At 44.7% G+C, this 139,904-nt stretch overlaps 13 protein-coding genes, 1 long non-coding RNA gene and 5 other non-coding genes across 22 annotated transcripts in view; 8 read left to right on the top strand and 11 right to left on the bottom strand.

Moving 5' to 3' along the window:
* Nucleotides 1–10,320: 10,320 nt before the first annotated feature.
* Nucleotides 10,321–11,674, bottom strand: LOC119896085. The gene is made up of 2 exons (XR_005443169.1): nucleotides 11,235–11,674; nucleotides 10,321–10,444 (listed from the first exon to the last, which is right to left on the bottom strand). It is a non-coding gene; the product is annotated as an uncharacterized LOC119896085 (long non-coding RNA).
* Nucleotides 11,675–25,479: 13,805 nt separating this feature from the next.
* trnav-cac lies at nucleotides 25,480–25,552 on the top strand. Its single transcript has one exon. It is a non-coding gene; the product is annotated as a tRNA-Val (tRNA).
* A 1,496-nt stretch (nucleotides 25,553–27,048) lies between these two features.
* On the bottom strand, nucleotides 27,049–27,886 carry LOC119895772 (histone H2B 1/2-like). Its single transcript, XM_038709075.1, has one exon. It carries the CDS (start codon nucleotides 27,852–27,854, stop codon nucleotides 27,483–27,485), a length of 372 nt encoding a protein of 123 aa, XP_038565003.1. The 5' UTR covers nucleotides 27,855–27,886; the 3' UTR covers nucleotides 27,049–27,482.
* A 692-nt stretch (nucleotides 27,887–28,578) lies between these two features.
* On the bottom strand, nucleotides 28,579–29,136 carry LOC119895771 (histone H4). The gene has a single exon (XM_038709074.1). The coding sequence runs from the start codon at nucleotides 29,105–29,107 to the stop codon at nucleotides 28,796–28,798; it is 312 nt and encodes a 103-aa protein (XP_038565002.1). The 5' UTR covers nucleotides 29,108–29,136; the 3' UTR covers nucleotides 28,579–28,795.
* Nucleotides 29,137–33,586: 4,450 nt separating this feature from the next.
* Nucleotides 33,587–34,411, bottom strand: LOC119895770 (histone H2A-like). Its single transcript, XM_038709073.1, has one exon. The coding sequence runs from the start codon at nucleotides 34,374–34,376 to the stop codon at nucleotides 33,993–33,995; it is 384 nt and encodes a 127-aa protein (XP_038565001.1). The 5' UTR covers nucleotides 34,377–34,411; the 3' UTR covers nucleotides 33,587–33,992.
* Nucleotides 34,412–34,695: 284 nt separating this feature from the next.
* On the top strand, nucleotides 34,696–35,478 carry LOC119895769 (histone H3). Its single transcript, XM_038709072.1, has one exon. It carries the CDS (start codon nucleotides 34,719–34,721, stop codon nucleotides 35,127–35,129), a length of 411 nt encoding a protein of 136 aa, XP_038565000.1. The 5' UTR covers nucleotides 34,696–34,718; the 3' UTR covers nucleotides 35,130–35,478.
* Nucleotides 35,479–38,981: 3,503 nt separating this feature from the next.
* trnav-cac lies at nucleotides 38,982–39,054 on the top strand. Its single transcript has one exon. It is a non-coding gene; the product is annotated as a tRNA-Val (tRNA).
* A 1,191-nt stretch (nucleotides 39,055–40,245) lies between these two features.
* LOC119894757 (histone H2B 1/2-like) lies at nucleotides 40,246–40,810 on the bottom strand. The gene has a single exon (XM_038707423.1). The coding sequence runs from the start codon at nucleotides 40,776–40,778 to the stop codon at nucleotides 40,404–40,406; it is 375 nt and encodes a 124-aa protein (XP_038563351.1). The 5' UTR covers nucleotides 40,779–40,810; the 3' UTR covers nucleotides 40,246–40,403.
* Nucleotides 40,811–47,204: 6,394 nt separating this feature from the next.
* Nucleotides 47,205–47,277, bottom strand: trnav-cac. Its single transcript has one exon. It is a non-coding gene; the product is annotated as a tRNA-Val (tRNA).
* A 269-nt stretch (nucleotides 47,278–47,546) lies between these two features.
* trnav-aac lies at nucleotides 47,547–47,619 on the top strand. Its single transcript has one exon. It is a non-coding gene; the product is annotated as a tRNA-Val (tRNA).
* Nucleotides 47,620–50,657: 3,038 nt separating this feature from the next.
* Nucleotides 50,658–53,569, bottom strand: LOC119895561 (early growth response protein 1-like). Its single transcript, XM_038708741.1, has 2 exons — nucleotides 52,780–53,569; nucleotides 50,658–52,402 (listed from the first exon to the last, which is right to left on the bottom strand). The coding sequence occupies exons 1-2, from the start codon at nucleotides 52,991–52,993 to the stop codon at nucleotides 51,165–51,167; spliced, it is 1,452 nt and encodes a 483-aa protein (XP_038564669.1). The 5' UTR covers nucleotides 52,994–53,569; the 3' UTR covers nucleotides 50,658–51,164.
* Nucleotides 53,570–55,146: 1,577 nt separating this feature from the next.
* Nucleotides 55,147–55,219, bottom strand: trnaa-agc. The gene has a single exon. It is a non-coding gene; the product is annotated as a tRNA-Ala (tRNA).
* A 2,398-nt stretch (nucleotides 55,220–57,617) lies between these two features.
* LOC119895560 (heat shock protein beta-11-like) lies at nucleotides 57,618–58,696 on the top strand. The gene has a single exon (XM_038708740.1). It carries the CDS (start codon nucleotides 57,676–57,678, stop codon nucleotides 58,321–58,323), a length of 648 nt encoding a protein of 215 aa, XP_038564668.1. The 5' UTR covers nucleotides 57,618–57,675; the 3' UTR covers nucleotides 58,324–58,696.
* Nucleotides 58,697–64,532: 5,836 nt separating this feature from the next.
* fam53c (family with sequence similarity 53 member C) lies at nucleotides 64,533–78,734 on the bottom strand. Of its 2 annotated transcripts, none has more exons than XM_038709261.1 (5): nucleotides 78,345–78,734; nucleotides 73,443–73,793; nucleotides 71,867–71,924; nucleotides 69,471–70,471; nucleotides 64,533–67,903 (listed from the first exon to the last, which is right to left on the bottom strand). In XM_038709261.1, exons 3-5 carry the CDS (start codon nucleotides 71,871–71,873, stop codon nucleotides 67,610–67,612), a joined length of 1,302 nt encoding a protein of 433 aa, XP_038565189.1. In that variant the 5' UTR covers nucleotides 71,874–71,924; nucleotides 73,443–73,793; nucleotides 78,345–78,734; the 3' UTR covers nucleotides 64,533–67,609. The 2 variants fall into 2 exon arrangements, with proteins under 2 accessions (XP_038565189.1, XP_038565190.1); XM_038709262.1 differs by lacking the exon at nucleotides 78,345–78,734 and adding an exon at nucleotides 77,294–78,307.
* Nucleotides 78,735–79,756: 1,022 nt separating this feature from the next.
* slbp2 (stem-loop binding protein 2) lies at nucleotides 79,757–90,372 on the bottom strand. Of its 3 annotated transcripts, none has more exons than XM_038708136.1 (9): nucleotides 90,231–90,371; nucleotides 87,800–87,961; nucleotides 85,556–85,636; nucleotides 84,890–84,970; nucleotides 84,108–84,251; nucleotides 83,542–83,712; nucleotides 82,603–82,765; nucleotides 82,397–82,526; nucleotides 79,757–80,595 (listed from the first exon to the last, which is right to left on the bottom strand). In XM_038708136.1, the coding sequence occupies exons 1-9, from the start codon at nucleotides 90,281–90,283 to the stop codon at nucleotides 80,531–80,533; spliced, it is 1,050 nt and encodes a 349-aa protein (XP_038564064.1). In that variant the 5' UTR covers nucleotides 90,284–90,371; the 3' UTR covers nucleotides 79,757–80,530. The 3 variants fall into 3 exon arrangements, with proteins under 3 accessions (XP_038564064.1, XP_038564065.1, XP_038564066.1); XM_038708137.1 differs by having other exon boundaries at nucleotides 82,397–82,523; XM_038708138.1 differs by lacking the exon at nucleotides 85,556–85,636 and having other exon boundaries at nucleotides 90,231–90,372.
* Nucleotides 90,373–91,887: 1,515 nt separating this feature from the next.
* On the top strand, nucleotides 91,888–96,030 carry zmat2 (zinc finger, matrin-type 2). The gene is made up of 6 exons (XM_038708139.1): nucleotides 91,888–92,020; nucleotides 92,921–93,020; nucleotides 93,166–93,289; nucleotides 93,478–93,551; nucleotides 93,628–93,773; nucleotides 95,154–96,030. The coding sequence occupies exons 1-6, from the start codon at nucleotides 92,003–92,005 to the stop codon at nucleotides 95,295–95,297; spliced, it is 606 nt and encodes a 201-aa protein (XP_038564067.1). The 5' UTR covers nucleotides 91,888–92,002; the 3' UTR covers nucleotides 95,298–96,030.
* A 3,847-nt stretch (nucleotides 96,031–99,877) lies between these two features.
* lcp2a (lymphocyte cytosolic protein 2a) lies at nucleotides 99,878–122,578 on the top strand. Its single transcript, XM_038708135.1, has 21 exons — nucleotides 99,878–100,448; nucleotides 104,164–104,226; nucleotides 104,362–104,408; nucleotides 104,786–104,851; nucleotides 109,290–109,315; nucleotides 109,434–109,474; nucleotides 109,747–109,933; nucleotides 110,233–110,318; nucleotides 110,412–110,472; nucleotides 112,500–112,577; nucleotides 112,998–113,023; nucleotides 113,501–113,520; nucleotides 114,295–114,396; nucleotides 115,225–115,243; nucleotides 115,332–115,344; nucleotides 115,448–115,535; nucleotides 117,409–117,461; nucleotides 118,334–118,416; nucleotides 119,269–119,343; nucleotides 119,664–119,813; nucleotides 122,023–122,578. The coding sequence occupies exons 1-21, from the start codon at nucleotides 100,374–100,376 to the stop codon at nucleotides 122,170–122,172; spliced, it is 1,509 nt and encodes a 502-aa protein (XP_038564063.1). The 5' UTR covers nucleotides 99,878–100,373; the 3' UTR covers nucleotides 122,173–122,578.
* A 5,509-nt stretch (nucleotides 122,579–128,087) lies between these two features.
* On the top strand, nucleotides 128,088–130,156 carry foxi3a (forkhead box I3a). The gene is made up of 2 exons (XM_038707633.1): nucleotides 128,088–128,693; nucleotides 129,284–130,156. The coding sequence occupies exons 1-2, from the start codon at nucleotides 128,150–128,152 to the stop codon at nucleotides 129,946–129,948; spliced, it is 1,209 nt and encodes a 402-aa protein (XP_038563561.1). The 5' UTR covers nucleotides 128,088–128,149; the 3' UTR covers nucleotides 129,949–130,156.
* An 8,824-nt stretch (nucleotides 130,157–138,980) lies between these two features.
* nhp2 (NHP2 ribonucleoprotein homolog (yeast)) overlaps nucleotides 138,981–139,904 on the bottom strand; it is a 5,693-nt gene continuing 4,769 nt past the window's right edge. The window contains exon 4 of the mRNA XM_038708250.1: nucleotides 138,981–139,825. Within this exon, the coding sequence (XP_038564178.1) occupies nucleotides 139,700–139,825 (126 nt within the window). The 3' untranslated portion in view covers nucleotides 138,981–139,699. The remainder of the gene's footprint in view (nucleotides 139,826–139,904) is intronic.

Here is a 139,904-nt window from a genome sequence, read left to right as displayed (position 1 = left end):
TGTAGGTGTGTGTCCTCACTCAGACCTTTGTCCTTCTGGGTCCATTTAGCCTCCAACAACAGTCCTATCTTAACACTGATAGAGACTATCAGCAGTGTGTGTGTGTGTGTGTGTGTGTGTGTGTGTTGTTCAGGCAGCCATCTTGAATTTGAGGCCTTAGGCGCCGTTTTAAACTTGTAACACAGCTTTAGCCTACAAAACCTCCATTAAAAAAACAAAATAAAGTCCATTTCAGTGGGTTTACTTGGGTTCTGATAGTTGAGTTTAAGATTTTGCATAATTTTTCCTAATGGAAACATAAACTGTAAATTTTAAATAAAAAGAGGCCCAAAGATTGAACCTTGGGGAACTCCTTTGGATGCATCAATAAACCCTGCAACAGTAAAACCCCTCATTTTTATAGTCATAGCTTCATTTTCTCTCTATAAAACTCTCTGAACATCGTCAGCTTAATCCAACGCAGAGGGCTCCGGCAAGAAAGTTTAACCAGGTTCAAACTTGTCTGCAACACAACGCGACGGTCCCGCCTCGGCCAATCGAATGCATGCAAGTGCACATTCCTGGTAGATGACTTTATTACGTGAACGCTCTATTTCTACTCTTAACAGTGCTATTGTTGTGACGAATGATAAAATAGGTGCAGCTGTGACAACTTCCAACAGTGAGTTGTATAATTCTGTCTGCCCTGTGTGGCGTTTTAGCATCTGATGAGCCTTTAAAGACGTTCATCTGTTACTCAAACTGGACTTCAGGGATTGTATTTAGTTAAACAACACCCCACCACCAACGCAGCCCCCTGCAATGTTCGAACGCAGGTATGAATCTATAAAGCCATTTCAAACAACAAGATTTGCTCTGTGCTCGCCTCCGGGTTCAGTGCACTCTGTGCCTGAAGTTCAAGAGGGTGAGCAGCGCGTTGTGTGGCGCTTTGCTCTACGACAATCAACACAAGCAACTGGAAATAATGGGTTACGGAGTGCAGTGGTGCCGTCGTGTTGTGTCTGAAAGGACATTTAAGGACAATTTATATATTTACGCCGTAGCCAACGGTCAAACCGCTGGTTGGCGGTGGGGTTTCTATGTTCCAGTGTTGAGTTTCTCCTTCTTCATTGGTGTAGGCTGCTACAAACACTGGCAGCTGAAAGTGAGCGGATCATGTTGGAGTTGGAGCTGATTAATTTTAGTGAATTTACTGAAACGATGAAAAACGAGAGAAGGTCTTGGAGGAGATGGTATGGACAACTCTTGAACCGGTTGAGGTAGAAGAAGAAGGACAAGTCAGAAACGCAACGCTACGCAGCCGACCAATCATAGTTCCTGCGGTCTGTGTCACCATGATGTGCAGTTACATCTTTGGAGAGATGCGTGTCAGGCTACTGCCTTAGCTATGTGGCTACGCGTACAGTGGAACAACCTTATCACTCACTAGCGTTTTGGTGGTGTAACTGCAAAGCGACACAGATACCAACACACAAGTATAAATATAATAGCCTACAGCATTGGCTCCATGTGCAGATTCGACACAGAAGTATAAACTGGTGTAACGAGCAGCAGTGGGAGGTGCAGCAAGTTCTGATGGACTTGGGTTTTTCCCTTTCAAGCTACAGAAAGTTTGTCATATTTACTTGCAGGAGCTTGTTGAGGCTGAATGCAACCTTGGAAGAGACAAATCAGGGCTGAAAAAGGATGATTTTGGGTAAAGAAAATGTATTTTTATTAGCAGTTAATTTATCAACTGAAAAGATGCTAGAAGCGAGACAGGTAAAGTTCAGTTTGTGGTAAAGGCTCAAAACATTATATATCAGTTTGTTTCTGAAGACATTGTGCAAAGCAGACAAATATAAACGGCTTTCTTGTTTGATTTATTTATTTTTTTGTTCTTATCTGGACCCAGCGATCTGACTAAATTCTGAGAGCAGCCATGGCAGGAGTTCAGCTGAGGTACATTTCCAAGGATAAAGTTTACAAGAGGATAAGTCGCAGCTTTGAATATTGTTCAGTAGAGATAGTAGACACTCCCAACTCCTCTTGATTCAGTCTTGATAAGATGCAATAGCTTAGATAAATATGAATGACGGCAGTGAGCCCAAGATCATAAAACGACCTCAGAGGTGCATCAGAAGTTCATTAAGACTGTTCAAGTCAATTTTCTTTATACAGCCCGACGTCACTGATCACTTAGCGTAAATTTTGCTAAGAAATCATTAAATGTGTAACATTTACTTACTGTATTTTCTATGAACAAAAAGCAACTTACAGTGCGAATCCCTTTCACACTTTTGAGGGCAAACATAACATTGTTGCGCAAAACTGTGAAAGTTGTAGAGCTATAACAAGCTAGCTTATTGGCAGTTAGCGGGTTTGCTTGTTAAGAGAGCTTTGTCCAGCTCTTCGGTAAACTCTTTCTTAAATGAAATGATGAGAACTAAATGTCAGAGGGGAGTAAATGCCCCAGTTGAGGGAAAATAGAAAGTAACTCAGTGAGTGAGTGAAGGCAAATTTTTACTTCTGAATCGAGTCTACACCGCACCCTGATGTCACCTCCCCAAAAATTTACCTACACGTCGTGGCCAGGCAGACTGCAAGAACTGTGATTGGTCGGCTTGGTAGTTTCGCATTTCCTCCAGTCACCATTTTTCCCATAGACCACCAACATTGTGAAAGAAGCAACTTTAAAACGGTGGATCAATTGTTTTGAGCGTCACAACCCGGTGAAAAAAACTTTGAGAATTTGACCCATTTGGTTCGAAAACATTTGGAAAGTGTAGAATAACCGCACTGTAATCATCAGTCAGTAACCATTCAAGTTAGCTCGCTCACCAGCAGAAGTCAACACAGTGGAACAGTTAAACCCCACCACCAACTCGCGCAGACACCAACAAGTATAAATCACTATGTGCATCACATAACACAAGTTGGCCTTGACAGTGATAATTTTCTTTGCTTGCTAGCACGTTAGCCATTAGCTCAGTAGATGAAGTAGTTTGCCAACTGTTAGTGGTTACTATGTCGCCAAGTCATGCGGATGAATTTCGTTGTTATTTCTTTCTGGATTGACTGAGTCATGTGCGTTAAGACAGCTGGAACACAAATTTTTTACACTGTAAATGTTTCACTGAAATTTAAACATTTTCAACCAGATTGACTGCATTTCAATCAATAATATTTTACCACGTAGAATCTGTTTCCGCATCAATTTTGTGTGCATTCAAATATAATATTTAAATATTCTGCAAAATGGATCATGTTCAGTACGGTAAAGCTGCAAAGCAATCAGTGTGTTAAGGTCCTTGTAGCTGCACGTGTTTGGCAATGGAAGGTAAACATCTCCACTAGCCTAAATTATTCGGTATATTCCAAGCATAAAGTTGTAATGACTAACTCTCACAAACCTCCAGATCTCTAAAGATTACAAAAGATTAGAAAAGGAAAAACGTAAAAAAAATATAGATTTACAAATCACTATATGTGAACAACACAAGGAAAAAGGCAGTGGATCCACGTTGTGAGTAGCAACGGCTGTGCTTGTGTCTCATTTTTGTGTAAACAGAGCATAATGAGAGCAGAGCTGCCCGGCCTCTACCTCTTCACCACCATAAAGTTTATTGGGGGGGGGGGGCAGTAAAAATGGTTTCACCACAGAGACGCAGATATGTTTGTTGAGGAGGCGTGATGAGCTCTGATAGTCGAGACGGACGACAGCCAGAGGATTCACTGCTGGAGTTTGGACATGTGGAGATACAGACATTAGGCTGTTGTACCAAAGGGATGTTTGATAAGTTGATAATAAAATTTTTGTAAGACTTTCAACACAACTAAAGTCTGAACGTGTCAGATTAATATAAAGCAGCATTTAGTGCAACATGCAACATACATGTACAGTTGCAGATAAAAGTATGTGAATCCTTTGGAATTACTTGGATTTCTGCATAAACTGGTGATAAAATCTGATCATCATCGAAGTCACAACAAAAGACAAACACAGGCTGCTTAAACTAATATCACGCAAACACTGTATGTTTTTATTGAACACACAATGTAAACATAACAGTGCAGAGTGGAAAAAGTATGTGAACTTCTGGATTTAATAACTGGTTGACCCTCCTTGGCAGCAATTATTTCAACCAAATGTTTCCTGTAGTTGCAGATCAGACCTGAACAACGGTCAGGAGGAAGTTTGGACCATTCCTGTTAACAAATCTGTTTCAGTTTAGCAATAATCTTGAGATGTCTGGTGTGAATCGCTTTCTTGAAGTCATGCCACAGCATTTCGATCAGTTTGAGTCCAGAAGGTGTATATTCTTCTGTTGATGCCATTCTGTTGTGGATTGACTTCTGTGCTTTGGGTCGTTGTCCTGTTGAATAACCCATCTTCTGTTGAGCTTCAACTGGTGGACAGACGGCCTTACATTCTCCTGTAAAATGTCAGCAATGCAGCCCCAAACCATGATGCCCCCTCCACCATACTTCACAGTTGGGATGAGGTTTTGATGTTGGTGTGCTGTGCCTTTTTTCCTCCACACATAGGGTTGTGTGTTCCTTCCAAACAACTCAACTTTGGGTTCATCTGTCCACTTACACTGTCCCCAAGGGTTCTCCTTGTTATTCCACTTTGCAGTGTGAATTTTTTCACATTTTACGCAGAAACCCCCAAAGGGTAAATATGTATTATCTAAATTAGGATGCACAGAAGGAAAAAGAGTTTCAGAGCAACTGACAGTTTATGTTTTTAAACTGCACCAATCACAAAAGTAGGAAAATGTTAATTATCTCAAGGACATGTCCCGGTAGAGTGGGTTTTGCACTAAAGCTGCAGGAAGAAACCCTCGCTTTCAGGTCAGACAGCTGAGTGTCAGACATTATTATGCTTCCTATTTTTCAGAGAGGTGAATCAGTCTCTCTTCATGATCCCGCTTTGCTAACTCATTAAGACTTGTACTGACAAAGTAAAGTATGAGTGAACATTTACCTGCTGTCACTGCTGTCATCTTATATGACTGTAAATGCAGTGTACTGTATGTTCACTGCCAGGTCAAACAATAGGAATCTTATGCTAACATTGCTCTGTTTTATGCTAACGTTAATACTTTATAATGCCAATGATATTCTTTTTAATGCAAACATTTTTCTTTTTATGCTAGTGTTACTCTTTTGTGTGCTATGCTGTGGCAACCAGTGGCACATGTAGAAGCAGCAGCCAGTAGATGCTTCAAACTTTACTACACTTTTGTTTTTCATGTTTTTTTCCAGCATAGTTTTCAGACACGTTACATGCGGTGACCTGGAAGGCAAAACAACAGACCAACACCCCCCAGTAGAGACGCCACAAAAGCAGTTACATTTTATTTGGATCACCTTTCGACTTCAGAAAAAGAAAGATATGAACACAAACTGCAAGTGTTGGGCATATCCGATCCATATAACGTTGAATCATCCGCTGCCGCATTTCTACCGTTAAAAACCGCCAGGTCCCTGCCGCCGCTCGATTGCGGTATGTTTACATTTACCTTGTGGGGAATCCCTCACCTAACATAGCCCAGGCTTGTCTCCTCCTCAGTTAGTATATCCGAAAGCACAACAACCATCCAGCATTTCCTTGTATCACTTGCTTCCTGGTTGGCAGGCAGCGGAAAATAACGTATTTTTTACCCTCCAAGGGAGAGTTTTCCTTGGAATGTGACGACACGTGAAACCTATGAATTTCTGAAACACGTTTTGTTTTTTATCCCTGTACCATGAATGTTGCCTACATTTTAATGCTGAAAATACTCTTTTACAGAGAAACTACACGGTCATAAATGTATTGACAAATAACTATCTAATATGCACCTTTTTGTTGCAAACAAATAAAGCTGATCCGGACGAGGTGGTTTAAGAAGACCACCTGAACTACAGTTTCACTTTCACGGATCTCTGCTGTTACGCTTCATTTCCATAAGATATAATTTCATTAAAGCAAAGCTCAAGCATGATATTTTAATAATATTAAAATATATATAGAGGGTTCTGAGTCGATCCACGGTGACAAAAAGTTGTCACAATGAATGTGAAACTGCTTACTGGGAAACATGAAGATAAAGAGTGTTTTCATGGCTGAGGCCTGGTGGATCATAAACGAGGAACAACTTCCTCAGCTGTTATCACCGAGGTCAAATGTTCAGCTGGCAGCCAGTCAGAGGCCAGTAGAGTGAGAAGTCAGGGACATCGCTGCAAACCTGGAAAAAGGTTCAACTCATTACCACTGAACTTATGTAACCTATGAAGTAAGACTTAGTGTCTCATAAAAAATTTGTAATATTATGAGTAAGCTTTTAATGTCATTACTATGAGATGATCACTGTGGAATAAATATTGTGAGCCAGGTTCATTTGATCAATTAAAACACCTAAGAATATTCACTTAACGCTTGATTGGAATATTTCAGTCCTTATCAGTATGAACAGTATCAATATCAGTCCTTCCTGGAAACGACACACACACAGTCAGCCAAACAGTAAGTGAGTGTGTGCGAAGTCCTCCAAACACTAACGACAGCGTGGCGATCTAACAGGCGTGGCGGCCATTTCAGGGCACATTTCATCTCTCCAAAACAAAATGGTTGACACACCACAGTCGCAGAGAGATCAGGTCAGGAGGCCTCAGACTGGACGCAGCGCGACACGAGTCAAAATATTCATATTGATCTGCAGGCTGAACATTAAAAAAGGCTGGTTACTAAACGTTTCGCCTCGGTGGCATTAAAATGTGTTTGTAGCCAATCAAAAGATGTTTACTACATCGTCTTCGTCAACAGAGCCAATAATTAGAGCAAATATAAGGTAAAACACATCAAAGTGAGCAAATAACTCTCGCCTCTCGCCGGCATCCATAAACACTCGAGGAATCATCTCTCGCTGCAGCTCGTCCAGACTTATACAGCCACATGTTTATGGGCCATTTTACCATAAACTTTCATTTACAATATACTTACTGCCCCTAATACGCCCCTGTATTGGCCACATTGATTGTGGATAAACAGTGGAGTTGTAAAGGAGCAGTGCTGGAACGGTAGTGCGCTGTAAAGGGCAGATAATACCTTAGACTTGACAGGGACTACTGGTATTCCTCCCCGAAACAGCTCCGTAAAACGTAGCAGATTCTTAATGAGGTTTGGTCTGTGATGCTGAGCGTGTGTTACGCAGTCTGAGGCGCTGAATGTATACACAAAAACACACGGTGAGGATTGGGGGAAAAATACAATTATAAAATCAATTCTAAATATTTGATTTAAACAAAATAAAAGACAATTACTTGCAATTTTAAAGAGAAAGAAAATCATGAAAAGCAGCAGATTCATAAGGAGGTTTGGTCCGCATAAAAAAAGGACAAATATGTGCTAAATGTAAAGGCATTGTTACAAATATGACCAATATAAAATATAATATAAATACAAATATAAAAGCCCTCTCCACTCGTATCTTAATTTGTTAAGGCACATGTATTAGTATATTATTATTTTCTATACAAAACTCAGTTTGCAGATTTTGCCTGATGCACCAAAAACAAAATATTACGCTTTAAATACAAAACAAAGACACAAAAAGATCTAATTAAATTTCAAAATCAAAATGCATTATTTAAAGGAATTTAAAAAGATTTAGATTTGTATATATTAGACTTCCTGCTGTGTGTGTCTGTGTAAAATAAAAGAGTTTTTTTACAGCGGTGGCGTATTCAGGTGAAACGAGGACTTTTATGAACAGAGTGATTACAGTCTATCAGTCAGACAGATTATTGTCTCCAGTTACAACTCATCGTACAGTAAACTGCTGCAGCCCCATTAACCTACATCTAACCCTTATCAGCATAACAATTTCAATTAAGTGTAGTTTAGATTATTGTGGTGACTACATGATTAGCTGTTAATATTTTTATACTGCCTTTAATAATGAGTGTACCTCTTCTTTGTTAAAACACACACATCTGAATGTTTACAGTGTCGCGTTCCTGAAGTCTTACAACATATATAGAAGAAGGAAAATAAATAAAATAATACAACACAGGTTTTATATTAAATCTGGTGTTTTGATTTCCATGCATGGTTTCTACTTTAAAGGTTCCCTTCAAGGAATATTCCTTAGTTCTGATTTATGTTGGTGGAATTTCCCTAAAAGATTATAATCTAATGAATTAATCATAAATACATGTACAGAAATTATCCCTGCAGCGCTGCTGACAGCACTTCCTCATAAAAACACGGTCATATGTAAACAAACAGCTTTTAACTGTTCACAACACATTTAGACATTTTAATGGTTTTAAATTATAACATTCCTGGGAAGTTATTTTCCTTCAAAAGATGCAGCTTCATTCGGATCGCCCCAAAGATGTACTGTAACTCCACGTTACGGCAACGCAGACCACAAGAACTGTGATTGGTCGGCATGGTTTTTCCTCCTACGCATTCCCGGCTCGTCTTTCTTCTTCTGCCTCAACCGGTTCAAGAGTCGTACAGACCGTCTCCTCTGACGCCTTCTCTGGGTTCAGTAATTTCATTAAAAGTAACTGCTGTTCAACATTGATCAGCTCCAACAAGATCCGCTCAGTTTCAGCCGCCCTCCACCAACGAAGAAGAAGACACTCAACACAGTGGAACCTAGAAACGGCACCAACGCAGACACCAACGCTCAAGTATAAATGCTGACGACGGCGAGGCTACAGTAAGTGCGTAGATAAAACATAGAAGTATAAATTGGCCTTTGCTGCTACCTGTGAACCAAGCGGGAACCTCCGGTCTCAAAATTGAAGCGCCTCAATCCTGCGTCCTCTCCAGCAGCCAGCAGGGGGCGACTTAAACCTGCGTCCTCTCCAGCAGCCAGCAGGGGGCGACTTAAACCTGCGTCCTCTCTAGCGGCCAGCAGGGGGCGACTTAAACCTGCGTCCTCTCTAGCGGCCAGCAGGGGGCGCCTTAAACCTGCGTCCTCTCTAGCAGCCAGCAGGGGGCGACTTAAACCTGCGTCCTCTCTAGCGGCCAGCAGGGGGCGCCTTAAACCTGCGTCCTCTCTAGCAGCCAGCAGGGGGCGACTTAAACCTGCGTCCTCTCTAGCGGCCAGCAGGGGGCGCCTTAAACCTGCGTCCTCTCTAGCAGCCAGCAGGGGGCGACTTAAACCTGCGTCCTCTCTAGCGGCCAGCAGGGGGCGACTTAAACCTGCGTCCTCTCTAGCAGCCAGCAGGGGGCGACTTAAACCTGCGTCCTCTCTAGCGGCCAGCAGGGGGCGCCTTAAACCTGCGTCCTCTCTAGCAGCCAGCAGGGGGCGACTTAAACCTGCGTCCTCTCTAGCGGCCAGCAGGGGGCGCCTTAAACCTGCGTCCTCTCTAGCAGCCAGCAGGGGGCGACTTAAACCTGCGTCCTCTCTAGCAGCCAGCAGGGGGCGACTTAAACCTGCGTCGACCGGCTCGGCAACATGGACTGGAGCGAGAGTTTCAGAGCGGTGAGTTATTAATCTGTATCCATAAAGTTTTAACTGAGCTCTGTCTCTACATCACAGGAACAACTTTATGTCCACTGACTGCCTGGAGGGTAGCTAGTGTTTGGAAGGGAGAGGAGAGCTGTGTGCTGCAGCTCGCTGTTTCTGAGGGTGTGTCGGAGTAGCCGCTCGGCGAGCGTTATATGAGGCGCGTTTCAGGGAAGCATCTGGACTACAAACGAGCTGTTTTCAGTTCAGAGCAGAGCTTTCTGTGGGAGATGGGAACTCCCTTTGGGCTTTTTCACTTTGCAAACCTGTTACATGCACAAAAAAGGTTTATAACTCAATAAAAGGAGAGGGGAAAAGCCAAAAAGCAGAATACCACCTCTTTAACTGGGGGGGGCCTTCCCGTCACTGTTACAGCTAATGTTCTACATACTACCGCCCGCTTTACAGGAGGGGAACCTAGCAACAGTTCAAATACGCCCAGTGTTTTTAATATTTTTTTTTAGAAAATATTTAACCGGGATGGAAAGGTAAAATACGGGAGACTCCCGGGGGAAATGGGTGGGTTGACGGCCATGGTCGGAAGTCGTTCACAGTGGTTTATGGGACGTGTTCACGCTATGTTAAGTCTTCATCAGTCTTGGAAACTTCTTCACAACCGAACCAGCAGTTCCTTTGTTTCTTTTTTTTTGGTTCCAAATCAAATGTTACATATTATAATATTGATCATAGACACGGACGCCACTCGTCTTGCTTTATCTGACACAAAGAAATGAATTACAACAATATGGTTCAGAAAGTGCTTTTGAACCCAAATTTTACTATTTCAAATTTTTAAAATGATGTCAGGACCAGTGTAACGCTCACATATGTTTCATTTACGGTTTTTATTATTTAATATAGTTTCTGAACACTGTGAGCCTCAGCTGTCGTTGCCACAGAGACACAGTGAGATGTCAGTCAAAGGCGCGGTGAATTCAGAATCGTTGAATCTGTAAATAGAACATGGGGTCATGGTTACTGAATAAATCCAGAATTAAAGCAAAATCTGAATGTGAGTTCATTTAAAACGGCAGACTTTATTAACTTCCTGCCGAGATGCACCTTGGAACTCGTAGTTAACAGAAAAACTGTAAAAAAAAAAAAACAAAAAAAAACTGAAAAAGTTTTTGTAAAAAGAAAGTATCGGGTATTTTCTAGTCAGTCATATAACCTGAAGTAACTCCTGCTTCTTCACAACTCTATGAAAAGTGCTGTAGAGAAATTAACCAATCAAAAGCCTTAATTTAGATTTAAAAGCACCTAAATTTGAGGCGCATTTAAAGGGCAACTTCCGTATTTTTCCACCTGGAAACAGTCACCTCATCGCTCTCGTCACAGCCACCAACCTCCATTGATGAAAACAGTCATTTTATCTTGCTGGTCTACCGCCGCCTTGGGCAGTTACTTTGTTTGTGTTATTTCTAAAGGGTTAAAAACACCAAAGTCACAGGAAAACAAACTAACCTCGGTAGACCAGAGAGGTAAAATGACTGTTTGTTGCTTTCCATAATGTTGTCAGACACTTTTAAATTACCCTTTAAGATAAACAGGAAGTGGTCACAGTGATTACGTGTAAAATCCCACATAGACAGAATACTACTTCCACTACTACTAACATATGAAACTGGGTTATTACATATAATATTTGAAGTCAGTCACTCTGAAAAGTTTCTGACCTGCTTTTACCTGCAGTAAAGAAAAGCTGGTTTAACTCTAGGTGTGTGCGTTCTGCCGCCTTACCTTTCCCCCTCATTAACCTTCGTCCTGGTGATAGTGTCGGGCCTTTCGACACGAAATTGCAGAACCCTGATTCCTCTCCAAGTTCATGTTTGGCAAGAGCAGAAAAAAACCCCTCAGATATGCTGCTGCTTCTTCTTCTGCTGCCGCCTGACACGTGAGAGCGGCGCAGTCATTTACCTTCCAAGGTGCTCTTTAAGTCTTCGTCATTTAGATATGTACAAAATACACATGACTTTTTCCTCTGACAGTCACGATGAAGGTTCACTGTGTTTGTACGTGCGTCCTCTCCTTCTGTTATCATGACGCTTTGCTTGTGTCCTGTTGTGCTTAATGGTGAAACAGGCTGTTATTTATTGATTATCATGCTTTTGTAAATAATTTTAATTCTAGCGTTTGACCTTTGACCCTGAAAAGTCAGGAAGATTAGCGACATGTTTGATCTGCGTATTACTGTGTGTATATCTGTACTTTGTTTCACACTCTTATTTATATTTAAATTTACCTGCACGGGCACCTTTTTCCAGAAAAACGCCTGAAATAACAAACCCAAAATGAATCAGGAACAACTCCTCAACCATCAGGCCTGGATGCATAATTCTCCTGTGAAAGGTCCGAAGCTGAGGAATATAAATCCATTGTATATAAATATATTTATTTTACCATTACAGAAAAAATCTGTTACTTTCATCTTCGCCTGGTAAAAAAATCTATATTTTAATGCAATAAAGCATCAAAACCATCATAATATAGATTATAATGCACCTAGAATGCAACTGTAACTGTAAATTTGATGAAAATAAACTAAAATACAGGAGTTATCATACAATATTTTCAGTATATACCAGGAGAATGTCCATATTTTGGCAATATTTACTGTTTACATGTTGACTTTTATTGGTAGAGATCTTTAAAACACTATTTCTGTCCATACAACCACAATCCAAATAACAAAACATTGAAATATTGATAAAAACAGTGAATATTCATCAACATTCCTGTCACGAAAAGCACTCCCACGCTTTACGGGCCTGTAGATTGAGACCCGAACATCCAACAGTGACGGGTCGGCCACAGAATGGTGAAAAACACTCGCAGGTATTGCACAATAATCAAGATGGCGCCCGCTGAGACTCGGAGCAACAAAATAGGCGGATTTTGGAGTTAAAACGTTGACAATAAAAACATTCAGTCAGCGATTTCGCTCACAGCCCGGCTGCCCCGGTACCGGGGGCGTCTGTTTTAAACAGGTTGAATGTCTTTATATTCTACTTACCATCTTTTTAGCATTATTTCTATTCCTTTATGCCTTGATGTGCAAAGTGAGCAACTGTGCCCGAAGAATTTCCCCTCAGGGATCAATAAAGTTGACCAGACGCTGACGGACAATAGTGGACATATTTAATTGTTTTGACTAGTGATGGACAGTAACTAAGAACATTTACTAAAGTATTGTAATTAAGTACAAATTAGAGGTATTCGTACTTTACTCGAGTGTTTTATTTTCCTGGCACGTTCTGTTGTACTTTTTACTTCTGTACATTTATCTGACAGCTTCAGTTACTTTACAAATTAAGATTTGTACACACAAAACACATGAAGAGTTTATAAAATATCATGTTCTGTTATCATCGATTAAACTAACAGCTGGTACATTCGTTGACTGACTCTTTCAAGTCATTTTCATGTAAAAACATTTCATGTGAAGATTTGCTGTTTAATTATTTGAAGTACTCGTACGCTGTGAAGTACTCTTTGGGTAAGTTTGGGTAACCGTGACAACATTTCTCACTATTTTCAGACTTTTTACTATTGATCAATGGAGAAAATAATCAGCAGCTGCAGTCTGAAACTAAATAGTTCAACCTCAACAGCTACAGCAGGAAAATCCTGTTTTGACACGTTTGACACTTTTCTTTCTGCTTTGAGCAATTTTAATACGTAGTTATTATTAATTCTAATAGTAAGTACATTTTCCTGATTATACTTACATACTTTTACTGGTAACAGAGTTTTTACAGTGAGGTATCAGCACGTTTAGGATTTTAATAATTTGTCGACCGCAGGTTTGGATCTAAATTATTGCTAAGGACAATTCAGAAGTCGCTGGATATTGTTAGGAAGTGTCTCTGCTGCTTCTACATCCATAAATAATGTGCCCACATGTGTCGGTCCACGTTTAACTTCTAACCCTGACTGAATTCCACATCATGTAGAGGATGAGCTTATCTATGATATATGATAAAATAATCTGGTATTCAAATTACTTCCTCACCTTCCATTAAATAAAATGTTTTAAAACTTTATTTTTAGTTACAGATAATATTCTCCTAGAAGGATAAATCAAAGATAAGGCTCTTTGCAGTAAAGATGCAACCATATCTTTCATATATTATCTCTATAAATGAAACTAAATATGATTATATATATATATATATATATTATATATAGTGCATTAAAACACAGCAGAGGTTTACATTTTCCACGGTGTTATTGCACCAACTAAAGATTCAACATGTTAAGTTACATAAATCTCAGATTTTTCTCCTGAAAACTTACAGAGGAAGAGGAAGTGGACTGAGTTTGTAAGTACATAAATGATGTTTTGTTTGACTTTATTCTCCTGTGTGCTGCAGCTCTGTGTGTGTTCCTCTCCGACCTGCAGGCTGTTAAACGCAGTCAATAGTTAACCAATGAAGAAGTAAAAGGAAGTCACAGAGCGCCATCGTCTCTGTCATAGTTTTATGTGATGCTCGTGTCCTCATCGTGACCCCAGTGAAGTTACAGATTTATATCTGGGAGCTGCAAACACAGAAAACCTGTTTGAAAAGCAGAAATAAAGAGGTTTTGTTGTCGTTCCCTCTGAATCGTTTGTGTTTGTGGTCATGATTTCCAGATTCACAGTAAAGTTTGATTTATATTCAGTGTGCAGCATCTGTGGCTCCATACTGTATTACACTTCCAGAAAAAAGTACGAGTACGATGAAGAAAGTGTTGAAGCAGTTAAATGTTGTTCTATTACCTCTCCTCAGATTCTCCTTCCTCCTCATTAACAGAAAGCAGCTCATTCTGAACTGTTGAGTTTCAGCTGATGATTCTTTTCATTCTGGTTCAATCTGCTCATTATTTCCTCCATCGACCCGCTGACTGTTTGGGCTCTGGGGACCTGTGACGGCAGAATCTTTACAAACTAAAGTGACACCTTCACCGTGTTTGTGGACAGGGTGCGATCTACATCGCAGGCCCCGTCCACACTTTTTGACCTTTTTCTACGTTTGCTCCTCCCGTCCAAACTAAAACGGCAAAAACGAAGACCTAAAACAGAGACGTTTGGAAACGCTGCCGACCCCGTTTTTTGTTTCAAAACTCCGGGTAGCGTCTTAGTGAAGACGGGCACTAGATGTGTGTTTTCAGTCATTTTAATACGGAGATCAACTCTGATACGCAGCTAAAACGCTGCTGTGGACGGAGATCGGATTTGTTTTAAAACTCTGCTGCAATAACTTGAAGTTGTTCACTCATTATTGATCCCTGGACATTGTATAAATCTCTAAATTTACATTATTTCTCAGTTTCGCTGATTTAAACTTTGTCTTTACCTTCTTTTGTTATACTGCTGCACTGGAAGGCAATACATTTCTACAGGAAACACCTTGGAACAGCCAGTAAATGCACCTCAGAAACTTTATTTGGACTATATTATATATAATGACTTTCTTTTTTACCATTTAAGGTTTTTCACCGGATTAAACAGAAGAACTACAAACATGGGGGTGAGTGTTTCACATTGTGGCTCCTTTGACAAAATACATGTGATAAATTTATATTAACTGATAAAAATAGATTTTTTTAGTTGATTAATCGACATAAAATCAATGTAAAGCTATTTTAATAGTCAAAATAGCCAATAATTTGAGGGTTTTCTTTGTCGTACGTCACAGAAAAACTAAATCTTTTTGAGTTTTGGATCAGACAAAACAAGACATCTAAAGACAGACAAAGAAATTATAAATGTCCATACAGTAATTTTACTATTTTAGTCCCTCCTCTGTTGCTCTTCCTGAATATTTGTTCCATGCTATCTGGATCGAGGGTGTCGTACGCTGTACAGATATATATATATAAACAACTGTGATCTATGACCTGTGAACATGTAATAGAGATGTAGGGAGTGAAGTTCAAGCACACACACAAGCTCCATTAAAGCAGCCCATCCTTGTGTGCGATGTCGCAAATTAGTTGATTTATGTGTGTTTTCTATATATGATTAGCTCACACGCTCATTCACTTCAAAGCTGCCGCTGCCTGCTGGGTTTCAGTCAGCGAGGCTCCAGAGGTTTGTGACTCTGTTTGACCAGAAACAGGCCGCCTGCTGTAATCTGTGTTTGCCTTGTAACAATCTAATAATTCCACCTTTCACACATAATGCTCGTGACATTTTAACAACCCTATTAACCTGTGTCTTACTTCACTCCTGTGTTCACCCGGGGTCAAAGGTCACGACCCAGAGACGACTGAGGAAGACACGCACCTCTGAGCCGCCGCATGCTAAAAATGCTAATCCTCCTAAAGCATGCTAACGACTGGGGGGGGGGGGCGGCTCTTCCTGGCTCCTGCTTCCCGCTATTGTTTACCCACACTGCACCTGTGAATTTTGACACCAGAGCGGTTTGAAGGAAAGAATCGGAGACAGAGGAAGAAGATAAACAAACAGACGCTTCACTTTGTCCTCCCTCGCTGGGTGGACAAAATATTAGGAACACTAGTTTTGTAACTGTAAATTGATTCCCTCGCTTAGCTATAACAAATGACTCATTTTTAAGAACAGGCAGGGATCTCTGGGTCGAGCAGTCGATGTTTTCTGAAGATACGAGACAAACGGAGCTAAAAGGAGGGGCAGTAAAGGTTAATCATTTTAAACACACACACACGTAGCGGCGTACAGTTGGCGAGGTGTTGTGGTTCTCATGGCTTTATGGCGTGGATGTGTGTGAAAGCGTCCATAAAAGCTGCAGGTAAACACGGGGACGCCGACGGAGAGTTTTGGAGAAGAGCTCAGCGGTGGGAAAAACAACACACCGTCTCCGTAACCCGCAGTTTAACTTCAAAGCTGCAGACACGGATAAACGATGAGCTGAAAGTCAGTGCGAAGCTCTGGTTGCTTTAATGCACATTTTCAATTTGTGCATTAAAACAACCTGAGAGGAAACCTCAGCTGTGTGCGGAGCGATGAGGAGGATGTAACTTCCTCACGGTAACACGTGATGTTCTCCACGTGGTTTTCCATCGTTTGCGCCTTTACCGCAGCTCTTCGAATGAGGTCGTCTCGCTGCGTCTTCTTCTGCGATGGTTTAAAGCCAGCGACTGGAGAGACACTGCTCCGCTTTAGTTTAAAAATAAAACGAATCCGATCTCCGTCCACAGCAGATGCGTATCAGAGTTGATCTCCGTCTGTATTAAAACGACTGAAACGCACAGCTGGTGGCCGTTCACGTACGCTGGGCGTGAGCGTGTAAACATGAAGCAGACGGTCCGTTCTGTAGTTACAGAAGATTTGGTGAAAGAATAAAGTACTATAGACGAAGAACCGCACCGGATTTTATTTTGCATGGACCAATAACGAGCTGGGACTGTTACTGAACGGAACACGGGAGTTAAAAGTGGCTGTGGCGGCGGGAAACAAAGTAAATACGACGACATGCACAGTGCACGTGTAGGCTGTAAGACCCAATCAGAGAGCCAAATGTGAGCGTCTGCATCATCGTTTGTAAAGTCCCCTGTTTTTGCCCGTCATCACTAAAACGGTCTCTGGAGTTTTAAAACGACGGCAGCGTTTCCAAATTTCTCCTTTATTTTCTCTGTTTTAGTCTGGACGGGAGGTGCAAACGCAGTAAAAGGTCGTTGTTCTGACCAGAGAGGCCGACTCGTCCCCGTCCCGGATGAGGCTGTCAGCAAACTTCGGGAAACACTCAAACACTCACAGCAAACACTCTCTTGTTTTGGTGAAACTGGATCGTATTTTATACAGTTTTAGCGTTAGCAACAAGTAAAACTATCTAGTCCATCACAGCGTTGAGGCAGAGCAACCAGAGCTTACTAGGAGTAGGCTGGTCATTTTTACGAATAAGCCTGTTTGTTGCTAGTCAAAATTAGCATCACAGCTAATATCACAGTTCACATGAAGTACGGATGCACCAGGCTAACCAAGCTAGCTAGCTCCACTTTCTCGTCCAAATATGGTCACGTGTGGTGCCAAAAAATCCATTACTGCCACTGTCCATTACTGCCACTGTCCATTACTACACTCCCCGGAGAAATATTGTCAAATATGTTGGAAAAAGCGATCTCAGAAAGAAGCAGACAGTTTTTCAGTTGCATTATAGATTTAAAGGTTGTGTTCAGGCTCTCAAACAGACTGAAACAGACTCGGGACAGAGTCAAACTGACTCAAACAGACTCAGACTGACTCAGACAGACTCAGACTGACTCAGACTGACTCAGACAGACTCAGACAGACTCAAACAGACTCAAACAGACTCAGACTGACTCAAACAGACTCAAACAGACTCAAACAGACTCAGACTGACTCAAACAGACTCAGACTGACTCAAACAGACTCAGACTGACTCAAACAGACTCAAACAGACTCAGACTGACTCAAACAGACTCAGACTAACTCAAACAGACTCAGACAGACTCAAACAGACTCAGACAGACTCAAACAGACTCAAACAGACTCAGACTGACTCAGACAGACTCAAACAGACTCAGACTGACTCAGACAGACTCAGACTGACTCAAACTGACTCAAACTGACTCAGACTGACTCAAACAGACTCAGACTAACTCAAACAGACTCAGACAGACTCAGACTGACTCAAACTGACTCAGACAGACTCAGACTGACTCAGACTGACTCAGACTGACTCAGACAGACTCAGACAGACTCAAACAGACTCAGACAGACTCAGACAGACTCTCCGACGGACTCAGATGGACTCAGGTGAAAAAGATAATGATAGATGCTAAAGCCTACCAATCACACAGTACAAGTGAACCACCGTATCACCCGACGATTGAGACAAAAGACAACGATATTAAGGATCAGCAGTGTTCCTGTGCAGCTGGTCGGCCTCTGTTCATTATTACAGTCAGATTATTACAGTATCAAAGCAGAACAGCAGGACTTTATTACGTTACACTCAGTGGGAAGTTAGCCAGCGTTAGCTAACTAACATTAGGAACAATCCACAGCCGACATGTTTCTGGATTATTTCAGGTTTTGGAAAGAGAATAAATCGTACTTCTCCTTTCAGCCTCTCTGGTAGCTGCTGTAACTATTACAAGATGCTCCAGGAACAGCGTTTGACCAGATCTGAGAAAGATCCAGCCAGAAAAAGCTAGAAAATGACTCTTTCTACATTAGAGTCACTGGAGCTCAGCTATGAAAGTGTCGGACCGCAGTTAGAGCGAGTCCTATACTGCGCTGTGATTGGCCAGCTGTGTATTCGGGGCGTGGCTAAGCGAAGGGTCAATTGTAGTCCGCAAACCAACAGGTGGCGTCACGGCGGCTACGTCCACTTCTTTTATATACTCTGTGTTTTGCACACACATTAATAGAAAGACACGAGGAAGGTTTTTTCTCATAGTTTGGTAGTTTTTAGACACATCGGGACACATTTAGGGTGAAAAAACATGTAAAAGTGGATTTTGTATAACATTTATTTGAATCCATTATTAAAGGACAGCCTTGAGATGCATCATCTCATTTTCAAGAGGGTCCTATACGGGACCTTTAAGGTCCGGTACGCCTGCCGCTGGACTGATCAACGCTTGTACATAATATCTACATATATGCATAAATGTCACTGTACTTTCAAAGACTATGTATGTTATTTTGGGAAACAGTAGTATATGTGGTTTAGATATGAGGATGTGTTGCTCCACCAGCTGTTTATCTCCAGCTTGTTCACTCAGTGGATAGAAAAAAACAGCTTTTTTTGGGATGGTTTTAAAATGTGCGTTACGTTATAATAGAAACTACAACGGACTGTTTTTATAAAATGCTGCAGCCGCTTAAAGGGCAGCTCTGCAGTGAAGGTACTCGGTGATACTCCAGCGGTGGTCAAACGTTAGATATAGTTTCAGATAAAATGCTGGCTTTTTAAAACAAACACTATTATCCACTGTTTTATTAACGTCCTCCGTGTGCGTCACTAACGTGTTTGGACGCTCGCCTTGCTCGTGGGCGACGGTGCTGCAGGGATTAAAACCAGCAAACCCTCCTGCCCCGTCCTCTGGTCCCCCCTCTGCTGCCCTCCTGAAGAGGAATTATCTGCGTCTTTATGGATTTATGGGAGATTTATTGTTTTACACTGATGAGTATTTAGTTTAGTCTGCTGCAGTAAAATCACATAAAAGCCACAATAATTCTCATTACACACACGCGAGTATTTGTGTTTTCAAGTGTTTGATAGATGTTATATTGATGTTGCATAATGTGAGCGGCTCCTGGTCCAGCTTCTGTTTTTAATCAGCAGTGACAAACTGAAATTAACATTTTCATTCATATTTCCATGGTGAACTTAAAATAAAGGGTAACAAACATGTTTCCCTTTAAATGAATGTTTCAGCTGTTGTCTTTATTCTTTACAAAGATGATTGCAGCTTCTATAAAAAAAAAAAGGGAGCTATAAATTAAATTCAAACCCATTTTTTTTCTCAAAAACAATTTAAAAAAAATAAAACTATAATTTTCTTTGTCGGCCTGACATACTTGAATGAATCCAGGAGGAAATAATTAAAAATGACATTAATTTAACTTGTTAATTAAATATCACAGAACACATTTGAACAGCTGTGTAATTTTACACAATAAAAGTGTATTAAGATTTAATACTTCAGCATTTTTTCTGTACTAGTACAAAGAAATAATCACAAAGATCAATATATGAATTAGAGGAAGAGATCCAATGACTCTGACCTTCTTGTGGCTGAGACGAATAGATTAAATTAAAAAAAGAAATATAAATAAAAAAATCCTTAATTGACTTTAACTTAAAGTCTGAATAATGAAGAAAACAGAAATGTCATGTTGATTAAAATTTACTGTAAAGTGACACTAGGATATTTTATACTTTAATTTAATATCTACCCACATAGCATATATAAAAGAGTAATTAATTATCCATCAAGGTGGAGCTTTGGCACATCTTATAGTTCGTTAAATGTAATAATTGCATTTACACCTGAAACCGCTGGCTGGTGACCACATCCTGTGTATATTTTACTTTAAGCAATAAAACAACATCAGGTCAGACGCTGGTTAATGATCGCTCACCGAAACAGCAGATCCAGATAATCAGGTCATCTCTCTTTCTTTCCTTTATTTAAACCAGACGCCTTAAAATCTATTTTTCAACGGGGACCTGGCAAGAAAGCAGCATAAAACAGTGTCAAATATAAATAGCATAACACACACGTTCCTACAGAACATAATATCCATAATATCAACATAAAGTAATTGGAGATAAAAGGAAGATTTTTTTATATTTCAATATATAAATATCTCCATTTGAATCAGCTCACATGCATTTTACAACCAAGCTAAATTAATATGATTAAAATAAGTCACATCTGGTCATATCGGGCGTCTACCAGAAATCAGGTTAAAAAAAAGAGGCTAAAAGAAAAGCGATAACGAAGAAGGACAGAGCAAAGAGGAGGAGGACGAGAAAGAATATTTCCAAAGAAGAGATAAGGAGGATTGTGTGTGTGAACTGGGCGTCCATCTTGTTTCTGTTTCCCCCCTGTCACCTGTCCACAGGTGAACCATTAACCGGCTAACGGCCATAAAACTCCACTTTATGGAAAGTTTGATGATGGCGGCGGGTCGTAAACGCTGAGGACTTTTATGGCGTCGCTGGCTGTTGCTGCTCAGCTCGACACAGTCTGCATGCAAGAAGTAACGCTTTCTCAAGAGGGTTTTATTTTAAAACTAAAAGTTTAAAATGTACAAGAACGTGTTGGGATGTGACGTTAGCTGTTGATAGCTGGTAATATTTTCTGTTTTCTTATTTTCAATTAAATTTAAAATGGATTTGTTATGTGTATTGAAAGGTATAAACATACAGTCGCTGCTGACGAGGAAAATGGAGTTTATTATCAATTAATCTGTCAGTCATTTCAATGACTAATCAATTAATTATGTGGTCCAGAAAATAGTAAAATAAAATGTCCATCAGTGTTTTTCAAAACCAAAGATGACGTCCTCAAACGTCTTGTTTTGTCCAAAACCAAAAAAGAAATTCAGTTTACTGTCACAGAGGAGCAAAGACAGCAGAACATATTCAGCTTTGAGAAGCTGGAATCAGATAATTCTGATGTTTTCTTCTTAAAAAATGACTAAAACCAAATAATTGATCATCAAAATAGTTGCATATTAATTTAACAGTTGACAACTCGACTGTCGCAGCTCTACAATGACTCATTAGTCTCCTCTGAACGGCGGCCTGTCTTTCAGGAATTTAAATATATCCACTGATGGTGGTTTCCAAAGGAACAAACAGCAGAAAGCACATTAACGCATCAAGAAACAACATTAAGGGAGGACAAATACACAATAAAAAAATGGAACAGCACTCACGTTTCCTAAAGCACAGGCTCTGATGTGTTCAATTTTGTTACTGATAATAATAATCTAGATGTACTGAAACCATTTCACTACATTGACTCATTTGGCAGATGCTTTTTTCCAAAGCGACTTACATCTGAGGAACAACATACAGGCATCAGTAAGAGATCGTTTGGCATCAACGGGGTAAATACAAGTAAGAAGAGAACTGTGAGACAGAAGAAAAAGACATGTTAGAGGTGGAGGTGCCCTCAGAGGAAGTGTTCTCTGCAGACTTTTCAGGAGCTTCTTGAAGACGCCCCTGCTCTGACGGCTTGTATGTGGAGTTTAGCTGGATGGTGCAGACTAGACTTGCTCTGATTGGCGATCGGTTCGCTCGTCGACGACTGAAAGGATGATCGGCGGTTGGTTTTTCACGCGCCGATATTAAGGCGAAACTCACTATCAGAACTACGATGACATAAAAACAGTCTCTGCAATCTGCACCACACTGCAGAGTTTCCCATTCACTGAGTTATCTGTGGCGACAGGCCACAATATCAACGCTGACCGCCACATACTGTTACATAGGAGTAAAACCATAATTCAGAAGTGAAGGCTGTTAGCGTCTCCCCTTCACAAGGGCCTCTCTGGCCCCCACACCAGACTCTGGACTTTTGGGGACAGAGCCTTCAGCGTCACAGCCCCCACCCTCTAAATCTCATCCCCACAGAGATCTGAAACGCTCCCTGTCTGGACACTTTCAAAGATCTACCAACAACCCAGCTCTTTACCCAGGCATTCAGTCCTGAGTGACTTTTTGTTGTTCTGTCACTGTAACTATCTGTAACGCGTCCTTGGGTCCCGTGAAAGGCGCTAAAAATATTTATTTATTTATGTAACGTTAGCTAAATTTGTAACGAAGTAATTAATTATCAGCTGTGTGTCATTATTAACCAACCTACTAGTCAAAGGCTCAGAACATCAGGCACAAGCTGAGTCTAAACTGGTGCACAGCTCCTTCCTGTGCACATAGCTGATTATTATTTTTCAGTTTCCAGAGTCTGAGGGACCAATGAGGGACCATGGAGCTGAGAGGTTAATGAAGCTGATAATGAAATTAGTGATGCAAACTAGTCCTTTTAAGATAATCAGGAAATGTTTCTTTTGGATTTTAATGTGCAAATTAAATGCTTAGTAATTATCCTGTATCAAGATGCATCGATCGAATCGCAGCCCTCTGAATGGAAATGGAATCGCGAGGTGCCCAGACACACATAGACAAACAACCAGTCACACCTAAGGACAATTCAGGGTCACCAATCAACCAATCAGCCTGGTCTTTGGACGGTGGGAGGACGCCGGAGCACCCGGAGAGAAGCCACGCTGACACGGGGAGAACATGCAAACTCCATCCACTCGGCTCTCATCACAGAGTCCAAGTGACGTCTCTTCTGCTCCTTTTGTCCAACCAGTTTAAAACCCAAAGAAGAAAAGCAGCAAATGTTCACCTGTTCAAGATGAAAGCAGCTAGTTTGCTCTGAAAAAAGACTGAAATGATTAATCAATTATCAAAATGGCTGACGATTATTTTTCTTTCTTACTATCATCTGTAATGTTATTTAAATGAACCGTGATTTAAAACTACAGTATCATAAATATTAATTATCATGAATTAAAGTATGAGTCACCATTATTACTTCTTCTGCTACTACTAATAAAGTTAATCATCGGTTATTATGTAGTATTACTGGGATTTTATTGTGTTATAAAATTATAAAACCACATCGGCGCCTCAGAATGATGGAAACATACAATTTACAATTGTTAGAGGGCAGGTTGGGGGAAAAGCAAGTATTTAAATAAATAAATTTGGTTTATATACATTTTTGTGTGCCTTCTGAAAATACATAACAAACTCTGATGAAAGTTATGTTTGTCACATTTTTACTGTTTAAGATATTATACAAATCGAGAGCTTTAGACAAAGACTCCGTTTTCCTGATGTTGCTGATGAGGCTCTTTTCAGCGTGATGTTATCTTCTGCTGCCACCTTGTGCTCCACAAAGTAACAGCAGCTACAACAACACTGATGGACTTCATGACTGTGGTTCTGTGGGAAACTCTGCACATCATCATCACACAAAACAGCAACAGTACCACAAACAGGGTCAGGTATCCACACCGGGCTTCCTACTGGAAACAGCTGAGTTTTACTAATAAAATATGACCTTTTACTATATTTTACTGTATCCCAGTTTACTGTGTGACACCAGATGGACTGATATTCTAGTTCATAGTATATTTACAGCATGCTACACATGGAAATTGGCATATTAAGCATGTTGTGTGTAAAGATGTGATGCTAAAATACATTTTTTATAAGAGCTTATAAAGTTTTGAGTGTTTGCTTTTGCAAAGGACATTTTTTTGTTTGCGTGTAAAGTTTAAATTAAAAGGGCCCTAGTTTCTGAAATTATGTTTAAACTAACAACTGTATTTTATACTGTACACTGATACATAACTATGAAACTGAATGTATTCCTTTGTTTGTTTAAAGTAAGAACAACAATGTGTAAAACACAGTACAAATTCAACAACGAGCGAGCCTGGAGCCTGGAGCCTGGAGCCTGGAGCCAGGAGCCAGGAGCCAGGAGCCAGGAGCCAGGAGCCAGGAGCCTGGAGCCTGGAGCCTGGAGCCTGGAGCCTGGAGCCTGGAGCCTGGAGCCTGGAGCCTGGAGCCAGGAGCCTGGAGCCTGGAGCCTGGAGCCTGGAGCCTGGAGCCTGGAGCCAGGCTCCTGGCTCAGAGTCTGTTAAGCCTGCTTTCTGAAACAGGGCCCTGTTGTTTTGAAACAAGATATTTTCAGTTATTATAAACAGTCACTAAGCGTCCGGCCTGGTTACTCTGGAAACTGCAAACTCTGATTCTTCCGTTAAGAGACTGTCCCCGGGACACGGGGACGTCTGGTCACCCTCAGTTAATATAGAGAAATAATCTGCAGCGATGTTCAGAAAAGGAGCTAAAACATTTTGATTCCAGCTTTCTAAATGTGAATATTTGCCGGTTTCTTGTTGATGTTTTGGTTCCTGCTTGTTGCTCGGACAGAAGCAGCCGTTTGAAACTCACCCCGGGCGTCGTGTTGTCCTTTGACACCGAAGAAGAGAAGAAGAAGAAGAAGCTGAGAGGAAAGTCTCTCTTCAGAGGGGCTAGCTGAAGGTTAGCATCCGCGCTGCTAAGTGCTAGCTTAGCTTAGCCGTTAGCTTCGCGTTAGCCACGTCGGGATTACTCCTGAAAGGCACACTGACAGAATAAAGTCAGTATTCACCTTAAAACCGAGAAAAAGCCGCGATGATGGACACCTGATTTGCGTCGAGTCCCGCCCCCTACTCTGTCTATGATTGGCTAACCCCAACTCTAGCCCCGCCCAAAACTTAATCTTAATCAATCATAACCAGATCCGTTTAGGAGCCAACGAGTAATAACCAATCAGAGGCAGAGTTGTCAAAACTGACAGGAACGAAAAATAACGCCTCGCACGCACACTTGTTGTTGTTGTTGTTGAACCATATGACACCCGCAGTGACGAGAGCTGCCGTAGAGAATCATGGGAAGGAGGTGCTTATAGGAGGACAGCAGTTTCCGTAGTGTAGTGGTTATCACGTTCGCCTCACACGCGAAAGGTCCCCGGTTCGAAACCGGGCGGAAACATGTTTTAGCCAAACCATATATGGAAGTTCAGCTTCCGTCACGTTTGTCTGCAGGTTTTGTAAAACATGATAATTAGTCACCTGACTGTCAGATCCCGTTTGCACATGCGCAACAGGGGTTTGGCTATTCAAAACGAAGAACTTTGTAGATTAGAAAGACAAACAAAATGTTTTTACTACTACTATAAGATATCACGTGTCCAGGCTCCTTGTTGCTGCACCTTCCTCGTTAGTATAGTGGACAGTATCTCCGCCTGTCACGCGGAAGACCGGGGTTCGATTCCCCGACGGGGAGAAACTTTTCTTAGACGAAGTTCAGATTCTGCCACCGTCACATTTAAAGATTACCGATCCAGAGGAGAGCAGCAAGTTAGAGGACTAGAAGCTCCTGAGTTTACTGAACTCAAGACACTTTTCTGTCCTGATTAAAATGATCAGGATGATGTTTCATAATGTTTATTGTTTGTTATTCATGAAACCTGCAGCTACAGCTTACGCCTTGCTTGATTAAGCTCTAAATCAAAAGGGCGTTGACTACATCCAACTGCTTCATCTGTAGAGTTCAATAAATAAATAAATGTATTATTTATCTGTCTGTTAGTCTGTTCTCGGGACTTGAAGTTTAGATGAACTTCTTGTAGTGAAGTGAACTGATTAAAGTTCACTTCACTGGTGATTAAAACCAGAGTATTTATATTATAAAATTCATCTGTATATCATCATCATCAGTATGATGTTTCATAGTTTTTGCTGTTGATGGAACAATCACAAAAAAGTGACAGAACCTGCAGCTGTGGAACTTTTTCTGTCATGCAACAGATCCTGTGCACATGAAGAACCACTGGTCTAAACCCAAGCGCTGCACAGACAAACCAAATATCTGGAAGGGAAATAATGAATAACAGAGACATCAGCTGTAACTCACTCATATTTATCAAATACTAATTAAGAGTTCACCTAAAACTTTCAATAAACAGTCATCTAGAAGCAGGTTTACTGCACTTTATATTTTATTATTCTGCTGCCGTCTGATTAAACAGGAGGATTGTGTCTGTAAATCAAACTACATTTAACTGATTCTTACAAATCTGAGTTTATTATATGTATATATGTATTGGTTCACTGCTTGACATTAATGAAACGAGAGAGTTCAGTTGACGCTTGGAGAACGAGTGTAATATTTTTCCTCTCGGTCTGCAGGTTCTGGTTTAGTTTTGTTCCTGGTTCAGAGAAAACTCATGGTGAGTAATGATCTGATCCAGAATCCAGTTCATCATATGAGTTTGCAAATAAAGGCGGTTTGAGTTGATTTTATGAATTATTTCTGGTAAACATGTGACTCAGAAAAGATATTTTTCACCAAATTCTGTAAATTAAAAACAGAAATAGGGCAACAAGGGGAAACAAGGGGTAAGACCCCCCCACAGTAATTCCAACAACACAAAATCTCTCCCTGAACTAAAAATATCCTGTTTCACCAAAATATTTTATAATTTGTTTTTTTTTTTTTTTCTTGTGTTCAATTTATATATATTTACAGTCAGGGGAGCCTGAAAACAAGTTTGCTTTTTTATATTTAGATTTTTAGTTTCTAAGTAGTAAAATGTTGGGTTAGTATATTTGGGATAAAATGATAAACAACATCAGGCAGGTTTATTTTTATAACAGGTCTATAATCAGCTAGCTAGTTTATTTTATCGGTTATTTACACAAAGTGAATTCTTAAAAAAGCCAATAAACTAATGTTCTGTGTCAGAAAACAGCTAATGAGCTGAGGGGGGGGGTCTGACCTCACTTCTGTGTTGCATAGAGAGAAACATGGAGGTTTAGTGAGAGACATCAGCTGTAGTTAATAAGTGAGGAAGGCAGCTCTGAGTTGAAGCAGTGGGGGCCCTGAAAAGGGCCTTTGTGTTGCTGGTGTAACAGCGGGTTTACTTGGAGCTGGTGTACTTGGTCACGGCCTTGGTGCCTTCAGACACGGCGTGCTTGGCCAGCTCACCGGGCAGCAGCAGGCGGACGGCGGTCTGGATCTCCCTGGAGGTGATGGTGGAGCGCTTGTTGTAGTGAGCCAGACGGGAGGACTCGCCGGCGATGCGCTCAAAGATGTCGCTCACGAACGAGTTCATGATCAGCATGGCCTTGGACGAGATGCCGGTGTCGGGGTGGACCTGCTTCAGGACCTTGTACACGTAGATGGCGTAGCTCTCCTTCCTGGTCTTCCTCTTCTTCTTGCCGGTCTTGGAGACGCTCTTAGAGACGGCTTTCTTTGAGCCCTTCTTCGGAGCCTTAACCGGATCAGGCATCTTCAACTTCTGGAGGAAAAGTCGACGAGTGACCAGCGGAGCGCAGGCTCAACGCTTAAATGAGCTGTATGCAAATGAGACTGCGCTGTCCCTCGTGCAGGATTGGCTGAGATTTAAACGAGACTGAGCATGCGCCACAAACTCATTTTGAAATATTCCGTATCGGCTGCAAACAGCAATTATTTTTATTAATCTGGTTGTTTGGTTTGTAAAAATTCTGAAAATAGTAAGAAATGCCACAAAGCTTCATGTCCAAACCTCAAAAATAACTAAAATAAAGAAAAAGGCAGCAAATTCTCACATGTGAGAAGTTTAAGATGAAAAGTTTAAATATATATAAAATAAATATAGTCAAACAGCCAAACATTTCAGCTCTACTTGTAAAAACTGTTGGGAGGTTTAAATTATAACAAAACTATTAATACCTGAGTAACTATTAATAAAGATCTCAAATAAATGTAGTTTTAACCTCTGATATGAAGTGAGCAGAAGAAAAAGGTGCTCAAGTTACACAATGTGTCCCTGACAGAGTTTGCTGGGCTGTAATTCTAATATTGATCATATCCACACTGTAATTCAGTACTGATACGTTCATACAAGGAGCAAGATGTGAAGTTAGGATATAAGTGGGTTACAATAAAGATATTCCGTAGGTATTTCTAAATAATAGGTACTATTCTGTAGAAACCTACTGAGTCCAACATAATGACCTTTTAGCCAACTCAAAAAATAAACATTTTAATTTACCATTGAATGTTTTGTGAGTAGATGCGTGTGATTAACAGTAAAAGTGGAACATCCCGAGAAGCCAGATTTAACCTGCAGTAAGTGACAGTTTAGTTCAGCAGTTGATAAGATCAGGATTAACTCTTTAAATGAGGTGTGCGGCCCTTAAAAGGGCCTTTGTGTTTCAGCGGGTCTGGACCGGGTCTGGACCGGGTCTAGCCTCCGAAGCCGTACAGGGTGCGGCCCTGCCTCTTCAGAGCGTACACCACGTCCATGGCGGTGACGGTCTTCCTCTTGGCGTGCTCGGTGTAGGTGACGGCGTCGCGGATGACGTTCTCCAGGAAGACCTTGAGCACCCCGCGGGTCTCCTCGTAGATCAGACCGGAGATCCGCTTCACTCCGCCGCGGCGAGCCAGACGGCGGATGGCGGGTTTGGTGATTCCCTGGATGTTATCACGGAGCACTTTCCGGTGACGCTTAGCGCCTCCTTTACCGAGTCCCTTTCCTCCTTTGCCTCTTCCGCTCATCTTTCAGCTTTACTCGTTCAACAAACTGATTAACTTAAAAGGCGACACGCGCTTTTTACATCTTATCTGCGGACGTAGAAGAGGACAGAAGGCGCGAGTTCCGCTGGGCGGTGCCAAACTCAGCTGTCCTGAAGCCCCTCCCTCTCTGGAGAGTCACCCGTTTGGCCCCGCCCACACTGAGCAGCTAGTTTTTGTTGTTTTTATCAGAATCAGCGGCGGCTTGTTTTTTATTTTTCATTTCTGCATCAGCACCTTTTTATAGTCTACTCACAGAAATATTAACCCTTTCGTCATTAAATGGACCAAGTAAACATAATTTAAAGAAATTTCAAAATAAATGTACTTTGTGGTCCGTTGCCTTAAAGCAACACTGTACCAAGATGGAAAAGAGAGTTATTGTTTAAAGTTTGAATAAAAAGTATTAAAATACTCACCAGTTTAAACTTTACATAGGTTTGTTTGTTTGAACGTAACGTTACTGTTACTAAATTTACATTAAAAATCTTTATTTCCAAACTTCAAAAACATGCTGAAAATCAAGACGGAGCTGCCTTCCGTCTTTTTATCCTTTGTGTTTTTGCTGTTTCAGCCACTTCAACAGAAAAGGTCGCCACTCGGTTGTGCTTCAAGCTGTTGTTGACCGCCAGCATAGACGCATCGGACGCGTTGCCAAGGTGATGCGGCCTGAAGTCCACATCATCAGCGCTGACCGCCACAGATTGATTTTTCTGTTTTTTTTCCTATTTAAGATGGGAAAACTTGTATTTGATTGCAGAGCAGAGAAAAACATTCTTGTCCCAAATTTTACTTCAACGGGTCTGCTAGTGTGACCTTATCACATTTCAGTTTGGCCCAGTAACGTTTCTTTTCTTCGACTGGCAGCTAAGGTTATTTACTTGTTCTGGATCGGAAGTTAAGTTTGGGCCAGAGTGACGCACACGCGCAGCACCGTTTGTTTATGTTGTTACCGCTGAAAGCGTCTATATGAATGTGTCTCTAAAGTTCATATAGGCGTAACACAGCTTTTTATAACCTAGCCAAACCGCTAGCCAAGACTCCTGCTGCATAGATAATGAAGGGGAAGGGAAGAGGCGTAACCTCCGGTCAAAGCAGATAGAAGGGGAGAATAAGAGATGTATTCAGTGCTGCCCAAATTAAAAGCCGGTGTTAAATGGCACCAGCGTGGTGCTGAAAGGACTTTGACTCCAGATTTTTCCTTAATTCTCTGAACATTGGCTCTGAAAACATTTCTTTCCACATTGTTTGACTAATATATATAATCTGTATTGTGTAGTCTGTGTCATAGGCTACTTCCTTGTTCATCATGTTTAGCCTACATCACGCTATGTCAAAAAGACATTACATCAAAGAGAACACATTCAGGTGAGATAGGAGTCATTAAAGCTCTGCTGGTTTGAAATAAACAGCATGTGTGTATGTGGCAGGTTTATCAACGCGCGTGTCGGCAGGCCAGGAAGCGTACGTGACGACGAGAAATTCCACACTTTACGATCTGGCTGAGAACAACGAACTGGTGAATATAGACCACAGCGATTCACTGCTTTTCATATTGTTAAAGCTGCACGCAAACCCAGAATATGTATGCGTGTATCTATCGATCACATCCATGATCATAGTCCTGTCTAAAGAAAGGCGTATGTGAGATAGATGTGTTACATTTCTAGGACATTCGTGGCACATCAGTCCCTGTCATGCTTCTAGGAGATGCAGCATATACGCCCTTCTGAGCTGGCTCATGAAGCCTTATCCTGACAACGGCCACCTAACTAACGATCAGGAACACTTCCGCCGCAGCCGAGCTCGCGTGGCTGTGGCGTGCGCTTTTGGTCGACTCAAAGGACGACGGAGATGTCTTCTGAAAAGAATGGATGTTCAACTCTTGCGAGTTCCACATGTTGTAACAGCGTGCTGCATGTTGCACAATCTTTTCAGTGAAATTCATGCAGTGTTTTGATGAAACGTGGATGGATTCAGCCTCCCAGTGACCCCCCAACCCAGAGAGGCTGCTGGACTGACCAGGCTGTTTTCTCAGCAGAGAGGACATCAGTGACTGTCCACATCAGAAGAAGCCGTAAGTTTCCTTTCTGTCGTCAGATCGAAGTAGAGAAGAAGAGTTTGCTTTGGCGGGGGCGGTCTTTATCGGCCTCTGCTGGCGACCCGTACGAGCTACACAGACATGCAGGATATCAACCGACGAGGAAGAGCCACTCGCAGCCCTGTTCTCAAGCTGTGGCCTGTAAAGCAGGGGGGTGCTTTTGATCATATGTACTGACTGTTTTTAAATCAATATTTCAATGTTTTGGAAGTTTTGTGTTATTTGGAACGTGGCTGTGTGGAGAGAAATAATGTTTTGAAGAAAACTCCCAATAAAAGTGAACATAGAAACAGTAAATATGGCCAAAACATTCGCCTGCTATATTTTTGAAAGATTGTGTAATAACTGTTGTATATAAGTTTCTTTTCAGCAGATTTACAGTTACAGCTGTTTTCCAGGTGCATTAGAATCTACCTCATGATAGTTTATTGCATTAAAATAGAGCTTTTTTTACCAGGCGAGGAGGAAAATATCAGATTTTTTCTGTATTGCATCTCCATGTAGTCAGTAATGGTGAAATGAACATGTTAATGTACAGTGGATTTATATTCCTCAGCTTCTGACCTTTCAAAGGAGACCAGGATTATGCATCCAGGCCTGATGGTTGATGTTACTGATTTAGGTTTGTTATTTTAGGCGTTTTCCTGGAAATAGGTGGCAGAGACCGTGTTTTGTTCAGTCCATTTTCACTTGCAAACTGAACAAAGTTACATTGTTAAACGGATTATGTGTGCAAATTAATAGCAGTACAATTAAACTACTGGCTAACTTACTTACACTGAATAGATAAATGCTGGATAGCAAACCTTTATTTTAAAACCATCTATTCTCTGAATGCTGAATTCTCATCTAAAGTTCAAAACAGCTGCAAATGTGCCATTAAATATAAAATATTTCAAATATTAAAGAACAGCAACTATTAAAACTGCAAGTCAGAAAATATACAACATTTAAATCAACCTCGTCCTGAGATACGTTTGACTATAAATGCAGACATTCTCTTCCTCCTGAGGCTTTGGGTCGCGTTGAGAAGGTGGAGGGTTATGTACTGACACTGGGCTTCAAACTGCCCCAGAAGTGTGAGGAAGGACTGTTCGGTGCCCTGATCTCGGGAAGGAGGCTGCTGGGAAAGCGTGGGGGACTAGGTGTTTGGCGCAGGGTCCACGGTGCATGTACGGATGCAGAAAAGGACGTTGGGTCTGAGGTGTGGGAAAGTGTTGCTGATGGTGCTGTGAAGTTTGGGCTTGTGTGGTTATAGACTGCAGTAACGTTCCAACACAGCTGTCTCACGCTCATGTGCTGCTGGTTACTGCTGATGTTCACTGTCAGCTGTAGAGACAGACGCCTTTGCAAACTTTAGGCTCTAACGAACGCCAGGTTCAGGTTAGGGAGCCCTGAAGAAGGCTCTGGCGATGTGGAGAAGAACAAGGCCCGCGTCAAGACCGCCATCAAGAGCCTGGTGGTGAAGGGGACTCTGGTCCAGACCAAGGGGACCGGGGCCTCGGGCTCCTTCAAGATCAACAAGAAGGCGGTGAAGAAAGCCGCTCCTAAAGCCAAGAAGACCCCCGTGAAGAAGGCCGCCAAGCCCAAAGTGAAGAAGGCCGCAGCCAAGAAGAAGTGAGCTGCTTCAAGACCAACGACAGGCTCTTTTAAGAGCCACCACATCTTCCTCCAAGAGCCCGTTCACACTCACTAACAGCACATGATGCAGCGATCGTTATATTAGGATTTAAGAGGATGGAAAAAACAGTAATATAAAGTCATTTTAAATTTTCTAATAAATGAACACTGGAGATCAGACAGCCCAACATCTAATTCCTGTTTTATTTATTCATTTACTAGAGACAGTTTCTACTTGTGTTGCTGTAGGAGGTGATATAAGACACAAGACTGGACTTCATTCAGCAACAAACAAGCTCTGAATGTGAGAGACTGATGCGCAGCAAGTTGTCACCAACATTTAGTCAGACAATAAAGAACATTTCTAATAATTCAGATGATTATTTTGAGGGCGCAGCGGATAAGATGATGCCTTTGGGACCCGGGTTCAATCCCCCACTGTGACACGTCCACCGATGTGTCCCTGAGCGAGACACTTAACCCCTCGTTGCTCCAGAGGCGACCTGACGTTTACAGCAGCTGAGTCACTTTGAATAAAGGCGTCAGCTAAATGAATAAATGTAATGTATAGATATACATATACCTATATATGTATATCTATATAGATATACATATATAGATATGTACGCTTGTGTTTTTTTTCCTGACAAATGTCAAAATGTAGCATTTTATTAGAACAACAATAGATGCAGTTTGTGGTATTTCTGTTCTGCCCTTTAATAATTGTACACTCGTACGTCACAGGAAACACCAAAACAGTAAAAGTGAGTTTCTCTTAACCGTTTTTAAACTTAATCAGGCAACATTATTCTTCATCTTTGTTATTAACCCTTTCATCATCAATTTTCACACCAACCTTTGTCCCTTTATTGCATTTAATCTTTCATGATCTCACAGAAACTTCTCTGGAGAGTTAAAGGAGTCAGTTGAAGCTGGTTTTTAGTCTCCAATGATTTTACTCCTTTGTGTTCTGCAAGTAGCTCTAATATAAGGTCACTTTGAAGAAAACAAGAAGGTTGTTGGATCTAAAATATGGAGCTTTAGGACTTGAAGAACAGGTTGTTTAATCATGAAAGTCAGAGCAGGAAGTGCCTTCAGTTTGAGATGTGTGGCTCTTAAAAGAGCCGTTGTGTTTGTGGTTGTTGTTGTTTACTTCTTGGCGGGCTTCTCGGTCTTCTTGGGCAGCAGGACCGCCTGGATGTTGGGCAGCACGCCGCCCTGAGCGATGGTGACTCCGCCCAGCAGCTTGTTGAGCTCCTCGTCGTTGCGGACGGCCAGCTGCAGGTGACGGGGGATGATCCTGGTCTTCTTGTTGTCGCGGGCGGCGTTTCCGGCCAGCTCCAGGATCTCAGCGGTCAGGTACTCCAGCACCGCCGCCAGGTACACGGGGGCTCCGGCACCGACGCGCTGGGCGTAGTTTCCTTTACGCAGCAGTCTGTGGACACGACCGACGGGGAACTGCAGCCCGGCGCGGGAGGAGCGGGTCTTGGCCTTTGCTCTGGCTTTGCCTCCGGTTTTACCTCTTCCAGACATCGTTAGATCTTTCTAGAGTAGAGACTCAAAGAAAATGTGGCCCCGGCAGCCAAAACCCTCCTTTATATGTCCGCGCAGCGCGCGGGTCGGTTCTTCCTGCAGAGGGCGGCCCGATCTGCGTTTAGGCGGAAAGTTTGAACGGATTTTCCGCCAATAAGCGGCGGAGATTCAGGCGGTGGGTCGCTCCTCTAGGCGGTGCTGAGCTCCAGCAGGGGCCCCTCACCAATCAGGAGCCGGAGGTCTGAAGCAGCGTCACCGCTTCGCAGCCGGTCCCGCAGTTTAAGAGCAGCGCGGCTCCTCTCTTCACTACACTTTGCTCCTGTTGAGAGAAACGACACTGAAATGGCCAGAACCAAGCAGACCGCGCGTAAATCCACCGGAGGAAAAGCTCCCAGGAAGCAGCTGGCCACCAAGGCTGCCCGTAAGAGCGCCCCGGCCACCGGCGGAGTGAAGAAGCCCCACCGCTACAGGCCCGGTACCGTGGCTCTCCGAGAGATCCGCCGCTACCAGAAGTCCACCGAGCTGCTGATCCGCAAGCTGCCCTTCCAGCGCCTGGTGAGGGAGATCGCTCAGGACTTCAAGACCGACCTGCGCTTCCAGAGCTCCGCCGTCATGGCTCTGCAGGAGGCCAGCGAGGCTTACCTGGTCGGCCTCTTCGAGGACACCAACCTGTGCGCCATCCACGCCAAGAGGGTCACCATCATGCCCAAAGACATCCAGCTGGCCCGACGCATCCGCGGAGAGAGGGCTTAAACCCCCCCCACACCTCTTTACACCACAACGGCTCTTTTAAGAGCCTCCTCACTAAAGCTCAAGAGCTCCTTCCTCTGATCATGAGAACAATCATATATTACAGTTCAATCAAACACTGATGATCACATCACAGCAAGAAAATGGGTCTTCTTCACATCAGGCTGCTTACAATATTGGAAACTTCTTGTTTTGAACAAATGATTTGCTTCATTTTCAAGATTTCTCTTAGAATCAAAGTGTTAAAGTAATAACTGGCTACTACAAGTTAATTAAATATAAAAACTGAACAAACTGTATTAGAGGACTCCTGAAAGAGAGAACACGACTAATAAACTACATTTTTACTGCATCAAACTGAAACCAATAATTGTTCTGATTTAGTGAGAATCCAGCTTCCTGTCCGACCTGCAGAAGGGCCCCTGATGAAAGCTTCAGTGGGGGAGACCGGGTACAGGTGTAACAACACCAGGAGCAACACCTTTTTGTAGTACACTCCAAAAAGAGACGTGTTAAAAACAACACGTGCAGAATTTAAACACATGTACTGAGTGTGTTCAGGGACAAGACGCACAGTGTCGAGATGTGGAAACTTTTTTAACACAAGTTGTGTCGGGTCATTTAACGCACCGAAAACTGCAAACAAACGTGTAACACAAGTAAATGTTGTTGCCAGGAACTAATGGAGAGAAAGATATGTGAAATATCGACAGGCTGCAGAATACATGAGCACAACAAAATGTTTCCTCTCAACTCGACGCGTTCGTATAACAAAAAGTTTACCTGAGCTTTTGATTTGGGATGCAATAAAAAATCCAATAAATAGCAAAAGCATGCGATGATTTAGATGACTACATCCTAACGGTAGCGTTACAGTACATGGGAAGTGTTTCCAGCATCAGTTACAACCGCTGGGCTGCTAATAGTGCAAAGACATTTTAAATACATGTACAATAAAACCTTTAGAATCTGATCTTTAAATTTTCAGTTAAATTCACTGGAGAAGTTACATTTGTCTGAAGGCAAATTAGTGGATTCATTACACGTTCAAAGACAACAAGGACCATCTGCCTTCCTGAGAACTAAACAATCCTCGGGTTTAAAGTTCATCTGTAGTGATTGTCATTATGCATCAGACAGCTGGATCATTTCAAATTCTTTACTTTTTTTATAGCACAGGCACAAAAATGCTCATCAGAGTTCTTTACTGTCTTACAGATATTAGAAAGGATTCAGCACCAGTTATTTCTCCTTTGTCGTCTACTTTAAGTGGCAGAACAGTTCTGTAAGTCTGGCCGAGTGACCAAGAGTGTTGGCAACATCATCATAGGTTGATCTCAGATTGTTGCATTTATAACTCTCGTTTTCTCAGAAAGAGGGTCACCTAACTCGAAGCTATACGTTTGCTGAACTTGACGTTTGTAACTCAGTGTTTTAGAAATATTTCTGAAGTTTCCAACAACATGAGCACGTCTTTTTTTTATGGATTCAAATCTCATTCATGCACCGCAGCTGAGAAATGGGTCCAAACACAACCTGCAAGAGGCACCACGTTAGTGATGCAGTTTGTTTTACTGCATTTTCACAAGTTCTCAACTCGAGGATTGCATTTGGCTTATTTTTCACATTTCCATAGTCGAAACTGGAAATCCTTTGATTCAGCAGTTCTAGGGTCAAAAGATTTTCTCCAAAGGGGCTGCGCCCTCAAGGATATCGTGCATAATGTCAACGCATGTGTTCTCTGTAACATGAAAGTACGTCAGCTCATTCAAACAAGAGTCCTCTTTAATCCCAGTTGAGCTTGGATCATGAAGTCCGAGTCGCTGCTGGTAATTTCCTCTGGTGCGCTTCTCAACTTCATCTTCATCGTAAACTGTTTTGTCAACCATGCAAAAGTGACAGAACTTGTCTCTGCATATCCACATGGGGAATGGATGGCTAAACTGTCTGCAGTCAAGACACAGGGACGCGCTACAGTAAACTTTTAAACTCCTTCTGCATGATTGCTGCTGATTATTAACATGTTAACATTATTAGCATTAACTGATCAAGTAGGCCATTTTTCCTGCACAAGGATTTAATGAAACAGCTGTTTTGTCCAACTGGAATTCATTTTATTCTAGTGGTACAGTGTACTATTACATAAAATGACAATAGCCTATATAATTTATATATTAACATACTAACAGAATGCTATTAGATTAAAACTGAACTTTTTATCTAACGTCATTATAATAATCTAACTACTAATACACCGATTTGAACTAGTTTCTCCTCCTTGTTGTAGAAAGAGCCTCAGCAGTGAAGAGATGCCAGTTTGTTCTCTTTCAGAGAGCGACACGTTCCCCTCGTTCTGATTTACTAAAGTTATTGTGACACTGTTCGGTAGTCTGGTTTCCATCAGGTGTGCGTTGTTTTGAATTCTGAATCCATCGCTGGTTCAAAAACTACACAAGCACCAATCCCAGTAAAGTTTTTTGTGATGACTGATCAGTATTTTAAAAGCTGTTTCCAGCGTCTCAAATTCTCAAAACATCTGTCTCAATATTTTAAAAAACTTTAACAGAATATTAAGGCGGATGCCGAGTGTGCAGATACAAGGGTCTTCACTTCCTTCCTTCCTTGCTTCTTACTCTGAAGGTAAAGTTTTTGCATTTGTTCACTCCTGAATAAACATTCTCACGTGCTGAGATACGTTGACACTTGTTTTACTCGTCCTTGCTTTCTTGCAGTGTCTATGACCAAGAAATATTTGTTTTGCCTTCACAAGATCAAATGTTTCTGAAAAGTATTTGTTCATTTTGAAAGGTGCGTCTACAGCTTTAAACACGTTTAGCATTTTCAAACTCGCTCATCAATGACTGGACAGACTTTCTACAGTTCTCTCAAGCACTTCTCGTTACAGCCATTAGAGTTGTATTTGATGAAGAACACAAATTGGTTTTTCTTGCGTATGTGCAGTGTTGTGACCAGGTTTATAATCGTTAACAAAAACTAGGTGTGAAAAAACATTAACTGAAATAAAATGAAAGCGTTTAAAAAAGAACAATAGCTGAAACTATAGTGGCAGTTTGCAAATCTAACTAAAATAAACTAATATTAGTGTAAATGCATTTAATTGTTTAGTTGTTCAGTCTGAAAGAAAGCAAACATATGATTAGGAACTAAACTCACACGTCCATCTCAAGGAAATAAGCAAAGATAAAGATTTAAGTTTCTCATAAAGTAAAGAGTAAATCAAACTTCTCTTATCAGAACTGCCGCCCCATGTGGAGGTGAAAGGGAGTGCAGTCCTTAAATGAAGCGTGACCAGGTGAACTCTCTCAGGTGAGGAGGAATGAAAGGTGACAGCAGGAGCCAATCAGTGATGAGAAAGAAAGGAAAGGAAGTGAGGTAGGTGAAAGAAAGTGAATAAAAATGGAGTTAAATTGGGGTTATTTACTACACTGAGCATTTTAAAAAATAAAACTGAAACTAGCAAACCTTTTAAGTTGGGTAAACTCAACAAAGATTTAACAATGAGCTGATAGTGAGGGTCACGTTCAGGAACACAGAGTTACTGCTGAACTTTGAGTTATTATGTTGCATTTATTTGATTTTGTACAATTGTATTATAAACCTATTCAAACCCCACCGGCCGAGCAGCCGACCCCTACTTGGGTCTTTCCGACTAACATGACCCCTAACGTTACATGAGCGTGCTCCCTAAAAGCTCTCCGAACAGCTGTTCACCACCTGCTCGCTCCGGCCTGAGCTCACTCAGCTCTCCTGGGTAAAAAGCATTTTTCAATGAGTGTATTTTAGTTTGTTTTGATCAATTTTCCTGTGTGTTCCTGAACGCATCACCTACACCGGGTTTCCGTAGTGTAGTGGTTATCACGTTCGCCTCACACGCGAAAGGTCCCCGGTTCGAAACCGGGCGGAAACATTGTTGACTTTTCGCTTCCGCTCCACACACAACTTCATCATCGTTCTCCAGCAGGTCAACAAACAAACAGCGCCACCTTGTGGTCTAAACTGCAGCTGACTGAAGGGAAACTCTGAAAACACATTATGTGTCGAGGCCCTCAGAAACGCTCCTCGCTCTATAGTGGACAATATCTCCGCCTGTCACGCGGACGACCGGAGTTCAATTCCCCGACGAGGTGAACATTTCCTCGACTGAACGAGGAAAAGTCTCAGATCTGATCAAAAACGCAACACGAACCTCCATCACATCTGAGGTCTACAACATTTAATTCGACCCTTGACCCTCTTCTGACAACAGAATCTAAGTCGAGAGTAACAAGAAAGACAGAAGAGTTGTTGTTGGCGTCCTTATTGCTCAGGATCCTGCAGTTATTGTTGTAAAGTCCTTTTCTTTATGAAGAACAGACATTCAAAGCTGTTAGAAAGTCAGAGCAGCCTTCTGATTACAGCTGCTGTACTTATTGTTGAGGATCCTGCAGTTGTTGTACGAGTCCTTGCTTTATGATACATAAACTTAAAATATGACCGACATTCAAAATCCTCTGAATGCAAAACGATGACATTCAGAGCAGCCGCTGTACCAAACGTTGCTTTGCTTTAAGATCATCGTCAGTGCGTTCATTACGGGGAACTTCCTGAGCATTCACGTCTGTTCCTGTGGATATTTTTCACCAAATTCTGTAAATTAAAAACGGAAGTACGGTAACAAGGGGTAAAAAGGGGTAAGACCCCCCCCACACAGTAATTCTAACAAAAACACAAAATCTGTCCCTGAACTAAAAATATCCTGTTTCATCAAAATATTTTTAATAATTAGGTATAATTTTTTGTGTGTTCTATTTATATATATCTGTATGTTTACAGTCAGGGGAGCCTGAAGTTCTCTTAGAAAGATTTTTATAGTTTTCTGTTAAAGTAGTAAAATGCTGGATTAGTATATTTGGGATAAAAATGCCAAAATAACATTTATAATTCTGCTTTTAACCAGCTAGCTGTAGTTTATTTTATCTGTAATTTACACCATGGGGGGGGGGGGGGAAATGTAATATAAACTGTGGCTGTTTATTTTACTTTATTGCCTAAAACTTGGCCTTCTTAAAAACAGAAACCCCAATAAACTAATGTTCTGTCAGAAAACAGCCAATGAGCTGAGGGGGGGGGTCTGACCTCACTTCTGTGTTGCATAGAGAGGAACATGGAGGTTTAGTGAGAGACATCAGCTGTAGTTAATAAGTGAGGAAGGCAGCTCTGAGTTGAAGCAGTGGGGGCCCTGAAAAGGGCCTTTGTGTTGCTGGTGTAACAGCGGGTTTACTTGGAGCTGGTGTACTTGGTCACGGCCTTGGTGCCTTCAGACACGGCGTGCTTGGCCAGCTCACCGGGCAGCAGCAGGCGGACGGCGGTCTGGATCTCCCTGGAGGTGATGGTGGAGCGCTTGTTGTAGTGAGCCAGACGGGAGGACTCGCCGGCGATGCGCTCAAAGATGTCGCTCACGAACGAGTTCATGATCAGCATGGCCTTGGACGAGATGCCGGTGTCGGGGTGGACCTGCTTCAGGACCTTGTACACGTAGATGGCGTAGCTCTCCTTCCTGGTCTTCCTCTTCTTCTTCTTGCCGGTCTTGGAGACGCTCTTAGAGACGGCTTTCTTTGAGCCCTTCTTCGGAGCCTTAACCGGATCAGGCATCTTCAACTTCTGGAGGAAAAGTCGACGAGTGACCAGCGGAGCGCAGGCTCAACGCTTAAATGAGCTGTATGCAAATGAGACTGCGCTGTCCCTCGTGCAGGATTGGCTGAGATTTAAACGAGACTGAGCATGCGCGATCCCAGAAACCGTTAAAGCCAGACGTCAAACAGGTTTTTTTCAGGCTGACAGGAAACGGACAGAGATGAAAATTTTATTATTATTTTCTAATATGCAAATGAGGCATTTCCTCATTCAATATGCGCTGATTTGCATAAAAGTCAGATTGGTTGTCGGTTTTACTGTGATAATTTACCAAATGTCCAAACATTTACAGAACAGTTTATCTAAATAAACATAAATATATACCCTGTTTCCACATACAGATAAAATGATAAAAGATATTTAAAGCTCAGTGTGTAAACTGGTCTAACGATTCGACATCCAGGACACACGTCAGGTTTATCACATGAACATTATGGACTAACATTGTGCTCTAGAAACCAAACTTTCCATCCATAAATGATTCAATATGGAGTTTTAAAAAGAGCAGTCCAACTTTTACATGGAAAATGAAAAACAAATATTTAATTTCTCCATGTGAGGTTGATGCACTTCGTATTAAAAAGACAAATTATAATGTTTAAATATATTATTCAAGATTGTTTTATAAAAGTCTGGTAATATCCTAATACTTGTAAAATAATCTGAAAATTGACAGATTGAAGCAGAATCATCATTTTGTTCCTTAAACTTTCCTCTGAGAGAAGTGAAGAAAGACGCGAAGGTCAAACAACAAATATAACACAGATTCAACAGGGTATTAATGAAATATTCAGATGCTTTCATTAAGTAAAAGCATCTGCAGCTGATGATTCTGTTCATTCTGGATCAACCTGCTGATTATTTCCTCCATCACTGTTTGGTTTGTAAAGATTCTGCCGTCACAGTTACCCAGAGCCCAAAGTGACGCCTTCACAGCGCTCGTTAGGTCCAAAGATGAAAGTTACTAAAAATAAAGTAAAATTAATCAATTAAAAAGCAGCAAATCTTCACGTGAGAAACTGAATCATCAAATGTTTTTTAACTAGCTGCAATTTATTTTCATCAATCAGTTTGAAGATGTTGATCACATGTGTAAAAACAACAACAGCAGAAGTTTGGGGTCAAATCATTTGAGATTAATCTTCTGATTGAAGATTCATGAAGTTTACAGGTAACATGAGAGTGAAATTAAAGTTCTCCACTTTGTAATAAAGAATAAAATGCACTCACCCTGACATTTAGACCAGTAACTTACTGTATTTATAACCTGGCGAGTACGTGCGTTGCTGAACTCTGCCTGTTCATAGATGTTGTTCGTACTCTACATCTTTGCATTTGCTCTCCATTCTAACTGTGTCCAACGTTTATATTCTGGATAATATCAGTGACTCCGCTGGTCATATTGTAAAATACAGCATTACTGCACTCACCTGTAAAAACACTATTTCTGCACATGCGGTTAGATGCCGACTACATTTCATTACCTCTGGACTCTGCATGACAATATGTTGATTCCAGTCTGTGGCACTAAATGAAGAAGTGACTGGGAACCAGGGCCCAGTTGTTCAAAGAGTTTAATCTGGATCCGAACGATCTGGATTTGGAGATCCCGTGTTTTGCTGTCCAGGATCACGTAACCCTTCTTACCTTTGTGCCGGTTTTTCAAAGCAACACTGGATTGGATACAAGCTTTCCAGGATGACCACATCTGGATTTCCAGAGCTCTAAACGGGACCACAGATCAGAACGTAGGCCGTTAATTTATATAGAGACCAACAGGCGGAACAGCCGGCGTGGGGACTTTAATTTGAAGAGCCAGGAAACGCACAATAAAACAAGACCAACATTTCCTTCAGTTATCAATGTCTTTAAACAGCCAGAGCCACAACAAAGTGTGTCACAGATAGACTGTGGAGAATCTGAGCCTGTGCTGTTCAACAGTTAAAATAAAGCTCGCTCAGAGTTCAGAGAGCAGCTTGTAGCTTCCAGGAGGCTGATCTCAGACTGAGGGACTGACTGGACCTGCAGGAAGGGAAGCAGATGTTACAAACTGCTTCTGAATGGTTCACCTCCCATCATCCTGCTTTTGTAAGTATCGTTCAGTGAGAAGTGACCGTTGACATTAAATTATTTTAGTTTGATATTGAAGCTGTTTGGGGGATTATTTATTTTATTCCAGCCTTCTGTTCAGGATAATCCAGATGTTTTCCAGTCCTACTGAAAAGTTTTGAACAACACAAACTGAAGGTTTGGATCCAGATCAACACCAGGACTGGATCAGGTGACCTGATCCGATTTCAGAATCCATTTCTTCTTTTGAACAACCCCATTTCCAGATTTGATCCAATCCGACAGCCAAAATCCGATCAGATTATTTTTACAGAAGGCTGGATTTCAGGAACAAAATGTCATTAAACCTGAAATTTTCCAAATAATACAACATTTTTATCATCTAGTAGACTGTAGCTGATTTTTGTATTTTGAACAGTATTTTACTGTAATGGGTGCAGTAAAATACTGTGTATATACTTTACAGTAGATTACTGTAAACAGCAAAGGATTATGGGAAAATACTTCCTCCCTACTGTAATTCTTCTCTACTGTAAATCAGTTTACAGTAATAAACCTGCCCGCGAAATAATGACCAATGGGAGGGGTTATATTTTTTATTGGAAGTGGCGGTAAAAGGACAAAGGAGCTGTTGCAAAGAGGAGCACAAGAGCTCAACATCCACTTTAACAGCAAGACCTATAAACCAACTTCCACAGCATTATAGAAGATTTAAGACATTTCAAGAAGGATGGATCAGCACTGAGAAAGGTGTGCAGCTTGAGACTGATGCTCTGAACTCTAAAAACAGAGTGGATAGAAGTGGAGGAGGTGTGGCAGCGTACGTGGAGGAAAGAGGGAATTATAAGGTGGTGGAGAGCATGACAGCAGCTGGTCATGAGCTGCTGGAACGGATGACAGTAGAAATCTGGATGGAAAGGACAAAAAACATTGTTGTGAGCTGAATATACAGAACTTCTGGATGAAAGAGCCAAATATTTATGGAAAAAAAAGATTCTGTTCATATGTGGAGATTAAAACATCGAGCTATTAAATCTTAAAAAGCATCAAATGACAGTAATTATAGGAAACCTGAGGATATTAGTCATCTGAAATCCAAAAGAGGAAGAACTGCAGAAAACAGAAATGCATTTAAGAAAGAATTACTGAAACTGAAGTGGAAAATAGTTTCTGAGGAAGATGATACTGACAAAGCTTCCAATGGATTTCTAAAGATTTTTACATCCCTGTGTGACAGAAACTGTAAAACAATCCAGTGACAGACTGAAGCAAACAAATAGTCCGTGGATCACTGAGGGTTTAATAAATGCCTGCAGAAAGAAAAACAGACTTTATAGACTTTTCATTAAGTCTCGTCCCCCAGAAACAGGAAATAAAGAGAAAAAGTAGAAGAATATTAAAGAAAGTTTACTATAATAAAATATTAGAGAAGAATAAAAATAATATGAACGGTTTCTGGAATATTCTAAATAGTTTTATTAGAAATGGAACTAAAACTAAAAATACAAGTTACCTGGAATATTAGATTGAAAATGAGGAGATAATAAATAAGCTGTGGTAAATGGTTTCAACAGATTCTGGCAGAAATAATAAAGCATCCAGAAACAACAGAAGGGTGGAGGCTGATCTCTGGGATAGAAATCTAGCTCTGTTTTCCTTGGAGCAGTGGAAAGAAACGAGATAACAGATGCTGGAAGAAAGAGTGGAAGGACGGGAATATCACGGACATGATTCTAATAGTTAGTGAAGAAGTTGCAGAACCATTTCCTGTTTAATGTTCTCTGTTGATTCTAATTTCTGTTTCATGATGTTCAATGCGAGAGACAGCATCAAACGAAAGGCAGTTTTTCTCTTCTGTAAGAGCCAGAAACACCCAAGAGACAAGAGACTCACGATTTTGGTCCAATCAAGGGGGTGATCAAGTTTAATTTACTTATCGTTCTGCAGGTACAGCCGTCCTCCTCCGAGACTTCAGTATGGTATTTAATGACTGGTTAGACCATGACCATCACTAGAACCCTGCAGCTCTCTGTCAGACCCGTGGCACTTTATACACCCCAACTTAAAATCCTCTCTTGGTTTAAGCCTGATGGTTCAGTCAAATCAAGGATTGACTTTTGGTTGATCTCTGACAGTGTAAAAGACTTATTATCTTCTGCTCCTCTATCCAACCACTGCTTCATCAGTCTCACCTTAGAACCAGTAATAATCACAAACGAAACGAGGGTCACTGGAAACTCAGTGCCAGCCTGTTACAGTCCCAAACGCATCGCCAAGGGCTTCAAGACATAATTTATGAAACTGCTCAAGACTCCAACCTTCTATCTTCTAGCTCTAAATGGGATTATTTAAAAATCAGAATAAGAAACTTTTCACTCTCTTTTTCCAAATCCAATATTATCCAAATTAGATAATATGTATACAAGAAAAGCAAATGGAGCCTTCACACATATTTTCAAATGGTCTTGAAAAGCTTTTCCTCAAATAATAAGTGACACTCGATCAGGATTTAAGTAATACACAATAACATTCGGCTTGAATATGAGCATGTAAAGGCTTTATTCTCTTTATTTTTAAGGCTCTGGAACTCTGTGTTTTTATAAGGACACCAACAGCTCAGCATCTCTCAGGTGGCACCACGCCTCGCTTCACTATCCACAGAGCTATAAAACAAGGCTGCAACGTCTCACTCTTCAGAACTGCAGCTGAAAGGCTGTCAATCCTCATCAAAAACTCAGATATTGAGCAGTTAATCAGAATCAGCTTTATTAACACACTCGGGTATACATATAACCAAAGATACTAAAATGGATGAATGTAAATCAAGATTAGACAGATGGTTAAATAGAGATCTTCCTCTGTTTGGTCGCATTTATAACCAAAATGGAAAGCCTTTCCTGATGCATTCACCCAGCCTGCTCTGTGCCAAAACCATCTATACATTAAACTTTGATTACATCTGGAAAAGAAAACCCTGACATCTGAAGTAGAAGCTTCTGGTATTGTGTCTCCAGGGAATTGTTTAAAAAATTGCAGGTATTGATTTTCCTTTACGCTGTGACTTTGATGTTCCAAAACTTTCTAAAATTGTCTGGATTGGCAGATTTATTCTCTTTAAAAATAAGTCTGTTTTTCATGGAAAACATTTACTAGACAACTATGGAAATGTTTTATCTTATCTTTCATTTCTAGTGCAATCGTAAACATTACGATGTGGTCGTCCAAAGCGTCCCACCTGTCCTTTAAACTACCTCATATGTTCAACCCCCCTCTCCTTCCTGATCTCTTCCCTCTGACTTCATACCCAGTGCAACACACCCCAAATGCTGCTTCTCTGAAGAAACTATGTAATGACATATATCCTTCAAGAGAACTCCTCTCACGTAGATTTAACTTGGCTCCATGTATGTTCTGAGATGAGGACACGTCTGTTCTTCTTTTCACAGTTACACATTCTGGAGTCACGTACGATTGGCTGGAGCCTCTTCTCCAGTCTCACTTTCACTACAGATAACATTTGGAATTATAAAGAAGGACAAAAACTATGATCTGCTTTTAAACACTTTAATTATCTTTTTATAAATTTTTCATCCACAAATGTAAATGTATAAAAACAGCCTCTATTTATGTCTTCAACAAGTCCCTGTTGTTCATGAAGAAGAAAACAGCAAACGAACGCCTTAATTTTATTGATGCCTTAAAATTAACTGAAGCCCCTTAAATGTTGTTTTATTACTGTTTCTTTATCCTCTGTTATTTTATGTATTACCTATTATCATTTTTCATTATCATAATTTAACTTTAATTTATTTTCTTCTCCCTAAAGTTGCTTTTGTCGTCCTGTTAGCACTGACACTTTTCTACACAGATTGTTGTAAATTTTACACCTAAATAAAGAAATAAAAAAATAAGAAACAGATTTGACAGAGGAACGCGCCTCAAGGTCAGAGAGTTTGTGAGGGGGACTCTGGGACTGGGCCATCCATTACACTTCTTTAATAATGTAAATATTGTACATATCCACACTCATTTATATTTTATATTTATTACCTTATATTTCTATATTTCTATATCTAACTTCTTTCTATTATTATTTCTATTCCTTTATGCCTTGATGTGCAATGTGTGCAACTGTAACACAGGAAGTCAGTACCGCGACTCAGCCACAAGATGGAGCCACCGCCTCAGTGATGAAGAGGAGCCCGGTGGTTTTTCTGCCTCAGGTGAACAGAGCAGCTGCTGCTGTGTCACTTCAACTGGATTTTTTATTAGGTAAATTAATTTTAAAAAGCTTCGATTCAGAAACAAAACGAATGTTTCCGCCCGGTTTCGAACCGGGGACCTTTCGCGTGTGAGGCGAACGTGATAACCACTACACTACGGAAACTACCACGAAGGAGCATTGGGGAAGAAGAGATTAGATCCTTCACCTCTTCATCACTGTTTATACCGGAACACTGACATGTTACATTGTGTTTTAATGTGAAGGTTAAATGTTTCAAACCGGATGTGCGTTAATAACACCGCAATTTAGCGCAGCTAAAAGTTTAAACTGTCAAACACAAACCGAAAACACTCGTCCTATAAAGAGTCTGTAGTTCTGCAGGAAGATGATGATAATATTTATATATTTCGCTAAAAGCAGCGTTAGAATCAGTTTCCGTAGTGTAGTGGTTATCACGTTCGCCTAACACGCGAAAGGTCCCCGGTTCGAGACCGGGCGGAAACACGTTTTAGTTCCTTCTGGGACAAACCACATATGGAAGTTCAGCTTCCGTCACGTTTGTCTGCAGGCTGCAGCTGGACCCAGTCCGTCCTGAGAGCCAGCCGTTAGCTTAGCATCAGTGCAGGTGCTGCGGGTTTTGTGTTTCTTTTCTGTCGCACTTTGCTTGTTAGCAAGCGGGAAGCTTCCGGTCTACAATATGAAGCGAATGCGAAGTCCCTGAAACCTGCATTCTATTGAAAATCCAGCAGGGGGCGACTCTTCTGGTTGCAAAAAGAAGTCCGGCTCCATTAGAAATAACGGGAAAATGTTTCTACTCAGCTGAATAATTACCCCAGTAAACATTTTCCTGATGAGTTTATGGTCTCAGTCGCTAGTTTCAAGTCTTCTTCAACACAAAATGATGTTCATTTAGTAAATTATGCAGAGTATGTTTCAGGGCGGGGTTATCTCTGATTGACAAGTCGTTACCATGGTGACCTGTCAATCAGGATAGAGTGACTTGTACCCTCAGCGCTGTGTAAATTTAACCAGTGCCGTTGAAAAAGCTTATTAGGAGTCGGCTGTTCACTTTCTCTGGTGAGTAAATTTAGTTTTAAGCCTGTCGTTCGCTGGACAAAGTTATCAGCCCTGTTAAAATGACAGTTAACTTGAGTTACAGTTGCACCTAGCTAAGCAAGCAAGCTAGCTAGCTACGCACACGGCCATTAGCTTCGCCGTATCGTCACTTCCGGGCACTTCCTGGTTGCAAAAACTCGACATGGCGGCACTCTATCGGCCAAACTCGAGGATTCAAAACGGCAGTCCACAAACCAACGGGTGACATCACGATGACTACGTCCACTTCTTATATACAGTCTATGCTTGTTAGTAGTAAGGTGGAGCCGTGCAGCTAGCCCCGTGCTAACGTTAGCTGGCTGCCCTGCCTTAACTCACTACTGCTTTTAGAAACAAATCTCTCCACATTTACTTTGTACCGTTACATCATTTCTGGCTAAAATCAACACTTTGACAAAATACCGCCACAGAGGATGGTAATATCGATCGTTAGCTGGTGAAGTAATGTGGAAAGCTGTAGTCTTTAGCATCGGATAATGTTAGCAACTGCTCGGCATTAGCGGACGAGCTAACGTTATTTTAACTTCAACCTTTTATACATGAAATCACGGTCAATATAATTTGGCTTTCAATCATCATCATCTTCTTTACCTTATATATTTTAAATTTATTGACATTAGTTTGTAAAAATCCATTTTCACTTTGATATTAAAGAGTTTTTTGGCCGTTTTTTGGTTTCAGTGTTGTTGCTGTGTTCAGAATCAGTAGGCAAGACGCTCGGGAGCGATTTCTTCACAGAGGAAGCAGCGTACAGGTCGTCAGAGGGAACCAAGAAAGCTGGCATGTGGTTAATTTTTACCTGAGGTTACAACCCGTTCACACATAGGCAAAAATAAGTAAGTCTTTTCATTAAAAACTACATTTAACTCTATTTAATATTTCTTTCAGTCCGTGCTCAGACTTGCTGTCAAACTTTGTTTCTGCCCGGTTTCGAACCGACGGTCTCCCACACAAAGAAGCACAGTAGGGGAACAGTGGAGCTTAACTTGTTCCCTTCATTCTCTATGGCAGGTCTTATCACTACGGATGTAATATATTCTTGGCCACAAGTGGGATTTTGGTGGCGCTGTTTCCCCGTTTTAGGTAAAAGTAAGGAGACCGTAGTACTTGTGTACTTTTACTGCTGATACTTTAACTACATGAAGCTGAGGATACTTGTGTACTTTTACTGCTGATACTTTAACTACATGAAGCTGAGGATACTTGTGTACTTTTACTGCTGATACTTTAACTACATGAAGCTGAGGATACTTGTGTACTTTTACTGCTGATACTTTAACTACATGAAGCTGAGGATACTTGTGTACTTTTACTGCTGATACTTTAACTACATGAAGCTGAGAATACTTGTGTATTTTTACTGCTGATACTTTAACTACATGAAGCTGAGAATACTTGTGTACTTTTACTGCTGATACTTTAACTACATGAAGCTGAGAGTACTTGTGTATTTTTACTGCTGATAATTTAACTACATGAAGCTGAGAGTACTTGTGTACTTTTACTGCTGATACTTTAACTACATGAAGCTGAGAATACTTGTGTACTTTTACTGCTGATACTTTAACTACATGAAGCTGAGAATCCTATCAGGACTTTAAATTTTACTGCTGATTCCAAGAGTTTTTGTACTCTGCAGCTGAAGTACTTGTACACACACACAGAGTCCGGGCGTCCCGCCAGCAGAGGGCCGGCCGGCAGGAAGCTCCTTATTTGGACATCAGGACGTCCGCTGCAGCGACAGGAAACACCATATTTGGTCAGAAGGTGTGTTGTGTTCCTGCTGAGAACTGGCAGAGCAGCCTGTGACAAGGTCTGTTCCTATTGGCTGTTTGACACACACACACACAGGATTAACTGTGTGTGTGTGTGTTCACTTTAAACTCTGACCTTCACATTAAAACATTTAATTTTTTAATCTTTTTAAAATGTAATTATTTTTATCTTACAGTCCATTTAAAACTCATGTTTGACGCCCAGGAAATAATTAGATAAAATCTGACCCTCCTTTATTTATTTTATTTTGTTGTCCTACAGGAAGTCCAGCTGATTGTTTGATCTTTTGACTGATTATTTGATATTTTATTATTGTTTATATTTGTTGTTTTCAGCCATTTAACATTTTGTAACATTTTCCAACTCATGATCCCCTTATTCTGGAGCTCTCAGCCACATCACATGGTCTTCTTCTGCTCAGCTGTCCTGAAACTCTTCATTTGTCAAGTTAATTTTTTAACCTTGGAAACAATAGCTGTCCACTAAAGGACACTTACACACTTATTCTTGAGCTTTCAGCACCGTCGTCCAGTCTTCATCAGCAGATTAACGTGTTCTCAGATAAATAAACTTAAACTACATGTGCTGATGAAAACCATGTGATCCGGTCAAAAGCTCATAATAAAGGGTCTGAAATAAAAGCACCAGCATGAGTTTGAGTTTTTATTGTTGCAGCTCCTTAAAGAGGAAACAGTATAAAACCCGACACTGACCTGCATGTAAACAGACAAACGTCCCAGAACCTACGCAGTAGGCAGAAAACTATAAAAGTATGTACATTATACTACAAGTACACATTATGTACACTTACAAACTATTTACACTCGTTCATAAAAGAAAGTCTTCACAGCCACAGAGTTTGAAGTCTCCTTAATTTAGCAGTTTTCTCTATGAAGTTTGGTCCTGAGAGTTTTTATTCCACTGCTAAAGGTCAAAGTTCATGTCCAGAAAGTGACACAACTACGGTGGCTGAGAAGGCTCAAACTGAATGAGTCTGACACATCGAGGTGTTTCACCTGCGCCACCAGAGAAACGCTCCTCACCTTGACCTTTGACCTCGTCGCTAAGCCCTTATCTCCAGTTTGGTGTCCGTGTGGACGGTCAGACGGGATTCAGTCTGAGGTCAAAGGTCACGAGGGGACAGGACTTCCTGTCTGTCAGCAGATGTTGGCGCTGTGCGGGGAGGCGAGCTCCGACTGAGGACTCCCCATCGGCGAGGAGCAGGAGGAGGAGTAGAAGTGGGGGGACGGCGAGGAGGTGTAGACGTGCGACAGTGACGAGGTGAAGCAGGGGGAGGCGGCCTGCATGCTGAGGGAGGAGAAGGAGGAGGAGGAGGAGGAGGAGGAGGAGCTGTGAGCGGGGGAGGAAGAGCAGGAAGTGGGGGGGGAGCAGTAGGCGGGTGGCGTGCTGATGGCGATGGGAGCAGAGGAGGAGGAGGAGGAGGAGCTGTCGGTCCTGCGGTCCCGCTGCCTCTGGTGGATCTTGCCGTGCCTCTTTCGTTCATCGCTGCGAGCGAACTTGCGCCCGCACTCGGCGCAGGCGAACGGCTTCTCGCCGGTGTGCGTGCGGATGTGCGTGGTCAGGTGGTCGCTGCGGCTGAAGCTCCGCATGCAGATGCGGCACTGGAACGGCTTCTGGCCCGTGTGCACACGCACGTGGCGCGTCAGCTCGTCTGAGCGGGAGAAACGGCGGTCACAGCCGTCAGCGGGGCAGGCGTACGGGCGCTCGTGCGGCGGCGTCTTGCACTGCCGGCCCGCGGGAGACTTCCTGTTCCGGCTAGATTTGGTGAGCAGGGCCTGGAAGGCGGGGCCAGAGGCGGAGCCCTGAGGCTGTGCCTGGATCTGCGAGGAGAAGGCTTTGATGGTGGAGAGCGGCGTGAGCGGAGGCTGCGATGAGTTCAGGCTCTGTGACATCACCGGCTTCTGGTCCTGGGTCAGGCCCAGCTCGCCGTCCTGCTGCTGCGGCAGGAGGTAGTCTGGGAGCATCGGCACCACCAGGGAGGACGGCTGGAGGCCGAGTCTGGAGGCGGGGTAGGCGGGTGGGGGGCCCTGAGGCTGGAAGGCGGGCTGGGGGTCGGCGGGGGCGACAGTGAGGTCGGAGCCAGCGGCGGTGGTGTACGTCGGCGTCGCAGAGAAGACTGAGGTGACGTCGCCGCAGCTGATCTGGACGGAGCTGAAGCTCGGCTGGGACGTCACTGATGATGTCACTGATGAGGATGCCGGGGCCGCCATGCTGACCAACCCCGTGAACAGGCTGAGGAGAGGCTCCGCCCACAAGCCACCGCCACCGCCGGAGGCCGCCGGCTCGAAGGTGAAGCGGCCGCTGTAGGCCAGAGGGGGGAGGCGGGGGGTGAGGGGAGGGAGACTCTGCAGGTCCGGGAGCTCCGACAGACAATCTGAGAGAAGAAGAACAGCTGATTACCTGAAGCACCTGAGAAGGAAGTGTGCTCTGATCTGATTGGCTGCTGTGAGTCAGCTGACTCAGTAGTGATTACGTCAGAGTTTATCTGACAGCTGCTGAATCTTTTTAATCTTTATTCAGACTTGACATCAGATCAGCGGTTGGAACAGTTGAACTGTTTAATTATTAACGGTTATTTATTATGACGGTTAACCATCAACTAAGAAACAGCCTTAAATTCTGCAACACCTCAGTTTGACAAACTTATTTTACGCTTTCACTCTTTGCATGTTATATTATATTTGAGTTACAGCTGAAGGAGCTGTGTGTTCACATCTCTAAACATCCTGTGAAAACACTGCCCGTCCTCACCTCCGTACTCTCCGGGCTCCGCGCTCAGCAGCCCGGCCGCCTCCGCCGCAGACGCGGCCAGCAGCGAACCTCCGGCCGCGGCGTTCTGCAGCAGCATCTGCAGCTCCTCCAGCTTCGAGTACCCGTCCAGCGGGGAGAGAGGCTGCGGGAGGCCGGCCAGAGGGTCGGAGAGCTGCAGGGCGGACAGGAGCAGTTCCGCTTTGGTCGCTGCCATGTCTCTGGAGGAAGGAGAGGGAGAAGCGGCGGTGGGTGCGGAGCTCAGCCGCTGCTGGAGCCGCGGAGTACCGGACTGTTCCTGCGGGAGCACCGAGCCGCTCTGCGCTGCTGAGCCCGGCGGAGAGGCGCTCTGCACGGGCTGCTGCTGCTGCTCAGGGCGGTGGTGCTCGGAGGAATCCAACGCTGGAGGGTGTTCGGGTCCAGGTTCCGGGGTCTCAGATCTTATTTTAGGATCTTTGTGTCATCAGAGAAAGTGATCAACATCAGATGTGTGTTTCCGGTTGGTGTTTCCACGTGCGGACGGTGAGAACTTGAACTTGAGCTCTGTCACTTCTTCAATGAGGATCCCCGGCTTTATAAAGACTCCTGCGTGACGTACGTTCCCAAATATGGCGGGGAGGAAAGCCCATGTTTGGGCAGAGCCGGGAGCGAGCACACCGGGCTGCACGCGGAACGCTCCGGTGCTCTCGCGCTCTTTGTGTTGCGGGTTCTAACAGCGCGAACGCTCCGGTAGAGTCCGGCTCCCGGTCCTGCTCGCCCGGGCGTCGTCCGTCGGCCGGACCACAGCCGGTAAACCGGGCACGGGGAGCGCAGCCAGCAGCCATGACCGGAAACCCCGGAGACACGTCACAGCTCAGGCCACGTGACGGAGAGCTTCCAGCGGCGTCATCACTTCCGCGCGCCTTATATGGTGTCTTCCTGTCAGCTCTGCGAGCCAAATACAAACTACTGACAGGCAGTACACACAAGTACAAGTACTGTGTAAGTCTCTGGCTACAGTGAGATGTATTTTTATACACTACTGAGTACTCTAATCTGCAATCTGCAAAACTTCATCAGAAAAGTAACTGCAGCCGTCAAATACATGTGCAGTATAAAGTACAATGTTTCTGGAATGTAATGCAGTAAAGTACGAGTTCCTCATGTTTGTACTTGAGTATGTAGGCTACTTCCTTTCCACCACAGGTGTAGTACTGTACACTGGGGGTGGAAGTACTCAGGTTTAACTTATGTAAAAGTACTATTACTACAGTGTAGCAATACTGTCAGCTTAATTTAAAGTATCAGCAGTAAATGTACTCCGGTATTATCAGCTTCATGTAGGTAAAGTATTTATGTATGTATTTATTCCTGTTTGCATTATAGTGGGGTAGAATTAGCAAAAGTAGTACGAGCTTCATGTACTTCACAGACAAAACTTCATTAATAGTAAATAGCCTTCAATACTGCGGGTACTGTGTGTATTTATACTGCTTGCTGTGTAATTCTGAGTTTAACTGCTGGTGTTTGTAACTCTTAGCCTACGTACACTGTCTTGTATTGCACATTGTTGTTGTTTAGTTATTGTATTACATGTAGTTGTTGTTTACTTGTTGTATTGTACGTTGTTGTTTACTTGTTTATTGCCTGTTGTTGTTTACTTGTTGTATTGCACATTGTTGTTTACTTGTTTATTGCACGTTGTTGTTTACTTATTTATTTCCTGTTGTTGTTTACTGTTTTATTGCACGTTGTTGTTTACTTGTTTATTGCCTGTTGTTGTTTACTTGTTGTATTGCACATTGTTGTTTACTTGTTTATATCCTGTTGTTGTTTACTTGTTGTATTGCACATTGTTGTTTACTTGTTTATTGCACGTTGTTGTTTACTGTTTTATTGCACGTTGTTGTTTACTGTTGTATTGCACATTGTTGTTTACTTGTTATATTACACGTTGTTGGTGTGTACTTGTTGCATTATACATTGTTGTTGTTTACTACTCTACTTTACTTGTTTACTACTATGTATGTTCCATACATTTTATTCTGAGTTTAAAGTTCCTGGAAATGAGTTAGTATCGTCCTAATCTGCTGAACCCGTTCAGATTATTCTTTAATCAACTCAGGAGGAAACTTCCCGGATGACTTCGGTGACTCTTGAACCTGGTAAAACTCGTCTGGACGCGTTTTTCCTTCTGATTTCTCAGAACCTCTCTCTCACAGAGCGACGTCTCTTTAAAACCTAACTTGCCACAACATGTCTGCTTCAAGCCAAAACACACAGAGGAGAATTTTCTGATCTGTGCCGTGGCTAACAGGATCTTAAAACGTTTGAACAGAAGGAGTCAGTCCACGTGAGCTCAGGTTGTCTTCTGCGGGAAAAGGAAGCTTGTGGAGGATGCGGGCATCGATCCCGCTACCTCTCGCATGCTAAGCGAGCGCTCTACCATTTGAGCTAATCCCCCGGTACCAACGTAACGTCTCTCTTTCAGTATATATATCAAAGACTCATGACGTTTCACTCACAGCCCTTCTGTTACACTATATATTTCTATGATAACCTGAACTTCACTTTACTTGTAGACAGTAAGCGACGAAGAAAATATGTGTCTGTTATTTGACTCCAGTTGTCGTTTTACTTTTACTGTGAACAAGTTAACGTAGCACGGACCTGATCGATCCGAACTCCATTCAGAAAACAAACGTTTTAGAAGTTGTTGTCCTGCTGACTTGCTGACAGACCTGACAAAGCATGAATTCATATGTTTAACACATCAACATCATGTTGTCGTTATTTCGGAATCAGTTTGATCCGTTTATTGAGATAAAATCACAGCGAAATGTTTGTTTAGGGTTCACACAGCTGTAGTAGTGGCGGGTCGTTTATTCGCGTTATCGCGTTATGTGTGAACAGTGCAATAAACTCACGCGAGAGTAACAGAGGTGGACACCAAGTACACTTACACAAGTACTGTACTTAGGTACAAATTAGAGTAAGTTGTACTTTACTTGAGTATTTTCTTTTCATGCCACTTTCTCCTTCTCCTCCAGCTCAGACGGAGATATTTTTACTTCACTACATTTATCTGACAGCTTCACTTACTTTACAAAGTCTGATTTTTACACACAAACACATGAAGAGTTTATAAAATATGTTTAGTTATAAATTAAACTCCAACAGATTGTACAAGTACAGCTGGTCCATTAATTTGATTGACAGAAATGTAATTGGCAACTCTAATTGTTGAAGTTAATGTAAAAACATTTGATGTGAAGATCTGCTGCTTCTGCTTTTTATTATTCAAAGTATTTTTAATCATGTTGAGGTTTGGACTGACAGAACAAACGTGAAGGAGTCACTTTGGGCTCTGAGTAACTATTTTCACAGTTTTTACAATCAATTAATAGAGAAAATAATCAGCTGATCCAGAATGAAAAGAATCATTAACCAACCAGTTCAACCTCGACCGACAACAGTAAAATCCTGCTTTTACATGAACGCATGCCGAGTGATAATCTCATGACGTATAGGAACTTTATTCTGATGACTATTTTAAATTTTAACAGTTTTACTTAAGTAAAGGATCTGAATACGTCATCCAGCTCTGGAGAAGAGCTCTGATGTCTAAAGACAGATGGATACTTTATCCTGAGGGAAATTCAAGAAAAGGATCAGTTCTGTATGTTTAAACCTGGTCCCCGTTTCCACACGCTGGCGTTGACATGACTCTTACGTAGGTACATTTATTGTCACAATATAAAAGGTTATAGAGTGAAATTGAGTTTTGGAACTCCCCTCTGCTACATAGCAAGGAAGGCAGCAGGGTGAGCAGATACCGCATCTGTTCCGAGAACACTTCCTCTTATAACACCTCTAACATACGCTTCCTGTGCTCTTCTTCTTTCATCTCCTTACTCGTGCTGTTTTTGATGCTTTCTCGTTGCATGTTGCTCCTCGAATGTAAGTCGCTTTGAATCCGTTCAGTAGATGTTTCAGCCGGCAGCTGAACCGACAGCAGAGTATTCCTTCTGCATCAGGTGTCACAACGTCATGGGAAGGATCCCTACGAGGGACTCCCGGTGACCCCCTCACCTCAGTCTTGCTCAAGAACAGGTCTGAAATCTCGTGAGAGGAGAGTTGTTGCAGGAAGACGCCGGAGGAAACGAGGGAGAGGCTCTGACTCTGGTTTCCACCGGCGTCTAAAAATACAGAAATGATCCGTTCAGTTGACGATGGTGCAGGGTGTTATTTTCACTCTTCACAAACGATCAGCAAACAGCTGTTTTTTACTTTGTTGTTCTGAGTCATCAACATGAAATACTGTCTCATATGTTTAACTGATTATATATAATAATAGAAAACTGCAGCCGAGTAAGCGAGCAGGCGAGTCTCCACCGTGACGACTTGTGTTCTGACATCATGTCTTTATAAAGTGAAGCACAAACAGTCACCCTGACGGTTATAACAGTCAGATGAGCAGCTGACCTCATGATCAGCTGTCCGTCCTCCAGCAGCTCGTTTAATGAACCTCTGAGAAACAAGGGCAGAAAAACAGCGGCGGGACTGTCGCTTACACTGACTCATGGTGAGCGTGTGTGTGTGCACGAGTGTGTCAGTGTGTGTTTTCACCTGCTGTATAAAGACCATGACGGCGTCCTGCAGCAGAAATAGAACAAAGCTGAGATGTGTCGGCATGTGGCAGCAGGCTGCAGGAATACCAGCCGGGCTGCATTTAGACTGTGAGCGCACACACACACACACACACACACACACACACACACACACACACACACACACACACAGGAATGCAGCTCGAACTTTCCGACAGGGCGTGTGTTCGTATATAAAGAGCAGAGAAGCGTCAGACAGTCAGTCAGACTGAAGCTGCTGATCTGAACCCAGACCTCCACCACCGTCAGGATGTTGTGTCCCAGCGTCTTCCAGCCGTCCCCCGTCACCATGAGGCCTTTCCTGGACCTGCACTGGCCCGTCCGCAGCCTGTGGCCCGAGACCCGGCCGCTCTTCTTCCAGCTGGAGCAGGAGATGATGCGCCACATGCAGGAGATGAGGCAGAGCATGGAGTACATGGAGCGGCTGCACCAGAGGATCTTCGAGGAGATCGACCAGACCTCGTCCTACACGGGGGTCTTCAAGCCCATCGCCTTCCAGGAGGAGCCGGGCAGGGACGGCGCCAGCTTCGCCCTCAGCCTGGACACCAAGGAGTTCTCACCGCAGGAGCTGTCGGTCAAACAAGTGGGCCGGAAACTGCGGGTGAGCGGCAGGACGGAGAAGAAGACGGAGGACGAGAAGGGCTGCTCCTCCTACAGGTGTCAGGAGTTCCGGCAGGAGTTCGACCTGCCGGACGGCGTCGCCCCCGAGGCCGTCACCTGCTCGCTGGTGGGCGGCCGGCTGCACATCCAGGCGCCGCGGGAGAGACCGGCGACTGACGGGAAGGAGAGAGTCGTCCCCATCAGCCTCACCTCGGCCCCGGCCCTCACCTCCTCCTCCGGCGGGGGGCCGGAGGGCAGCTCCTCCTCCTCAGAGAGCAGCCCTGCTGAGAAAAACTGAGAACACACGTCGCCTCTTTTCACCGTCTTTGTTCGTCTCAGCGTGGTTTTGGCGGAAGCCGATGATCTTTACTTGCACTTTTTAATAATTCAGTGTTAAAAACTTGTTTTATTAACTTTTATTATCAGATGTTTTGGTTTCGTGTCCGTGTGGTGAACAAACTCTTTCCTGACAGTTTAATTACTTCCTCAGCAGCATAACATTAATATTTACTGCTGGTCTGCAGGCTTTGAACTAGTTCAATAACTTTCTGATTTTTAATCTCAAACCCTTTTTTAGGGTGACTGTGTAACGTCTACACTACAGCAAAGTACACCAACGTTCATTAATGTAAACTGTCCCTGTGTAATAAATAATTATTCTTTATATCTGATCTCATAATTATCATGTAAATGTTCTCATATTGACATTTTCCTCATGACGTATTTCTAAAGCTTCATGATGACTTTTCTCTTAACGTCACATTATTGTCGTAATGAGATTTTTGCTATTTACTAATAACTTTTCTCATATTTGGTCTCATATCTTGTATTTTTCTCCTGAAAGTGATTTTTTATAATTTTATCATTATGATTAAAATTTGCAGCTCTTTATCAGTACATTTAAATCTGAGAACGTTAATAACCGATTCAGGTTAATTATCACCCGTCAATCGATCTGAGACTGACAGCAGCATCCAATCCTGTGGTTGGTACTGTGGTGGTGGGCAGGGCTCAAAGCTAAACCTGAACTTCTTGGGACTAAAATCAAGCACAAACTTCCGGGTCTGAAAGTGAAGCCAGTGCTGAAGCGAGTCGTATGTAGCTGCAGTACCGGAGGCTGCAGTTTCAGGACCACAATCCCAGGACTGGAACTGCATTTCTGGGACCCTTGTTTACTTTGCTAGCTATGTTACTCTTGACAGCCCTCCGAAACCAGTTACCGTCACCACAACAATCACCGAGCGTGTGCCTCAGTTACTGATTATATGCATGTCGACCGGTCTCACAGCCGACATGCTGGCACACAGGGTTAACCTCCTTTGGTAGTTACCACCACCACTCCACTAGATGGTGCTGTCGCAAAAGAACTGCGGTCCCAGGATTGCGGGGGTCCTGAAACTGCAGCCTCCAGTACTGCAACTACATAATATTGGCTGAAGCTCCTTAAACCTGCGTCCTCTCTAGCAGCCAGCAGGGGGCGACTTAAACCTGCGTCCTCTCTAGCAGCCAGCAGGGGGCGACTTAAACCTGCGTCCTCTCTAGCAGCCAGCAGGGGGCGACTTAAACCTGCGTCCTCTCCAGCAGCCAGCAGGGGGCGACTTAAACCTGCGTCCTCTCTAGCAGCCAGCAGGGGGCGACTTAAACCTGCGTCCTCTCTAGCAGCCAGCAGGGGGCGACTTAAACCTGCGTCCTCTCTAGCAGCCAGCAGGGGGCGACTTAAACCTGCGTCCTCTCTAGCGGCCAGCAGGGGGCGACTTAAACCTGCGTCCTCTCTAGCAGCCAGCAGGGGGCGACTTAAACCTGCGTCCTCTCTAGCAGCCAGCAGGGGGCGACTTAAACCTGTGTCCTCTCTAGCGGCCAGCAGGGGGCGACTTAAAGCCACCTCCTCTCTAGCGGCCAGCAGGGGGCGACTTAAACCTGCGTCCTCTCTAGCGGCCAGCAGGGGGCGACTTAAACCTGTGTCCTCTCTAGCAGCCAGCAGGGGGCGACTTAAACCTGTGTCCTCTCTAGCGGCCAGCAGGGGGCGACTTAAAGCCACCTCCTCTCTAGCGGCCAGCAGGGGGCGACTTAAACCTGCGTCCTCTCTAGCGGCCAGCAGGGGGCGACTTAAACCTGCGTCCTCTCTAGCAGCCAGCAGGGGGCGACTTAAACCTGCGTCCTCTCTAGCGGCCAGCAGGGGGCGACTTAAAGCCACCTCCTCTCTAGCGGCCAGCAGGGGGCGACTTAAACCTGCGTCCTCTCTAGCGGCCAGCAGGGGGCGACTTAAACCTGCGTCCTCTCCAGCAGCCAGCAGGGGGCGACTTAAACCTGCGTCCTCTCTAGCGGCCAGCAGGGGGCGACTTAAACCTGCGCCCTCTCCAGCAGCCAGCAGGGGGCGACTTAAACCTGCGCCCTCTCCAGCAGCCAGCAGGGGGGCGACTTAAACCTGCGCCCTCTCCAGCAGCCAGCAGGGGGCGACTTAAACCTGCGCCCTCTCCAGCAGCCAGCAGGGGGGCGACTTAAACCTGCGTCCTCTCCAGCAGCCAGCAGGGGGCGACTCCAGCGGCTGCAGAAAGAAGTGTGATTGTATAGAAGTCTGTGAGAAAATGTTTCTACTTGTCAGCTGATTTATTCCCTCAGTAAACACTTTCCTGATGAGTTTCTGGTCTCAGTCGCTAGTTTCAAGTCTTCTTCAACACAGCATGATGTTCATTTAGTAAATTATGGTCCCATTTAGAGGAACAGAGACCAGGAAGCAGGGGAGGCTTTAGGGCGGGGCTACAAGCTGACTGACAGGTCCATTTCTTTCATACAGTCTGATTAAAACATACAAAAGCGGCGTTGCGTCCTTTAGCCGTGACCTTGAGCTGCAGCACTCTTTGAATGAACTGGTTTCTGATTGACATGATGGGAATAAAACACACGACGCCAGCTTTCCCCTTTCTTTGTAAAATAATTCTCAATAAACTTAATTTATTCACAAACTGCTTTTCAAATCGCCATGTTGTCATTGTTCTTTTTTTTTAATCACATACAATAAAAAACATTTCTAAAAGACATAAGATGTCCGAGTCTCTCCGCTAACTTTGTACACGATTGCTCCTCCTCCGTCCGGAAGCTTCTTTTATTTTTATTTTTTTCAGACACGATGCGTTCATCGCCGACTCGCCGTCGCGCTCAGACATCAGATCAGAAATATTAAGAAAAACAGAACGAACAGACTGAAAGTGAAACAGCCACAGGACACGTTCCTCTTTCTCCTTCGACACAATCACATGTTCAGGTTCAGGTGAGGGAGTCACGGAGCGACGGGCCGGGAAGGGCGTGAGACAGGTGTGCGTGTTACGGGGTCATTGTGTATGTGTGTTACCGCATGTGTGTGTGTTACGGGGTCATTGTGTATGTGTGTGTGTGTGTGTGTTACGGGGTCACATCGTGTGTGTGTGTGTGTGTGTGTGTGTTACGGGGTCACATTGTGTGTGTGTGTGTGTGTGTGTGTGTTACGGGGTCACATTGTGTGTGTGTGTGTGTGTGTGTGTGTGTTACGGGGTCACATTGTGTGTGTGTGTGTGTGTGTTACGGGGTCACATTGTGTGTGTGTGTATGTGTGTTACCGCATGTGTGTGTGTTACGGGGTCACATTGTGTGTGTGTGTGTGTGTGTGTGTTACGGGGTCACATTGTGTGTGTGTGTGTGTGTGTGTGTGTGTTACGGGGTCACATTGTGTGTGTGTGTGTGTGTTACGGGGTCACATTGTGTGTGTGTGTGTGTTACGGGGTCACATTGTGTGTGTGTGTGTGTGTGTGTTACGGGGTCACATTGTGTGTGTGTGTTACGGGGTCACATTGTGTGTGTGTGTGTGTGTGTTACGGGGTCACATCGTGTGTGTGTGTTACGGGGTCACATCGTGTGTGTGTGTGTGTGTGTGTTACGGGGTCACATCGTGTGTGTGTGTGTGTGTTACGGGGTCACATCGTGTGTGTGTGTGTGTACGGGGTCACATCGTGTGTGTGTGTGTGTGTGTGTTACGGGGTCACATCGTGTGTGTGTGTGTGTGTGTGTGTGTGTGTTACGGGGTCACATTGTGTGTGTGTGTGTGTGTGTTACAGGGTCACATCGTGTGTGTGTGTGTGTGTTACGGGGTCACATCGTGTGTGTGTGTGTGTGTGTGTGTTACGGGGTCACATTGTGTGTGTGTGTGTGTGTGTTACAGGGTCACATCGTGTGTGTGTGTGTGTGTGTTACGGGGTCACATCGTGTGTGTGTGTGTGTGTGTGTGTGTTACGGGGTCACATCGTGTGTGTGTGTTACGGGGTCACATCGTGTGTGTGTGTTACGGGGTCACATCGTGTGTGTGTGTGTTACGGGGTCACATCGTGTGTGTGTGTTACGGGGTCACATTGTGTGTGTGTGTTACGGGGTCACATCGTGTGTGTGTGTGATACGGGGTCACATCGTGTGTGTGTGTTACGGGGTCACATCGTGTGTGTGTGTTACGGGGTCACATCGTGTGTGTGTGTGTGTGTGTTACGGGGTCACATCGTGTGTGTGTGTTACGGGGTCACATCGTGTGTGTGTGTGTGTGTGTTACGGGGTCACATCGTGTGTGTGTGTTACGGGGTCACATCGTGTGTGTGTGTTACGGGGTCACATCGTGTGTGTGTGTGTGTGTGTTACGGGGTCACATCGTGTGTGTGTTACGGGGTCACATCGTGTGTGTGTGTGTGTGTGTTACGGGGTCACATCGTGTGTGTGTGTTACGGGGTCACATCGTGTGTGTGTGTTTACGGGGTCACATCGTGTGTGTGTGTGTGTGTGTTACGGGGTCACATCGTGTGTGTGTGTGTGTGTTACGGGGTCACATCGTGTGTGTGTGTGTGTTACGGGGTCACATCGTGTGTGTGTGTGTGTGTGTTACGGGGTCACATCGTGTGTGTGTGTGTTACGGGGTCACATCGTGTGTGTGTGTGTGTTACGGGGTCACATCGTGTGTGTGTGTGTTACGGGGTCACATCGTGTGTGTGTGTGTGTGTTACGGGGTCACATTGTGTGTGTGTGTGTGTGTGTGTTACAGGGTCACATCGTGTGTGTGTGTGTGTTACGGGGTCACATCGTGTGTGTGTTACGGGGTCACATCGTGTGTGTGTGTGTTACGGGGTCACATCGTGTGTGTGTGTTACGGGGTCACATCGTGTGTGTGTGTGTGTGTGTGTGTTACGGGGTCACATTGTGTGTGTGTGTGTGTGTGTTACAGGGTCACATCGTGTGTGTGTGTTACGGGGTCACATCGTGTGTGTGTGTGTTACGGGGTCACATCGTGTGTGTGTGTTACGGGGTCACATCGTGTGTGTGTGTTATGGGGTCACATTGTGTGTGTGTGTGTTACAGGGTCACGTCGTGTGTGTGTGTTACGGGGTCACATCGTGTGTGTGTGTTACGGGGTCACATTGTGTGTGTGTGTTACGGGGTCACATTGTGTGTGTGTGTTACGGGGTCACATCGTGTGTGTGTGTGTTACGGGGTCACATCGTGTGTGTGTGTGTTACGGGGTCACATCGTGTGTGTGTGTGTGTTACGGGGTCACATCGTGTGTGTGTGTGTATGTTACGGGGTCACATCGTGTGTGTGTGTGTTACGGGGTCACATCGTGTGTGTGTGTGTGTGTGTTACGGGGTCACATCGTGTGTGTGTGTGTGTGTGTTACGGGGTCACATCGTGTGTGTGTGTGTGTGTGTGTTACGGGGTCACATCGTGTGTGTGTGTGTTACGGGGTCACATTGTGTGTGTGTGTGTGTTACGGGGTCACATTGTGTGTGTGTGTGTGTTACGGGGCCACATCGTGTGTGTGTGTGTGTGTGTGTGTGTGTGTGTGCCTTTGACTGACTTTGGGCTTTTTCACTTTGCAAACCTGTTACATGCACAAAAAAGATATAAACTCAATGAAGGAAAAAGCCAGAAAGCAGAATACCACCTCTTTAAAGAAACAGTTCAACTTGTTGGTAAACAGTCCGACTCTCTCAGAGTGAGACGTTCTAATGTGCAGAACTGGAGTCACGATGTAGTTAGCTTAGATTAGCATAAAGACTTCAGGCAGGGGGTGGGGGGCGACTGTACCTCTAAAAGCTCACAGATTAAGACGCAAGTCGTTGCAAACAGGAAGTCTTTTTAGACTCAGCTGTGAGCGAAATGCTAACATTAGCCTGCTAACATGTTGACTACATGTCTCATTCCAGATATCTGAAACACGGAACGCTTGTTCCGCTTGTTGCTCTTGGCTGCTCGTAATTAACACCTCACCTGACAGAACTTGTGGTCTCCTGTCTTTATGCTAAGCTAGGCTAACCACACACTCCAGGCTCCCCTCCTGAGGACATGAACATGAGACTGATGTCCTGAACGTCTCAACATAGTGTGACTGTATTTCCTGTAACGTTGAACTCTCTCTCTACGCTAAGGACGTTGTTCAGAGACATCCCCCCCGCCCCCCCCCAAACACTGTGACGTGAGGCAGAAAAGAAAAACAAACAATTGCACAAACTGAAACTCTGCATTTTGTTCTCACAAATAAACCCTCCTCCGACCTCCAGACGGCAGCAGCTCGCCAACACAAAACAATCTCATCTTTTACAAAGTGAACTCGCTGCTGTTTCAACAAACATCTCAGAAGTTTAACAGTAACGTTGCCAAAAATCAAACGACGATAATCCATCACAGCTGAAATCCAGACACGTTATCCAACAGGAAACCTCTTCCCCTTTGTGGTGCATTCAGGGACATCTTGCCGTCTCAGATCTGACGGCCGTCTTAAAATGTTTACCTGTTGATTGTCTTCTGACTGTCTAAAGTCACTCTTAGGTGCTGTTTTCTACAAGCCAATAATCAACTCTCGGGATATTAACGTGTCCCTGAACGCATCGCTAAAGAGGTCGTCCGACTGTGATGATTACCTCGCCGCAGGTCGACTTTTCACAGGAAACAAAACGGTTGCACGGGGAGGAAGGAAATCTGACGGAGGAACTGAAACAATCAGCAGGAATGTGAAGATGGTCCTCACGTACAAAATCTAAAACATGTAAAACAAGCCGGCCGTTTGTCAGGTCACTTCCCCCAACGACACATTCACACCTGGTGGTTCTGTCAGCGTCCAGATTAAAGCCTGATCCAAACGTGACTCTTCTCTCCAACACGTGCACGAGTCTGTGAACATTTCTGTGTATCTGAAGGTGCTCGTGTTCGAAACTAGAGCTGCAACTAACCATTATTACCACCGTCGATCAATCTGACGACACGTTTCTCGATGAATCGATCAGTTGTTTGATCTATAACATGTCTGAAAATGGGGAAAATGTCTGTTTCCCAGAAGCCCGAGGCGACGTACTGTTTTACCAGATACCCAAATATCTTCAGTTTACTGTCAAAGAGGAGCAAAGAAACCAGAAAATATTCACATTTAAGAAGCTGAATCAGATCATTTCTTTAAAAAAAAAAAACGACTCAATGATTAGATTATCCAAATAGTTGGCGATTCATTTTAATAGTCGATGATGCGATTAATCGTTGCAGCTCTAGTTTCAACTTTTAAGGAAAAATAAATCGTGTTTGTCTACAAGAGAGACGTCTTCAATTGAACAGCCATAGTAAGGATCAATAGCTGGATCTGAGGCAGCCAATCAGCACGGGGAATTAATTTTATGATAGTTCAGTTTGATGTCTGATTGATTCCCGAGCGATCGACGACCTGGAATACAGGCGGACTTCTGGCAGCTCAGAAAGGCCGTGATTGATTTATTGATGATGTTATTGTTATTTTCTTAACTTATTTTTTAGATTAGTTGTCGGGTCTTTAAAGCGTTTCCCAAAGCTGAGACATTTTACTCTCGCTTTTCTTTGCTGATACTTTTGTCGAGGAGAAACGCTGGAAACCCGATTCGACACCAAGACTTTCCTGTTTCCTGTCAGAAACCGCCTCAGTGAATCAAACGCTGCCGTAAGTGAAGCAGCTTTTGCTGGGGAAGAGCTGAAAATGATGATGAGGAGGCTGTAACCTTCCTCTCCACGCCTGACTGCAGATCTTTAAACGCAGTCACTCGCGTTCGACTTTAACTCGCTTTCTCTAGATTCTGATGTAACTGTGACATCGTGCTGATGCTCGGAGAAACTGGATCAGGACACGATCTGGATTCAATCTGGACGCAGGTCACATGACCACCACACACACAGACACACAAGTGAGCGAGTGAGCAGGTGTAGCGTTCAGCAGGGACAGGTGTGTGTGTGTGAACACTCAGGTGAACAACAGCATCAGTGGCTACCTGCCCTCAGTGGCGCCTGAGGGGACGACGCCACAGAACAGCGAACCTGAACGCATCACCACGTGACCCGCAGAGGGCGTTTCAGTCTTTAAAGCACTTTGCGTGTCCTCGACGTGCAAATTAAAGGATACTGATTCCTTTTCTCATGATGAAAATCGTACCGACGCCCCAATCTGAACATTTAGAGAAGAACTCTGAATCAGGACGAGCAGCCGATGATTAGTTCTGATCATGAAGCGGCTCCGCTCGTGTGTTTTTATACATTATATCTACAAAGCAGTTTCTGCTTCCGACTAAAGGCCAGTTTAAACGTCAGTGTCGAGGCTACGTGCCGCTGTGAGTACTTAAACGTGTGTGTTGGCATCCAATGCTAGTCGGAGGCGGGGTTTCTATGTTCCACTGTGTTGACTTTCTTCTTCTTCTTCGTTGGTGTAGGGCGGCTGGAAGTGAGCGGATCATGTTGAACATCAGTGAAATTACTGAAACACAGAAACGAGGGAAGGCGTCCGAGGAGATGGCGTGTGCGACCCTTTAACTGGTCGTGGCAGAAGAAGAAGAAGGATGAGCCAGAAATGTGACGCTACCGAGATGACCAATCACAGTTCTTGCAGTCTGCATCACTGCGGCCTGCGGTTAAATATTTGGGGAGGTGTGCATCGGGCTCCGGCGTAGATTTGACGCAGACGTATAAACTGGCCCGATTATGTTATTATATTATCAGTTTCTCTGACACTGAAACTAAATATTTACACTTCCATTTAAGTGATTTGGTGAACTGGCCCTTTAAATCCTGATTAAAGACCTCACGTGGCGTCTGGGTCGCGGCCGGGCGTGTGATGCTGTTTCAGGTTGGCGCTGCAGTGCGGCGCCGGCCTCATCAGACTGTAGTGTGTTACAGAGACTCGGCAACGGCGTGTTGGAAGACACCTGGACGCCACGGAGCGCCTGGACAGTCTGAGTCCAGTCACAGAAGGAGGAACCAGCGGCTTCGGACTGGGAACGCCGACTGGGACTCAGAGTGTGGCGGCGTCCTCGGGTCGCAGGTTCCTCTCAGAGCCTGGCTGTAAACACACAGCTCAGGCTACAGGTCGGCGCCGAGTCTCTAACGATGGCAGCCAGATCATCACTGTCGTCGTCAATCAGCTTCGTTTGCCCCGGCTCATCCAATGAGAGGAGGCGTTGTTCCTGAGAGCCTTGCTGATTGGTGGCGAGGCGGCGCAGAGTGTTGGGGGGGGAGTCAGGTTAATTAAAATAAAACTTAACCAACAGAAACAGCCTTCATTTACAAATGCCTCAGTTTTCTTCTATTAAGTTCAAGTCCAGTTCTGTACAGTCCCTCTCGAACACGGCCTGCTGCGCCGCCTCGCGCTCCTCAGGCTCCTCCTCCCCGTCGTCATCGTCGTCGTCCTCGCGGCACTCCTCGTCGCTCTCGCTCAGCGGCCCGATGCTGGTCCTGCCCAGGCACTCGGCCGGCGAGCAGGAGCCCCGGAAGTCGCCCATGAAGGCCTCCATGCCCATGCAGACGTCACCGCCGCAGGCCAGCCTGCCGCCGCCGCGCTCCAGACACTGCGGGTCGATGCTGCGGGTCTGCAGGGCGACAGAAAACAAGAGCTCCGTAAACCCGCTGACATCAACGCCACAGCGTCACACTAGTCTAAGAGACCCGTTTCTCAAGAACCGGGTTCATCAGGTTACAGTTTAATACGACCCAGAAGGAAACTGAATGTTTGTACCACAGAAGAAGTCGTCTGTCAGCACTTTGACAGACTGTTGGTGTCATCAGGATCTGGTCAATTTAGAGGCGTTTAGAGAAAACATCCAAAATCCACGTTTAGTTTGTTTTCCTGCGGTTTGTCTGTAGATTTCTCCTAAAGTTTAGATGCGTCATGTGGTGTACTTGGACACTTCCTGGTTTAGGTGGCTCAGTCTGTTCAGACCTGCTGTTACTCAGTTATCATTATTGTGTGATTGAAATGTTCTATATTCAGATTAAATCGATTACTAAAAAGCATCGAGGCTTCGTTTAATCCGTAAACAGCGCACGGGGCTGGATAATGAATCAATAACAATAATAATCGCGCTGTAATTTCTTTCAACAACAATATGACAAATGTTCAATAATTATTTGATTCTATTCACTTGAATCATAAATTAGAGCTTATTTTTCTATTAACATGTTTATTTTGTTGAGGAAAAAAGATTTCAAGCGAAAGAAAACAACAACTCTGTAACGTTACCGTCCGTCCACCGTAAAAAGTGGCGCCTGATCAGAAAGCAGCCGGTGTTCTGCCAGCGGACCTCAGACAAGCTAACAGCAACTTTAGCATTTAACTGAAATCACGACCGACTGTTGAGTTGAAGCCAAAGTAAGCCAGACGAAAGTACTTCTTACATAACGCATCGATGATTCACTGAAATAATCTGAAGAAGCTTCGAGTACTAAAATCATCGTTAGCTGCAGCCAAAGTTGTTGTTTAGGATCTGATGTCTGTAAAAACTGATTTTTAATGAAAATGTGTAGAACTTTACATTACTGATCTTTACAGGCCGTTTGTCCTCTGAGCCTGAACTCTCCACTTCAGACACCAAAGCTCTCCAGGTTTATTCCTGATTCTGAAGGTTTCTACAGGAGGGTTTGTTCGCACATCATTCACAGCCTGAGTTATAGAACATTTTGTCCCAAAAACAAGGCGAAAATTGTTTTTTTTGCCCGTTGACAGGATTTTCTGATTTATAAAATAATAAAAAGAGACATCCAGGCTCCCCTCTGCGAAAACATTTGAGTCTGACGTGTTGGCAAAATAAAACAATCATTTTGCACCTGACTTCATCCAGAGTTCAGACTTCAGTTCTTGAAATAGATGCAAATTAGCGCATATTATATTAGATACTCCCTCATTTGCATATTTAAACAAAATTTCAGAAAACCTGTAATACAAAAAAAATATTGTCTTAATGTGAGAATTCAATGAGGAAAGTTTCATGGTGATTTCTGTTAAACGTTTACCCCGTTCACCTGCAGCGACTCACTTTAAAGCAGTTCTCCCAAAGTGGCGTCTGAAGTCAACGGAAAACAAAGCTGCAGAGAAGATTTGGCGTTTTAGCTTAACACGTGTGTTGTTAATCAAACGTGCGGCGTGATGTTCTGCAGTACCTGAGTCATCTTGGTGAAGTCCAGGACTGGTCGGGCGCAGGGCCTGTCCGGGTCGCGGCGTCTCTTCAGACCCGGTTTGAACAGCAGCAGGTCGCAGGGCTGCGAGTGGCAGCGCGGCAGCTGCGGCGGCAGACTGCGGCGCAGAGACGACGGCGTGCTGCAAGCCGAGGAGGGCGAGGCGGGGACCGGGCCCCCTCGGGCGGCTCCGGCCACGACGGAGCGCCCCGGGGGAGGCGGCGCCGCTTGGCTCGGCACAGGAGGAGGAGGCAGGAACGTGGAGGCCGCCGAGTCTCTGATGAGCACGGGGGAGAGGGAGAAACGCCTCTGAGGAGGGGGAGGAGGGTGGAGGGGGGAGGGCGAGGAGGAGCAGGAGGAGGGGGAGGGGAAGAAGCAGCAGCAGGCTCCTCCCCCCGCCGCCGCCTCGCTGGGGTCCCAGGGGAAGCTCCAGGGCAGCGGGGAGTCCGGAGACAGCGCCAGGCTGAAGAAGGTGGGGCTGGATGAGGAGTGGAGCGAGGAGTTCAGGGAGGAGCTGGGAGCGCGGAGAGGACAAGCCCCTCCCGCCGCTCCCACCCCTATACCCCCTCCTCCAGCCCCCCCACCTGAGGCCCCTCCCCCCGCTCCCCCGTGGCACTGCTGGCGACTGACAGGAGTCCAGACCCGCGAGGCGCTGGGCCGCCAGGTGTAGCGGCAGCGCGACAGGTCCTCGGGCACCGACAGCGAGCGGCAGTGACGTTTGGGGGGCGGGGGAGGTGGAGGAGGGGGCCCGGGGCCGGGAGGGGCCACCGGCGCACCAGGGAGAGACAGCTCGGACGCTGAGGTGCTAGGCGCCAGGGGCCGGTGCTGCTGCGGCTGAGAGGGGGTCCCGTCCAGGGGGTCGCCCCCCTCCTGTAGGTGAGCATCAGGGGGCACCAGGGGCACGGGGCCCGGGGGGAAACTAGAGCTCAGTAACCCCCCCTGCAGGCTGGACTTGGAGGGAGGGCAGAGCTGCCAGTAGCTGCTCTCTGATAGGACACACAGAAAAGGTCAGTTAATAAGAAACATCTGAATCTCTTCGTGTCTCAGTCAGAAACATCTTTAGCAAACTGCTCCCTGTTTTTAACCTGATTCTGGATTCAGGTTCAGGTTCCAGCCGTGTTCTCCAGCCGGACGCGTCCTGAACATTATTTACCTTCCTCGCTGTTTCTGTTAAGATCTTTACTTTGTTGAGGGAAAAGAGACTTAAAAACAGATTGTACTTTATTTTCCTCGTGCACATCTGTTGAAAACAGATTTTATCAGAATAGTTCTGAACGTTCTGCCTCAGGTCTGTGAAGTGATCTGCTGCTGTTTGTTCTGAGCAGAAAGAAAAGTTTAAAACCACGTTAACTTTCACTCAGGATCAAAAATCAGCCTTTAAACCTGAAAGACTTTTATCTTGATAACTACTGATAACAAATGATCCCGGCCTGAATAACCCAGAGACTCCACTTCTTTAATGAGTCACTCTCACATCATTTTAAATTGAAATGTTATTTCCATTTTCCAAATGTCGTATTTCACCTTTCTTACCAAAGTCAGACTGATGTAATGACCACGTTGGGGCCACTGAGCTTAGCTCTCAGGATTTTCTGTATGCAGGCTAGAAATAATCCTGCAGATTGCATTTACTGTATTTATTTGTTGTATTAACCTAGACAGTGTGTGGTACTTATAATCAGGGCTTGACATTAACTTTTTTGCTCACTAGCTGACGGGGCTGGTGGTTTTCCAAAGCTACTAGCCACGCAGCATTTTCTGTTGTTGGAAAATTACGTTTTATATGAGTAAAGTTGACGATGGCGAGCTAAAATGTGCTTATATCATCATTGGCTCTGATGAGGTCGTGTGTACAGCTCCTTTCTTTTTGAAAACATGTAGTCCGTTAAGATAAACACATAAGATTATTATTGCATGGATGAATTGAAAAGATAAAAACTAAACTGAAAAGAAAATCCTCAGAAACACTGTTTATTTATTTAACATTAATTATATTTAACAGCTGTAAATACAGAGTAGAAAAATTAACTACATTAGAAACTAAGATTAAAGAATAAATGATTTTACAAAGAAAACAATCCACACTTAAGGCAACAGGATTAAAAGTTTGGGCACTTTGGATCGTTTGTTTTGTGTTTCAACACGCCAAAGTGGCTAGTAGCGGGAGTGACTGTGTTACCCGCCACAGCTGAAATCCAGCCGCATGTGGCGGGTTGGCGTGTCTTAATGTCAAGCCCTGCTTATAATCCCTGTGTTCTCTCTGCTTAGTGTTTACCAGGGCGCTCCCCTTTTCCCATCTCTGCATTCCTTGTTATGACCGTATTCTAAAACGATTTGTGAATAAACTGAATTTATTCTGAATGAAATCTGAAATACTCAACCAGGCATCAAGCCATCTGGGGGCCGCCACTCTGCGAGGGTTTTCGGGTCCAGCAGGGACTGAAAGACAAAAAGACAAAGAGAGGCTGAGTTGAAACGCTCCGACAACACGCCTGATATTTACTGCTGCGATAAAATGTCTGGTGGGAGCAGCCGAATGTCAGAGTGATCAAGTATTGATTGATCTTTGTGTTAGAGGCTGATTCTCAGAGCACCATCTAGTGGACATTTGAGAGAACAGCAGCTTCAGCTCCAGCAGTAGAAAGTACATTTACTCAAGTACTACTGGAGTACAGCTTTGTACCACCGTACTACACAGTATTAATGGTACAAACAAATATTAAGTACAAGATTTACCCTAATAAGAAAGAGCTAGATTAGCAGATAATCTGTTAAATCCACCGAAATATGAAGTCTGGTGGAGGCTGCAGGTGAAACTGCAGGTGGAGGCTGCAGGTGAAGCAGCTGCAGGTGAAACTACAGGTGGAAGCTGCAGGTGAAACTACAGGTGGGGGCTGCAGGTGAAGCAGCTGCAGGTGAAACTACAGGTGGAGCAGCTGCAGGTGAAACTACAGGTGGAGCCTGCAGGTGAAACTACAGGTGGAGCAGCTGCAGGTGAAACTACAGGTGGAGGCTGCAGGTGAAACTACAGGTGGAGCAGCTGCAGGTGAAACTACAGGTGGGGCTGCAGGTGAAACTACAGGTGAAGGCTGCAGGTGAAACTACAGGTGGAGCAGCTGCAGGTGAAACTACAGGTGGGGCTGCAGGTGGAGGCTGCAGGTGAAACTACAGGTGGGGCTGCAGGTGAAATTACAGGTGAAGCAGCTGCAGGTGAAACTACAGGTGGGGCTGCAGGTGGAGGCTGCAGGTGAAACTACAGGTGGGGCTGCAGGTGAAATTACAGGTGAAGCAGCTGCAGGTGGAGGCTGCAGGTGAAACTACAGGTGGGGCTGCAGGTGAAACTACAGGTGAAGGCTGCAGGTGAAACTACAGGTGGGGCTGCAGGTGGGGCTGCAGGTGGAGGCTGCAGGTGAAACTACAGGTGGGGCTGCAGGTGAAATTACAGGTGAAGCAGCTGCAGGTGAAACTACAGGTGGGGCTGCAGGTGGGGCTGCAGGTGGAGGCTGCAGGTGAAACTACAGGTGGGGCTGCAGGTGAAATTACAGGTGAAGCAGCTGCAGGTGAAACTACAGGTGGGGCTGCAGGTGAAACTACAGGTGAAGCAGCTGCAGGTGAAACTACAGGTGGAGGCTGCAGGTGAAATTACAGGTGAAGCAGCTGCAGGTGAAACTACAGGTGGAGGCTGCAGGTGAAATTACAGGTGAAGCAGCTGGAGGTGAAACTACAGGTGGAGGCTGCAGGTGAAACTACAGGTGAAACTACAGGTGAAGCAGCTGCAGGTGAAACTACAGGTGGAGGCTGCAGGTGAAATTACAGGTGAAGCGGCTGCAGGTGAAACTACAGGTGGGGCTGCAGGTGAAACTACAGGTGAAGCAGCTGCAGGTGAAACTACAGGTGGAGGCTGCAGGTGAAACTACAGGTGAAATTACAGGTGAAGCAGCTGGAGGTGACACTCACCAGGTAGAAGTCCCCCGGCTGAGCAGGGTCACCTTCCAGAATCTGCTTCCTCAGGCTCTCCAGCAGCAGCGTGACCACAGCATGGTGGCAGGGGACGAGGGGGGAGACGGGGGAGGGAGGGGGGGAGGAGATGGGGAGGGGGGGAGGAGGAGAGAACAGGGAGGAGAGGGGAGGAGGAAGGAGAAGACAGCCACGCCCGTTTGTGTTCCCGTCCGTTTGGTCCTTCGCAGGAGAAGAGGGGGGAGGGGCTGAGGGCCGAGACTCCTCCGCCTCCTTACCGCCTCAGGGCCAGGTAGCCCCGCCCACTCTCACAAGGACATCGTCATTCAGCTGTTGCGTCCGGCAGCGCACCTGGAGAGGAGGAAGAAGAAGCATGTGAGTCACTTGGTAGCACCTAGCTAACCGAGCTAGCTAGCTCCCTGCTCGCTATCATCAACCATTTTGTTTGCCGCCAACACCGCCGTCACATGTCGTCACTGAACTTCCCAACTTGTAATTGATTTGCACACCTCTTCTACAAAAGCCTTTCCTCCTGGCGTGAGCTGACGTAGCTGCTGGTCACGAGCGTGTCACCAAGACGGCAACTTGAAAAATGACTACAACTGAAAAGTACTCTAACCACAAGCTGGCCGACGGCGTGGGCTGCGGCTGAAAGTGAGCGGATCGTGTCGGAGTCGGAGCTGATCGACGTTGAACAGCAGCTACTTTTAATGAAATGAATAAAACGCAGAAACGAGAGAAGGCGTCGGAGGAGACGGTCTGTACGACCCTTGAACCTGTTCAGGCAGAAGAAGAAGGACGAGCCAGACATGCGATGCTGCCAAGCCGGCCAATCACAGCTCTTGCGGTCTGCGTCGCCGCGAAGTGTAGTTACATTTTTGGGGAGGTGTGCATCAGCCTGCGGCGTAGATTTGAGACAGATGTATAAACTGGCCTTAACCCTGCGTTGCCTCTGTGGTCACAGCAGCTACGGATATTCCCAAAACTGTAAATGTTATGTGGCTGCGATTAACGGCCAGCAGGGGGCAATTTAAACCTGCGTCCTCTCTAGCAGCCAGCAGGGGGCGACTTAAACCTGCGTCCTCTCTAGCAGCCAGCAGGGGGCGACTTAAACCTGCGTCCTCTCTAGCAGCCAGCAGGGGGCGACTTAAACCTGCGTCCTCTCTAACAGCCAGCAGGGGGCGACTTAAACCTGCGTCCTCTCCAGCAGCCAGCAGGGGGCGACTTAAACCTGCGTCCTCTCCAGCAGCCAGCAGGGGGCGACTTAAACCTGCGTCCTCTCTAACAGCCAGCAGGGGGCAATTTAAACCTGCGTCCTCTCTAGCGGCCAGCAGGGGGCGACTTAAACTTGCGTCCTCTCTAGCAGCCAGCAGGGGGCGACTTAAACCTGCGTCCTCTCTAGCAGCCAGCAGGGGGCGACTTAAACCTGCGTCCTCTCTAACAGCCAGCAGGGGGCAATTTAAACCTGCGTCCTCTCTAGCGGCCAGCAGGGGGCGACTTAAACCTGCGTCCTCTCCAGCAGCCAGCAGGGGGCGACTTAAACCTGCGTCCTCTCTAGCAGCCAGCAGGGGGCAATTTAAACCTGCGTCCTCTCTAACAGCCAGCAGGGGGCGACTTAAACCTGCGTCCTCTCTAACAGCCAGCAGGGGGCAATTTAAACCTGCGTCCTCTCTAGCAGCCAGCAGGGGGCGACTTAAACCTGCGTCCTCTCTAGCAGCCAGCAGGGGGCGACTTAAACCTGCGTCCTCTCTAGCGGCCAGCAGGGGGCAATTTAAACCTGCGTCCTCTCTAGCGGCCAGCAGGGGGCAATTTAAACCTGCGTCCTCTCTAGCGGCCAGCAGGGGGCAATTTAAACCTGCGTCCTCTCTAGCGGCCAGCAGGGGGCAATTTAAACCTGCGTCCTCTCTAGCGGCCAGCAGGGGGCAATTTAAACCTGCGTCCTCTCTAGCGGCCAGCAGGGGGCGACTTAAACCTGCGTCCTCTCTAGCTACCAGCAGGGGGCGACTTAAAGCTGCGTCCTCTCTAGCGGCCAGCAGGGGCGACTTAAACCTGCGTCCTCTCTAGCAGCCAGCAGGGGGGGAGACTTAAACCTGCGTCCTCTCTAGCAGCCAGCAGGGGGGGCGACTTAAACCTGCGTCCTCTCTAGCAGCCAGCAGGGGGCGACTTAAACCTGCGTCCTCTCTAGCGGCCAGCAGGGGGCGACTTAAACCTGCGTCCTCTCTAGCAGCCAGCAGGGGGGGAGACTTAAACCTGCGTCCTCTCTAGCAGCCAGCAGGGGGCAACTTAAACCTGCGTCCTCTCTAACAGCCAGCAGGGGGGGCGACTTAAACCTGCGTTCTCTTTAACGGCCAGCAGGGGCGACCTAAACCTGCGTCCTCTCTAGCTGCCAGCAGGGGGGGAGACTTAAACCTGCGTCCTCTCTAGCAGCCAGCAGGGGGGGAGACTTAAACCTGCGTCCTCTCTAACGGCCAGCAGGGGCGACTTAAACCTGCGTCCTCTCTAACAGCCAGCAGGGGGCGACTTAAACCTGCGTCCTCTCTAGCGGCCAGCAGGGGGCAATTTAAACCTGCGTCCTCTCTAGCGGCCAGCAGGGGGCAATTTAAACCTGCGTCCTCTCTAGCGGCCAGCAGGGGGCGACTTAAACCTGCGTCCTCTCTAGCAGCCAGCAGGGGGCGACTTAAAGCTGCGTCCTCTCTAGCAGCCAGCAGGGGGGGCGACTTAAACCTGCGTCCTCTCTAGCAGCCAGCAGGGGGGGAGACTTAAACCTGCGTCCTCTCTAGCAGCCAGCAGGGGGCGACTTAAACCTGCGTCCTCTCTAGCGGCCAGCAGGGGGCGACTTAAACCTGCGTCCTCTCTAGCAGCCAGCAGGGGGGAGACTTAAACCTGCGTCCTCTCTAGCAGCCAGCAGGGGGCGACTTAAACCTGCGTCCTCTCTAGCAGCCAGCAGGGGGCGACTTAAACCTGCGTCCTCTCTAGCGGCCAGCAGGGGGCGACTTAAACCTGCGTCCTCTCCAGCAGCCAGCAGGGGGCGACTTAAACCTGCGTCCTCTCTAGCAGCCAGCAGGGGGCGACTTAAACCTGCGTCCTCTCTAGCAGCCAGCAGGGGGCGACTTAAACCTGCGTCCTCTCTAGCGGCCAGCAGGGGGCGACTTAAACCTGCGTCCTCTCTAACAGCCAGCAGGGGGCGACTTAAACCTGCGTCCTCTCTAACAGCCAGCAGGGGGCGACTTAAACCTGCGTCCTCTCTAGCAGCCAGCAGGGGGCGACTTAAACCTGCGTCCTCTCGCAGCCAGCGGCTGCAGAAAGAAGTGTGATTGTATAGAAGTCTGTGAGAAAATGTTTCTACTTGTCAGCTGATTTATTCCCTCAGTAAACACTTTCCTGATGAGTTTCTGGTCTCAGTCGCTCGTTTCAAGTCTTCTTCAACACAGCTTGATGTTCATTTAGTAAATTATGGTCCCATTTGGAGGAACAGAGACCAGGAAGCAGGGGAGGCTTTAGGGCGGGGCTACAAGCTGATTGACAGGATGGAGGCATGTTTGAGTAAATTGTTCTTTTTAACTGTAACCTTTTTAATTTTATCATTTGAACTGTGATTACACGTCTGTTGAGTTTTATATCCAGGATTTATTTAATCAATGCTTGAACATGTTGAAAAAACTTTAAAGTCTTTGGTTTTGTTGTAACTCTGATTTATTCCAACTTTCTAAGGGAGGGCCAGTAAAAACTGTTTGGGGCCAGTAAGAGTCAAACCCTCCAGCTGCTGAACAGCTCAACGTTGAGCCCTGCTATTAATCACTTTATCACTTAGTGAGTAAAACAGTCCAAAGCTCCAAATATATTGAATTTACCATCAATATAAATGTGGAAATCTTCACATGAGAAGCTGAAATGTTTAAGTTAAGCAGCGTCTGACAGTTTGATATTCTGTTTTCTGCAGCCTCGTCCCTTCAGGTCTGGACTGTGTTTGGATGCATCGATCATAAAGACTTTCTGCACTGATGCAGTCAGGAGGGCTCCTGGTGAAATGGGGTCAGGGGCCACACACAGTTCGGACCCCGGTTTCGGTTAAATAATGGTTCGGTTCTGGCCCCGGCAGCCTGCCTGAGGCCGCTGTGCATCTCCGGCTGCTGCTAGCTCGTGGCTAACAGATCCTATTGTTTTAAATGGGGGATGCTAACACACACAGCGGTTTGCCCGTTTAAGCGCAGAATAAACGTGAGAGTCATTATGAAATACTTGACATAAACTTCGTAGTAAAAAAATAAAATAAAATTCCGATTTAGAGGTTTGAAGGCAGCGGGTTACATCACCGAGCTAGCGCAGCATCACCTGAACCGTTAGCTCGCTATAAATAAAATGTCATCCCGGTTTTACTGTCAAGGTCGGAGAAATAAATTCAGCCATTTTGCTCCCTGGAACATAACAGCGGGCTGAGGAGCGTTTCCTCCGGCACAGGGCCGCGCAGCCCCGGGGGCTCAGGCCGGGCTGCTCCGCGGGGTCTGCGGGGCTAACGGGGAGCTACACCGGCCGCCTGGCTGCATCCAGGGGCAGCTAACGGTGGCTAACTGACCTGCCCAGCGTTAGCCGCGTTAGCCGCTAGCAGCGTTAGCAGCGGCGCTTCCACAAACAAACCCAGCGGAGACCGGAGCGGATTCTCCGTCCGCCGTCTCCTCTCCAGCCTTCTGCTGACAGAGTTTATTCCTGAATAAAGCGGAACACCTCACGGGGCTAAGTGACAGTTAGCAGCGGAGCTGGCTGACAATAATAACGGGGGTGACGGTAACGTGCTGCCGGCCTGCGAGCTCCCGGAGCAGCGTGAGCGGAGGACAACACTGCGGGATGGAGCGGCTACCTACCGCTTCCCCTGCTCACCCTCTCTCGGCCGGCTGGCTGTCTTACCTTGTCGGACAGGAGCTCCGGGTGACGGGGTGGCTCCGGTGGGTGCAGCGGGGCTGGCAGACGGTCCTCGGTGTATTGACCCAGTGTTATTACAGAGCGCCGCTCCGCCCGCCGCCGCCGCCGCTTCAGCACCAAACACACCGCAATGAATTAAAGTCGGGGTTTAACCGCACACATCGGACACTGCAGGGTCCGGTTCGAGCCCAAACATCGGCCGCAATCAGAGTCCAACGTCTCGTAATGATTAAAAATAATAATAATGAATCTGCGTGCACACGCCCGCGAGCGGCAGGCGTTCATAAATAACACTCCCGGTGCCAGGCGGGGGGGGGAGGAGGGGCGGTGCTACCGCAGCACCTGCCGTTTATTCACATTTATATTATTTTTATCTCATCCTCGTCGCAACCAGCAGCGGGTTACTAACAACACACGTATAACACAAATAAATATTATTCAGCAAGTGTCAGACTTAAAGCCGTAAAACGCCGAAGGATGATGGGAGATGTAGTTTAAAGGCTGGTCTCAGCTTGTTTACCTCAGCTGCTCAGGAGGAGAGAGAGGACGGAGCAGATCCTCTCCTCCTGCATCACCCGAGTCTGCTTCTGCTCAGAGACCGAAAACACGAGTTATCAGAAGGTCAGAGAGCAGCCGGGATGTGTTTGATTTATTATACAGTGCACCGCTTTTCCACGATGCACCATACGGAGCTCACGAGAACAAGAAGAGGTTTCATTTTATTCAATGTTAAAATAGTGAGTGTGGGGTCCTGTCCAGTGAAAAACAATGTTTACATCCCCAAATTAAAAAGGAGTTTTGTTCATTATTTCACTGTAAGACAGGATTTGTTTTTGCTTAATTCCTTTCCACTGCGAAAGAAAAACCAGAGGAGGCAAAGTTTAGTTCAGCGAAACTGATGAATGAGATTAACAGTTAACTTTCTGCCGCAGTGGAAGGAAATGAAGCACATTTCTACAGTAAACACCTTGGAGCAGCCTGTTAAGACACCTCAAGCTTTGTTTGGACTACATTTTATATATAAATAATGAAGGCAGACGGAGCAGCTGGTCCTACAGTGAAATAATGAACAAAACATTTTAGATCTGAAAATGTTTTGGTGACAGAAACTTTTAAATTTGTACCATTTAAGGTTTTCCTCTGGACTTGTACTACTTAGATTTACAGAAGAACTACAAACATGGAGGCATCTAAAACTTTAAACTCGTAGTGTACTTAGGTTTGGAAAAGCTTGGTGGTTTGGGTTAAAATAAGTTCATTATTCAAACTTAACACATGTCGACTTTCCTCGGGACAGACCGTCACCCTCTAGGACTAAAACGTCATAAGCTGTGGCCGAATCGACCTGCGCGGCGCTTTCTCTGGTCAGAGGGACAAACACATGGTCAGAGAAGAGGTTTGAATTTATACCACTTTATTTAAATCTTTATTAATCACATCTTTCAGCTTTGCTCTCAACAGTCAAGCAGCACAAAACGACAAAATTGAGAAAACACAAAAAAGTAAAAAGAAAACTCACAACACAAAGCGACAGCCTTTCCTCCTCCAGCGATCAGTTGTTTTTTAGAAAAAACATGGAGGTACAGAGGGGGTGGAGCCTGTCCAGACAGCAGAGCATGGGGGTGAGGGTGGTCGCCTGCAGGAGGCGGGAAAGTGACACCAAACCGACCAATAAGTGACTTCAAGTACAAAAACAACAAATGAGCAGCTTTTCCTTCAGTGCAGGGTCCTAAAGTAAAACATGAGGTGAGAGGTGCTCCATCTGACGCCGTCCAACTCCAGAGTAAAAATCTATCAAGTGCAAACTATAGAACCATGCTCAGGTCAGAGTTCAGCTGTCTGAGCGAGGACGCGTTCAGGTGCAGCCGGGAAATCAACCCTTCCGGTGCTGCGGCAGAGGAGGGCGGGTCCTCGTCAGGTCGCAGCGCTCCTCCCGCCGAGTGGAGATCACAGAGGGGTGGATGTGACTCAGATGAAGGACCAATCACATCCCTGCTGTCGTTAACCATCTTAAAAAGACAAATATAGCGGATACCAGAAACCACGCCCACAAACTTGACACGACACTGTCAGGATCAGCAGGTCACAGGAGGTCCAGACGACGTCTCGTCCGAGGAGTCGAGATGCGCCGACAGGCGACCGGACCTCGCCGTTTCAGCCGCCGGCGACCATCAGTACGGGTTCCACAACAGCTGGTCAGAGAAGACGGGAACCTGCTGGTCATCAGAGCCGCACTCTGCGAGAGAAACAGCAGAGGTCAACGAGCGCAGACAGGAAACAGCAACTTGATTTATGGCGAGCCGGTTTAACATTTAATCCTTCAACTTAGTCGTCGTCTTTCTGAAGCTGCAAGTACTTCGTTAGTAACTAACTGCACGTTTCCCCATCGAGTCTCCGCGTCTCACATCTGTTACTAGAAGCTTTTCCAGAAGACGGCATTTCTGTATTTTCACTAGCAAACAGTTTGTTACTTTCATTAATAACGAGTAAAACATCTTGTTGATGGTCATATTTCCATTTCTACTAGTAACAGGATAGTTAAAGAAATAAGCTCTAGTATCTAAATAGAAAAAAGGTTCATAGTAACTAATCAGTCGACAGTAACTTGAGCAGGTGATGTCTGAACCGCAGAGCCCCACAGAATAAAACGAATGGCGTAGATACCAGCAAGTTTCACTGTGTTGAAAGGGGTGGGGACAGATTAGCGGTGTGGCGACGCACAATATTGGGTCATGAACACAAGTTGGGAAGATATTTTAAAACTAATTAGGAAATATATGATGAAGATTGAGCCTTAAACACTTAATTTCCTGCACCGAGTTATGCTGAAAATGTCTTTTTAGAAAGGGAAACAAAATCTAAAGTCTACTGGACTCTGTTGGCCTAATTAGTTGCTCGTTTTTTTTAAGCTTAAGTTACTTTTTTTGGACAATGCACATTTGTTTCTTCTATATTTACACTGCATGTTTTCACAATGTGAAAATAAACCTGTCAAAGCATTTCTGTTGCTTTCATAGAGCGATGGGGACATGTCCCCTGCGTAAATCCCATCCAGCGCCAAAATGCCAAAAGAAAAATATAAAAGTTTACTATGTAAATTTGTTAATTTTCTATTTCACTCTTTAAAAATCTGTACCGACTCGTCTCAGTTCCCCCCCGTGTTGCTTGTATGTTGAAAGCACTTCAACATAAGACTGGATTTAGTTCAGCGGCTCTTCATCTCCAGCTTCATCTGAGCGGCTGCACAGAGGACGTGTTTCTTCAGAGCTGCTAACGCTCACACGTTTGTCCTGAAACGATTTGGCTTTACGTTTTGCTCCACAGCCGAGCTGCTGGCCGGGACCTCAGCTGTGGCTCATTACCGTCAACACCAGGGTTCAGAAATGAGGGAAATTTTCAGGCAACAGTTGCAGCTGCTCCATTTTTCCAGGATGTTATTTATCAAATCTAACAGTCTACATTAGTCTCATTTATCAAATGCCAAGTACCAACTTAACATTCATGCAGAAAGTTCACTGTGGGTTTCAGTCTTTACTCGCACATCGTCAATATTTCCAGTTTGCACGCATTTATTTTTAGGCCAATATGTGAGTGAAATACGTCGTTCATTCTGGACCTTCAGGTGAGCGACACCGCGGCGTTTCTATCACCTGCTTGTTCTGATAACACATCTGTCCAATCAGATACAAGCATTGCTGTCATTTACGCCGGGGACACGTCCGCCACTTTTTGAAAGCACTTGCAACCAGGAATGTTTAACAAATAATAAAAACTGTATGAGAGAAGTTTACTGGCACAACGGGAACACATGAAATGCAATGAAGAAGAAACAGATCTGTAACTTCTGCTGATGATTATTAGGACATTTTTATGGTCTGAATTGTCAGCAGCCACATGAATTTTGTTTCCCTTCATGTTAACGGAAACATTTCCACCATAAGTTGGAGCAGAAAATGAGGATCCAGTATCGTGCATCACCACCAAGTGTCCATCACAGCCCTGATCTGAGCCCTTACGAGCCTGACCTGTGACCTCACCTCGGGTGTCGTCGGCCTCCAGCAGGAGGCGGAGCCAGTCGGTCATGTCGTCGGAGGTCAGCTGACTCCTGAAGGAGTAGCTCAGGCCGGGAGGAGAGCGGAGAGGCCGGTGGCCGATCTCTGCGTCCTGCTGGGAAGAAGACAGGTCAAACTCAGACACAACTGTCCTCCAGGTGGCAACACTCAGCTGCTGGGTGGGGCGTTACCGGCGAGGGGGGGCTGTTCCAGGGTCCAGGCAGCTCCAGGGACATCACGGCAGACAGAGGAGACACCGAGGAGGCTTTAGAGGCTGCTGGAGTCTCCTTCTCTCTCTGCTTGTCTCCTCCGTCCTCATACAGGTCCGAGGTCATCTTGGCCAGCTGGCTCTGCCTGCAACACACCAGCAGGAGGAGACTGAACCGGCTGAGCCAGACCGCCAGACCGCAGAGACACTTTCTAAACCGCATCACGTTTCAGAACGCTGACAAACCGCTGATGGAGGGAATCTGCAGCGGAGCTCCTCAGCGCTGCGGGCTCTCCTACAAACTCACCTCGATGCTGAACGTCATGTCAAACAGCTGTTTAATCAGGATCAACTTTTACTGAAGTACAAAAGTCTCAGCATCAAATTATCCTACTGAAGGTGCCAAAAGTAAGAAGACCCATCGTGCTGAATGGCCCACGTCAGGGTGGTGAAGTAAGATGTACACAGAAATACTCTAAACTGTACTTCAGTACCTGAGTAACTTCACCAGGGCTCTACACCTCTAACCTTTACTTTGTAAAGTCCTCTTGGACCAAAAGCTGTCGAGTCCTCAGACATCAGGACTGACCGTTAACTTTCTCTGGCTTCTGGTCTCGGACGCTTTGAGAGTTCAGCTCCAGGACGAGCGGGAACATAAGTGTGTGCAATCAAAGAGCTGCTGCGTGTTGAAATGAACAGTCACCTGTCTTTACTGTGCAGGTGACGCCTGTAACTAAAGCAGAACGATCCCGATACGCTGCCTCACGTTGTGGCCAACGCACACTTTGGCTTTAAACCTTCAGGGACCAGAAGAGGTTTGGCCGAGGTAGAGTTACCATCAGAGAGGAGACCATTAGAAGAACAGTTTCTCTCAGTGATCTGGATCTCTGGGTTCAGAGTTAGGTCAGACACTTCCACTTACAGTTGCTCCACAGGGTCCTGAGAGTCGGCGGCGTCCGGCTGGGCGTCGGTCGGAGGGTCCCACAGGTGCAGCGCCCGCCTCCACAGACGCACCTGCATGTCCCAGGAGCGCCGGCTGTACTTCCTGTACTTGTTGGGAGTGGACGGGTGGAGCTTAGGATCCCTCAGGTGTCTGAGGGAGAGAGCAGAGTTTCATACGCTTTATTTTATCCGTCTAAAATGGTATCTGAATACCTGCCTGGACGAAAAGACGCGTCTCGAGCTGCTCATCAACAAACACGTTGCTAATCTGACAGATGCTACCACCAACATGTCGGCCTCTTTCAGAACCAGTAGAAGGACAAGAACATTAAAGCCATGTCAGACGCCTCAGATGTCACATCAGCTGCTGGTCTCTTAATACCACATGTCTTTAAATTTAGTCAACCTGTCCCCATTAACAGTTGCTGCTCCCGTCTGCAGCCAGTGGATTTCTGGACCATCAGAGATTATGACGTCACGCTGAGTGACCACCCACCCCTCACCTGTCCAGCTGCTGACCGTCTTTACCCTGCTGCGAGTTCTCACCTGGGGACCTGCTGCAGGTAGTTCTGGTAGCCGCTGGTGTTCTTGCCGTACTGGATCTGTTTCTGCCGCCGCTTCAGAACTGCAGCGTTCGTCTCGGTGTTGGCCGGGTCCGGGAGGCGGGGATAGCAGCGACCGAGAGGCGGCCTGCAGGGACACACAGGTCAACAACGGACTCAGACCAGAGAGGGGTCAGCGGTGAGATCAGAGACCATCAGCTGTCTTTCAGCAGGTCTGACTAACATGCAGAGAAATGTAGCCGTGCACTGACAGAAAGGGAAAGTAGAAAACCGTTCTCATAATGCAATAAGAGAAATGAAGAAAATCCAACGTGGGACTCATCTCGGTTTGTTCCCGCCTGAGGAAACGTAAAGAAATACGCAGAAATGCTCCGATAAGTACATTAAAGCTCTGCAGAGAGAAACTCTTAGTTCAGAGTTTTTTACGTGTGAGCAGAGGGGAGAGCATTAATGCTGCATGTGCAGAAGAATTTAAAGGATTAAAGCTTATAAACATTTTTAGTCCGTTTTTCATTACATAAATTCATCATTAATCTTCCACAGCACAAAAGGACAGTTGAATTTTTTGTGCTCTTAAACTTTGATCTAACAAGCGGGAAGGTAAAGTATGGATGGCGCAGTTCAGATCAAATCAGATGCAGGAGGGTGATCAGTTTTCAAGATGGCACAGAAACCCTGCAGCTGACATCTTTGTTGAGGAGCCGACAGTGAAAGGTGTTCGTGTGGTTGCATTTTTGTCTGTCTTCTTCGTCCAGGTGTACTGACCTCCTGTTGTCCAGGTCGTCCGTCCCCACCGCCACACTGCTGGTGGACACTTTGAGGATGCAGCGCTCCAGGATAGACGGCCTGACCAAAGACAGGAAGCAGATTGTTGAAACATCTAAATTCAGTTTTAGCTTCAGTGTAGTGTTTGGTGCAGTTTGAGCTGCTGCCACTGACACGGGAGGTGGAATATGAAAAAAAATAAACTTGTGCCATTTTGTATTTTTGAGTATTAGAACCACAAAAAAGAAAAAGAGGATGAAGATCTTTATTTTGCATTTCCAGAATTAGGTCACATCTGTACTTTTAGTCTTGAAATACAAAATAAAATCTTCATCCTCAATTTTTTCCCTTAAAATTTGGCCCAATTACTGCTTGTGGTTTCCAGTCTCCGTGTTATGCTAAGCTAAGCAGCTTCATATTTAGCGTGCAGACATGAGTCCATCTGACGGTCGACTCCTCTGAGCCGAGTCTGCAGCTCTGATATTCACTACGCTGGTGTTCAGGTCTGCTTCTTACTGCTGAGGAAAATGTTCCAAGCTGTGTGTGACGTTACTAGATGAAAATAATCCCGGCCATTCAAAGTGAAGCAGAAACAATGACCGTTAACAACGTGGTGTTAAATGCTGTGACGGAGACTTCCTGCGCCTTAGTGAGAGGTTGTTGAACCTGCGGGGTTTGTTGCCGGCAGCTTTCTCTCGTCCTCGCAGGCCGCTGGCAGCGGGAGGAGACGGCACCGGAGAGACGTTACTGTGGAGAGAAGACACTCTGTTCATTAACATGTCCCCACGTCTGTACGGAGCATGTTATTTATTTGTACTTTGTTTTAATGACGTGGTTTTGACCAGCTAATTAAGACCAACATTCATTTAGCTGACGCTTTTATCCACAGCGACTTACAGCTGCTATATATGTCAGAGGCCACACGCCTCTTAAGTGTCTTGCTCATTGGTGGATGTGTCACAGTGGGGAATTGAACTCACACCACAACTGTCCACTGCTGCATCGCCACCCACAAATATCCTTAAACTCAGAGTTTAATAAGAGTTTGTCAGATTTAAAATCTAAAGTGTATTTTTTTTGTTATGCATCAACAGTCAGCAGGTTGGTTTTCCAGTCTTGCCTTAAACACCCGACATGCGGCTAATAAGTCAGTAACTTCCTCCATTTTGGACTCCAAAAGGTCCGCTCTGTCAGGACGGCTTGCTTCAAGTCAATGTGGTCAATTTGTGTTTTTTAGCAAACTGTTGCCATCAGAGGCTGAATTAGCTGTTAGCAGCTGCATTAGCATAAATTTTATTTTGGATCAACAGTATTTTAAACTGGCAAAATGAGAAGTTCATTGTTTACATTTCCAAATATTTCTATGCAGACGACAAAACCTTTTAAGGATTCAGCCAAAACATTAATATTCATCATTTAATAGCAATGTTGCTGGGCAATCTTGCTAGTGGTAAGTCCAACTATGTTTTGAACGCATAGTGGCGGTGCGGGGCAGGTGGCGGAGGATTACAGTAGTAATCTTTACTCCTTACCATTGACGGCAACGTTGCCCTGCACGATTGCTCTAAAAGTTGCTCTGTGCATCATCAGCTTAATGGTTAGCATAAGGAATTCATAGGCAAGTACAAAAATGCTAACGGCGATCAGTAATGATCATTTAGAGTCAGTTTGAGAGACAGTTATGGCAGAAAATTGTGTCCTCTTACATTTAATCTTTTATGCATGATCTTTTAATATTATTACCATTATTTGTTATGTATTGTGTTTTTATCCTCAACGTTTCCTCTCCTATACTTCTTATGTTGCTCTGTCCACATTTACTAGGGTTTAGGTCAGAGCTGTGAGATTGTTTTGGTGTTTTCCTCTTGTTGTTCCTCTCCTCTCCCTGAATGTTCATTTAAGGCCGAGAGATGATCTCTGTTCCCCAAAACATAGAAACTTAGACAGTGTAAATGATGATGCATCCCTTTGCTCGGGGCCAGACGCCCAAAGGTCTCTGGACCAGCTGTATGTGTTTTAGTACTTCTGTTTATCCTCTTTTGTTAAAAAAGTAAAGACAACGGTTGGTTGTTACTCAATTCTTCGCTCAGCCCCTCACCAGGAATATAATTTCCACGACAACAGTAAAACCCAGACAGCACACGCTGTGAATCAGGGTGAACAATTTTATTTCACCTTGGAGGTTTTAAAAACAAATTCAACGTGTTCCTGTCAGATACTGTTGATATTCGTAATGTTCACGCTGACTGATTTTACAGCTGCACCATCAGAATGAGAACTTTTACAGCCACAAACCTCCACGAAGACTTTCAGCCAACTAACTCACTGACGATGACGGACGAGCAGACGTTTGTTAAACATCTGCTGTAATTAAACAAGGCTGATTTCATGATGATCAGATGAAGGATTCTAACATCAAATCTGAAGTAAAACTATTCTGATGTTTTATGTCGGATACAAAAAAAATTCAGTGTTTTACTTTGTTTGAAATCTGTGACGCAGTTTATAAAATATGTTTGTACTAAAATCTCTGATGTTGAGTTAAAGTACATTTACATACTCTAACAAAGTACAATTCTGAGGTACCTGTAGTGCAGTCGATTTTATAAACATTTATTTATACTAATACATTTAAACTTGAACGCATCAATACTAATCTAGTTCATATTTTTTAAGTGTTCTGCATGTTGAGTACTTCTACTTTTTATACTTGAAGTATATTTTGATGCAAATACTTTTTACTTCCATTTGAAACACAGTATTTCTACTTTGCCATTAGTACCAGCTCTTGAATACTTCTCCCGTCGCTGCTGATGAATATTTAATTTCTCATTCGCTCAGGCCGGTCACCCAATCACTGTGGACGTACTCCTAAAATATGATGTCATGATGATGTCACGTGTTCCTCACCTGACCAGGCTGTCGTAGACGGAGCTGCAGCCGGGGAGGAGCCACGGCTCGGGGGTGGAGCATCCGGAGGCGGCGGCGGCCAGCAGCGGGTCGGGGAGGCCGTTCCACATGGCCGCCGACCAGCCCTTCACACAAACACACGACCACGGGCTGAAACAGAGGCTGAGGACACACAACGCCATCAACATCACGTCCAAACCAAATCAAGGTGACTCAAAGCCGACGGCATGAAGACATCAAACTAAGGCCGAGTGTGCCGTCAGTTCCCCCACAATGCATTGCTCAAAGGAAACGGAGGAGCTGCAACACATTTTAACCTGCAGCCGGAAAAAAGGGAGTTTACTGAACTTTAAGCCGAATTATTCATTTTAAAACTCGTCTCAGGAATTTTGGGTTCGTTCATTTTCACATACGGAGAGTTAGCTTTGGCGTTTCATTGCATTACAACCAGGGATGGGGACCAAGACCCCGTCCCCTAAAGACCCCGGTCCAAGTATCTCAAAAACAGAAAAATCACTGAGCTGTCTCAAGAGACAAGAGTCATTTAAAGCAAACCACCGGTGCACAAACATTGAATGTCTAAAAGATTTTGAATTGAGCAGAATTTCCTGCTGTTAAACTGAATGGCCTCACGCCCTCGTTCGTGGTTAAAGGCGTAATACTGTGTTTGACCCCCTTTGGCCTTCAGAACTGCCTTAATTCTACGTGGCGTTGATTCAACAAGGTGCTGAAAGCATTCTTTAGAAATGTTGGCCCATATTGATGGATAGCATCTTGCAGTTGATGGAGATTTGTGGGATGCACATCCAGGGCACGAAGCTCCCGTTCCACCACATCCCAAAGATGCTCTATTGGGTTGAGATCTGGTGACTGTGGGGGCCATTTTAGTACAGTGAACTCATTGTCATGTTCAAGAAACCACCACCAGCCTGCACAGTGGTAACAAGGCATGATGGATCCATGTTCTCATTCTGTTTACGCCAAATTCTGACTCTACCATCTGAATGTCTCAACAGAAATCGAGACTCATCAGACCAGGCAACATTTTTCCAGTCTTCAACTGTCCAATTTTGGTGAGCTCTTGCAAATTGTAGCCTCTTTTTCCTATTTGTAGTGGAGATGAGTGGCACCCGGTGGGGTCTTCTGCTGTTGTAGCCCATCCGCCTCAAGGTTGTGCGTGTTGTGGCTTCACAACATGCACTTTGCTTTGCTGCATACCTCGGTTGTAACGAGTGGTTATTTCAGTCAAAGTTGCTCTTCTATCAGCTTGAATCAGTCTGAAATCGTGAGATTCAGAGTCTCTGCAGAAAGATGCCGGTGGAAACGAGGGAGAGGAGTTTGTAACGTCAGGAGATAAAGTCTTGCTAGCAGCTCCTCTACATTAAAAACAAAAGGGGGCCCCTGAGGGCCCCTCGTAGGATCCTTTTGGAAACAGGGCCCAGGTTTAAAAATACAGAAATGATCCTTCCAGCTAGCAGTGTACTGGGCTGGCGGTGGAAGAACTATTCTACTCATTTTCTTTGAAAGAGCTGCAGCTCGTTCACCTCAGTTTGTTTATTAAGAGAGGCAGACAGGTGAGCTCTGATGTCACAGTCTGATGTCAGATGGTCGCGGTTTAAGAACAAACTGCTAAAAACCGTCAGACCTGCAACATTAACTGCAGGTGACCTTTACTGTGAAAATCCACAGGTCATTAGTAATTTAGATCAATTAAATAAAATTATTCTAATCAGATAAATGATTTGAGGCACTTCCTTTTGTAGGAAGTCAAACTGGTGCCTTTAAATCTGAATACTGTTAAAACATTACATCATTAACACATTGCGTTTCCCACCTGGTCATTTCTGTTTTGTATCTTTAAGTCCGACATCTTCATTTAACGCACAGATACACAAATTAAATTTAATAAAAACTAAGAAAATAAAGCTAAATACTTCCTGTTGCCACTTCATAATTAAATTTACTGTGAAAAGCAGCTACAGGAAGTGTTGCGTTGAGTATTTATCCTGCAAATATTTACATCAATCTAGCAAAACACAATAAATTTGGTCATCAGCTTCCAAATTAAGTCAAATAAAAATCATTTGCTTCTACTCTTCTTAGAGCTGCTTCTTTTCTCTCTTTAAGAGAATCCTGACTAAACACAATCATGGATGTGTTTTTGGTTTTTAACCAGGTGTTCCTCTCAGGCAGCAGGTAGGACCTCCAATCAGAGAGCAGAGCGGTGAAGCCTGACAGGCGAAACCCGGGGCATAGAAAGCCTCGTGCCGCTGCTACACGCTGCCGTGAACACACCTGAGAGACGGACATGAGCACGTTTCACCTGCAGACCTTAAACCAGAGTGACGTGTGAGGAACTGCGACAGACAGGTGTGTCTCGGACAGGCGCGCGGTGCTGTGAGAAAATACAACCTGTGTTTCCGGTACACACCTGGAGTTGCGCCGCGGGCTCTGAGCTGCCGTTTCCACTCCGCTGGTTGACATTTCTGCAGGTTGAGTTTCGCGCCTTCAGCTCAGACGGTCAGACGCCATCGTTCCTCTTTCACAGCTCTTTAATGAGCCGCACCTGAGGGGGGCGGGGCCTGCTGCGGAGGGGCGGGGTCTGCCGCTGCGCCGGCCTCACCTTGGCTGCTTCCGGTGAACCTGGAGGAGCTGTGCATGTAGGGAAGTGAGGGGTAAGACGCCCCCCCTCAGCTCAGTGTCCATTTCTGACACTTTTTGTATCTTTATGAAGGCCGAGTTAGGACAAAATATTATAAAGTAAAATAATTAGCTACAGTTGACAAATTAATTTGTATTTAATCAAATGTATTTTTAGGGAAATGGCATTTTCCACATGTGGTAAGATGCCCCCCCCCCCCCCCCCCCCCCCCCCGGTGTAAAACCACTTTCATATGTCCAAATTACAGATAAAATAAACTACAGCTAGCTGGTTAAAAGCAGGATGATTACAGACCTGTTGTAGAAATAAACCTTTCCCATAATTTATCTCTCAGACTTTTAAACAGTCAGGCTGCTGAAACTTCAGCTTATTTTAACTGACAAAGAAAATGAGATCAACTCAGGTCAGAGTGGCTTTGATCAAATAACTTCAAAAACAGAAGAAATTTTTAGTTCAGTGAGACGAGCGGCAGCCAGAAGAAATGTGGAGAGAAAAAAATGTGACATTTTGTGTTTTTTGTGAGAATTACCATGGGGGGGGGGTCTTACCCATGTTACCCTACCTACACTAAAAATACAGACATACTCTCAGCACAAAATACTGAAAGTATATTCTTCCCAGCCTTTTCAAATGTGTAGACACATCATCATCAAGTGTTTGAAGAATGTCCTTACCTGATATTATTATTTATTCTTTTATTATTCAATCATTTTGATTTGTTTAATTAGCAAATACTAAAAATAATAACAAAAATACAAATATACTAAAGTAAAAGAAGCTATATACACACACAAACACATATCTATTTATATTTATATATATAAATAGAAGCACTAATCATGGCGGCACAAGAACAGGCACTCAGTACAAGATCCATAGAGGATGGGGTCTCCCACACCAGGCAGGGCCCCAGGTGCAGACTGTGCAAGGAGGCCCCTGAGACAGTACAGCACATAACAGCAGGGTGTAAGACGCTGGCAGGAAGTGCGTACATGGAACGCCATAACCAGGTAGCTGTCATAGTGTACAGGAACATCTGCCCTGAGTATGGGCTGGATGTCCCAAGGTCAAAATGGAAGACACCTCCTAACTTCAAGATCCAGACTGACAAACTGGTGATGGCTAACCAACCAGACATCGTGTTGATCGACAGACAGCAGAAGAAGGCTGCGGTGATAGATGTGGCCCCAAGCAACAGCAACATGAAGAAGAAGGAACACGAGAAGCTTGAGAAATACCAAGGGCTGAAAGAGGAGCCTGAAAATATGTGGAAAGTAAGAACAACAGTGGTGCCAGAGGTGATCGGAGCACTGGAGGCTGTGTTTATTTTATTTTATTATATATTACTAAAGGTTTCTTCCCTTTTTATCTCCACCTGTGTTTTCTTTCTTCCCTCCTTTATGTGTTAGAAGATAAAACCCATCAGAAGCTCCGGGTGTTCGCAGCAGTACCGCTGCCGCTGCCGCTGCCGCTGCGCTCCAGCAGGCGGCGCTGTTTTTAAAGACGAGCGCGGGTTCGCATTCCGTCCGTAGGTAAACAAGATGGCGTCCGGCAGTGGGGTGAGTTCCTGATTCAGCTCGTTGTTTTGTGTTAAAAATACAAACTTACCTGAACTTTACCTGACTTTTTATTTAAACCTCTGATGTGTCTGTTTATCAGAGCTGCTGCCGGCTCGCGCTGTTTCCGTTTAACGTCTTTTAGACGTCCCTACATTGTTGAGGCGCCTTCGCGTCAGACAGCGGCTAACGAGAGCTAACGGCTAACGAGAGCTAACGGCTAACGAGAGCTAACGGCTAACGAGAGCTAACGGCTAACGAGAGCTAACGGCTAACGAGAGCTAGCCTGATAAACAAAGGTTCCCGCTTTCATTTCAAGTTTAAACACGTTTTATTGACTCTTTTTAATAAAACAATAAAACACGAGTTTGTTTTTCGGTTTGTTCCCGTTTGTTGCAGCGCGGAAACAGAATAACGAAGCTAAGTTTTAGCCTCAGTTCCGTTAGCAGCAGCCACTTCCGGACACTCCTCCACAATAAAAGCGTCATTATTGAGCACACAACAGAAGCACTCACGTTAAAGTTGGAACACTTTTTCTTTTATGTCCATACGTGTTTAATAAACTATGTTCAGCTCGCAAAACATGAAAGCAGCACAAGAACAAACAACATTCGACAGAAAAACGACGCTGAAGGTTCAGCAGTTTAGAGGAAACAGAGCTGCCCTAGAAAGTTTCAGCTTCACATCTGTGAAAATGAATAAAAGGGCCATTTATCTGTTTTTAACATGTAGACCATTAAAAACAAGGGAAAACTTCAGCGTCTTGACATGAAGAACCGTGCGGCAGGAAGTGATGATATTACAAAATAAAAAAACAGGATTTACTCTGTCAGCTCGTGTGTGTGTGTGTGTGTGGTTCCAGAAGTGTGTTACTGAAGCTTCCTCCTCCTTCTCCTCTTGTAGTCCAGTAAGAATGACTTCCGCCGGAAGTGGGACAAAGACGAGTATGAAACCCTCGCTCAGAAACGACTGGCGGAGGAGAGAGACCGAGAGAAGCGAGATGGTGAGAAAGTCAAACACCCTGAACGTTTTGCTTCACGTCCAGCAAACTGGCAGGAAACGTTTCACCCGAAGAGAAACGACCACAGTCGATCATTAAAGTTATTCCAGCGACTGACCGATGACTCCTCTTTCTCTCTCTCTCTCAGGGAAAACTGCTCCGCCCGTCAAGCGGGACCTCCTGCGGCACCGAGACTACAAGGTGGACCTGGAGTCCAAGCTGGGGAAGACCATCGTCATCACAAAGACCACTCCTCAGGCGGAGATGGGCGGGTAGGAAGAGTCTGCTACCGACACCAGAACCAGACTTTACTCCTCTGTTCTGATAGTCTAGAGTCAAACCTGTGAGGGGTCGTCCAGCTCTCTCCGGGCTCGCAGTAGTTTTGAGACCCTGCGAGCTTCAGCTGACTTGAGTCTGTGGCCTGGCTCTGATTGGCTGTCGTCTTCTTCTTCTCTTTCAGGTACTACTGTAACGTCTGTGACTGTGTGGTGAAAGACTCCATCAACTTCCTGGACCACATCAACGGGAAGAAGCGTGAGTTCACGTCCGCCTCACTTTCTGTGCGTGTGTGTGTGAGAGAGTGTATTTATACCTCTGTGTGTGTGAGCAGACCAGAGGAACTTGGGGATGTCGATGCGGGTCGAGCGCTCGTCTCTGGATCAGGTGAAGAAGCGTTTCGAGGTGAACAAGAAGAAGATGGAGGAGAAGCAGAAGGAGTACGACTTCGAGGAGCGCATGAAGGAGCTGCGGGAGGAGGTGAGAGAAATGAACCCCATCCACACTCCTACGTCTTCATTTTAAACTCGGACCTTCTGCTACGTTTCTGCCTCCCGTCCAGACTAACGCGGTGAACCTGAACACGTAAAACAGAAGTCTGAAAGCGCCGGCGACCCCGTTGTGGTTTTAAGCTCCGGCGTAGCGTGTTAGAGCTGATCGCTGCCATTCTTGTCACTGTGCTCAAACCTGAAGCGGCTCTCCGCTCCGCTGCACGGAGAGCAGCCAGCCTGTCAAAGATAAAAGACCCTGTGCAGACTCCCAACCGTATATCAACAACAAACACAGACAAAGAAACAGTTTAACTACGCAGCAGCTTAACCACGGTAGAAGCACAACAGAACAAATCTACTAAATTAAACAATTCAGCAAAATCAGGCTCTTATTCTGAAATGCTCCATGTGGGCGTAGTCATGGTGACGTCACCCGGTGGTTTGTGGGCTGCTGTTTTGAAGCCTCGAGTTCGGCCAATAGGGCGCCGCTATGTTGAGTTTGTGCAACCAGCGGCACCGGACGTGACCATATTTGGACGAGACGGTGGAGCTAACGGCCGCGGCGTAGAGACCTGCGCTGTTTCCTTGATCCCGCTTCCGCAAACATTGTGACATGCAGAGTAAAAAAAGGACACAAACGTTTGGGCAACGTTCAGAAAAACCAACAAAAATCATGCATTCATTTTTGTTTTCCATATTTCAGACTTGTCTTTCTTTAGTCTTGTAGAAGCGCGTGTGACGAAAGCCAGCGAGGCTGTGACGTGAATAAAGTAGCCTCCTCGTCGGCGTGTCCGCCTCCCGTACCCGAGGTCGCCGGTTCAAGTCAGGCCCGTGGAGCACGTTCTCAGAAGCGGCCGCATAATCTCACTTTTATCTTCTTCTTTGTTTGTTGACTCCATCTTATCAGCTCTACTGCCCAATCCCAGTGCAGCTCTCTACTGTGGCATAACGTGACTTCAGGGCGGCGTGTTAGTGCTGACCGGTGAAAACGCTGACGCTCACGTTTGGCTTCCTGATTGGCTCTGCTGACAGTTTTAGTTTTGGTGTGTATTTTTAAGTATTTGTACTTCGCATGTCGCCACATTTAGTTTGTGACGACTTCCAGTCTGTTTCCCGCCGCCACAGTCTCCTTGTGCTCCCGTTAGGGCTCGGCGATCTGGACCAAGAAGTCATATCCCGGTACTGTTAGGCAGAGCTCCGGTGTAAAATATATATCTCAGCGCTAACTCCCGGTCGTTCTGATACAGACGGAGATCAATTCTGAGGTCGTTTTCGCTTTAAAGCAGAAGCGTAGAAGTGTGGCTGCAGCCCGAGGTCGTCTGGCTGCTCCTGAACAGGTGAAGCTAACGACTGACTGTGTGCTTGTCAGGAGGAGAAGGCGAAGGCCTACAAGAAGGAGAAGCAGAAGGAGAGGAAGCGGCGGGCGGAGGAGGACGTGGACTTGGAGGAGGAGGACGAGATGGCGGCTGTGATGGGGTTCTCCGGCTTCGGCTCGTCTAAGAAGAGTCACTGACGCCGTGCAGCTCAACTCCACAGTGAAACCGCCACGCGCCAGGACAGGAAACAGGGTTTTGCTCCGCCCCTTTCAGTCAGCTTGACTTTCAGAGCAGGAGACTCTGGACACAGGGAGGAGGAGGAGTCGTCCTGCTGCAGGCTGCGGCCGTTACCCTCAGTCCTGGTTCAGACATTCAAACTGTATTCTTCTTTTTATCTACAGCCAGGCTCTTATTTTGGTAGTTCCTCCCATCACTGGCAAAGTCAGCAGCTTCCTGTCACAGACGTGAAAATGAAGGCGAGCGTCCTCTAAATGTGTGTGCAGCAGGGCACAGGTGAGACAGGAAGTAGCTGCTCAGGTGATGTTTTTAATTTAAACGTCTGCTGAGTGAAACGTCTGCGAGACGTTCGAGGTCGTGCAGATAACATGGGTTTTTTTCCCATCACAACACCTTCAACATTTCTTCTTCACACGCAGAAACATTTGAACAAGTTAGAACATAAAGTTTTATAGATTCCAGTTCTTGTAATCACAACCTGCAGTTTGTACAGTTCAAGTACTTTATTCTGAGTTTCTGATTTCAAGAACTGAGTTATAAACATAAACAGTTTTAACCTGTTAAATCTTTATTTTGACAGCAAGAAGACAGAAAAGCTCCATCAGTCACAGTTTGTTTTGTTGTCGACATGTCGGATCGAGTCTTATTGTGTCAGGAAACACTTTGAATAAACACACTGTTTTTTCTTTCTAACGTTTGGTCTCACATTTATCGGCTGCTTCACTGCTGTGTGTGTCAGTGAACGCATCACCAAAAACAAGCCGGGGGAGGGGAGCTCTTTAACTGCAGAGCAAAATGACAAAGGTTGACCGGCAGGAGACACAGGCAGGGCCTTTCTGAAACTGCGTGCTCCTCCCTCTCCCTACCTACTTCCTCTCCGTTTGAGCGATCATGCGGAGGGTCCGCCGCTCTGAGTGACGTCCAAAGCCAACGTGTGCGGAGAGGTAGTGGGTTGTTGAACCCTCCAACACCGAGTGAGCACCGATGGCGGCTTGTTGAAGGTGTGTTGCAGCCTTTGCTGCACGAAGGGGGACCTTTTCTTTCGAGTTCCGCGTGACTTCGCTGGTTAACATGTAGGATTTTTTTTTAAACTAAACAAAGTACACTAACATTTCATATCACCATTCACAGATTAACAACATTGTGTTTAATTAAAAAACGCTCTTATCTGATAGATAATACAACTGTTGTTTTTATTGAATCGTTTTCATCTTGTACGAAAATCTTCAGCCAAAACAAAATAGCCTACATTAAACAAAGGAATAATAGACCATAATAAAGATAGACAGGGATCTCGTGACAAGCAACAAAGGCATTAAAGAAATTTAGTTTTAAACACTTTAACTGTTTGAAATTCTTCAGACTATAGTGCTTCAGTATAATGTTTGATTAATACTGAAATGTATTTGTGAAATCTCTTTCATATAGGCGAAGATAAACCGGTTTAAATATACAGGCTTTTCATGTTCTTAAAGAAATATTTGACGTTATTGTAAAACACTTTTCCTCATCAATCCTGCATCTTAAATATAATAAGCTGTTTATTTGATGCACGTATTACAGCAGTGAGTGCAGCGATAACGTCAGATCCTGTTCGCGCTGGGGGAAGAAGGTCGTTCGTCTGAAAGGTGGCCGATGTATTTAAACCCTTCGCAGGTTGGGGAGCTCGATTTGGCTGTGAGGGCGACTCCGAACGGAGTTCACTCAAAAAACAGAGTTCACTTCTGGAAACTCTGAAATTTACCCCAAACTCCATTTTCACAAAAAACTGCTTGTTGGAACAAACCCACAAAACTGATGTTGAACCATAAAACGTCACAAGATCCTTCTACCAGAACTGTGATTCTGTATAAAAGAAAGACGCCCTCAGCTCGTCAAAGTAACCCAACTTCCCTTCCCGAGTGGATTCTGTGTTTTAATAATCTAATAAATGGCATCAACACTTGATGTTCTGTGGGAAGTAAACGGCTGAACCATTTCCTGTACCTTTGATGATGAAGTGGAATCGTCTGGATTAAACTATGTTTTATGTTTTTGTAACAGTTTCTGTGTGTAGTAAAATATATATATATATATATATATATATATATATATATATATATATATATATATATATATATATATATATATATATATATATAACATTGGGCTGTAAGTATTACCCCAGGGTTGGAAAATTCGGACAAGACACTTAAATAGAATCCCAAAGTTAACGTGTCACAAACCTGTTGAGTTTAAAACATGTTTGTCACAGAGTTGAAGAGGCGTGTTTAATATCATTGCATACTGCAACATCGCTGGAATGAAAGAGCTGAGAAACCAACTGGACCCCGACATACTTTTGGCCATATGATTATTCTTGTCTTAGATGATTCATTTAATTACTTTCAGTTGAGTAAAAGTTGCAGCTCTAGTTTGAATGAATGCATAACACTCAAAATGCTGAGGCTGTGGACAAAACCACAGAAACTACTAAAATGGCTCTTTGAGGTGACATTCTGTGTCTTGAGGGTTTTCGTTTACTGTTCTGGTTGTGAAGGAAGTTGTTTTGTTGGTGCAGCAGCCCTGAAACCAAGTTTGATCAACAGGAAGAAGAAGAGGAAGTTCGCTGTCTTTCCTCTGAACGCTTGGCAAGCTGATGACCAGCCTGTGGCTCCTGCAGCACAGACAGAAACTGCTGCTGATGATTATTATTACAACTAAAGAACATTTACCTGATCAGTGTTTTTTCTTCAGGGCGCCTCTCTGGTATCGAGACTAACTGCAGTTATACACAATCACAGTTCTGGTAGAAGGATCTTGTGACGTTTTATGGTTCAACATCAGTTTTGTGGGTTTGTTCCAAAGAGCAGTGTTTTGTGAAAATGGAGTTTGGGAGAAATTTCTGAGTTTCCGGTTCAGAAACAGAGATTTAATTAACTCAGTTGTTGCCGTGTGTGTGTGTGTGTGTGTGTGTGTGTGTGTGTGTGTGTGGTGTGTTTGTGTGGTGTTTGGGCTTTTCCCCTCTAATCTGCTCACATAGCTTAAATAACAGTGTGATGCCCAGAGAGGTGAACAACAAAATCAAAACACTGGACTAAACTAGTTAACTGTACCCGACTGTACATGAAGTAAAAGTAGCCGACCGTATATAAAGTAAAAGTAATCGACTGTATATAAAGTAAAATTAACTGTCTGTATATAAAGTAAAATTAACTGTCTGTATATAAAGAAAAGGTACCTGTATATAAAGTAAAATTAACTGTCTGTATATAAAGTAAAAGTAACTGTCTGTATATAAAGTAAAAGTACCTGTATATAAAGTAAAAGTAACTGTCTGTATATAAAGTAAAAGTACCTGTATATAAAGTAAAAGTACCTGACTGTAAATTAGTCCTACTAGAATCCTTTAACAGCTACATTTCATGTGTGCTCATAGACTCTTTCATTCAGACAGAAGAGTTTTGAATAAGTTTAAAAAACATGTTTGTGTATTTTCACTCTTTCAGACAGAGAAGCAGAAACCGATGGGGCTGTTGCTCTCTCTAAACTTGATCAGACGTTAGTTTGTTCTTCTTGTTAGTATTAAGGAGAGATCAATGTGAAATGAGGGTTTAAGCTGGACCGCAATTTTTTCATTTGCATTTTCACGCTGCAGCTGCGCTGTTACCATCAGCTGTTACCGCCAGTTCTACATGTGGGGATTTATTTTAGTATCTGCGCTCCCATAATGCATCTCTCTTTTACCAGTATGTCTGTGAGTCACCAGGACGAGGTTTGGCCTTTTAAAATCCCACCTGTGAGCTGTTTCTGCCTCTGAAGCTTTGCTCTGCACTCTGCGTGGAGTCCGGTCGTGTTCGGAGCTCTTATCACTCAGTTTCACAAGCACCCGGGTCATGTGATGAAACAAGCCAGCATGACTGACAGAGGAGGAAGGAGATGATGGTGTTTCCTCTGACACTCTTAAACAAGACACACTAAAACATCTGTGAAGAGGAGCTGATCCTGACACGCAGGAAACATGTATGAAGTTAGGGATGCTGCTGGTCCTTTAACCTCAGGCCTTCTACATGCGAACGTGCTGCTGCTCAAAGTGGAGCTGATTGAAACTTTTGCTGCTGATGTGCAAGTTTAGTACGTCTCCTATCTGTCAGATTAAAGTTGTGAAGTAGAAGTATGCTTTGGGTGCAGTACTTGTAAATGTACTTTCCCCATCAGTTGAGCTCTGACGCATATGTTAATAATACACTTCTACTGATGGAGGCGATTCCCTGAATCTGACCCGGGTTCAGTGTTAAACGTCGGCGCCACAGATGCTACGGAGATCAGACCGCACTCTCCAGCTGATCCAGAGTCTGTATCTTCCTGCCACCTTGGTTGTTTTTAACAGTGCTTCGTGTTTCACGTCAGCCGGTGAGCTGCAGCGAGTGGGTGCATCTGCAGCATCTGTTCCGCTCTGTGGTCAGGCAGGGGGAGGAGGATCTTGCCTTCATCTCCCCCCCTCTGCACAGTCACTTCCTCTGAGACAGAGAGAGAGAGAGAGAGAGAGAGAGAGAGAAGGAGGGAGGGATAGAAGAGGAAAGAGAGGTAAAGAGGTAGAGACATATAAAAGGAGTGGAAGAGAGAGAGAGAGAGAGAAAGAAGGAAGCCATTTTGGTTCCTCAGTGTCATGTCGGCCTGCGCTTTGCTTTCTTCTCTCTGGTTTCTCTGCTTGGAAAGATTCTCGGAGAGATAGAAAGCGGTTAGGTGAATTGAGGAAGTAAATCTTTCTGAAGACGGTTGACAGTTATTTTAGTTTTCTGTGAGTCTTCAGGAGAAGTTTGGGTTTCACACTTCGTAGAAAGGAGTGGTGAGGAACGAGGCGGCCCGTCGAGCCTCAGACATCCGACTGAAGAACAGCAGCAGGGCCGACGTCAGGACCGGGGAAACTAATAACAGACCTGCTGAGGCTGTAAGGGTGAAAAACTCATCTCCAGGTGACCTTCCTTCACTCAGATGGTGGTCTGTTCCTGTTAGAGCAGAAGTCTTCGGTTTGACATCAGCTGGACGGACGCACGATGAGTTCTGGAGCGCCTTACAGGTCAGAGGTGATGGGGTGGAGCCCACAGCAGCTGGCAGACTACCTGAAGAGGGTGAGACCTCCGACCGTACTCTCTCTCTTTCTTTTAACTGACACTTCAAACTCGCTGCAGTTACACAATCTATCACATCCAACAGCTCAGGCTCGATCCCCTCAGCATTTACAGGGTGAGCTTTTGCTCTGAAATCAGTTAAAGGTGGAGTAAGTGATCAAACATCATGACAAACACTGAGATACAAAGTGAACAACAACACAGCAAGTTACTAATGTCAGCTATTGCCCCTTTTCCACTGTACGGTACCAGCTCGACACGCCTTTGTTTGGGTTTCCACTGTGGAAAAGTTGGACCTGTACCTGCTTCCAGGTACTTTTTTTCACCTCCTTCGAGGTTCCAAGCGAGCTGAGGGAAACTAAAATGTAACGTGAAAACACAGCAGACTGCTGATTGGTCAGAGAGAATATTCACTATTCACTGCATCAGTGTGCCAGACAGAGGCCAGCAACAGGAAGTTTTATATTTTACAGTTTTCGTATGTAATTTCATCACTAAATCCACTTCTGAGAAGTTTTGAGGTGAGAAATCAGCTGTGTAGATTTCAAATATTGACAGTTTTACAAGAAGTGATGGCCGAACAAAAATGTGCTTGAATATTTTCGGAGTTGAGGAGCTCCGCGAGTGGCGGCGGGGAAGCCTGCTGCGACCCGCGGGAGGAGCGTGTGAGGCCGGCCAGCCGCCTGCTCACAGAGCCCTCTGCTCCCGCCATCACACAGACCGCTGCAGCAACAACAGCAGAGGAAAACACAGCTGGAAGGTTTTCATACCGCTTAACTTAAATCAAGAGACAGCTGTGTGTGGGTCGCATTGATAATTACGTCGCGACAGTTGTGTGTGGCGTTGCTATGATGACAACCTACATTGAAGGGTGCTATCTGCAATGGAAAACGGAGCAGGGCCAAACCGAGCTGAGTCGACCTGGTACTGGTAATGGAAAAACAGCATATGTTGTGGGTTAGCATACTGTCATTAACTGCAGTCCGTCCTCACCAGAAAATGTTCATATAGATTAATTCTTAGTGGCTGTACGACAGTAGCAACGGAGGAAGCCTAATGATGTATTATAAATACTGACAAAGTCTGCGTAAAGAGGTGAACGGGTCCGACCCAGGACTTTGACTCAGGAGAACGGCGTTAGAGTCCCATGGGAAACCAAGTAAATATAGTTATTTTGATTTTTACCCAAACCACGATCTTTTCCTAAACTTAACCAAGTAGTTTTGTTGCCTAAACCGGACCAAAATAACGTTTACAACGAGTTAGACGTCACGTGACTTGTAACACATAACATACAGTAAGTCTTTCACTGGACTGAAACAGGAAACACTCGTATGTGTCGTCAGTCCTTTCTCACCAGAAAAATGGACTTATAGGTAGATTATTATGCTGCTTATTATGACCCGTGTTTATGTTTTTTACAACCTCTAGAGGCCGTACAATCGTTGCAATATAGGAAGTCAGATGACATGTTATAAAATGAGACGACATCCGTGTAAGTAGGTAGGTAGGTCAAATCTGTCAAATGGTGTTACGAGTCCCGTGTGAACTAAGTGAATGTTGAGTTATTTTGAGTCTTCAGCCAAGTTAGATGGCGCTAGAGACTTTGGTCACGTGACTTACTCTAACCAAACCATGAGCAAACATTTTCCACACATTAAACATCACGCCTGTCGCTGGACTGATCCGGTTGGACTTTCCAACGGCCATAAATGTCATTTCGGGACACTTGGAAATCGACCTACTTTGTTGTTTAGGTATGAGGACGTGTTAATAGCAAATATGACAACAGCTCAAGTCCTCCAACCTAAACCACAACATAGGTTGTTTTATCCATGCCTCTCAAAACAACACCTATGAGCGTTACCTACATTATGTAAGTCACATGACATTAAACACTTGGTTAACGTTATGAAACGGTTGCGGTTTGGTTTAGGAAAACTTTGTGGTTTGCGTTAAAGTAAGTAAATCATGAAAGTCACGTGACGAGAGTCAGAAATGCTATAACATTTACTTGGTTTCAGATGTGACTCAAACTCTGTTCTCCTGAGTTAAAGTCCAGGGTTTGACCCGTCCACCACCCCATCCTGCCTCCTTACGAGGACTTTATGTAGATATACAATACTTCACCCAACTCCCTCCTTTGCTGCTGTCGTTTGGCCACTAGAGGTCGCTGCCACAATGAATATAAAGATGGGTCTTAATAACGAGCTGCACAAATGGCCTATATTGTTTTTTTTGTACAGCTTCCAACAACAGCACGTTTTAGTGAACCTGAAAGTAAGCAGAATGTCCGTGGGCAAATCATTTAACGTTATTGGGACACACGTCATAGCAGGAATGGCTGGAGTAGCGTTGTGTGGCAAGTCCTCCACTTTGTTTGTTTCCCATTTACAGAGCCAGGGCTCAGTACAAACACCAGATTGTTTTTCGGCGCTCACACAGAATGGAGATTAGTGGACTGTGAGGAGATTATCGCTGAATCTGACAAAAAGACGTGCACTGGATCAGAATCACTGACTCTGAATTTGTCCAGCTGAAGCACAGAATCAACTACAGCAGGTTCTGCATAATTTCCACCTTTTAACAGGGAAAAATGTACCATTATCATTTAACCTTTAACAGAGTAGTGAAGTGTGAGCATTTTTTTTGTATCAGGAGCAACTGGAGTTCAGCAGATCTGAGATCTGTGGTTTTAACTGTGGTTTTAATATGTTGCAGCTTCTGCAGGACCCCTCTCTAAATAAAGACTAAATAAAGTCCACTTCATGTTGCAGCCGAGAACCAGCCCACTGTTTCATGTAGTTTGCGGTAATGAGCTCGATTTTAATCTCTTGAGTTGCATCATGCAGCACAGATGTGATACTCGGCTGTCATGTTATTATGACAGAAGAAACATGTTTAGTGTCTGTGCCAGTTGCTCTTAATGCTTAATGCAGGATGGGTACTGCAAATATTGGTTCTTGGGAATAAAACGCACTCTTGTCTTGTGAAGAACGACAGATTGTTGATCTTGATATAGTTTGAGTTGAAGAGGAGCTAGATGTATACAAGACGGTGTCATCTGCATAAAGATGGATATCTGAGTGTGTGTTCATTTAAATGTGATAAATTTAACCCATAAGACAAATGATAAGTAAATGTTGTGAACATTTTGGTTGTGGCTTTTGAAATGTTTCCGTTCAGCAGCAAAATCTTAAATAACAAACATTCATACACAAAAGCCAGCAGGACTAAACCGGGACAAGAAAAGCACAACTCTGAGAAAACCGACCTGAGACTGAAAACTCTGGGCCCTAAACTAACATGTAGGAGGTTTGGTTGCAGCAATTTGCTTGCAGCTCGATACGACTTTCACAAATGTTTTTACACAGGAAACAAAGGGATTTGGACCCAAAACGCAGGACACACAGACAGAGCAGATAATAGTGTTTATTCTAGATAATAAAATGGTGAACAACATGTAGGAGCAGGTGAGTCCAAACTGAGGCAAACAAATCAAGCATATGCAAGCAGTATCCACAACAGAAATTCAAATGGGGCAGAAAAGAACAAGAGAGAGAAAAAAGGAGGAGATGGAGAAGGACATTAGGAAGTACAGAAGGAAAGGAGATGGTAAGGAAAGTTAGAGGAAAGTAGGAGATAGGGAAAGAAAGGACAGGGTAGGAAAGGAAACGAGAAGACTGAGTTACTATGTGTTAATTTGTGTGTGCAGATGAATCTATCCGGATGTGATAAAGCCGTCCTGAAGAACTCTATCAACGGTGCCAGATTTGTGGTGAGTTCACAAACAAACAAATTGGAAATTAACAGCCTGACATCTAGTGAAAGCCTTCTGAAGGAAAGGAGGAGGTGGTGATTGTTTACACACTGCACCATCACATGTGACATCTGTTCTCTCTTGTTTCTGCAGAACCTGAGTGAGAACGACCTGCAGAAGTTCCCGAAGCTCCACGCTCCGTGAGTATGAAACGAAGGGCCGACATGATGAACACAGCAGCAAGCTTTTGGCGGAGACAGTTTGAGCATTGCAGACCAGGTCCCACCAGGGGCCACGTTTACTCAGTCAGAGGTCCCAGAGTTTAGTGTGTAGATTTAACTTGATGTTAGCCTATCAGGTGAGAGATGTCCGTAAGACCTGCTGCTTACCTGCAGGGGTTCACATCTGGAATCATCAGAGGTCAGAAATGTTTTGTGTTTATGGTTATTTTGTGACACTTGGAAGAAGGTAGTAGAGCCAGATAACAGGTTAGACCAGAGACAGGTGGATCTCACCACATTGTTACTGATGAAGACAAGTTTGGATAACCTTTTTGTGTCTGTCTGCGTCTCCTCAGGATGATCTCCAAGATAAGCACAGAAATCAGCAAGAAGGAGGAGAAAAGAGGCCTGTTTGGTAAAAAGTACGCACAGCTGTTTTTGTTTTTACTCATTTAAAACACTCACTACTGTATTCTGTAAGTGCACCAATTTAATTGGGTCCAATGTGGACATTTTCACTGAAGGGTGTCCTCACTTTAGTTGCCAGCGGTTTAGACATTAACGGCTGTGTGAGGTGTTATTTTGAGGGGACAGCAGATTTACACTGTTATACAAGCTGTACACTCACTACTTTACAATGTTACACAAGCTGCACGCTCACTACTTTACAATGTTACACAAGCTGCACGCTCACTACTTTACACTGTTACAGAAGCTGCACGCTCACTTCTTTAAACTGTTATACAAGCTGCACGCTCACTTCTTTAAACTGTTATACAAGCTGTACAGCTGTACACTCACTACTTTACACTGTTATACAAGCTGCACGCTCGCTACTTTACACTGTTATACAAGCTGCACGCTCACTACTTTACACTGTTACACAAGCTGCACGCTCACTACTTTACACTGTTATACAAGCTGCACGCTCGCTACTTTACACTGTTATACAAGCTGCACGCTCACTACTTTACACTGTTATACAAGCTGTACGCTCACTACTTTACACTGTTATACAAGCTGCACGCTCGCTACTTTACACTGTTATACAAGCTGCACGCTCGCTACTTTACACTGTTATACAAGCTGCACGCTCACTACTTTACACTGTTATACAAGCTGCACGCTCACTACTGTACACTCTTATACAAGCTGTACGCTCACTACTTTACACTGTTAGACAAGCGTGCTACTTTACACTGTTATACAAGCTGCACGCTCACTACTTTACACTGTTATACAAGCTGCACGCTCACTACTTTACACTGTTATACAAGCTGTACGCTCACTACTTTACACTGTTTCACAAGCATGCTACTTTGCACTGTTATACAAGCTGCACGCTCGCTACTGTACACTGTTATACAAACTGCACGCTCACTACTTTACACTGTTATACAAGCTGCACGCTCACTACTTTACATTGTTACACAAGCGTGCTACTTTACACTGTTATAAAAGCTGCACGCTCACTACTTTACACTGTTATACAAGCTACATGCTCACTATTTTACACTGTTATACAAGCTGCACGCTCGCTACTTTACACTGTTCTACAAGCTGTACGCTCACTACTTTACACTGTTCTACAAGCTACACGCTCACTACTTTACACTGTTATACAAGCTGCACGCTCACTACTTTACACTGTTATACAAGCTGCACACTCACTACTTTACACTGTTATACAAGCTGTACGCTCACTACTTTACACTGTTATACAAGCTGTACACTCACTACTTTACACTGTTACACAAGCGTGCTACTTTACACTGTTATACAAGCTGCATGCTCGCTACTTTACACTGTTTTACAAGCTGCACGCTCACTACTGTACATTGTTATAAAAGCTGCACGCTCACTACTTTACACTGTTATACAAGCTGCACACTCACTACTTTACACTGTTTTACAAGCTGTACGCTCACTACTTTACACTGTTATACAAGCTGCACGCTCACTACTTTACACTGTTCTACAAGCTGTACGCTCACTACTTTACACTGTTTTACAAACTGTACGCTCACAGCTTTACACTGTTATACAAGCTGCACGCTCACTACTGTACACTGTTATACAAGCTGCACGCTCGCTACTTTACACTGTTATACAAGCTGCACGCTCACTACTGTACACTGTTATACAAGCTGCACGCTCACTACTGTACACTGTTATACAAGCTGCACGCTCGCTACTTTACACTGTTATACAAGCTGCACGCTCACTGCTTTACACTGTTATACAAGCTGCACGCTCACTACTTTACACTGTTTTACAAGCTGCACGCTCACTACTTTACACTGTTATACAAGCTGCACGCTCACAGCTTTACACTGTTATACAAGCTGCACGCTCTCTACTTTATACTGTTATACAAGCTGCACGCTCACAGCTTTACACTGTTATACAAGCTGCACGCTCACTGCTTTACACTGTTATACAAGCTGCACGCTCACTACTTTACACTGTTATACAAGCTGCACGCTCACTACTTTACACTGTTATACAAGCTGTACGCTCACTACACGCTCACTACTTTACACTGTTATACAAGCTGCACGCTCACTACTTTACACTGTTCTACAAGCTGCACGCTCACTACACGCTCACTACTTTACACTGTTATACAAGCTGCATGCTCACTGTTATTTCTTTAGTGTTGTCACATGAAAAGATAGAATCAGATATTTACGGAGATGAAAGCGGTGTACTCACTCTTGTGAGATACTGTACCTATATATATATATACAGTGGGTACGGAAAGTATTCAGACCCCTTTAAATTTTTCACTCTTTGTTTCATTGCAGCCATTTTCCAAAAATCAAAAAAGTTCATTTTATTTCTCAGTAATGTACACTCAGCACCCCATCTTGACAGAAAAAAACAGAAATGTAGAAATTTTTGCAAATTTATTAAAAAAGAAAAACTGAAATATCACATGGTCATAAGTATTCAGACCCTTTGCCGTGACACTCATATTTAACTCAGGTGCTGTCTATTTCTTCTGATCATCCTTGAGATGGTTCTACACCTTCATTTGAGTCCAGCTGTGTTTGATTATACTGATTGGACTTGATTAGGAAAGCCACACACCTGTCTATATAAGACCTTACAGCTCACAGTGCATGTCAGAGCAAATGAGAATCATGAGGTCAAAGGAACTGCCTGAAGAGCTCAGAGACAGAATTGTGGCAAGGCACAGATCTGGCCAAGGTTACAAAAAAATTTCTGCTGCACTTAAGGTTCCTAAGAGCACAGTGGCCTCCATAATCCTCAAATGGAAGACGTTTGGGACGACCAGAACCCTTCCTAGAGCTGGCCGTCCGGCCAAACTGAGCTATCGGGGGAGAAGAGCCTTGGTGAGAGAGGTAAAGAAGAACCCAAAGGTCACTGTGGCTGAGCTCCAGAGATGCAGTCGGGAGATGGGAGAAAGTTGTAGTAAGTCAACCATCACTGCAGCAATCCACCAGTCGGGGCTTTATGGCAGAGTGGCCCGACGGAAGCCTCTCCTCAGTGCAAGACACATGAAAGCCCGCATGGAGTTTGCTAAAAAACACCTGAAGGACTCCAAGATGGCGATAAATAAGATCCTCTGGTCTGATGAGACCAAGATAGAACTTTTTGGCCTTAATTCTAAGCGGTATGTGTGGAGAACACCAGGCACTGCTCATCACCTGTCCAATACAGTCTCAACAGTGAAGCATGGTGGTGGCAGCATCATGCTGTGGGGGTGTTTTTCAGCTGCAGGGACAGGACGACTGGTTGCAATCGAGGGAAAGATGAATGCGGCCAAGTACAGGGATATCCTGGACGAAAACCTTTTCCAGAGCGCTCTGGACCTCAGACTGGGCCGAAGGTTTACCTTCCAACAAGACAATGACCCTAAGCGCACCGCTAAAATAACGGAGGAGTGGCTTCACAACAACTCCGTGGCTGTTCTTGAATGGCCCAGCCAGAGCCCTGACTTAAACCCAACTGAGCATCTCTGGAGAGACCTGAAAATGGCTGTCCACCAACGTTTACCATCCAACCTGACAGAACTGGAGAGGATCTGCAAGGAGGAATGGCAGAGGATACCCAAATCCAGATGTGAAAAACTTGTTGCATCTTTCCCAAAACGACTCATGGCTGTATTAGATCAAAAGGGTGCTTCTACTAAATACTGAGCAAAGGGTCTGAATACTTATGACCATGTGATATTTCAGTTTTTCTTTTTTAATAAATTTGCTAAAATTTCTACATTTCTGTTTTTTTCTGTCAAGATGGGGTGCTGAGTGTACATTACTGAGAAATAAAATGAACTTTTTTAATTTTTGGAAAATGGCTGCAATGAAACAAAGAGTGAAAAATTTAAAGGGGTCTGAATACTTTCCGTTCCCACTGTGTGTATATATACTCTTCTACATGCCTAAATGCATTGAGTTGCTGCCATGTGATTGGCTGATTAGACAGACCACCCTTTGCCTTCAAACAGCATCAGTTCTTCCAGGTACACTTGCACAAAGTCAGGGATTTTGTAGGCATATCATTTCTATCCTAAACAAGGAGGTCTCTCCGTGACTCAGACCTTGTTTTGTTGTTGTTTTAACCCAACATCGATCTGAATCCCGTTTGGCCTGACGGGCTATCCTTACCTGGAGTCTGTGTTGAGCTGTGCGCCGGTTGTTTTTCGGTTTTAGAGGACTGTGTCTTGTTAGCGGCGGTGTTGTCGCTGCATGCACGTGACAGAGGCTCTGGAGCTGATTTAGATTTTATTAGACTACTTCAGTTATTATTGATGTAATTCAGGCCAGCAGTTCTGTTGCTGCTGTGATGATGGAGGTAATAATAAAGTTCTTCCTCTCTGTGTTTCCATCACAGATCAACACCTAAATATCACGAACCAGGTAGGAACTCTGAACGTATTTCTGTCTCTGTGCTGCTGCAGCACCAGTGATGTTAATTGCATAAAGATGTTAGTTTGTTCAGATGTGAGCTGCTAACGTGCTGCTTTCTCTTCTGCAGAGACCACTGCTGAAGTTCAGGGTTGGGCCGAAGACGAGTTTGTACGTCCATCAGTTCTCTTTCAGTCTCTTTTTCTTTCCTTTTAACTCCACTTTCCTAACCTTTTTTCATCATTGACACTGTTGGGATTGTGTTTGATGAGGCTTAATGATGTTAAACGTTTATTCTAACTAACACTGAAAACTAACGAGCTGCTCTTCAGTTACATTTGCTGGCTGGTTGCAGGTTTGTAGGACGATGATCAGTGGTTGTTCAGGACGGTTTCTATGCTGTTCTCTGTCATACCCTCTCCGTCTTTCCTCCGCTCCATCAGGACGATGAAGAGTTTGATGATGACTACGAGAGTCCGTACAGTGGTGATGAGGAGGGCAGTGGGGGGGACTACGAGTCCCCGAATGATGACTGCACCAACGATTACGAGCCTCCTCCCTCCGAACCTCCAGAGGACATGGCTCACAAGCTGTGTCCCACCCTGCCCATCGGAGACAGTGACTACATAGGTAACATGAGCCTTAGTGTAAAGTCTCTTTCATGGATCAGTGATTCTTACAAATCCCTTCACACGCTCAGAGATCATATACACGTCTCGGATGGATCTGACAGTGATCTCTGAAAAGTTATGTGCAAACGCATTCACTAAGACTTCTGCTGCTGCAGCGTTTATCTCACCCCTGATCAGTTTCACCACTGAATGAGTGAGAGAGCGGCGTGAGTTACAGCTCGTAGTTGATAGATATGAAATGACTGACAGTTTCTAGGAAACTGTTAAAACCCAACACTTGTGTGTGTCTGTGTGTAGATAATCATGTGTCATCCAGAGGCCCGCCCCCTGCGTTGTGTCCCCGCCCCCCAGTCTCCGCCCTGTCTGCACCGCCCTCTCGGATGGTGAGTCATTTTAAACAGCAGTCAACTCTTTACGCTGCGATTCACCACTTCAGTTAACCAAACGACTAACCAACCGCCGCTGTGTTTGTGCAGCCTGGAGAGTCCTCCTCTAGAAGAGACCACTCGCCACACCCCCAAAGACAAACTGATAAATGTGAGTAACCTTCTCTGAACTCCTCTTTAATTTAACTCATCGCTCTGGTCTATAACAGACATCCAGCAGGAAAAAGACTAACGACCCCTCAGAAGGCAAGCAAAGATACTGCAGGAGGTGAATCTGACTCCTCCTCCTCAGTCATAACTCAGTCAGATCATGAAACAAGTGCTGAATCATTCAGAGTCACTTCCACTTCCCAGGGATATCATAGTCTCTGATGTCCGGCCAGAGCAAACGGCCAGTAATCAGCTTAGAAGCCAGAGAGAGACGTTGCAGAACCCTGAGAATCATAGTACAACTATCTTGGTGGCGTGGTGTCTGAATGGATGTAAAGGGGAGGGGTGATGGTATCGTCTGTTAGGCTGGTCTTGGAGGATGCACCGAGCAGAGGGAGACTCAGTGTTGGGGGGTCCATCTCACGTGTGTTTCCACCTGAGGTGATTAGAGCCAGATTATCTGATCTGAGACCCCCAGTCTGGATGCTGATGACGCTTCACAGATGCTGAAAGATTGGCCTAAATAGCGTTCTGGGGATGTGCCTGAAATGCAGAGACGCAGCCATCTTTCCTGTTTCGGGGAGAACCAGTGGGTGTTGCGGTGATGCCTTTGCGGCACACCTGGAGCTGTATTTGGTCAGCGGCTCGTACTGGCTGAGATAGATCTGTTTTATGCCTTCAGAGTGTGAATATGAGAGAGTCTGAAGTGTGGATGGTGATGTCAGATAGACGGGACGATGAGAAGGGTTAAAGGTGGATGAAGTCAGGGTGAATTCGGAGCACCAGGGGAAGCTGAAAAGGCCATTCAGAGTATAGATTCTAGGGTTGAGTCAATGATAGATGAGAACGGATGCAGAGGCTGAGAAGGTCTGAAGTGAGGGCGTCCAGCTGTGAGAGAAGGTTCCTGTCATAGTGTCATAGTTCAACACAGTGGGTGAAGCTCTCTAGCATCAGTTTTGAACAGTAAAGGTAGGTGTAGGATATTTAACACAGAAGTCCAAGTAAGGAGGTGGTTGGGAAGGACGGTGAGCCAGAAACCAGACTTTCAACCTAGAGACGGGTGTTCGTTTGTCGATGTAAGTAGTGTAGTTATTTTTAACCCAAACCACAATCTTTTCCTACACCTAACTGAGTACTTTGGTGCCTAAACTTAACCACATTTCAAGTCCTACATTGTAGTTCTGTGACTTCTGTATGGCAGCTTTGCATGATTCAGAGTTCAAAAAATAAATATTCTGTCTTATACTGGCTCTTCATTTCAGCCTTTGTCTGAAACAAGCTGTATGTTCCACAGACGTTCTCATCTCAGGGCGTCCAATACCAACACTGTCAGAAAAAGTGACAAAACATAGCTATTTGACGCCAAAGCTACCCTTCAGCGTCTCATTAGGACACACCGGGTGCGTCTCTATGAGACGCTCTCGGCCGTCTCGTGCAGACTGGAAGTGCTAGCTAGCTAGCTACGTTCGTGTTAAAGGTGTTGAAGCCCGAAGCCCCTACCCTTACCACTACCATCAGAAATGTTTGTATCTAAACCTAAGTCACTGACTTTATACATGGTGACTGGCTAACCCTACAGCAGGTGGCGTTTCATACGGACACTGAAGGGTACCTATAGCATAAAATACTTACGCTTTGTCACGCTTTCTGAAAGCGTCAGTTATGATGCATTGAGATGAGAACACGTGGGATGCTCCTGTCTCTTTAAGGCTCCCCCTCTCAAAGCCCACTGTCTTCTGATTGACCAAGACCTGAAGCATGTTACCAGGCTGAGCGGACAGACTGAGCGTTGCTGTGCAGAGAAAATGACCATATATGGAACAGCGGCTCCGTCTGGCTCCGTGTGTTGTAGAACGGAGCCGTTGGTAGAAAAATAATAGTAATCACGGATAAAGGACGAGAATAAAGAGGCAGGGAGTGAATAAAACATTAGGAATGCATCAACAAGAAAAAGAACTGGAGAATATTACAAACAGGTCATGTGACTCTAACAGTGCTCATGATTGGTTACTCTTGTGTTGTGTTCAGTTCCTCCGCCACCGCCGCAGGTCTTCCGTGAACACAAACCGGGCAGAGATCCAGGATCCAACGCATCCCCCAGCAGAGGTAACACTGAACCATGATTAGTTTCCCTTTCTGCTGATTTTTCCAAATCCCTCATTAGTTTATAGATTAATTTGTTCATGTCATGTCTATGAAAAATTACCTGCAGACCAAAGATTAGGGACCTCTGATATCTGAGTTCCAGAGTTTCTACTTTTGATGCGTGAATAATGGATCAGCCATTTTCTTTTATTACTATCATCTTTATTTTATTGTATTGTTTTCACCAACTTCATTATCTGTTTTCTTCAAAGTTTTTTTTGCAGCAGTCGGCTTCTCTAAAAAACTGTGCTAATGTAATGCAATCATTTAATGAAATTAAATGTGATGGATTAGCCGTCTATAATAACTATCGATTTAATCATCTGAAATCTGAATCTGATGTTTTCGTCATAATTACATTTAATTTTTTCTTCTCCACAGGACCTCATCGCAACACAGTGGACAGGGTGAGTTTTTAAACTACACTTTATTGAACGGTAGTTGAGTTACTCATCAGATCATGCGGTTATCAGCTATGTAAATATACTGAAAAGGATCTGAAGTGAAGGATATTTCTTTCACTAGTTCACCCTCAGAAATTACATGCTAACTGATTACATGAGGAAGCTTGGTGGTTCCCAGCCTTTCTGTGTGAATTTTGCATGTTCTGTGTCTGCGTGGGTTCTCTCCGGGTGCTCCGGAGGGCGCAGATTAATTGGTGACTCTGAATAATAATAAATAATAAATACTCTAAAGGTGTGAGTGTGATTGGCTTGTTGTTTTTTCACAACCCCGTACGCAGGATAAGGGGTTGACGATGTGTGAGTGAGTGATTATGTGAGTAACAGAAAACTGAAAACAACAAGGGACCACAAACAGAACCTTGAGGAACTCCACCACTGTAAACTTCTTTGTAACCTTTGGTCTTTATGTTTTTCTTACAGCCGGGCGGACATTCTCGGAGGTAAGTACAAAAACCCTTAAATACATTTATATTTTGCCATGTCACTGTCAGAGGTTTTAGAGAATGAGTTCAGAGACCATTACAGAGTTGAGTTTTACACTGTATCTTACTCAGTACGTATAATAATAATAATAATCTTTATTTGTAGAGCACTTTTCAAAAACAAGTTACAAAGTGCTTTAACAAGTGTAAAGACAATAATACCCAAAAGACAATAATACAAAAACAATACAAGATAAAAGCAAGAAAACATTGAAAAGACTAAAATACACGTTTAAGATATTAGTGAAAATAAGAAAAATAATAATTATTAGATGTTTTTTTAAATAAAGCTGCCTGCCAACCAACAAAGGAGCCTGCCCACGGCAGTCTACCAGCCAGAGATTAGCTCCAGGATTCTGGATGAATTAGCTGACGCTATACACTCTAGAAAATATTTTGCAACCAAGCTAACGTTGGCTAACTAGCCGGCTAAAACCACAGTATGTTTGACATGCTTTGCAGTAATATTAGCTTTGACTTTGGACTGTGCTGTTTGTTTCTTGACGTTAGCGGACTCCATTTCTAACGTTAGCTATTGTTTGTACACTGTTGGCGCTGGAGGGGAGCAGTTACATAAATCATTTAGTAAAACCATCTCGGGTTCTTCACATAGAGATCAGTCCACAGGATGTTTCATGGAAAGAATCGTTACAACCCACGGTGCCTTTCAGGTAGATGTGAAAAAATCTGAACCTTTCCTTTAATCGTCAACATTGGTGTTTCTGTGTTCAGGCCTCAGTCGGACGTACCTGATCCTCCCACCTGGTCCAAACCTCCTGTTCTTCCTCCGTCCGGCAGGAGCAACTCCGTAGCCACCAGACCTCCTCCCAGCAGGTCAGCGAACACCAGCCATTCAAGACTTTTCCTCTAATCAAACAATTATCTCAATGTGTTTGAGTTTGTGTTTTATTTCCGGTGTGTTAGTGTGATCATCTTACAGGGGTGAAACGTTAGTCAGTACATTTACCCAAGTACCATACTGAAGTACACCTTTGAGGTACTTCACTTGAGTATTATTAGTTTATAAATATTGTTCTTCTTACTTCCCTACATTAATCTGACAGCTTTAGTTACTGTACAGTATATGGAGACTTTATAAATTAAACTTCCAACTATTCCAGTTTATACAAGTGCAGCTGATCGATTAGTCCATTCATCAGTTTATTGAATTTTTTTATTTATTTAAGATGTTTAAATAATTTTACTTGCATAAATGCCAAACGTTTCATGGTTTGAGCTCATCAGATGTGATGATTTATTATAATGATATTGTCGAAAAACCGTTGTGAAGGTGAACAGATCAGAATGAGCTGCAGCAGCAACATCTGGCCTTACATTAATGAGGAGGAAGAAGAATCTGAGGAGAGGAGATAAACAGTAATAGTACAACAGGGACATGGAGGGTGGTACAAGTACTTTTACTGCAGTAACACTTGAAATGCAAGACTTTTGCTAAGAACACAGTATTTGTAAACTGCTGAGTTAATACTTTTACTGCAGTAAAGGACCTGAGTACTTCCTCCAAAGCTGTCATATTATTAATTTAGGTTTTTGTATAGTTTTTTAAACTTGTATTCTTCATAAAAACGTTGTGAGATGATGAAACAGCGTATTGAAGTTATTTGGTAATAATCAGATTTCTGTGTGTGCTTTGGTTTACAGGTCTGATGGGAGGAGAGAGGTAAGTTGCTATTCTAAGTTTTATTGTGATGATGAATTTGTCCAGAACGAGCTCTGATCCTTTTTCTTCTCTCCTCTCTCATCAACAGACACATGATGACGGTGAGATTTTTTTTTTCTCCCCTCTTCCCCATAAAATAACTCACAGAAAGATATCCCAGGGCGATTCTAACCCTAACCCTAAATTCCCACTTCTGTCTTCCAGCTCCTAAACACAACACGTTCCCTCTCCAAAATAAAGGTCTGCCCCCACGCCCTGGACTCCCCGGACCCTCCTCACGCCAAACAGACAGGTATGAAGAAATAAAAGGAAACAACAACCCCTTCTAACACCCAAGTCGTCCCATATGGACGTTTGGTCAAGACCTGTTAGCATCAGTTTGTAATGCACTGCGGGAAGCCCTGTAGCATCAGCTTTTTAACTATAAAGGGAAGCTTAGGATATTTAACAGAAAAGTCATAGTAAGGAGGTGGTTGGGGTGGATCGGTGGCCCAGAAACCAGACTTACAACCAGTGGACTGGTGTTCATTTCCTGTAAGAAACAAAAACAGGGAGTGTTTTTATTGATTACATAACGCCAGTCAGTGCTTTTGGGAACCAAGTGATTTTGGTGCCTAAATCCAACCAAGTACTTTTGGTAACCAAGTGGTTTTGGTGCCTAAACCTAACCAAGTACTTTTGGTAACCAAGTGGTTTTGGTGCCTAAACCTAACCAAGTACTTTTGGTAACCAAGTGGTTTTGGTGCCTAAACCTAACCAAGTACTTTTCATAACCAAGTGGTTTTGGTGCCGAAACCTAACCAAGTACTTTTCATAACCAAGTGGTTTTGGTGCCTAAACCTAACCAAGTACTTTTCATAACCAAGTGGTTTTGGTGCCTAAACCTAACCAAGTACTTTTCATAACCAAGTGGTTTTGGTGCCTAAACCTAACCAAGTGGTTTTGGTGCCTAAACCTAACCAAGTACTTTTGGTAACCAAGTATTTTGGTGCCTAAACCCAACCAAGTACTTTTGGTAACCAAGTGGTTTTGGTGCCTAAACCTAACCAAGTGGTTTTGGTAACCAAGTAGTTTTGGTGCCTAAACCTAACCAAGTAGTTTTGATAACCAAGTGGTTTTGGTGCCTAAACCTAACCAAGTGGTTTTGGTAACCAAGTAGTTTTGGTGCCTAAACCTAACCAAGTAGTTTTGATAACCAAGTGGTTTTGGTGCCTAAACCTAACCAAGTACTTTTGGTGCCGAAACCTAACCAAGTACTTTTCATAACCAAGTGGTTTTGGTGCCTAAACCTAACCAAGTGGTTTTGGTAACCAAGTGGTTTTGGTGCCTAAACCTAACCAAGTGCTTTTGGTGCCTAAACCTAACCAAGTGCTTTTGGTGCCTAAACCTAACCAAGTACTTTTGGTAACCAAGTATTTTGGTGCCTAAACCCAACCAAGTACTTTTGGTAACCAAGTGGTTTTGGTGCCTAAACCTAACCAAGTGGTTTTGGTAACCAAGTAGTTTTGGTGCCTAAACCTAACCAAGTAGTTTTGATAACCAAGTGGTTTTGGTGCCTAAACCTAACCGACTATTGTTGGTGCCTAAACCTAACCAAGTACTTTTGGTAACCAAGTGGTTTTGGTGCCTAAACCTAACCAAGTGGTTTTGGTGCCTAAACCTAACCAAGTACTTTTGGTAACCAAGTGGTTTTGGTGCCTAAACCTAACCAAGTGGTTTTGGTGCCTAAACCTAACCAAGTACTTTTGGTAACCAAGTGGTTTTGGTGCCTAAACCTAACCAAGTGGTTTTGGTGCCTAAACCTAACCAAGTGGTTTTGGTGCCTAAACCTAACCAAGTACTTTTGGTAACCAAGTGGTTTTGGGTTTTGGTGCCTAAACCTAACCAAGTACTTTTGGTAACCAAGTGGTTTTGGCACCTAAACCCCACCAAGTTGAAAAATTACACTAAAAGGTACCAGGGTGTTCGAAAGCGACGCTAGGGGGTCTTGACCAAGCGGCCATAAGTGACGAGTTGAGAGTGACATTTTCTTTTTCTCTGTGATATCATGTCCTCATGAATACAGTATATACTGCTCACATCACCTCTAGAGGTCAAAAGCTTCACGGGGTAGTAAAGTAAAGTAAAATGAATAATGTGTGTTTGTTTTGTTTGTTTTTGAGCAGCCTGCCTCCCAACGTCCCCTCTGCAGGATCTCTGCCTCACAAACTGCAAACTGGTAAGAAACCAAGACACAAACTCAAACAATAAAAGAAACGTTTAAACTCTAAGTTTTTGACAAGAATTTTAAAATTAAGTTTTAGTCACTTACTGGAAATTGTTTTGCTTTCTTTTAGTCAAGATTTCGTCAGTGGACTTTTTAATAGTTTTCTTATTTTCATGTGTTATGTCAAGTATCACATGTTACGGTACTGATTTTGCCAAAGGACATTCTAGCTGTAAAAATCCCTATTAGAAGTAAGCATATCTGAAATATCTTTTTAATTATCCAGGAAGAGAACATGTTATGGACGGTCATATTTCTTTCCATATTACGACAGTAGGTGAACTGTACCCACAGCTCCTTTCTCTTTTTCTTCCGACCTAGTTTGTACTCATGTATAAGGACCAACTCCGAGCCAGTTTACAGATGCCATTATCAGATTTAGGTTCTCTCACAATTTAGCATTTGTGCTGGCAAACTGAATCAGATCTGAACTCACAGATATGAAACACGTGTTGGATCATTAAGTTTTCCTCCACTTCCTGAGGATATCACAATCTCTGATGTCTGTCCTGAACAAACGTCCAGAAATCCGCTGAGAGACGCTGCAAAACCTCCTGAGAATCTTTCTGGTTTTAAGTTTCCTTCAGCATCACAGTGATCCAGCAGCTGTCTGCAGACTGCCTCTGAAAACACTAGAGGGCGTGCTCTGCCTAATTAGCAAATTTAACAAACAATACTCAAGTCATGAAGTTAATTTTATATTGATCATTTTTTATTTAAAATTTCAGTCATTTCAACTGGCATGATGTCACTCATTTCTTCTCCTGTTGTGTTGTATATTATTATTAAAATTATAAAGTTATAGTTTGTGTGTTTCTGTTTAGCGATCGCAGAGCAAAGAGGCAGCTTTGTTGGATCAGACAGGCAGTCATTTCGTCCTCCTCCATCCTCAGCAGCCAGCACACAGGTAACACACACAGGTTTATCTGTCTATGCAAGGGCCCTCATATACATAATGCATTCACTAGGCCCTAACCTGAACCTCCTTCTGACCTGAACTTCCTTCTGACCTGAACCTCCTTCTGACCTGAACTTCCTTCTGACCTGAACCTCCTTCTAAAGGTCACTTTATGCGCCTGTGGTGAGTCTTCACCGTAGCTGACAACAGAGGCTACTTGCCGTTGTGAGCATTTCTACTTGTGTGTTGGTGTACAGTACGGCGTGAGGCACCATATATGGTACGGCGTAGGGTACAGTACGGCGTAGGGTACAGTACAGCGTGGGGCACCATGTATGGTACGGCGTAGGGTACAGTACAGCGTGGGGCACCATGTATGGTACAGCATAGGGTACAGTACGGCATAGGGTACAGTACAGCGTAGGGTACAGTACAGCGTGGGGCACCATGTATGGTACGGCGTAGGGTACAGTATGGCATAGGGTACAGTACGGCGTAGGGTACAGTACAGCGTGGGGCACGCCATATGGTACGGTATGGCGAAGGGTGCAGTACAGCATAGGGTACGGTGTCGGGTACTGTGTAGGACACGGTACAACATAGGGTAGGGTACAGTGTAGGGTATGGTGAAGGGTAGGGTTTGGCGTAGGGTACGGTGAAGGGTAGGGTTTGGCGTAGGGTACAGCGAAGTTTTGTATAGAGAAATGGTATTCAACCTTTTTACCCAGTGATGGGTTCAGACTAATAGTTTGTATTTCTGATCATTTATATTCCTCTTTTCCTTCTATCTTTGTATCTAGATAGTCGCTGTAGTTTCTTTGAAAGGATAATGATCAGTTTTGTATCCACGTATCGTTGCAGGACCTGGACCCTCGCTGGTACGTGGGTAGAGTGACCAGAGGTCAGGCAGAGGGCTGTCTGAAACGAGTCTACAAGGTAACACAAACACTTTTCTGCCATTTTTAATTTAAAAAATTGTTGTTGTGCTAAGAGGCGGTCTCCCACGGGGGAAAAGATACTGTGTGAGGTAAATCCGTCTATCGGATTATTCCGTTTCAAAACCAAATCAGAAAAATAAAAAAAACAAGAACTAAGGCCCAAATACAGCTGTCTAATAAATGTAGTGCAGTAAAAAGTACAAAACTTACCTCTGAACGGTAGTAGAGCAGAGGTATAAAGTAGTAAGTGCAGTACTTGGTTCCAGTTCAGGACTGGTGATATTCACCCCTCATATCTGTCTCTGTGTCTGTGTTGAGGACGGGGCCTACCTGGTGAGGGACAGCACCCGGCAGCAGCCCAATCAGCCCTTCACCCTGATGGTCTTCTACCAGGACAAGGTCTACAACATCCAGATCAGACAGCAGAACCAGGAGTTCCTGCTGGGAACTGGACTCAAAGTCCAGGAGGTAAACCTGAAGCACACGTTACTTACTAGAAGCCTTCAGAAGAAGTAAAGTTATCTACTGAGAGCTGATCCTCAGTCACTGTCCAATCAAACACCCAAGTGCCCCAACGCTGTCGGACAAACTCCTAAGTGTGTCAATTCAATTCAGTTTTATTTATATAGTGCCAAATCACAACAACAGTTATCTCACAGCGCTTTTCATAAAAGAGCAGGTCTAGACCGTACTCTGTGATGATATTTACAGAAGCCCAACAGTTCCCACCAAGAGCAGCACTAGGAGACAGAGGCAAGGAAAAACTTCCTTTTAAGAGGCAGAAACCTCGAGCAGAACCATGGCTCAGGGTGGGCGACCATCTGCCTCCACCGGTTGGGGTGAAGGAGAGAGAGAGAGAGAGAGAGAGAGAAATGGTAACCATCGTAATGTTAATGATTATAATAACAATAATAACAATTAGACTAGTAACAATAGTCGTTGCAGCAGAGGGTGTCGAGCAGGAACACGGGGGCAGCAGGTGACCCGCAACCACAGATCCAGACTCCACAGCACCAGAGCCAGAAAACCTGCAGGAAGTGATAGGAGGAGAGAGGAGAGGGACGAGAAAGCACAAGACTACCAGAAAGGGGAGAAGTTGTGTTAGTAACATGCAATAATGGGATGAGGTTGCATACAGAGGGAGAGAAAGTAGAGGAGAGAGGAGCTCAGTGCATCATGGGAAATCCCCCGGCAGTCTAGGCCTATAGCAGCATAACTAAGGGATGGTTCAGGACTCACCTGAGCCAGCCCTAACTATAAGCTTTATCAAAGAGGAAAGTCTTAAGCCTACTCTTAAATGTGGAGATGGTGTCTGCCTCCTGAACCCAAACTGGAACCTGGTTCCACAGGAGAGGAGCTTGATAGCTGAACGCTCTGGCTCCTAGTCTACTTTTGGAGACTCTAGGAACCACAAGTAAACCTGCATTCTGGGAGCGCAGTGCTCTGGTGGGGTAGTAAGGTACTATGAGCTCTTTAAGATAAGATGGTGCCTGACCATTAAGAGCTTTGTAGGTAAGAAGAATGATTTTAAATTCTATTCTGGATTTTACTGGAAGCCAATGCAGAGAAGCTAAAACAGGAGAAATGTGATCTCTTTTCCTGGTTCGTGTCAGAACACGTGCTGCAGCATTCTGGATCAGCTGAAGAGTCTTAATGGACTTTTTCGAGCAGCCACTAGAGCATTTGTACATGGAGCTCTAGTTATAGATACTCTGCATGCAAAGAGTTTCTAAACCAAAAAGACACCAGCTAAAGTGTAAGAAATGGACCTGCTAACGTTAGCATATCCTGGTGAATAGCTTACTGTCTCCAGGAGTGACTTGGCAGCCCGTCCTCGGCCGCAGCAGCTTTTACAACCCATATTTACATTTGGTGTTAGGCCGCAACCTCTAGTGACTGAAGAAGTCAAGTGACTAGTAAAAGAGCAGGTCCACATAAGGAGATAGACGGGTCAAACATACGTCATGTGACTTATATACGAGCGGGAACTCCGGGTCTGCAATGTGAAGCCAGCGCTGAAGGACCTTAAACCTGCGTCCTCTCTAGCAGCCAGCAGGGGGCGACTCCAGCGGCTGCAGAAAGAAGTGTGATTGTATAGAAGTCTCTGGGAAAATGTTTCTACTTGTCAGCTGATTTATTCCCTCAGTAAACACTTTCCTGATGAGTTTATGGTCTCAGTCGCTAGTTTCAAGTCTTCTTCAACACAGCATGATGTTCATTTAGTAAATTATGGTCCCATTTAGAGGAACAGAGACCAGGAAGCAGGGGAGGCTTTAGGGCGGGGCTACAAGCTGACCGACAAGTCGCTACCATGGCGGCCTGTCAATCAGGCTACAGGCGACCCGCTAGCTAAAATTAGCATCCCAGCTAATATTCCAGCTAACATAAATTACAGATGCATCTTGCTAACCAAGCTGGCTAGCTCCTCCCTGTTGTCCGAATATGATCGTGTCCGGTTCCTAAGAAACAAGATGGCGACGGCCAAAATGCCAATCTGGAAGCTTCAAAACGATAGTCCACAAACCAACGCGGGACGACACGGCAGCTACACCCACTTCAAAAAGGCTATGGTTTGGCTTTAACAACTGATTGGTGATTGGTCAGGAAAACTCAGATAATCATTAATGTGTGTGTGTGTGTGTGTGTGTGTGTGTGTGTGTGTGTGTGTGTGTTGTAGTCTTTCTCGTCAGTCAGCGGCATCATCTCCCATTACTCCCAGTCTCCTCTGCTCCTCATCGACGCCAAAAACCGCAGCTCCAGCCAGCAGAACCAGTGTCTGCTCTCCGATCCGGCAGGATACTACATGACTGGACAGAACTGGTCCTGACGGGATGAGCCGAATCAGATCAGCTCAGACCGGATGAGTCAAACTAAACCCAACAGGCAGAGTGTAGATGAATGTCCGCCTCAGACGCCTGTTACCTGGAAGGTTTTTGCACATGTTGCTTCATTTGCTTACTTTTGACTGTTTGCTTTTCTAGCTTCGTGTCGGCACTCTGGTCCTGAAACTGAAGAGTTTGAGACAATAAACCCTTCAGAACTTTAGAAGCTCTAAAACATTTCTGAGTGGAGGTTTTAATTATAACTTCTGTACGACACCAGGTCACGCTGTTGGATAAATGCTGTAGCTCTGTAGCATTTAGTTGAAGCATACTACACATTCAAACTATGTTTATGGAAAAAAACTGTCTGGTTCTGTGTTCAGCGAAATAAAGCCCTCGTTGTACCTACAAGCCTCCAGTGTTCATTTTTCAGCAGAGTTCTGGTCTCTCAGACGGGAACGTTTCAATCCTCTCAGACAGGTGATCACAGAGCTTCTGTCGTCACATTTGACAACACGTTTGTGCACGCCAGATGGCTGCTGTGACGTCAGATGGCTGCTGTGCGCGAATCCTGCGTTCCATCGGAGCAGAGGTTGTGTACGTCTTCAGAAATTAACGCTACGCATCTGCAAGATGCTATTCAGCAACTGAACGTAAGGGCAGTTTATCAGGATCTGACTGGCAGGTCTGCAGCTCCTGTTCCGCTCTGTAGCCCATGTGGTGGCGATATCCAGTTGGTTTGTCAACCGCCATTAAACTCCAAAGAAGAAGGTCAGCAGCAAACTGACAAGTGTATCCAGCTGCAGCACACAGACGTGTGACCAGGCGTGACGGAAGTTGAACTTCCAAATATGGCTCGTCCCAGAAGACACCGCGTGCAAAACGTGATACTATTTAATTATAGTAGAGTAAATATGAACTCATAATGTACACTGATTACTACGTTGACACTTACCTAATTAAAGTTAAGTAAAGTTACATTTAGTTTTGTATGAGAACCGTTGAACCATAAACTACATCTCTCATCTCGCACAATATATGTCACCAACATGTTAGGGCAGTAATGCTAACTAATGTGTATTGCTTGGTTGCAACTAGCTCGGTAACTTAGCTATGTTCCACACAGAAATATATCTCAACTGATGTGTTTAATCCAACGACGCCCGGTGCTTTTATCACATCCTCCTTTCACGGAAGTGCTTTGACGTTAGCTTCAGTAACATTAGCTTAAGTAACATTAGCTTCAGTGACGTTAGCTTTAGTAACATTAGCTTCAGTGACGTTAGCTTAAGTAACGTTAGCTTCAGTAACGTTAGCTTCAGTAACGTTAGCTTAAGTAACATTAGCTTCAGTGACGTTAGCTTTAGTAACGTTAGCTTCAGTAACATTAGCTTAAGTAACGTTAGCTTCAGTCATTGGGAGAAAAAGATGTCACATACGCGACTTTTGTGTTTGTGGTCTTCAATTAAATTATTATTATTATTACATTATTATTTATTTTATTATTATTATTTATTAATTATGTATTTTCACAGTCTGATACTTCAACATGTTTTACATCAAACTGCAACTTTTTTGTTTTTTAAATGTATATTTTAAATTGACCATCATCGTTTGCAATTCAGAGCACAATTCAAACGGGATCAAAAAATTTGTTGTCTCTTGCTGTTGACTATCGTACATATTTTTTCCGAAGTAAGGTCCTGTGCTGGCCCACTGGAAGGGGAGGGGCTTAGGCTCTTTATAGTTGCAGGATGCTTAGAAGAAGACCTCCTGGAGCTAGTCTGCAATGACCGACATCTTTATAATGTCTCATCACAATCATAACCTCCTTGAGTGTCGCCATGTTTGTTTACATTGTGCTAATTTAGAAGTTATTATGGAAGATCTTCCGGAGTCGGCCAGGGGTGACACGCCCCCTGCTGGATATACATTTAATCCTCCAGGTACACGCAAAGTACGCAGGCAAATACGCTAACAATGCCATTCACGTTGCTGCCACTTGTCTACGCTTATGCATTGTTAAAAAGCAAGTATATCTGGGGCATTAGCATTATACTTAGACCCACTGGGGGAAGCCCTGTAGCGTCAGTTTTCAACGCTGAAGGTAGGTGTATGATATTTAATTATAAGTCCAAATAAGGAAGTGGTTAAGGGTGGACGGTCAGCCAGAAACCGGACTTTCAACCAGGAGACCGGTGTTCGTTTCCTGTGTAAAACAAAAATTCAACATTGAATGTTTTTATTTAACTTGTGTAAGCTAGCCAAGAATTGTGAATTATCTTATTTAAGTTAAGTCACTTACATAAACCAGCATCTTTCCCCAAACCTAACCAAGTGGTTTTGGTTCCCAAACCTAACCAAATTGCAATGTTTCATAACTAAAAAAGACCAAGCATCCAAACGTGTTGGGAGTGAGAACGTGTTGGTCTCCCTGCGCCCCCTTGAAGCTGTAATTACACCTGTAAACTAAACTCTCCTGAGATTTTTTACCAGCAGTCAGGTAACAAGAGCCTCCATGCGAGCAGCTCTGTGAGGCCGCACCGACGCAGCGTTGCAGACATCTCTGAACTCGAACATTTCCCTCCTCCAGGTAGAAGAAGTACAAGTGAACGCCACTCACAAGCAGCTTTCTGACAGCATGATGGAAGCGCATGATGTAAATGGTAAAGCATCAACTAAAAGGCAACATAAAGTACCTGTATTTAATTAAAATAATACACACTGTCACGTAGTAAAACCTGTTCAACATGTGTCACCAGCTGGTTCCAGGAAACACTCTCTGAGGAACACAGTGAAATACCAAACAATGTGAAAACATTAGGACACATAAAATCACTACTGCAGGTCAAACTGCTGGTTCTGATAGGGCGGTCTCAGAACACAGCAGACACAGTGGGCTCCAGGCCTCCACAGGTCGGGGCTGTTTCGGCGACCAGCAGGCGATCACGAAGTTTCGTCTGGTTCAGTTTATATCTGAGTCAGAGCTGGTTAATGTGGCTCGGTTTGGAGGCCTCTGCTGGAGCCGCTCCGCCCGCGATCCGACCGGGGTAAGATGGATGGAGGGTTTGGTGTCATGCACCTGGAGCGCTGTCAGATCGGAAGTCAGAAAGCTTTAGTGGGAAATGAAACAGTGAAGAATATAGGGGTTAGGGTTAGTCTAAATATAATACACTGATGATCTTAATCAGGACTCTGACAGTTAAAGATATTCTGTTACCCCCCACTCATAATGTCATTAATCCCAGTCAGACTGTGTTGTTTTGTCTGCGTCATCCTCGAAGGCACCGCGGGGAGAAGATTACTGCTGCCGCCGCCAACTGTCATCACACACACACACACACAGGTGTGAATCACCTTGAGACAGGGAACAGATAAGAAGTCAGTCTGCTTCAGTCCTGATGCTCAGAGGGAACTTCTGAGGGTTTTTGGGTTAAAGGTTGGACTCACGGTTTTGTCACATGGGTGTCATTTACTGCAGTAAAAGTATTAATACCACAATGTAAAAAACACTCAGTTTCAAGTAAACATTTTGCAGTTAGTGTTACTGTAGCAAAAGTACTAATACCACAGTGTACAAATACTCTGTGCCAAGTAAACATCCTGCAATTAAAGTGTAACTGCAGTAAAAGTATGTGAGTATAATCAGGCATTTAAGTATTAAAGCAGTAAGATGTTGTACTATTATCTTTCCTCTCCTCAGATTCTCCTTCCCCCTCGTTAATGTAGAGCAGGATGTTGCTGCTGTAGTTGTTGAGCTCATTCTGAACTCTTTAGTATCAGCTCAAATTAAGCAATCTGATTGGTTCGTAGTAGTGGTATAATGAGCGTGTACAACTGCTGTGACGTCGAATTCCTTTGCACAGATCATGGATCACGCCGCGACAAAGTAACATCAGAAAGTACCACCGGGCGCAGTACCACTCCCATATCACCTGCCAACAATGTTGCCGAGAACATGCAAGCGAGCAGGGACACGGCAAAGATTCACAAACCCCCGCAGTACCATGAACCAAAAACTCTCGTATGCACGTCTTGAAACGAGAGAGACCATGGCTGTGCTGTCTCTTGGGGTTTGGTGTCTTGCCCAGGGACAGACATGCAGACTGGGGGAGCCGGGGATCGAACCACCGACCTTCCGATTGGTGGACGACCGCTCACAGCCTCTGGTTAGCACCTCCTGTTAGCAGTTAGCATGGATTTACAGCAGGGTTCTCAAGTCTGACACATTTCAACCGGCTCGCACCTTGTAGTTCTGACTCTGAGAAGGAAAGGATAACCGACATGTACATTTAATGGATCTTGCGTTTCTCTTTACATAAATCACGACATTTCCACCATAAAGTGACGCAGAAAAAGGTTTAACGTGTAAACTGTTTAATGCTCAACACCCCGTCAATTAACATGCGTCCCCTCCAGTGTTGAAGCAAAACCTAAACACAGGGGAACATCCCCAGTTACCTGGTTTAGGCTGTGATGTCTGGAGGTTAGCAGGTGGCTTTTCATCTATACCTGCTGTAAAGTATGATGTCTGACCCCTGCAGGTGGCTACTGTCACAGATCAGCCCCGACCTCAGTGATACCGACTCTCTCCACAAACTAAATTGAAAAGTTGGCAGCCCTGATGTTCAGACAGCTCTCACTGTGAGACTGAAGGAAACTTCTCAGGACGTTCTGCAGCGTCTCTCTCTGGTTTCTCAGATGATTTCTGGACGTTTGTTCATGACTGACAGCAGAGATGATGATATCCTCGGGAAGAAAAAGAAAGCCAAATATACCGAACAATATTATAAATGCAACCCTTTTGTTTTTGCTCCCATTCATCATGAGCTGAACTCAAAGATCTAAGACTTTCTCTATGAACACAAAAGGCCTGTTTCTCTCAAATCTGTCGAATTTGCCAAAATAATCCATTCACCTCACAGGTGTGGCATATCAAGATGCTGATCAGACAGCATGGGGATTGCACAGGTGTGCCTTAGGCTGGCCACAATAAAAGGCCTTAGGCTGGCCACAATAAAAGGCCTTAGGCTGGCCACAATAAAAGGCCACTCCAAAATGTGCAGTTTCACTGTATTAGGGGGTCCTTCTCATAGAGTTGATCAGGTTGTTGATTGTGGTCTATGGAGTGTTGGTCCACTCCTCTTCAATGGCTGTGCGAAGTTGCAGTCAGGTCGAGACCCTGATGAGGACGACGAGCGTGCAGATGAGCTTCCCTGAGACGGTTCCTGACAGTTTGACAGAAAATCTTTTGTCATGCAAACCGATTAATGCAGCAGGGTGGCTGGTATCAGACCGTCTTCCTGCAGTCAGCATGTCAACGCTCCCTCAAAACTTGCGACATCTGTGGCATTGTGCTGTGTGATGGAACTGCACATTTTGGAGTGGCCTTTTATTGTAGCCAGCCTAAGGCCTTTTATTGTGGCCAGCCTAAGGCTTTTTATTGTGGCCAGCCTAAGGCCTTTTATTTGTTAACAATATTTGAGAGAAATAGGCCTTTTGTGTACACAGAGAAAGTCTTAGATCTTTGAGTTCAGCTCATGATGAATGGGGGCAAAAACAAAAGTGTTGCCTTTATAATTTTGTTCAGTGTTTAAACAGAGTCTGTAGTGAAGCCTGCAGCCTGCGGGGGGCGCCGGCAGGAGGTCAGACTGCTGTTTTACAGAGTCAGAGACTTTCACCTGACGCTGCAACGTCTGAAACTGCAAACAGACGCTCACTGTCAGTGTGTGTGTGTGGTGAGTATTAACCCTTCAGGCTCTAATCTGCCCCAGGGGAGGAATTCAAACTACTCTTATTCAAATCCCCCCCCCCCACACACACACACACACAGCTCAGCAGCCAATCAGCTCCTCTGTGGGCGGGGCAGCAGGGTATAAGTGTGTCAGGTGAGCAGCAGCAGGTGTACAGAGCAGGCAGGTAGAGGACAACACTTTCACATAAACACACCGCAGAAGAGGACAGGAAGAGAACACATCCAGCATGGCGTCCTTCGTCCTGGAGCAGGGTCTGGCCCCGCCCCCGTGTCGACCCTCTCTCCCCAGGAAGGACCTCCCGTCTCTGGGCCTCGATCCGTCTGACTTCAGCCTGTACAGCCCTCCGGCTCCTCCTGAGTCCAGCCTGTCTGCGTCCCCGTGGCCGTCCAACAACCACGGCGACCCCTCCCTCTGCTTAGACCTGGGCGCCGCCTCTGTGGCCCCAGGAGGCCCCCCAACGTTCAGAGGCTTCTTCCCTCACCTCTACAGCCTCCAGAGGCCCCTGCTCCCCGGCAGCCCCTGGTTCTCCATGTCCACGCCGGACGACGTGCTGCGCCTCGTCCGTCCGCCGTACTCCTACTCCGCCCTCATCGCCATGGCGATTCAGAGCTCGCCGGAGCAGCGGCTGACGCTCAGCCAGATCTACCAGTACGTCTCAGAGAACTTCCCCTTCTACAGCCGCAACAAGGCCGGCTGGCAGAACTCCGTCCGCCACAACCTGTCGCTCAACGACTGTTTCCGGAAGGTTCCCCGCGACGAACACGACCCGGGTGAGTTCACTTCCCAGAGAGGATTTAGGCTTTTATTTTGTTAACATAACCCCCCGTCAATGACAGGAAATAGGCTCTGATTGGCTGCAAAAACTATGTGTTGAAAAGTCAAATTGTGTTTTTATGGAGTTTCAATCAAATTCAGTTAACAGTTTCTCTGCAGAACAGGATGTCTGACAGCCGCTCTGGTTGTTTCTTGAGGTTAGAAGATTGTGATTTTGAATAAAAACACAATAGAGGAGCAGAAAACTTCTGAAGAGATGAATAAAAAGTCATATTTAAAATTAAGTGATTTTTAAAGGGACTTCTGTGAAGTAGAATCTGTGCTGTTTGTTTCTGGACATTTAAATTTCCTAGTGTGGGTTTTTCTTTCATGTTGTGATTAAAACACAAGATAAATACTTTCTTTAACCTCCTCCTCCTCCTCCTCCTCTTCCTCTTCTTCCTCTTCCTCCTCTTCTTCTTCCTCCTCCTCCTCCTCCTCTTCTTCTTCCTCCTCCTCCTCCTCCTCTTCTTCTTCTTCTTCCTCTTCTTCCACTTCTTCTTCCTCCTCCTCCTCTTCCTCCTCCTCCTCCTCTTCCTCTCTGCAGGTAAAGGAAACTACTGGACTCTCGACCCAAACTGTGAGAAGATGTTCGACAATGGAAACTTTCGCCGTAAGAGAAAGAGGAAGGCCGACAACACGACCACTGGAGAGGAACCGACCTCCTCCTCCTCCTCCTCCCCCTCATCAGAGCCCAGCCCTAAAATTCCCAGCATACACTGCAGCGGTGGAGGAAGCACCACTGAGCTCCCTGCTTTCTCAGACGCCGCCGCCGGCCTCAGCAGCTTCCTGTGTCACCTCCAGGACTCCTTCCTCCTTCCCGACACCGGCTGCCCCTCAGTGTACATGCAGGTACCGGACCACGCCTCCCCCCCTCCTCCTCCTGCTCAGGGATACGCCTCCTCCTACTCGCCCGGCGCCGTGGTGCCTCAGTGGGACGCCTGCAGCTCCTCTCCTCCCCTCTACTCCTCCCTCCATCACTCCTCCTCTTCTCCTTCTCCTCTCTTCCCCTCCTCCCAGTCGACTCCCTCGCCTTTCTCCTCCCACGCCGACCCTCAGGCCGGCTCGCCGCCGCTCTACGTGGACCTGCAGACGGCGTCCTGTCTCCAGGAGGCCCAGCAGCTGCAGCAGCTTCAGGTCCGGCGTGAGCCTCTCTTCTCTGGGGGCTTCGCTGAGGCTCCGCCCCTCGACTCTCTGGTTCTCCATCAGTGACGCCTCGTGTTTCTACCGAGAACTGATGTTTAAAAGCAGCAGGACGCACTGAGCTCGCTGTCAAGACTGTGTGGATATATCTGTATTTATCTGTTTTTATATGTTCTTAAAGTTAAAAGAAGGAGATGAATGTTTTTTAAAGTGTAAATGAGAGTTTGTGTTTGGAATAAAAGATTTTTTTAACACCAAACGTTTCCTCCATGTTTTCACAAATGTCCTCATCAGAGGTCCCGAACGAAAACACAAAATATGAAATCATTTGAAGAAGGAAAAAAACCCATCTGAAAACTTTATAAAGTACTTTTACGTCCTCAAAATGGCGTTCTGTTGTGATGACGATGATATTGTTAAATTTAATAAACTACTTATAATAAACGTAAATTTGAAACAGCGTAAATATTTATTTATGGATTTAGACCTCAGCTTCACACAGGTCTGCTGTGGTAGAACTAAAATGGGGCGTCACATTAAAGGTTGCTGCTGCAAGGAATTGTGGGACGGCGTTACCTCCTTTCCTGCTGTAAAGAATGGCTCAGCTAAGGTGTCATTTACACAATGTTCTGCAACAAGAAATGTTAACAAATGAAAATGAGATTTGCACTAAAAGATAAAAACATTTCCACTAGAAACTGTGTCCAAAATGCAGGAAATTAAGTATTTCAGGGTCTAAATCCTCCCGCCCATTTCAAAATACTGTTAAAATATCTTTTTGTCACGTCTCGTGATCTGAGCCCTGATCCTCCACCTTTCAACACAAAGCGACGCCCTCGTGTTCCGGTGAATGCTAAGCTAGGCTAAAGGAGATAAGACAGGAAGCACCTCTCTTTAGCATTTAGCATCTTTAGCGTCTCGTGTCTCCTCTTTCTCAGGGAGATGCACCAGCCGGCGACGGACGACGACCTCAGCAACTTCAAACAAACAAACAACCAGCCAGGCCGTCTGTGAATCTGCTGAGTCATGTGATCCACCTGGAGGAAAACCCCCCCGACCTGCTTTCTGTCTGTCTGACTCAGCGGTTTCCCGTGCAGGACGAGTCGACAGATTGCGGCGCAGATTACAGAGCGTTTCAGTCAGCGGGTCTGTGGGATCTGCTGACCGAAACGCAGCGCTCAGATTTCCCACAGTCTGTGAAGTCACGGCAGGCCGGCCGATCTGTGGGAAAGAAGCTCCTCACCTGATCTGAGGTCAGCTCGACGTTGTTGATGTTTACGTCTGATTACAACAGGCATAAATCAGAGCTGCTGAAGAGGAGAGTTCAGGCTCAGAGGAGAAACGGCCTGTAAAGATCAGCAATTCTGCACAATCGATATTGAATCAGATCCTTAACAACAACAATACAGAACATCTGAAAGACATGAAACTGAGTAACAGCAGCTCTGAACAGACTGAGCCACGTTTTCCTTCCGCTAGTCTGCAAGACGACACGTTAAGGAAGCAAAAGTCCCACCTCGCCTTGAATCGTGTAAAAAACACGCCGACCTCATGTGCTAGACCATTGTTTTGTTTCCAGATCTCAGATGAATTACCGTAAAACTTCAATTAAAAGCCGAATCCCAGTTAGACGCCTGTCTCTTTTAGTGGCTGCAGGTTTAGACAAATAAACTCAGGTCTCAATTAGAAGCCTGGTCTGGACTTTAGTCCAGTTCTCTGGATGTATAAAACCTCTTAAAGCCCGCTTGAGGTACACATACAAATATAAATGTTTGAACTCAAGCGACACATCGTTAACTCAGATAGATTCAATTCAAAATTCACAGGAACAATGAGCACTAAAGTATTTTCTGAGAAGTTATTAAGTTATATTCACCCAGTTTAAATAAACTATTTCATAGCAGCCCAGTTCCCATCTTTTCGCAGTACATGACTGTGTGGCCTCTTAGGGCTTCCGTAGATGTTAAATATGTAACACCTTCTGTTTTGTTCTCTTTAAAAAAACTTGTTTTCTTCAAACACGAAACAACCTCAGCTCAAAGTTTACTTACTCGCCTGTTCCAGAGCTTTCAGCCGGGTCACACTGTCTTCATCAGCAGACAATCAAAGGCCCGTAAGATTGTTGTACTACTGTAACTACATTTACCACAACACTGTACAATTGTACTTTTTTTTTTACAACTCTAGATTCTAGAGGCTTTTTACTTCATTACATTTATTATTTTTTTTAAATATATAGATATTTAATATAAGCTTTATCAAAGAGGAAAGTCTTAAATGTGGAGATGGTGTCTGCCTCCTGAACCCAAACTGGAACCTGGAGCTTGATAGCTGAACGCTCTGGCTCCTAGTCTACTTTTGGAGACTCTAGGAACCACAGGTGCATTCTGCAGAGTTCTGTTCCTAATCGGCTCAGTTAGCCGAGCAGCTAGGACCAGCGGGGAGTGTTAGTGTTTACAGCTCGACTCGAGCGCTGCAGGTTTTCAGGCAGCGGGCAACAAAACCTCCGCCGCCTCCCAGTGAACGGGACCGAACTCGGCCTCAGAGACCAACAGGGCATCCAGTACAGAGGCGATCACAGAGTTTCTTGATGGACAGATACATTTTGTTTTTGCATCACCGCTAACTGCTGCTAACGGTACATTATCTGTCTGTATCTGAGGCTAGTTAGCTCGCTCCTGGGCAACGTGGGGCCTCCTACCTGACTCGTGAGCCGACTGAGGATCCAGCTTCTCCTCTACTGACAGACTTTTACCCTGTAAATTACAGATCAGGCCCGTTCAAACCTTTAATACATTTTCAAATGTAAAATACTATTTATACTCTGACTTGACTGAGTATGTGAGAGATGTCAGATCTTAAAGGTGCTTTCACACCTGAACCGTCAACTTGGATGCTCCTGTGTCCAAATTTTGATGAAACACCACTATAGAAGATAAAATACACGAGGTACAAAATGAAATTAAAAATATAAATCACAAATAAGTCAAACAGACTGACGTTAAGAAGCACGTCCGCGAGATTGAACAGTCTGTCGGATTTTCTTTCCTTCTCCACAGGAGGGAAACACTCAGAACGCCTTCGTCTGATGAAATATTTTAACCCATCCTAAGTATTAGCAGCAGGAGCTACATTTCCACGGGACTTGGATTTTGTGCAAAGCTTCGTGAGTTTTTGAGAAAGTTTAGGCCACCAAGAATGTCCTCCATATGCAGGAAGAAAGGAAAAAAGTTGCACGAGCCCGAAATAATTCCCGGGTTCTAACAGACAGCCGGATCATAGCTGAGTGCTGAGGGCAGCGTCCGCACAGAGTCATGAATGAGTCTCAAGCTGTGGCTCTAAAGTCCCAGGCTGAAGAAGAACTAACACTACACTGTAAAAATACTAACAGTCCTGCATTTAAACATAAAAGTATTATCAGCAACATGTACTTACAGAATGACAGTAAAATGTTCTCTGTTATATCTGATGTTTCTGGATTAATTAATATTCCTGCTGCATCAATGTGGATGTTGCATTTTAACACCTTTACCTCCGGCTGGGTGGTTTAACCTGTAGAGAGAGACGTAGGTGGGTTAGATGTAACATGTCACTATGGCCGGGATTTGATGCAGAAGTATAAAATGGCCTTAAAGCTGCAGCGAAATCACAACTAGGAGCTAAAAGCTCTGAGGAGCTGCAGAGTGGCTGAGAATTCTCTGAGGGTTTGACGCTGTGAGCGACCTCATGTCATGTGACCCACTGCTTTAATGCATCTTTACCATCTGAGATCCGACTCACATTCGGAAGCTTCAGATGAGTTTAAAGTGTTGGGAGTGGATCGGCGACATGGTGTCCAGGTGTAGCGCTGCATCAGGACAGTTTATTATTATCTCACCGTGGTTACCACCTTAACTGCCATAACGTGTGATTACATCTATCTGTGTTGCAGTGGTCCTGCCTCAGCATGCCTCCTACCAGTCGGGCCGCCCCTATAAGGACTTCATCCAGTTTCCTTTAGACAACAGCTTCTGCGGCTTTAAACGCCTCGTGTGGAAAGAAACTCTCTTTTTCCAGTAAGTCGACAGACAGCTCTTTAACGCACACGTCGGCGCTGAGTGACGAGGATGAAGCGAACGCTGAACCGTCCTGCAGTCTGACTGAACATGAACACACACACACAACATGCAACCACTTCTTCTTCTTCTCTTTCTTTCTGCTGCAGCTCATCTGCTCACTGGGAAGTTTGACTTTTGGGTGAAAATGAAGGAATTCAAACATGCTAACATGCTAACATGCTAACACGACATATGAGCCTGATCAGGAACCAATAAGAGGACAGAAACATTAAAGCCTGTTGTAAAGTCAGCTGCAGGTCGGTGCTGCTGTCCTCGTTTCAGACTACATCTGTTCACCTTTAGTGTCCCCATCAACCAGCTGTTAGCAGCTCCTGTTAGCGGTTAGCATGGATGTGCAGACAGATGCCTCTGGATCTCTGTGAGACTGAAGGAAACTTCTCAGGACGTTCTGCAGCGTCTCTCTCTGGTTTCTGATCCACCTCCTACAGTATGTCAGTACAGAGATGACTGCGGCTTCGACGTCATAGTCTAACGTGAGCTGCAGGGGCGGGGAAGAAAAACGGCGCCGTCAAGTCGGACACATTCTACCTGCGTGAGTTGAATTTACTCATGAACACTGCGGCAGCACGACCGCAGACAGCAGCTGGACAGCACTTTGTGTACGAACATTTCTACGACGCACAGTCTGAACTACAGCTTTCACTGTCGATACTCGGAACAGCCATCTTGGATCATTCGGGGTAGTGCGGTTCTCCCGACTTTCCAATGGTGCGTTTCATTTGACACAGGAAGTCGGAATTTCCGAGTTCAAAGTCAGAAAGGCCCCCTTAAGTCAGATTTCTGACTTGGCAGCTCTGAGCAGTCGGTTAGTTAGGGTACACAGGGCGTTAAAAAGCAACGCCAAAGGGTCCTGACCAAGCGTCCGCATGTGAAGCCCTGGGAGCGAGAACGTGTTGGCGTAGCAGTAAAAATGGGACAAACATTTTATCAGCTTGTTCTTCGGCAGGTTGTTTGGCTTCACATCCTGGAGGCTGCAGCTGCCCGGCCTCCAGGGCGTGAACGCCAGGTTCCCCTGAGGAGTCCTGCTCAGGTGCAGGTCAGCCTGCTGGCAGAGCGTGGCGTCTTGTGTGATCGACCAGCTAACCGCCAGGCTGACGACTGGCTGCTGGCTGCTTCACATTTGCATAACGTCACACACACACACACACACACACACACACACACGGGTGTGTTGACGCCCGCGGCAGAAAACACACCAGAGACAGAGAAGACCATTAAACTTTACAACAAGCATCAAATATAAATCAGCTTGTATCACGGACATGTTTTTGTTTTTCCACTGAGTGATTAAACACCAATATCTATAAAAAGCCTTTGAAACCGCAGGAGCTGATCCCCTCACCTGATTGGCTGAAAGTCTCTGCGGTTCACAAGTAGACACGGGGGTGAGCTGGGGGCCGGCTCGTCATGCTGGTATCCTGACAGCTTTAATGAACTCGGCCCGTATGTTCCCCTTCATGTACGTTAAAGTGAAACCACATCTGATCCAGATTAAGCCCCATCAATCACTGTCTCTCTGCCAAGACGTCCTCGCAGGTGAGACCAGCTCACCTGCACGTTTTGTTCTACTCAGAGGAAACAGAGAATCCATTTACATGCCCCAAAACACCACAAGATCTCCTGGAACCCCTTCAAGGACCCCTCATAAAACCTCAAGGACATGTGGAACCGAACCTGAAACCCACGTAGGTTAAATATGACCTTGGTGTCGTCTCGTCCTCATCATGGATAAAAGCTTATTGACGAACTTATTTATTCATAGTTTCCATTAACCAATTTAACCCAAACTGACAGAACCTCCCCAAAAATCCTGGAACTGGAAGAACTTCCACGTCAGTGCCCTCTGCAGTATCTACAGGGACTGCTGGAACCTTTTGAAAAGCATCTTCAAACCACCTTTCTAAACCCACTGCCCCTGAAGCTCTCTTCAGTTACACGGAGAACCCTTGCCGGAACCTCCTAAAAGAAGCCCTATACAGCATCAGGGGCCCCTAAAAGGACAGCTGAAACCATCCTCTCCAGAAACCTGTAGAACTCTTTTACTGACCTCTAGAACAGCTAGGGCATCCAGGACTGCTTTACATTTTAAAGAACCCTTGTAACTTAATTAATAACCTCTTCAAGGATCCCTGCCATCCTGCTAGGAGACATACATCTCCCTCAACTAACATCTAATCTCCCCCAAAGGGGGTCCTTCCCCTTCAAAGGCCCCTGACACCATCTGGAACCTGTGATCTCTGCAGCTTATTCCACGGCTGCTAAAACACATAAAAAGATGCTTAAAAACTTAATGGCCAGAATTACCCAAGGACAACTGGAGGGCCCCCTTAAAGAAGCCTTATGACCCTTCAAGAGCCACTTTAAAGACACCTGAACCACCAAGGTCCACGACGACGATGACAACAACCACTGAACTACGCTAGGTCCCCTAGAACCTCATCAAGGACCCTTGAGACCTCTCTTATGTCCTCTCAAGGACACCCGAAGCTCCCCGAAACAGCTCAAGGATCCCTGGAACTCCCTCTAGTAGCACCGAAATCACCTCAAGCTCTTGTAGAACCTCGTCAAGAAACCCTGCCGGACCGGCCTATAGGCTCCCTACGCAACCCCACAGATTAAGGAGTCTCACTCTCGGGAGTCTTTCTGGAGCTTTTAACATTAATATCTAGTAAGTAATGTTATCTATAATCTACAGGGCTGAAGTGTGTCCGTACAGGAGATGCTGGCTCGTAAGCCAGTACCAGCACAGGACCCAGTCCAGATGTCTTTAGCAGGTCCCACAGAACCAGGTGACATACAGGCAGCATCAGATACAAGCAGCTCAGACAGCTGCTGCTCCACCAAATGACCCAGTCTCTTCTGACTTCATGAGGACTTCATGAGGCGCAGAGGTCCGTTCAAACCAGCACTGGGTTTTTCTGATAGAGGTTTCTCTTCAGGCTGATTACAGACGGTTTCAGAGGAGGGAGGATTGTAGTGAGAGCACCGTGGTGTCAGGTGTGAACATAACTCACGAGTCAGGTAGGAGGGCCCCAGAGAGGTCAGGACCAAAAAGGTCTCACTCAAGGATCTGTAATACCCCCTGAAGGACTTCTAAAATCCTTCAAGGACCCGGAAAGTATAAGAACCCTGATCACCCCTCAAGAAATCCTCAACCCCCCCCCCCAGTCTGCCTGGTGGAGTTTATGAACAGCGTTGTGGGAAAGGGAGATTATGACGACGAGTCTGAACAGGACAGGAGGAGGATCAGCAGAAACCTGTTAAAGAAAACACTCTTCCTCTTTTCATGTCCTCCGGCTGCAGGATTCCTGCTCTACATGTCGCTGCACCTGCTCCGACAGTTCATTACTACGCTTTAATGTCGACTCGCCCAATCACCTGCAGATCAGGTAGACGAGATATCAACGTCCCCCAAAACTTCTTTTATGACCCCTAAAAAACCTCCTCAAAGACCACTTGAAGTACAGACATAAACCACAATGGTGTGCCCAGGACCCCCCCAAACTCATAGTGGGTTCAGGTTTAGTCCGGCACCTGAGTCATCCAGAGGGCTATCTGTGTAAATAATACATTAAAAACGGCAAATACAAAATGAATCCCCTTCAAGGACTCATGGGACTCTGGAACCCCTTTCAGACTCCTGGAACCACCTCTAAAACCTAATTTGGTGTCCCAGGAAATTCCTCAAGGAACCTTCTAGTAGCACTTTAACATCTCTGAGCCCCCCTGAAACCACCATTCTTTTAAAAGACCTGGAGAGTGTCCAGAGGCTTTGGTATCCACTCAAGGACTCCGTAAACCTTGTTAAGGAGGGATGAACCCCCCTCAGACCCCTGCAACAACCTAACAGACTCCTAGAAAACCCCCACACCACTCTATACCCCTTTACTACTTATTACCTCCCAGAGTCTTTGAAGATCCCTGAAACCATCTAGGTGCCCCCTAGAACCCTAGATTCATGGGACCACCTCCAGGATCCCTAGCAGACCTGACGGTTCTCTCTCAGTATCCCCTCCAAGTGCCTTACAAAGAACCCCGGGGGGGGGCTTTATGTTTTTATGTTTCCCCGTGTTTCTTTTATGTTTCATGTAAAACACTTTGAATCGCCTTGATGCTGAAATGTGCTGGACAAATAAACTTTCTTTGAAGTAAATCTGTTAAACGCCAACATGAGATCCACATCGTTGTTAAAGCATCATCAAGTCTTCAGCACAAACATTCAGTCTGTGGTTTTATTGGCTAAAGTTCATAAATAATATATTTACATCACCACCACCACTGTCAGTTTTATCCATGTTTTCAGATTTAATGGTGAGTGAGTCTGCAGAGCACTGACGGTGTCTCTGTGCTGCCACCGTGTGGCCACAGATGGGAGTTCAGTTTGAGAAGATGATCCAACGCTGCCCCCATGTGGCTGAAGCAGCAAACAGCAACATGTTCCTATAAATGACTTTGTTACACCTCAATATCCGACTATCCACTGAGAAAACATGCAAATAAATGTGTTCTTTTAGTAAATCAGTAGTTTGATTACTCTGAAAGCACAGCTCCATTATTTATTCATTTTTACTGATTCTTCATATTTGCCTGTAAACACATTTCACATGTTCAGCTAATTTTATCTTCGGCATTTTATTTGTGAAACTTGCCGCTCTCACAAATTTTCACTTTAAAGCTGAAACTTTACTCCCTCAGTTTGTCCCGTCAGGTTTATTGATTATGGTTTAACAATTTTCACTAGTTTTTATTTTTCAATTTCAGTTTAGTTTTAATTAGTTTTTTTAAGTGCATTTGCATTATTTATTTTGAAATGCTTTGTTTTAAGTTTAGTTTAGTCAGTCTTTGCCCCCATGATGAGGCGTGGTCTAAAAACTGGCTCAGATGAGAAACGAAAAGAGATTTCATTTCCACCCAGAACTGAAGCCGTTTCCTCTGTAAACTTAGTTTTTAATAGTGAGTTTTACAAACAGACGACACAGTTTCACTTGGTTATCAGCCTCGTTTTTATTTTTATTTCAAGTAACTACAATATTTTTCGTTATTTCATTAGTTTTCGTTGACGATAATAACCTTGGTGAGATCTGTGTGCTTCGCTGAAACATGAAGCAGCTGATCAGAACTCAAAATGAACATCAGAGACACCAGATGCTGTGAAGTGATGACGTCCAGATGATGTTTGATACTAAAGAGTGAACGAGAAACTTCAGTTTGTTTTTTAATGAAAGAAACTTCAGCTGATCACTTTTACATCTAAATTAAAACAAAACATATTCAACAGCTGAAAAACCAAAAAGACTTGGAGTCGAGATTTGGTGAAAAAGGACAGAAACATTATCAAAGACAAAGTAAAAACTTCTTCTGTAAAGTGATCAGAGTGGACGTCATTCTGATCGCCTGCAGAACACAGAACACCTGATCAGAGCGCCGCTGCTTCAACAGGAAGTCAGACGTCCTCTGAAGCATTAATGGAAAAAGTCCCTCTGTTGTTGCTCTCCGTCTTCTCCAGAGTCCAGACAGGGTTAGCCTAGCTTAGCACAAACACTGGGAGCAGGGGGAAACTGCTAGCCTAGCTCCGCCTCCCAGCAGGTCCAACGGTGTGTGATTGACAGGTCGTTTACTGATCAGGCGTGGAGACAGAAATGTGAAACGGAGATGTCGTAACAAGAAGCGGGTAAAATGCTGCTCACTGATTGGCCGATGCCTCAGAGCGGCCTGGGCAGGCTGGACACTTCCTCCATGCACTCGTCGTAGGCGTCCTGATAATCCTGGTGGGGTTTGATCAGGATCACACAGGTCGGCCTCTTGGAGCCCGCAGACGAACCCAGATCCTGAAACCAGACAAGGACACGAAACATCATAACGTGGTCACATGACGTCACAGAAACATCAAACAAACATGTCCGCCGT

Source organism: Micropterus salmoides, unplaced genomic scaffold (genome assembly GCF_014851395.1).
Source record: "Micropterus salmoides isolate LMB-PRFRI ecotype aquatic unplaced genomic scaffold, ASM1485139v1 Ms_hic_scaffold_9, whole genome shotgun sequence".
Taxonomy (NCBI): Eukaryota; Metazoa; Chordata; class Actinopteri; order Centrarchiformes; family Centrarchidae; genus Micropterus; species Micropterus salmoides.
The sequence above is the reverse complement of the archived record's forward strand: the minus strand, read 5'-3'. Positions and strand labels throughout refer to the sequence as shown.

Coding starts and splice junctions, on each gene's coding strand:
- LOC119895772 (XM_038709075.1), bottom strand. CDS start 27,854: ATGCCTGATCCGGTTAAGGCTCCGAAGAAGGGCTCAAAGAAAGCCGTC.
- LOC119895771 (XM_038709074.1), bottom strand. CDS start 29,107: ATGAGCGGAAGAGGCAAAGGAGGAAAGGGACTCGGTAAAGGAGGCGCT.
- LOC119895770 (XM_038709073.1), bottom strand. CDS start 34,376: ATGTCTGGAAGAGGTAAAACCGGAGGCAAAGCCAGAGCAAAGGCCAAG.
- LOC119895769 (XM_038709072.1), top strand. CDS start 34,719: ATGGCCAGAACCAAGCAGACCGCGCGTAAATCCACCGGAGGAAAAGCT.
- LOC119894757 (XM_038707423.1), bottom strand. CDS start 40,778: ATGCCTGATCCGGTTAAGGCTCCGAAGAAGGGCTCAAAGAAAGCCGTC.
- LOC119895561 (XM_038708741.1), bottom strand. CDS start 52,993: ATGGCAGCGACCAAAGCGGAACTGCTCCTGTCCGCCCTGCAGCTCTCC. Junction 52,403..52,779: donor GGAGCCCGGAGAGTACGGAG/GTGAGGACGGGC, acceptor TTCTTCTCTCAG/ATTGTCTGTCGGAGCTCCCG.
- LOC119895560 (XM_038708740.1), top strand. CDS start 57,676: ATGTTGTGTCCCAGCGTCTTCCAGCCGTCCCCCGTCACCATGAGGCCT.
- fam53c (XM_038709261.1), bottom strand. Junction 67,904..69,470: donor ACTTCACCAAGATGACTCAG/GTACTGCAGAAC, acceptor GTCGCCCTGCAG/ACCCGCAGCATCGACCCGCA.
- slbp2 (XM_038708136.1), bottom strand. CDS start 90,283: ATGTCAACCAGCGGAGTGGAAACGGCAGCTCAGAGCCCGCGGCGCAAC. Junction 82,766..83,541: donor CAGGACCCTGTGGAGCAACT/GTAAGTGGAAGT, acceptor GGTGTGTTGCAG/GCAGAGCCAGCTGGCCAAGA. Junction 82,527..82,602: donor GGAACAGCCCCCCCTCGCCG/GTAACGCCCCAC, acceptor TCTTCTTCCCAG/CAGGACGCAGAGATCGGCCA.
- zmat2 (XM_038708139.1), top strand. Junction 93,021..93,165: donor AGACCGAGAGAAGCGAGATG/GTGAGAAAGTCA, acceptor TCTCTCTCTCAG/GGAAAACTGCTCCGCCCGTC. Junction 93,290..93,477: donor CCTCAGGCGGAGATGGGCGG/GTAGGAAGAGTC, acceptor CTTCTCTTTCAG/GTACTACTGTAACGTCTGTG.
- lcp2a (XM_038708135.1), top strand. CDS start 100,374: ATGAGTTCTGGAGCGCCTTACAGGTCAGAGGTGATGGGGTGGAGCCCA. Junction 109,316..109,433: donor ACCTAAATATCACGAACCAG/GTAGGAACTCTG, acceptor TCTCTTCTGCAG/AGACCACTGCTGAAGTTCAG. Junction 119,814..122,022: donor CTGGACTCAAAGTCCAGGAG/GTAAACCTGAAG, acceptor TGTGTGTTGTAG/TCTTTCTCGTCAGTCAGCGG.
- foxi3a (XM_038707633.1), top strand. CDS start 128,150: ATGGCGTCCTTCGTCCTGGAGCAGGGTCTGGCCCCGCCCCCGTGTCGA. Junction 128,694..129,283: donor CCGCGACGAACACGACCCGG/GTGAGTTCACTT, acceptor TCCTCTCTGCAG/GTAAAGGAAACTACTGGACT.